Source organism: Schistocerca gregaria, chromosome 8 (genome assembly GCF_023897955.1).
Source record: "Schistocerca gregaria isolate iqSchGreg1 chromosome 8, iqSchGreg1.2, whole genome shotgun sequence".
NCBI classification, from domain to species: domain Eukaryota; kingdom Metazoa; phylum Arthropoda; class Insecta; order Orthoptera; family Acrididae; genus Schistocerca; species Schistocerca gregaria.
Window position 1 is genome coordinate 96,584,446 of NC_064927.1, and position 144,179 is coordinate 96,728,624.

General features: G+C 39.4%; 1 protein-coding gene and 1 non-coding gene across 6 annotated transcripts; one reads left to right on the forward strand and one right to left on the reverse strand.

Annotated features, from left to right (window-relative positions):
* Positions 1-17,565: 17,565 nt before the first annotated feature.
* LOC126284219 (uncharacterized) lies at positions 17,566-77,413 on the forward strand. 5 transcript variants are annotated; one of them, XM_049982989.1, is made up of 5 exons: positions 17,566-17,776; positions 37,916-38,078; positions 45,308-45,590; positions 58,100-58,337; positions 64,712-77,413. In XM_049982989.1, the coding sequence occupies exons 1-4, from the start codon at positions 17,749-17,751 to the stop codon at positions 58,319-58,321; spliced, it is 696 nt and encodes a 231-aa protein (XP_049838946.1). In that variant the 5' UTR covers positions 17,566-17,748; the 3' UTR covers positions 58,322-58,337; positions 64,712-77,413. The 5 variants fall into 5 exon arrangements, with proteins under 5 accessions (XP_049838946.1, XP_049838947.1, XP_049838949.1 ...); XM_049982990.1 differs by lacking the exon at positions 17,566-17,776 and adding an exon at positions 21,721-22,113; XM_049982992.1 differs by lacking the exon at positions 17,566-17,776 and adding an exon at positions 22,371-22,426.
* Positions 77,414-132,342: 54,929 nt separating this feature from the next.
* Positions 132,343-132,414, reverse strand: Trnag-ccc (transfer RNA glycine (anticodon CCC)). The gene has a single exon. It is a non-coding gene; the product is annotated as a tRNA-Gly (tRNA).
* Positions 132,415-144,179: the final 11,765 nt, after the last annotated feature.

Sequence of the window (144,179 nt, forward strand, 5' to 3'; positions counted from 1 at the left end):
CATTATCGACGACACAGTGGCTCCCATCAGGCCATGACAGAGCCGCCGTTTTACGTGGCGACAAACCCGAGTTCGTAGATCGCAATCTATCGGAAACAGAAAAAGAAGAGGACGTTACGATGAGAGAAACCGTTTGCCACCACATGAGACGACATCCTTCCGGGGTTTCTGGTGACGATGGCTAAGATCCATACAAGTGGCTGAAGATATACGAGCGTATAACCAAATTTAACAAATGGGATGACACCGTGTGTTTGGCTAACGTATTTTTCTACTTGTAGGACACTGCCAAGCAGTGGTACGAGAACAACGAGGAGAAGTTCACAAGCTGGGAAGTATTCCAGGCGGAACTGCGCAGTTATTTCGGCGACACACGACAGAAGAGCAATGCTGAAGATGAATTTAAGTGCAGGGCACAGCGTCTAGGAGAAACTATATCATCCGACATTCAAGTCGTCTTGGAGCTGTGTAAAATAGTGGATCATAGAATGAAGGAGGAAGGTAAGATTGCACATCTAATGAAAGGTGTTGCTGAGGACATGTATAAAGACCTACTCCTGAAGGAGGTTTCGACAGCAAACGACTTCATAAAATGGTGCCAGTATATGGAGACAATGCATCAAAAAAGAATTACATGCAAAGAAGTTTGAACGGACTCCAAACGTCGTATCGATGTCTGTGATGGAGGAAGGAACTGATTTAATGTGTTCTTCGTCTGATAGTAAGAGAAGAAATTCAGAAGGCACTTCGATTGCACGGCGAGCAAAAAACCGAGACGCTTCAAGACGTCATAAGGGTGGAAGTGGAACAGACATTGAACCCAATCTCTCGTCCCTCGTTTCCCTTTAAAATGGTGAAAAAGTCGAGATCCAGGTGAATTTACGTTCCTACAATGCCTCATGAGGAACCTGTTTGGGCACCATGTAAGACTGACATCTGGAGGACCCAGGATAACCAACCAGTATGTTTCCACTGCGGACGACCGGGACAGGCGGTGCGCTATTGTCGAGAAAGGGGGCGGATATTTGATGACGCCGGCGCCAGAAGACAGCAGACCGATTTAAGCCGACGCCAAATCCGGCACGACGAAGATGAACAAGAAGATGTGGGTGCAGAACCACGTAGATCATCATAGCCGCAAGCTAGCCGCTGGAGAGGACGCTCCCCAACATGCCGATCAAGTTCTCCATCGCCGTTTAGAAACTCCAGCCGATCATCTAGCCGCCACAATCTGGAAAACTAAAGGGTGCAATCTTCCTTGGACATGAGGCCATTGAAGAGAAAAATCCTCCGCCGTCGATCACTACAAAAATGATAGGAAACTACCTCGATATCCCCATGGATGGCCCACCAGCCCAAGCTCTTGTGGACTCTGGAGCATCATATTCAGTCATTTCGGAGAAGCACCGTCTCCAGTAGCAGAAAACCATATTCGTCAACAGCAATACATCTTTGCTGAAGGTGGCTAATGGGAAATATGTAAAACCTACAGGAAGATGAGTCATTTGTGTGGGTATAAGTGATCATACACAGAATTCATCATCATACAAGGGTGTAGTCATGACGTCATTCTCGGATGGGACATTTTGAAAGCTTCTCAGGCACCTATAAATTGTGGTAACTCGAACATTGGGCTAGACAAGATGAGATACTGTGGACAGGAAGATGCGCATCGGAGTGCATGGAGACTATGTGTGCTGCATGAAGTGATCATTCCAGCAGTCAGCGCTAGAAAGGTAACTGTCATGTGTCATGCCATGCATCAACCCATGGATCTTGTAGTGGAATGTAAGAGAAGCATACCACTGAAGAATAACTTGGTCATCCCAGCCTCTGTCGTCTCGTTTAAGAACGGATTCGGCGAATTGTGAATAGTTAACTGTCGCTGAGACCCACAGATCCTTCCAAGACGCATGTGCATAGCAAACGCTGAGCCAATAATTGCTGAACAGCTGAGTGTCATACAAACCTCCCATGTTGAGTCTGTGGGCGACATTGGCGCTGCCACTAAGAGACAAGATCTTCCAGCTCGACTATTGCCAGAGCTCACTAAGGAATAACAGAAGAAGCTACCTGTCATTCTTCAAGAGTCCTCTGAATGCTTCAGTCCACAGGTGAAGAGGAAATTAGACAAATCAACGGTGAAGCACCGGATTAGCACTGAAGACCATCAACCAATAGGCCAGAGAGCATACTGTGTGTCGCAAGGAACGTCGAGTAATTCGCGACGAGGTAGAGAAAATAGTAGTAGTAGTAGTAGTTTTATTCATCCGTAGATCTCCTTTTACAAGGATGTAGGACATGTCAAAGTATTTATAAGCTTAGATCAATTTACAATAAGCTAATTCGTATACACATATATTTACAGACTTCTAGTTAGAGACAATCATTAGATTTTACTCCTGGTATACAATAATTTATTTACAAATAACTCATTAAATAATGTAATGCCACACTATTCACTCATATTTCACTATCAGTCACTGCAAACACTATACACACATTGTTTCATAACACTTCACTCACTACACACACACACACACACACACACACACACACACACACACACACACACACACACACACGTGATCCTTGGGCCATTTTCTGTACTGCAAGTTCCCATTTGCTGTCCTGAAAAACTGAGTCAGCATCCCTTCATAATGAGTGAGATGTTGAGCTCAGAAAGAGGAAGAGGTGTTAGTATTGTGCTATGCATAGCTTGAGGGGAGAGTGTCTCTAGAAAGGAAAAAAGAAGAAAAATAATAAAGTGAAGTGGAATATTGGATGTTTTATAATCATCATTATTATTATTATTTGTTTGTATAACATTTTTTTATCAAACCCCTACTCTGCTTTATCTAAGTAATCCTTCAATGTATAAAATGTATTGCATAACAGGTACTTTTTAGCTGCCTTCTTAAATAAGTGTATTTTTGAAATTTCTTTAATCTCTTTTGGTAATTTATTGTACAGTTTTATTCCTTGGTAGAAAATGCTGTTTTGAGTTTTATGTTTATTTTTTCTTGGTAAATGTAAGTTGAGTCTATCTCTTGTTGCATGGTCATGGACAGAGCTGTTTGTGCAGTAATTGCCAATGTTACTTTTGATGTGTACAACTGACTGGTAAATGTGTTCACATGGAGCAGTTAAAATTCCCAGTGTTTTGAACAGATCTTTACAATGAGCTCGACTACTATTTCTGGTTATTATTCTTATGGCTCTTTTCTGGAGTTTGAAAATTGTGTTCATATTTTGTGGATTTGTTCCCCAAAAAAGAATGCCATAGCTAAGAATTGAGTGTACATATGAATAATATGTAACTAAAAGACACTGCATGTTACACACAGATGATAGAATTCTAAGGGCATAACATGCTGATGACATTCTGTTTGCAAGTACCTTTGTGTGTTCACACCACTTCAGCTGAGAGTCAATATTCATTCCTAGAAATTTTGCATTTGTTACACAGTCTATAGAGGTGCCATCTACATTTAATTTAACATTGTCATTTTTCCTCTTCAAACTGAAGTTCATGGCATTAGTTTTCTTTATGTTTAATGTCAATTTGTTGCTTATTGACCAATCGTAAACTTCCTTGAGAGTTTCATTTGCTTTCTCGGTAAGGAGTTCTCTTGTTCTCTCAGTGACTATAATATTGCTGTCATCAGCGACGAGAATTTTCTCACCATGAGTAACACTACTGGGAAAGTCATTGATGTATATCAGGAATAGTATTGGTCCTAATATGCTACCTTGTGGAACCCCTATATTAATATGTTTTGGTTCTGATAAGTATTTTACTAAATGTTTAGATCTATTTGAAGTATGTGTTATCTCTACTCTTTGTACCCTATCTGTTAGGTATGATCAAAACCAGTCATTAGCTACCCCTCTTATTTCTAATGCTTCTAATTTATTTAATAGAATCTTGTGGTCGACTGTATCAAAAGCCTTAGAAAGATCCAAAAATATGCCTGTGACACACTCATCTTTATCAAGAGCATTAAGTACAACTTTTGTGAATTCTACTATGGCTGACTCCGTATTTTTGCCACTTCGAAAACCAAACTGTGATTTGCTTAAAAGATTGTATTTATTCAGATAATTCATTAATCTGTCTTTCATAATTGCTTCTATTATTTTTGAGAATGCTGACAGCAGGGAAATGGGCCAGTAATTTTCTATGTCTTCTGCATTACCTTTCTTAAGCAAAGGTACAACTCTTGCCTGTTTTAGCTGCTCTGGAAATGTCCCTGATGTGAAGGATTCATTTATTATATTTGTTAATGGGCCTTGTATAATCCCTATGCATTGTTTCAGTACACACATTGGTACATCATCTAAGCCTTCTGACTTTTTATTTTTTAGCTTTTGAACAGTTTTATTGACTTCATTCTCTGTGGTTGGAAGTAACATCATTGTATCTAGTGCAACAATTTTTGCAGGTGTTATATTTGTTTTGGGGAATTTTTGCTGTAACTTCTCTGCAATACTTGAAAAATGCTCGTTTACATAGTTTGCTAAGTGTTGTGGATCATTTATTACCTTATCCCCCTCCCTTAGCAGTATGTTATTCTGCGTTTGTTTGCCTCTCCCCGTTTCCTTTTTATAACATCCCAGACTGCTTTGCTTTTATTCTCTGCATTATATATTATTTTGTCATTAAATGACTTTTTTGCAGCAATCAGCACCTTCCTATAAATCTGTTTGTATCTATGATAGAAATTTAAGAATTTTGGATCATTGTGAATCTTTTTCATGGAACTGAGGCGTTCTAAGTGTTTGGGAGGACTTCTTAATACCTGCTGTTATCCATCTGTTTTTGTGAGATGTTGATACAGTCATGCATACTTTTGGAAATGCTGTTTCAAAGTTCAATTTAAACAATGTGGAGAATTTGGAGAATGATGAAAAATGACATCATTCAGCCTTTGCAGAGCCCATGGTCGTCACCAGTGGTTCTCTTCAGGAAGATGGATGGCAGTTGGCGCTTTTGTGTTGATTACAGTAAGCTCAATAAGGTAACTAAAAAGAACGTTTACTCCCTTCCTACGAATTTACGACACACTAGATTGTATGAAGGGGGCTAAGTTTTTCTCAACCATTGGCATTTACTCGGGATACTGGCAAATCGAAGTAGATGGGGCTGATCGTGAGAAAACTGCATTCATCACCCCTGAGGGCACATAGGAGTTAAAGGTAATACCATTTGGTTTTGGTAATGCACCAGCAACTTTTGAACGGTAAGTCACCTGAAGTGCACGATGTGTCTTTGTCATTTAGATGACATTATAGTGCTGTCAGAGACTTACGATGAACACTTAAAAAGACTGATGGCCGTTCTTAAGTGACTCCAACAAACCGGACTGAAAGTTAATCCAAGAAAGTGTCTGTTTGGAGCAAAAGAAATCAAAATACTTGGACACCTTGTGTCAAACAAAGGTGTGCAGCCAGACCCAGAAAAGGTGAGATCTATGATGGAATTTCCTATTCCTAAAAGTATTAGAGATGTGAGAAGCTTTTCTTATTACAGTCATTTTATCAAAAACTTTTGCATCAAAGCCAGGCCACTCCAAGAGTTGTTAAACGCCAATGCTAAATTTATCTGAGGTGGCGCTCAACAAGATTTTTTCGATGTGCTGCGAAAAACTCTGACGACTGACCCTATACTTGCTCTGTATGATGAGAGAGCACCTACAGAACTATACACAGATGCCAGTGGGTATGGGATCGGTGCTGTTCTTGTGCAAATTTCGGATGGAAAAGAGAAAGTTATAGCTTATGCTTCTACAACACTTACAAAAGCCAAGAGAAACTACTCAGTTACAGAAAGAGAATGTCTTGCTGTGATCTGAGCCATGCGCAGATTTCGCAGTATCTCTATGGAACGCCATTTACAGTCGTTATAGACCATCATTCACTTTGTTGGTTGGCAGATCTTAAGGATCCAACAGGGCGACTCGCCAGGTGGACACTATGTCTTCGAGAATATGACATTACCATAGCGTACAAAAGTGGAAGAAAACACCAAGATGCTGAGTGTCTCTCAAAAAAAGAAAAAAAAAAAACCTGTGCAAGACTCTCAAGACTTTGATGAAGAGGGTAGCTATCTTGCTGCACTGCAGGATCTCTCTGCTGAGCAGGAGGAGGACGCCAAGATATCTCAAATTATGCTTGCCTTAAATCGGTCATAGGATGTGAAATTACAATTTAAGGTAGTTAATGGATTATCTTGCAAGAAAAACTTTGGTCCGTTTGGAAAGGAGTGCCTACCAGTGATTCCTAAACACATGTGTTTTGATGTTCTACAGAAATTCCATGACACACCTGAGGCCGGACATCTAGTATTTATTAAAGCATACAATCCACAAGAGATTTTTCTAGCCAGGTTAATTTAGGAGTGTCTGTCACTATGTGTCTCACTGTCGAGAGTGCCAGAGAAGAAAGGCAGTTCCTCAGAAACCACCTGGCCGACTCATACCAATACTACCAGCCGAAACGCCTTTCCACCGTGTTGGGATTGACCCCCTCGGACGATTTCCAACATCTAGTAGTGGCAATAGATGGATTATTGTTTGCACTAATTATCTGACACGCTATGCCATTACAAAAGCCGTGAAAACAGCCGAAGCATTCGAGGTACCCAAATACATCGTAGAAGACATTTTATTAAAACACAGTGCCCCAAGGTTGTTAATTACGGATCGAGGGAAAGTTTTTCAGTCGAATCTTGTGACAGAGATAAACTCTCTGTGCAACATTACTCATTACATGACGACTGCCTACCATCTGCAAACTAACGGACTTACTGAATGCCTTAATAAGACCTTCGTCCACATGCTATCTGTGTTCTTCAATGCTGAGCAGAGCAACTGGGATGAGGTGCTACCTTTCGAGACGTTTGCCTACAACACAGCCAAGCAAGACACCACAGGATTTACACCATTTTTCCTGGTGCATGGGCGTGAGGAGACTACGACGATGGACCCTGTGTTTCCGTTACATCCTGATGACGTAGACGACGACTACATTGGCCAGGTGTTAACCAGCTGAGGAAGCTCGGCAGTTAGCTCGACTCCGCACGTTGCAGGCTTAAGTAAACGATCGCCTATGGTATGACGCGAGCCACCGCCCCGTTGTCTAACAGCCTGGTGACCTCGTCTGGATCTTCACTCCTGTTCGGAAGGTTGGTCTCTCTGAGAAGCTCCTCAGGAGCTGCTTTGGACCTTATAAGCTTGTAAGACACTTGTCTGATGTTACTTAAGAAATTGAAGATTTCAACCCTGATGCAATATGAAGAAAAATCAGAGATACGGCCCACGTCTTTCGAATGAAGCCCTACAAGGATCCTGCCACCCAGGGTAAATTCGAAGCTCCAATGACAGGCAACAAGCGGAAAGGTGATGTAAAAGCAGAGCGGCAAAAGAAGTTCTGAGAAGATCACTGCCAGGGCGAGGATCAGTCATCAGTAGTCGGAGTATGCAGGACCGATGACTCGTTCCCGAACTAGGACGACGTAACACTGAGACGCTGTTCTCTTAAGGAAGGAGCAATGTAGCAGAAGAAGTTGAATAGTACCATCACCCCGTGGTGTAGTGGTTGTAATACTAGACTGTTGGATGGACGGTCATTAGTTCAAAGCTCATCTCAACTGTAGAATTTTAATTTCTATAGTTGATTCGAGTACATTCTAGAAGTATCGACAAATGTCAAGAATCATTGTACTGGAATGTTATATAACTGTATATAAACTGTATGTGTTCTGGTCGGAATTTAATGTTATCCGCACTCTGAAGGTCCTCGTCATATGTCTGAATCTGAGCAGTTTGTTTACCTTTTCCCACATTATAGAAATTTAGTGCCACTGCCTTACTTGCATTTATTACCAATTTGTTGTTACATAACCAGTTTTCAATATTGTTCAGTGTCTATGTTGTAGGCTTCTGAAACAATGCCATTTCTTTTCCACTCACTAGCAGATTTGTATGGTCAGCAAAAGGGGAAGTGTTCTCACAGGATTTGTTTTGGTCATTCACATTCAATAGAAATAGGAGATGTCCCAGAGCTGAGACTAGTGACACTCCATATTTAATGGCTTCATAGTTTGATAGGTTGAGACAATTTGCTGAAACTTCGACTGCCTAGGTATGATTTTCTCCAGTTGTTTGATGTTCCTCTAATCCCCATGTTGTCAAGCTTATTCAGACGTTTTGTGTGATCTGTGATATCAAAAGCCTTAGAGAGATCTAGATATATTCCACTGACATTTTCGCTAGTATCTAGTTTCTGAAATACTTCATTTAATAATGCAAAAACTAGTGTATCAGCCTTAATCTGCCTTTCCTGCAACCATGTTGTGCTGTGGATAGTATTTTGCGCTCTTCCAGGAAGTCTACTAACTTATTTGAAAACCGTTTTCTATGATTTTTGATATTGGGCCTTAGTTAGCTACTTAATCCTTTTTGCCTTTTTTGGATAGTGGTATGACCTTAACTGTTTTAAGACACACTGAGAACATTTCAGCTTGAAAGGAACTATTACAAAGGTGAGCTAATGGAGTCCTCCATACCTTTTTAATAAAATTGTCTGGGATGCCACCTATTCCAGTGGAATGCTTAATTTTTAAAGTTCTGATAACAGAGAGGACTTCTTTCTGGTTTGTTGGAGAGAGAAAGACTTAAGTAGGATTTATGTTGATATTTCAGTGACTAATTGTTCACTTATATTGCTATGATAATTATTGAACACATTTGCTATTTCTTTAGGATCATTAATTACTTTTCCATCACAATTCAATTCAGTATTGGAATTCTGAAGAGAAACATTATTAGTTTGCTGTTTCACAATATATATATATATATATATATGTTGCAGTTATATAGCTGTCATTTTCCATTAATTTAGTTGAGTTGATGCCCTTTTTAAGTATCATGTTATATTTTTTGAAATATATAAGTACAACATTAGATACTATGGAAAAATTTGAGATCTCATATAATCTTCGCTTTTCAGCACATGACATTTATATCTGTTGTCAACGAGCAATTTTTCTGTTATGCCTAGCACATTCGATTTTTTGATTATTAACTGGAAATAGTATGCTAAAATAATGTGTAAATATATATATATATATATATATATATATATATATATGTGTGTGTGTGTGTGTGTGTGTGTGTGTGTGTGTGTGTGTGTGTGTGTGTGTTTAAATTCTCGTCTGTGTTTTCATATCTGTTCAGCTCTTTACTTTCTTACTAAATTCCTAAAGTACTAAATGATTTAACAATGGAAAATCCAGGATGGGATGTAACGATATTATGAGAAGCAAAGTTGCTACTCACCATATAGCGGAGACGTTGAGTTGCAGAGATAGGCACAACAAAAAGACTCGCACAGTTATACCTTTCAGCTAGTAAGGGCTTCGTCAACAATAGACACACATACACACACATGCAAATGTACACATGACTCAGTTGTGTGTGTGAGTTACATGTGTGTGTGCGTGTGTGTGTGTGTGTGTGTGTGTGTGTGTGTGTGTGTGTGTGTGTGTGTGTGTGTGTGTGCATGTGTCTATTGTTGACAAAGGCCTTAATGGCTGAAAGCAATAACTGTGTGAGTTTTTTTTTTTTGTTTTGGCTATCTACAACTCAGCATCTCCACTATATGATAGCAACTTTCCTTCTCATAATATTGTTTAAGTACTCAATGTTTTGACAGATGTTGGTTCTTCCTATTTTCGTCATTTCTGGTTGTGTACTTAAGTTCAACATTGAAGATATTTCAAGAAGCTGTGCACAGTGGTCACTGAAACCTTTGTTGAAGTTTCTAGCTGTGAATTCATGGTTTTTCTTGTTTATATGTATCATATCAATAGTGATAATAACTATGGCAGGGGAATTTATAATTTGGTGCAGGTAGTATGTTCAAAATTAATAAATAGTTCATCATGAAAGTCGGAACCATTTTATCCACTAATATTGGGGGTTCTGTCTGAAGTCAACTGACTGAGTGATGGCTCAGTTTTGCTGCCTAGTCTGTGATGTTTATGAAGAACTTTTTTGGCATAGTTTTGCTTGAGACAACGTAGTGATGTATAATGTAGTGGTTTTGGGTCTATGACGAAGATTCACATTCTAGCGATGATTGATAGTGCAGAGCGATGCAGGGAGAAATTTTAAATGTGACAAAAGAAGAAATAGCTGATGAAAAGTAAGAAAAATCTAGAAATGGAAATATTAGGTAATATGGAAAAAGTAAATAGAAGTATAACGTCTTCACGGCTTAAAACCAAAAATCGGAAATGCTTCAGAGAATTTTCTAGGTTTACTATTAAATCACTAGATGGTGAACATGAAGCTAAGAAGTCATCCATTGAAGCATTAGAGCAATCTGCATGATGTTGTGGATGTATAGTGCTACTAAAACTGAAATGATTACCGAGATTTGTTATTATTTATCCAACACTGACATATTTGAGGTGAAAATTAACGTAGATGTAGAGGATGCTGATGTTGCCAGCAATGAAGAAGAGCACGCAATCCTAATGGATAGTGACAAAACATCGAGTTTACTCGAAAAGGAGATGGAAAAATATTTCGATTTATAAATAAGTAACAAGTGTGAAACACGATTCTCAGTACATTCAAAACATCAATCAAAATTTAAACTCCAGTAAGAAAGGTGCTAGAGGCTCAAGTATTAGAAATACTAAAAGTGTAACTTTGGATCCAAACGAAAGTGTTTTAATTGTAATTACAGCGGTCACTGGTCAAGTGATTGCAACCTCAAGAGCAAGGGAAATAGATGTTTCAATTGCAACAAGTTTGACCATATCTCCTCCGAAAGCATGAAGGAGAAGAATGATTGAAACCGACAATGAATGTCAACACTTTTAAGTAGAGTATTAACAACTGTAAATTTAAATATGTACGAATCAGTAACCGAGAGGAGAAGTCTCTACTTGACTGTGGCATCAATTTAATTTATTACAATAGGGTGTTTATGAGATTTCCAAAACACAGATATTGGCTTGACAGGATTCGGGAAAAACTCCATCTCTCTTCAATATATTTTACAAGCATTGTTGAGACTGATGATGTCAAAATGGAAACAGATATTTATGTGGTTTCTAGAGACTGGTGAGGCCAGAAGTGAAAGCTCATCTTACGAGTCTCCATATGACAGACACACAGGAATTGGATATTGAAAGCTCTGTTATTGATAAAAACAAAGGAAGACATTGAAGGTTTAGTGACTAATTGTGGCCCAACAAAGACCATTAATGTAAGAATAAGATTATTGTGAGGACAACAAGTAATATATAACACTCTTAGACTCAGAAGATCATCACCATGAGAGAAATAAATCGGCAATACCCAAGTCCTGATTTGGCTTGATCAAGAAATAATAGAATCAGTTTCATATGAATGTGCTAACCAGGTTGCAGTTTTAAAAAAGAAAAATGGAGATCATCATGTTTCTATAGACTACAGAAAATTAAACAAGATCACAGTAAAGTATCATTACCCATTGCCCGTCATAGAAGGTATCTTAGATAAATTACAAGATGCCTTGGTGTTTTCCACATAGACCACAAGAATGATTTTTTCACTTTGATCTTGAAGAGAAAACCGAAAATATACCTCGTTTCAGACGCACTCAGGGCAGTTTCTGTTTAGGAAAGTTCCATTTGGTTTTCAAAATTCACCCGCAGTGTTCCAGCGTTTTATAAACACTGTTTCTTGCGCATTGGCTTGAGAGAACATCGTATATATTTACATAGATGATATTATAGAACCAACAAAGAGTGATTATGAAGCCCTTCAGTGCCTTGGTTCAGTGTTAAAAATTCTATCAGAATATGACTTGGAGATAAATTTTGGAAAATACCAGTTCTTGAAGAGAACTGTTCAGTTTCTTGGGTATGTAACACGGTGTGGACAAATCCCACATTCTTCTGAGAAGACAATTGCTATTCAAAGCCAGAACCGAAATCTGTTGCAGCAAATACAAAGTTTCCTAGGTCTAACAGGATAGTTAATGAAGTCTATCTCAAAGTACTGTGCAATTACCAAACCTCTCAGAGAATTTCTGAGGCATAATCGAGAATATAACTTTGAATAAGAACAGAGGCAACCATTCAAGATGCTGAAAGATACTCTTTCATCCGATCCAGTTACAAAAATCTGTAAAATGAGAAAGTGAACTACACACAGTGTAACAAACAAAGAAGGGATTGGAGCTGTGTTATTACAGAAATCTTTAGAAGATGACAATTTAAATCCAGTCTCGTACATGAGTAAAAAAACAACATATCAAGAGAAACAATTATAGTAGTTCTGGGTTTGAAGTTTTAGCTGTTGTTAATACTTTAAGGAAAATCTAGCTGTATTTTCCAGGAACACATTTCAGCATTGCAACAGACTGTGCTACATTCCAAAAGACTTGGGATAAGGACTTGCTGCCAAGTGCTCATACAAGTTCCAAAATTTTCCATCTCCAGCCTCGGCTCTTCCTGAATGAGGATGAGATGATGAGTACAGGACAAACACCCAGCCCTGAGCGGAGAAAATCGTCGACCCAGCTGGAAATCGAACCTGGGACCCCATCATCCAGAGGTAGCAATGCTAACCACTAGACCACGAGCTGTGAACTATTTGCAGTGATGAATCATCATTATCAGGTTGGAGTAATAGATGTAGTATATAATTATCGTGAAAGCTACATCAAATGTATGTTTTCTAAAAAAATATCCAGCAGAGTTTTTCGAAAACTTTGTTGTATCTCCTTCATGGAATACTATTTTACTTTGGAGACGTGCAGTCAGTCCAAGGGTTACATACCAAGATGTCCAAAGACTGGAGCGCTCTCTAATTCTGTGCACATGTTGAAGATTTCTTGGCTTGTTTCTAATGATAGTCTGAACTCAAATTCAATATATGCTTATAATTTGTCACATGGTTATGAAATCATTTTTCATTATGGCTCATAAATTTTTAGAAAGTACATGTATCCCTCAAGCCACTATATGGTGCATTGTGGAGGGAACTGTGCTCCATTTGCAAACAGAACAAATGGAAAAACCGACTGTCTATATGGTTCTGTAAAATTCCTAATTGTTTCTCTTATCTACGTGCTCCTTCGCAAAATGTATATTTTTAGTAACAGACTCATTCTGTTGTCAGTCAGAGATGTCGGTTCTCTAAGATTTCTCAACACCGTTTTCACGAAATTAACGTCACCTTCACTCTTGGATACTGGTATGATTACACACTGAAACAGTATGTGTAAGTAGGCGAGTTATTTGGCTGCGTAGAACTAGTAGCAGGCAAGGAAAATTGGTTTGTATGGCTACATACAAGCTGGCAGGCTGAGAGCACACCATGGTTGGTCCAGTGAAGCGACCGCTATGGCCCTGGCCAAGTACAAAGGAGAACAGTACTTGTCCAGCAATTGGTAAAACTCAGTGGAGAGAATTTGGATGGTGGTTGCTTGCTTAGCTGAAGAACAAAAAATGCGCCATAAGTGGCACCCTTTAAGACAGTCTGCAATACAGCTTCATAGAGTTCATAGAAATTCTATTGTAAAACACAATAATATCCACTCTGAATTTTCTGTCGTTTCATAGTAAATTACAGTTACATAATAAAGCAGATACGACTATGTCTGCCACATCAGAAAAATTAAGCACATCTAATGAAACGATAATATTTTCAATAACTTAAAAACTACAGAACTTAATATTTTACAGTGACTGAATATTTTTACAGTGAACCTTGAAATTAACAACTTTTAAATGCTTCATGTGATTTCAGCAATCGATTTTTCAGATGATAGCATAGCACTATAGCTATCATGATTGAGAGCTCTGTACCTGTAACTATTTTATTTGTTAATTTTTCATATTTTATATCTTTTTGTTATGCAAACGACTGTCATAACATTGTTTCCTCCACAATAAAACTGTGACTTAATGCAGCATGGATAACTCATATCTTGTCATACTTGTGCAGTTATTTAAAGAATATGCTACTATTTTCGCCAATTACATTTTTTAAATATCATTACAGTCAGTATGAAAAATAAGTGTGATTTAAAAATGGTCAATCATATATCTTAGCTGACACCAACATTGAAAAGAGTGCCAAGAGATGCTTCTATCAAGCAGATATAAATAATTATTCAAACAATATTTAATTAAAGTTTAATATTTAATGAATTCTGTTGTCATTAAATATGAGCACACTTTCACAAGAATGCTAACTTACTTACTTACGAATGAACCTTTATTTAAATTTATTGTTAATGGCCTGTGTTTAAGAAAATGTTTGTAACATTTGTTTATTAGTGCAGAAAGCTGTCAGGTTGAACCAAATCATGCCTGTAGAACTTAAGAGTAATGTATTTTTATGGGGATGGCTTTCACCCAATAAGAGATAGACAGTAGCAGAATACTACTGGAATCAAATGAAAACAGATATTTTCATGTCAATGCTAAATGGCTGTTTTTTTCAAGACTAACTTTTAACACCTAAACGAGTTCTGGTAGAAGGCAGACCTGCCCGAGGGAATGTGTAATTTTCAGCCATGTGGGTGACTGATTCTGGACGATGAATAGCTACAACAATACTTTAACTTCTGAAGAGATTCTATCTTGCAGAAGGCCTGAACATGCTCCACTGCATAACTTTAACTTTGTTGTTTACAGTGCAAAACTGAGAATAGACAGAGTATGAGTCACTACTTGCCATCTCGATGCGTTAATATATAAACAGTCATGCTGAACTCTAAATTATTTTGAATAGGTGATTGTTTTGTATAGGGTGGCCATGGAATAGACTTAGTTTTATATGGATACTGAATAACTATTTAGCCTGGAGATTCTACTACCGTTCTTGTAATGCACTTACTGCAACTTTATTGCTTTTTATAAGATTATCTTTTAGTATGTATCATAACTGATTATTGTAGGATCACTTCCCATTTATTTGAGACTTTCTTTCTGGAATAAACATAATTGTGTCATCTACATTAATCACTCACATCAGAATAGAACCTTGATTTTAAAAATTCTTTATTTGTTTTTTTATTTTATATGTCATTATTTTATTAATTAGTAATTCTAGCCAATGTGTAGACTATTTGACTGCAAAATCCCAGCTACAGGCTATTATTTGCAGCAAGTTATCTACCAGGCATGAAAGCACATGTATGTGGCTTGACTCCACAACATTATCAAGCTATTCTTTTTAAACAGAGTCATAAGGTACGAGTAACATCAGGTAAAGTCACAGTCAGTTTTACACATGTGGAATGCTGGTTATAGAAGCTACTCAGCGGAATATTCATTACATAATGTTTCAGTTAGAGTTTTCTCGTCCAACATGTGAATCTAATACAGTTACAATTATAATTCTATCACTTTACAGTATTCTGTGATCCAGGTCCCAAATCTATTACATAACAGGAAATTTTTGTCAGGGTTCTGAGCATAAGATTTTCCAGCTGTTAGATGCATGAGGATCGGTAGTGAACTTAGATATGAGGAAGTGAGCCACAGAACATCAAAAGGAAACAGCTTGAAAAAGACATGCTGAGTCCCACATTGCAGCAGGAAGCAGCTGAAACTTCGCTGGCAGTGTGAGCAGCAGCAGCTACCATGCAGCCACTGGCGCGACTTCATCAGCATCGGCATCACAGCAGCAACGTAGCAGAAGCAATGAGTGTGACTGAAAACTTGAATATGCTTGCTGAGAGTATTAATATATGTAAACCCACATTGTGGCCACCAGTGATAAAACCTACAATGAACAAGCAATCACCCAATCAGTGTGGTTCAGATAATACTACTGGACCAGTTAGTCCTAAATCTGAATGTGGTGGTGTCGAAATGGAACTTACTGATGGGGCAGTTAGTCCAGAATCAGAGAGGGGAAGTAAAGTTTCAGTTATACATTGTCACAATTAATGCAAATTTTGCTAGAAATGTGATTTAATGTGGGGGAATTTGATACTGAGTTATATTCATTTAAAAACAGAGCTGATTTCAAAAACTGAAAATGTAGAGACAAATTTAGAAACTGTCAAAACTGAGGTGGGAAAGATTAGATCAAATACTGAATTGATGATTAATACAAACTTAGAGGCTGTAAGGACAGACAGGGGCAAAATTTCTGAGCAGGCTGGCCTGGTTAATATCAGAGGCGGCGTTGTGGAAAAAGATTTTGGATACAAAATGGAGAAGGTGCAGGACGAGCTGGTTAACTGTGTTAAGGATTATGTGTTCAGGCAAAAGAAGTCACCACTAAATCAGTAAACAATTTGTCGGGTAGAATGGTAAAGAGTGAAAAAGAAGTGATCAAAAATAGGCTGCATTTTCAGCCAAGAATAAAAGTGAAGTTTTTCAGCAGGAGCAGTGGATTCAAGAAGTATGGGTAAAATCAAGTACTTTAGCAGCAAATCAGGCTACCACTGTGATAGGTGTTCCATGGGTTAATTCATAAACGACAAAGTATTTTGCTAATAGTGGAAAATACCATCCTGTTCACTATATTATTGCATGTAGAGATAGTTTTGCGAGAGGAATCACAGAAGAGCCAAAATTGAATTGCCGGAAAGGCATGCTTAGGGCAACACTCAATCATGGGCACATTTAATGAGTGCTTCATTTACTACCTATGTAGTATTTGAGAGCTGTTTTCTGAAAAATTTTTGGAGTGAAGCAAAGCAAATGTGACTTCAGAATCAGCTCCTAAATGGACCAAGTTTCCAATTTGAAAGTTGGTTAGTGCAGAATTTTTGTGTACATGAACTGAATAGTCGACGTATATAAATCGTCCCTTGGGAGTTTTAACAGAAATCACGATGCTTAAGAAACGCTTTCCGGAATTTTTACAATGGAATTTTTAGATTTTGTTGAAAAAGTAGAACTGTCATTGAAATTTAGGCTGCATGATGAGAACAACAGACAGGAAAATGGGTACCAGAACAGGAACCCAATAATCATCAAAATAATTGTCATGATCAGAACCAAAATAATTATTATCATACTGGTAGTAATAACTTTCAAAGGAAAGGTGAATGGTATTTTTTACAATGCAAAGCAAAACTGGGAATGAATATTTGAGGAACAGGCACATCACGAAATGCAAAACCTGAATAAGACATCAGAAAACGAGATCGTCGCGTCATAGGTCCAGAGGTGGCGAAATAAATCAGCATTGAAAAAGAAATGTTTTAAAAATTCAGAGGCTGCCGATAATTTGGCTAGGAGTCACAAATGTTGGAAAGAGAGGTAGTAAGATGTAGGAATAAAGTGAGGAATAATTTTGAGAGGCACAACGACAAAGTGGGCGCAAGAAATATCGTATAATGTATGGAGAAATCTGATAATTATAATATAGGGCTGAAATATTTATTTTGTGAGGGGAAAGTGAATGATGTAATGAATGTATGTTTGATGGAAAATTCTATTGTGGGAGTCACCAGAAGAACATCTGTGAAAGTACAACGAAACGCAGCATTATTCTGTGGCGATGATCACACGGACAGTCTGCTTTACTCTTTGACTTTTATAAGTATTCTTTGTAATGACTTGTTCTTTAGTTGATTGGTGTTCGAGTTTTAGTAAATATAAAGTTATTGCTTGACTACTACGTTGTATCTCTTCAGCATGCGGAGATAAGCTGTATTTGAGAAAACTATGATCAGAAGGGAGGTCAAAGTGTATGTAAATTTGGTGGAAGTGGGATGTATGATGAACTCAGACGAGACACTGGTCAGTAGCAACAATTATAGTGATGTAGTTAAAACTAAAGTAGATGAGTTTGTATCTGTGGAAGAAATGAAGCTATCTGTGAAGGCGACATAGCTGTTGTCATCTGGAGATGTATGTTATGGAGTATTGATGGAAATATGCGAAGATATTTGTGTAGGCGGCGCAGCGGTAGTCTTGTCAGCTAGCGATGCATTTTATAATGTATCGGCGGAAGTGTTATCCTGTTCTAACAATATATCTGTTAGAACAAGATAACAGTTTTGTTTCAGGTGCCTAAGTCGTGAAGGTTGTATCTATTGATCTAGATATATCAGAGGAAGTAATTTGTAAATTTATTTATATTGACGAAAGTGAACTTATGGCTCTTGATGAAAACCTGAATTGTGAGTGAGTGTTAATAGATGAATGTGAAAATAATGCCTCAGGCAGCATATTAAAGCATAAAGTCGTGGAGGCGTCTGAGACGAGAGATAATGTTATGGAGGCAGAAGTAGACTCGATTTTGGCGGAATTTGAGTATACTATAAATTCTGATGTGGTGCTGTACAGTAGTGACAATTCGTGTGATGTATTGGAGGAAGTTGGTGGAATTGTTGATGGTCCTTTTTATAATGCGTCAAAAGATGTAAAGGTAGCTTTAGTAATGACGATTACAGCATATTGGCAGATGTTTATGGAGGAAAATGTGGCAAAATTTGCAGTGTTTTGGAGAAAATAAGTGAGGTTTCATTTAATTCTGCTCGTGCACCGGCGCAATACATCTGCAACAAAATGTCATGTGGGTACCGGACAGCAGTCTCTTGTGAGTCTGAGCCAGTGATCTCTATACAACCTGGATGTAGAAGTCTGATCTCTGAGTATAGAACTGCCTCGTGTCTGCAAATACAAGTGCTTTGCATCGTCCGCCATACTGTAGTTTTTCCAAACAAATTTCCATTAGTCTGCATATGGCACAGAATTGCAGACTGATTTCTTGTTTTGAACTTTATGTCAACATATGAAGCAATAGGCTTATGAAGGAGAGGAATTGAAAAGTATTTTCTTTTCGTGTTCTAGTGATATTTCCTGGCAGCTATGTTGTAGTTTGGCAAGAAACGAAATATGAGCTTCTATGGCTGGCAAGATCAGATAGCTGAAGTTCAACATCCAGGTAGCATAGAGATCACTGATCTGACCAGTTTTACTTTATTGTTCATCGTCCTCTGGCACAACTGCAGTGCACAACCTGTGTGTGACTCCCATGCAACCATATCCGATGCAGCAGAGGCATCCATGTCTACTCAGTCAAGTTTTATCAGAGTGTTTGAATAAAATTGCTGTGGAAAAAGCATGGGCACCTGTAGGAAAACAAACTGATGTGAGTGGTAGTTACATCATTTGTTGTTTCAGTAGTATCATTGTACATGTGAAATTGTGGGAAGTATACAGCAGTTTCCACTATCTCCAGTTACATCATTGCTTAGTTTTATCTGCTTTTATTAAAATTTACTATGAACTATTTTTATTAGAGCAACAACAAACCTTCCATGCACTTGCACAACTGATAATCGATTTTATTTTGATTTAGTTACTTCCATCGCCAAGATAAATCAACATGCCAGGAAATATTGTGTTAAATGATTTCGTAATTATTAGGCATTTGAGGTGTCATCAACTGGAGTGATTCGTCTACTTGCACTGTCTGTCCAATTTGATCCTTTGAAAGCCATGCGAAGCATTGACTTATGGATTATACTTTCCCTTCTCTGCTTCTGACGCAGTTGTGCAGCAAACACACAGCTTTTCCTTTCGAGATATTTTTGCAAGTTATAGCATTCTCTAAAACTGGGAACTTTTGGCTCAGCATGCCGAATGCACACACTATAGAATTTCAATACCGGCTCAATATGTAGTTGAAAATCCATGTGCTGTCATTTAGTCTTTTTTCAGGATATGGTTGCATGGAATTTTTCTTGAAAGGTAATACTTCATCAGCAACAAAATAAAATCTTGTAATGCCATGAGGTAAGGTTCTCGTGAAACCCAAGAGCTGCTTGAAGGTCTCTCCATCATGTAGCCAAATTGATTGATCATTGCAGATCGAGGCTGTGGTTGAATCTCGATCTTTGAAAATTCCGCCATTACTCTTTCTTCCCAGACATTTTGTTTCGATCATAATGAAATTTCCATCAGAATCGACTGCAGTCATCAGAACAATTGAATGATATGACTTATAGTTGGAATTGTTGATCATGTATAGAATATTTTTACTTTGCATGTTTTGTTCCATATGCAGTTGAGTAGGTTCCAGACAGATTGAAAACGCTATATTTGTTTCCAGCGGGTTTTGTCTGGAGCTGGCATGTATTTCTTCTGTAGCCCAATCCAAACAGCGTCACTGTATTCCCTCACTGTGCTTCTGGTGGTATTATTCCCATGAGTGAAACAAAACGATAGTGAGGAGAAACTGAACTACTTTCCAAGTACCTGAAACAAAAGTCTCTGTTGTCAGTGTAGGAAAGATGTAGACAAAATCAAACTACTAAAGTTTATATTTTTCTTCAACTATTACCAGACCTAAAAAACTGAAACCTATCAACTGAAAACACTATACTTAAGGGAATACTACTAAATATTCATAGAGCTATGACTTATTATTTAAAACAATTACATTAAATTAAATTAGAAATTTTGAAAAGGTGGAGAAATGTGAAGACAGTATTTCAAGCAGACAGTACTTATCTAAGGAGGCACAGTTTCTTATTCCAGTTGTGAAACTGTTGCTAGCAGACGTCGATTCAAATTTGCCTCCAGTACCTGAGCAAGAAATTTAGGCTCTCATCAGAGCACATATCAATGGCGATGAGGAGGAAATTGATGACGAGTAATCAGGCGAACATGCCTCTCCATATAGCACCACTCTATCCCAGTCATCTCAACCCAGCGTTAAGTTCCAGCCTACACCTGCACCGTCCGAAATGAAGACTAAACACACTATGAAGAAGGTCATAAGTCAATCACTGATATCTGCAGCCGACGGAGTTTTATAAGTTTCTGTAATCAGCAAAGCAGTGTCTCAGAAGACGGTCTGAGAAAACATTTTTACTAATCTACTGGCAGATGTATAAAGCATGACAAAAAAGTTTTTTATTTCAGTTCAGAAGCGAAGTGCTACCATTGATAGATGTTATTCAAGACTCCTCTAACTCAACACAGATGTAATCTCCATGCCCATGTATGACTTTATTTCGAACACCGCTTCAGTATAAAACTCACGGACATGGAACCTCAATTCCGGGTGCCACATCCCATGAGCCATCTATTTCTGAGGATTCCCAGCAGCCATCAGTCAGCTGGTAGCAATTTGATGCTGACAGCCCACATGTTCAGTTATAAGAACTCACATTATCATTTTTCATTTTTTATGTTAAAAAAATTTAAATACTGTAGAATTATATCTTTTATGATGAGTTGAGATTTATAGGTATATGGATTTGCTTCACCATGGAATTCTTTTATACATTATTATAATCAATAAAATGCATATTACCTCAAAGTAAGTAGCAGTTTTACTTCAACTGAAACACCTTTCCCTCAGTTTGTGCCCTTTTTTTTTTGGAAAGGTTGGTCGAATACTTTCAGTCAGCTCCTCAAATAGATTCTTCGACATCCTATAAATTCCTTTAAATTTTACATCGTCTTTTTCGAGTTCTCGCGATAAAGCGAAAGTTGAATGTATCTGTTTCTTGCGAAGTAACGGAAAAATCCAGAATATCCACTCTCTTTGAAGCTTCTTCACATGCAAATACGCAATGAGACCATTGCGGACTGCATAGCTTGGCGTTGTGTAGCAGAATGGAAAAAATCAGCACATTTGAGACGGTCGCAAATCGCAAAAAAGTTGCATCAGTGGACGAAGAAAGTGCAACGCAACTCTCATCCAACGGTAGCCAAAACATCGCGTTGCCGTTGCGTTGCACCAGTAGACAAACACCCATAAACTCACAGAACCCCGAAATATTAGAAGTGCAAGGCCCATTGCAACAAGTACGTCCCTTCGACAAATTCAAAGTATAACTTTGGAAAGAACACAGTCACTAGAAATATAAATGTAAATAACGATACAAATATAAAACATATCTGTGGCGAGGCGCGACTGTCAATTAGATGTGCTAATTTATTGTTGAACAGCCGATGCAAAATTGCCTAGCAGGTTCCTGACGTTAGATACATGAGAGTGAAGAAATACCGCGATTGTTATTACGTTTGCCCTTTCTCAGAGTCAATGTCCCGGAGAAATAGATAATGTGGACAAACGTAAGGATGGATAAGTAATGTTTTTAACATTCGTGACGCAGGTGAGTAATGTAAACAGTGTTTAATTTGTTTGTCGTTAGACCATTTTACAAATAGCAGACGTTTCAGTTTACGTAAGTAACGGTAACAGAGTTTTGCGTTAAGAATTAGATCCGAACAGATAATGGTATATTACGTACTCTTAAAAATGTATTGTTGCTCCTTGTGCTGTACACGGTCTCGTAATTAATTTCACATTGTGTGTAGTATTCATTTATGTTTGAGTACCAACAAAGGCAATATTTACGAAAAACCACACGTAGTCGGTACATCAGACAACATAATATAACGTCAGGCAAGTTCGCACTCGTGATGGTAAATACCTTACACACACACACACACAGTTTGTGTTAGTTGCAGTAATATTCTTACAGGTATTCTGGTGCATTGTACGGACGGGCTGTAGTGATGTAAAATTCTGGTTTATGTTTCAACGTTGACAATCTTTCATATACTTATATCTTCTGGGTGTCAGCATTTGCTGAGCCGGACAGATATGTATCATGGGGGAATTGGAACGTGAACAGGATAATGAAGTAACATTGGTAGTTGGCAAAATAACGTTCAAAAGGGCGGGCGATCAATGGTGAGGGGGTTACTTGTGACTAGTGGAATAACAGGACAACGGATTGATTGTTTCAGAATATTGTTTCGCAGAAACTTTGGGATGTTTCTATGAAATACATAGCTTAGAGCTGGCAAGAAAGAAATTGCAATTACAGAAATGTAGACACAGTGTGGACCCCATGAAATTGTACAGTATTACAGGATCATTTCTGGCCAGTATTATTGACATAAACCTGCTACTTGTTTGGTTTGGATTTCCTTATGTTAGAAGAGCGATTAAGAGGGTGGGAAAGATTATGTCACTGTTAAGTCACAGGATTCAGAATAAGTTGGAGAATCTGTATCATGTTAGATTACCTTTTAGTACAACCATACTTGATTTCCAAGAACACATTTGATTGAAGATACTGCATGATTAGGTAATAGTTATTTATTCATTCACAGATTATTTTACAGTGACATTGGACTTTTAAATGTAATACAAGAAGAAACATAGTTAAAAGTTAAGAGATACTGGTTTATAGGTATGTTTTGAGTTACCAGTCTTCTGGATGATTTGCAGCTTGTTATGGCTTCTCCTGTGACAACATCTTGATTTTGGAGTAGTACTTCAACATTTGTTTCATCGTGTTCTTCAAGTATTCCTCTCCTTGCCAATTCTATGAAGTTCTTCATTTTTTCAGCCCACCATCATCGTACAGCATCACGTCGCAGAGACATGAATTCTCTTGTCTTCTTTTCTGGTTTTCCCATTGCCCATGAGTCACTTCTATACAGTGCTGTTCTCCATAGAGCTATATACATTTTCATAAATTTTTGCCTCAAAATAACTGTGATGTATGATACTAGTAGACTTCTTTTGACCAAGAGTATCTGTTTTGCCTGTGCTAATCTGTCATATATCCTCCTTGCTTTGTCAGTCGTTAATTATTTTGCTTCAAAGGTAACAATTCCCTCACTTCATCTAACCTGTGGTACTCAGTTTTGATACATTTACTGCTAATCTCATTTCTGCTACACTCTGTTTTAGTCTTTCATTTGTTTACTATCAGTCAATATTTTGTCCTCATTAGACTGTTCATTCCATTGAAAAGGTCCTGTAATTTCTCACTCACTTTCACTGAGTATATCATTCTATTATTTCTTTCAATGCTTCCTTGTTGTAATAGACTGAGCAGTAATTGCAAGAGACTGCATCCTTGCCTTTTGCGCATTTTTTATTTGAGTAATTTGTTCTTGATCTGCAATATAAGTCACATAGTGGACATCCGTCACACTTTTTGTAGGTAGCATTTGGTGTATAATATGCACGAAAATACTATTTGGAGGCTTGCCCATTATATTTTATGTGTTTCTGAATTTGTAATACAGTTTAGTTCTAACAGCAAAAACTGCATTACATATGGAAAAGTATCAGGTGATACTACAGATCTGTTTGTTACCACGGCCTTTATTTTGCATTCACATTTGTTGGCTGCACCAACCCTCAGCTAAATTATCAACTTCCAACGTAACCTAGACCCTGAACTACACTACAAATCATTGTCACCACAACAAAGATTCCAAAGGGGGATGTGGAGATGGGGTACTGTGTCGCATTCTAGCCCTTATTGCTCTATCTTGATTCCTGTATATATTTCATGTTAGCAGTCTTTACCTATGGGTTGTATGTATTTTACTGAGAATTTCGAACAGCTAGCCAATTTTGTACAACTGACTGGTTTTTCAGGCAGGTTTATTTAACTCCAAAATTAATGTTACACTGTCATTAGTACATGTTGTCTCTCTTCCTTTTTTTTTCCCTCTTTTTTCCACAGTTCGACATACACAAGTTCTGTAGGTTAATTGCCATCTGTAGCACTGGTATTGTTCTTCCATGGAACTTATTGCAACTGTTGTCTTGTGTATGACTTTTAGTGCAATGATTTGACTTATTGAAGAAGTGTTATTTCTGTAATTTATTAAGTACCTTTGGTGGGGATAAGTTGTTTTATTCCACCATTTCAGTTTTTGCCTAGAACATGTACAAAAGACTTCTGTATGTGATAATTAAGTGGGCAGCAATCTTAAAAGCGCCAATTAACTTGCCTGTTTTATCCACATTTTAACGCTTTAGTTGTTACATGCAATACATGATCCAACAGTTTTTTTTTTTGCAATTTATAACATTGTTCATCACACTGGTCAATCTGAAGTATTGACACACTATTGAAACCACTGATTCTTGTGTTACTTGTGCACGGTGTTAGCACATACTTGCAGGACAGTTTTCTTTCTCTTTTACATGAGCGTGATGGAATGCAGAAGCTGATGGTAAGGATCTGAGGTAGAATGCTCATCACTAAAAATTAATGGATTGCTCTCAAGGATGTGAATTTGTCTGCTGTACTGTGAAAATACCTCTATTGACTCATCCCCATGCACGCTGATGTGCACTACTGGAGATCTACAATAGTGGCAGCATAATGGTCTCTCAGTCTTCTTTGAGTACAGATTTTCTGAATTTACCAAACAGGGTGTTATGTGAGAGTTGTCATGTTTCTTCCAAGTATTCCCATTTAAATTCCTTGAGCATTTCTGGGGTCAACGGAAGCGTCCGAAACCACTGGTCGGCTTTGACCCGTGACGTAAGCCTGTTGCGGTGTGTGACGTCACAATGGCGCGGAGTTTAGATTATGAGTGTGGCGTGTTTATAGGTGTCATTTTGTTGCGGTCTGTGGTGCCCTCTGATGGTGTGTATATGGGTTGCGTGTTATGTGGTGTATTGGGTTCATTTTCGTGTTACTGCTTGACCCATGAGGTATTCTTTTTGAGTGTGCTTCGACAGGAATTGGTTTCAGTGACTTAACGATTTAGTTTTTGTTGTGTCTAAGTTATTGTAGTGGTATTTGTTGTGTGTTATGTGTGCATTTGTTTAAATTAATTTGTTGCTGCCTTTGTTAGGTATGTATATGACAGATAAGTTCAACAGTGCGCGTTTCCATGCGGAGATGGGGGACAATGCTTTGTCCATCATCAGAATTTTGCAACTGGGCTGTGTGTGTGGATGTGTGTGATTGTGGTGGCTGACTTAGAGTGCAGTGCTGGAACTTTTTTTGTGGTAAGTAGTCATTTTTTTCGGTGTATTTTGCGTGTTATAATGGTTGGTGGGGTACTTAGGAGTTGTTTGGTTGGTGGTATTGGTGATTTGGTATCGTGAGTTGCTGTTGACCTATATAGGAGAAGTGTTAGATTCCAATGCAGGTTGTAGCTATAGGTCTTTTGGTATCCTGAGCTGCTGGTGACCTTTATAGGTCAAGGGGAGTGTTTATTTCCATTTTTTTGTCTAGGTGTTGTTTTTGTGGTACTAAAAGTTGTGGCGGTGGTGTAATTTTTGGAGTTTTTTTAATGTGGTATTAACAATTGTGGTTGAGCTGTATAGGTGAAGGGAAGTGACCGATTCCAGAGGATACTGTGTGTAGTGGAATTTGGGAATTTTATGTTTTATTTTGTCATTTTGTGGTGTTTGGTACGGTGGTGTGTGTTTATATTTAGTTTACCCCCACCCAAAAACTCTCAATTTCCCATGCTTGTCCCTTTCGTTTGACTATATTTGTGGAGGGAGAAGAGTGTGATGGTTTTGCGATGTATTTTCGTGTTTGTTATGTTTCCGCTGTATTGGTGGTGTCATGGTTCAAAGCCAACAGGTGGAATCTGATGCTTCTGTATTCCCCATTTTTGTTACACTTATATATTGCCTGTACCTACCTATTATAGTGTCTGAAAACATTTGATGTTTGTTGTCACACCTTATTGACAAGGGTTCCAAACACTGGAACAATATTCTACAATTAATAACTCTAGTACCTTGTATCTGATTTTTTTTCCCTTTCTTTTCAGATGCATAGCATTTTCTCAGAATCTTTCCAGCAAATCTGAGTCTTCTGATTTGTCTTCCCTAATATGGCTTTTATGTGACCGTCATATTTAAGATCACTTCTTAGTAATATCTCTAAATACTTATACTGTTTCACCTGCTAGAGATGTTCACCACAATCTTCAAGCAGATTCTGTCATATTCTTTCTCTTTGTTATGGGGATTGTCTTTCATTTTATCTTCAACAGGTGTGTCCTCTGCTGTGCAAGATGGAGGGCTTCAAAGTCTAATTTATTCGTGATCACACCCCTACAGGAGTGTGTGTCCACCAGTGCTTTTTGCTCACTGTCAACTTGCTTGATGTCCTTTATGTGCTGCATAATATAATCGAGATATCACTATTTATGTGGAGGTGCTTTATATTTCTTTATGTGATACTGAAACTGCTCGTGATTTTACACCAATTGAGCAGGTTGGCTAGGAAAAGCTTTCATTCCTTGGTACTCAAAACATATACGTTAATAAAACTTCAGCTCATATAAGCAGTAAATATATATTATTCTTTTAAGCAATAAATATGTGTTGTTCTTTAAAAACCAGAAAATATGGGGCAAAGCCCCAGCAGAAACAATATTAATGTAAACAGAGTGATACAAGCAAATGGGAACTATTAACTTATAGTCACATTTTAAAAGAGAACACTGAGTCAACTGCTTGTACAGCAAACAATACAAGACATTACACCACTAAACCAAATCTCGATGGGTCCTTGCCCGTATCATGAAGTTATTGAAGGAAATTCTAAAGTATTCACCAGAATTTTTTATCTTTGATAAACGTCAGCATGTGATTGCCTAAGATCAGCTTTAACCACCTTTTTAATAGTACATTACAGCAGATAAAATGACGCAAGTTCCAATCCAAAACAATGTGCTGTCATCAACAAATGACTAATTATTATTGACAGTTTGTTACAATAACATAAACACGAACAAAGCAGTAAAATACTCTTGAAAACTTAAGCCCAGAAAATTCGTGTACCACCATACCAGGATATGCAGCTCAGTTAAACATTACAGGACCAGACCCAGATTATGCACCATCCCATTGGCTGGTCAAGAACTACAAACCAGCTGCAGGCCGCCTGCAATTACAAATAAATTACAAAAAAATCCTTTGGCAGCACAGAAAACTGGAGCACAGTGTATTATCAGACTTCTACAACAAAAGGGAAGTGAAATTAGGTAACTCAATTAACAAACATTTCAATATGTGTGCCTAATTAGCAGATGCATTACAACATGCGCAATTGACAAGGCACAGCAATCCAAAATGGTTTTTTCATAAATGTCGTTCTTGGTGACAAAATATGTTAGTCCTTCCAAAATAGCTTCTTTCACAATTTCACCCTGTAATGAACAAATGTGTAAGCAGCCACTTGAACAATGTGTGAAGTGAGATTGACACTAGCAATTAAAGCCTTGGAATTCCCACAAGGACATAAATTCGAAATCCAACAACTGCAGCCAAGGTACTGTATAACGTTTCTGAGTTGTGATGCCAACACAGTCCCCCCAGTGTTCAGATTTCCAGCTCACCATAGAAGCAGTCATCCACTGTGCTACGGAATTCCTTGCATCTCAAGGATGTGCGCACATTGCATCCCATCAAAACAAGGCATCTTAATACAGCCCGCAGTGCTTGCTCACTCTTGTTAATGCAGAACAGGGAATCAGCGATCATAAACCTGTTACTGCATCAATGATTTCAGCCGTAAATAGAAATGTTAAAAAAGGTAGGAAGATTTTTCTGTTCAGCAAAAGTGACAAAAAGCAGATTTCAGAGTACTTGATGGCTCAACACAAAAGTTTTGTCTCAAGTACTGATAGTGTTGAGGATCAGTGGACAAAGTTCAAAATCATCGTACAATATGTGTTAGATGAGCATGTGCCAAGCAAGATCACAAGAGATGGAAAAGAGCCACCGTGGTACAACAACAGAGTTAGAAAACTGCTGCAGAAGCAGCAAACATAAACATAGCCAGAGCCTTGCAGACAAACAAAAATTACGCAAAGCGAAATGTAGTGTGAGGAGGGCTATGCGAGAGGCGTTCAATGAATTCGAAAGTAAAGTTCTATGTACTGACTTGGCAGAAAATCGTAAGAAATTTTGGTCCTATGTCAAAGCGGTAGGTGGATCAAAACAAAATGTCCAGACAGTCTGTGACCAAAATGGTACTGAAACAGAGGATGACAGACTGAAGGCCGAAATACTAAATGTCTTCTTCCAAAGCTGTTTCACAGAGGAAGACTGCACTGTAGTTCCTTCTCTAGATTGTCGCACAGATGACAAAATGGTAGATTCGAAATAGACGACAGAGGGATAGAGAAACAATTAAAATCGCTCAAAAGAGGAAAGGCCACTGGACCTGATGGGGTACCAGTCCGATTTTACACAGAGTACGCAAAGGAACTTGCCCCCCTTCTTGCAGCGGTATACTGTAGGTCTCTACAAGAGCGTAGTGTTCCAAAGGATTGGAAAAGGGCACAGGTCATCCCTGTTTCCAAGAAGGGTCGTCGAACAGATGTGCAGAACTATAGACCAATATCTCTAACGTCGATCAGTTGTAGAATTTTGGAACACACATTATGTTAGAGTATAATGACTTTCCTGTAGACTAGAAATCTACTCTGTAGGAATCAGCATGGGTTTCGAAAAAGACGGTTGTGTGAAACCCAGCTCGCGCTATTCGTCCACGAGTCTCAGAGGGCCATAGACACGGGTTCACAGGTAGATGCCGTGTTTCTTGACTTCCGCAAGGCGTTTGACACAGTTCCCCACAGTTGTTTAATGAACAAAGTAAGAGCATACGGACTATCAGACCAATTGTGCGATTCGATTGAGGAGTTCCTAGATAACAGAACGCAGCATGTCATTCTCAATGGAGAGAAGTCTTCCGAAATAAGAGTGATTTCAGGTGTGCCGCAGGGGAATGTCATAGGACCGTTGCTATTCACAATATACATAAATGACCAGGTGGATGACATCAGAAGTTCACTGAGGCTTTTTCGAGATGATGCTGTGGTGTATCGAGAGGTTGCAACAATGAAAAATTGTACTGAAATGCAGGAGGATCTGCAGCGAATTGACACATGGTGCAGGGAATGGCAATTGAATCTCAATGTAGACAAGTGTAATGTGCTGCAAATACTTAGAAAGATAGATCCCTTATCATTTAGCTACAAAATAGCAGGTCAGCAACTGGAAGCACTTAATTCCATAAATTATCTGGGAGTAGACATAAGGAGTGATTTAAAATGGAATGATCATATAAAGTTGATTGTCGGTAAAGCAGATGCCAGACTGAGATTCATTGGAAGAATCCTAAGGAAATGCAATCCGAAAACAAAGGAAGTAGGTTACAGTACGCTTGTTCGCCCACTGCTTGAATACTGCTCAACAGTGTGGGATCCATACCAGATAGGGTTGATAGAAGAGAGAGAGAAGATCTAACAGAGAGCAACGCGCTTCATTACAGGATCATTTAGTAATCGCGAAAGCGTTACGGAGATGATAGATAAACTCCAGTGGAAGACTCTGCAGGAGAGACGCTAAGTAGCTCGGTACGGGCTTTTGTTAAAGTTTCGAGAACATACCTTCACCGAAGAGTCAAGCAGTATATTCCTCCCTCCTACGTATATCTGACGAAGGGACCATGAGGATAAAATCAGAGAGATTAGAGCCCACACAGAAGCATACCGACAATCCTTCTTTCCATGAACAATACGAGACTGGAATAGAAGGGAGAACCGATAGAGGTACTCAAGGTACCCTCCGCCACACACCGTGAGGTGGCTTGCGGAGTATGGATGTAGATGTTGTCTGGACCAGACTCTCGTGGCTGCCACACACAGAACTACTGTCAGCAGCAGAGTCTTCAGCACCAGCTGGCAGCCTCCTTCTCAATTCAACTAGTACATTTCATTGAGTGCGCTACTTAAGAGCTTTTTCCTTGCCACAGAGCGTTTTCTCCAGCAACTCCCCAGCAATGTTGCTGTAGTCATTGCACTTGTTACAAAATTGATTGGGATGCATTAAGTACCTCAGATAATTGTAAAGTGCCAGAACATTTTTACAGAGGCATAGGTAAGTATGTAGCTCATAGTTTCATGTGGACAATTTAATATGGTGATAGAGTGCCAAAGGCTGCTATCGTTGGTTCGTATGTTGTAGCACAGCTCCCATAGCATTTGCAAATGTCTCCATGATAAGGCCAGGAGGCGTTTGAAGATGACAGTGCCAGTAGTGTAACTTTTGCAATATCAGTGTTCGCCTCACTTGTCCACTGTAGTATAAGCCATATTTTTGGTGAGCATATTGAACACAGTGGTATGGCCAAAAAATCTCACTTATTCAGAAGTCAGCAACAACAATCAGTCAAGTTGAAGCAGTGCCACAACTCACATGGATTGTGTGCATTTACACATTGCCTCGAACCTTTCCTGAGTCAAGTAAATTGTTGCACATTGTTACTTCTTGTGCTCCAGACATGCATATATACAGTTTAATCACTAAACTGCGAACTTTGAGTCAGGTGATTGTTGCAAATGAGGGAAATATTCTCGTCTAATAAACAGCATTTGGAGGTTATCAGTGTACATGTAGCATGTTCTTCATTGACGAAACTTGAAACAATTTCAAGATATTGCATAGTTTGAACAGTTTGTTGAAATTCCAAGTCTTAACTGTAGTACAAAATACAGTCTTTGGAAAGTTGTTAGGAACAATGGTAATTTGAAACAATTTATAATTTTTGTATCTTCGACCACGGATCCTTGATCCTTCTGTCTGTGCCAGTGCAGAAAAGTTTCTTTATCCCTACCCAGAACCCAGTCCCACATACTTTTTTGTGCATTGTTGCCCAGCTCATGAAATCCTCACAAATGGTGTTACTGTCAACTGTCTCTAGCCACAACCCCTCCTTCCACATTGACCTTTACCTGTTCAGATTCTGTTGGTGCGTAGCCCTCACCAACGTAGTGATTCAAAATCAGAGAATTGGGCCCAAACCTCCTTGCAGTACCTCCTCTCTGTTTGTAAAATTCTCCTGCTTTGCAAGCCCAGATTCCTGTATCCCATTTCCCAGATTAAAACCCTTTCCTTCCAGGAACTACAGCAACATCTACTCAAAAAACTCCCCATCCTGTTCATTTCATACTCTTGCCTTGGAGTACCACCATCCACTACCTCTACAAAAACCTCCAAACCTTCCCCACAGCTCTTCATAGCCGGCAAACACTGCCTCACAGACCTGCGACATTTATAGTCATGAGCCTGTCCTCCAAAACCCTCAGTCCCACACAAGTATCAGTCTTTTCCAAAGGCCTTACCTTTTGTCCCACTCCTAAATTCAGCCATGTTGGCTCGTCAAAGACTTTTCTTTCCTACCCTCACTCCCATCAACACTACTAATCAGACTTAATTCAAAACCTACACTGAACCATGTCTCGCTCCTCCATCCAACTGTGAAGCAAACCTACTGCTCACAAATCACTCCCTCTCAACTTTTCAGAACTTCCTAAACTTGACCTTGCCTCACCACCATGCCTCAAATTCCTCAAGGTGGAAACCAACGTCACACCCACAGAAAGAACTGCAGTCCACTACCTAAAAGCTGACTCTGACTTTATAATCCTACCTGCTGACAAAGACATTCTGTGGTAATGGACCACAATTATCACCTGGGGTGGGGGACTGTCAGATACATCCACTTACAAACTCTGCCACAATAGCCCCACTTCAGCAATTCTGCAACATCGTCAGTCCCTCTTCAAATCCTTAGGTCCATGCCAGAGCCTCTCTTCCGAGTCTTATCTTTCTCCTCACTTACACCACTCCCTGCAGTTGTATCTTCTAAATGCTTCCTATAAATTGAAACAGCCAGGACACAGTTATTGTTACTTTCATAGTGTCCTGCTCATCACTATTGATGCCACCTTCCTCTACGCTAACATCTCTCATGCCCTTAACCTTGCTGCTATTGAGCACTATCTTTCCCAGTACCCGACTGACTCCAAACCTATTGCCTCCTTTGTGGTCATCAAAACCGATTATATCCTCACCCCCAAATACTTCTCCTTTCAAGGTATCGCCTACAAACCAATCCTTGGTACATAGGGGGCACCCGCATGGCTCCACTCTATGCCAACCTATTGATGGGTCATCTGGAGAAAGGCTTCCTAACCATCCAGAATTCCAGACACCTGACTTGTTTAGTCTCATTGATGTCATCTTCATGATCTGGTTTGAGGGTGAGATTACCCTATCTACATTCCTCCAGACCTCAACACATTTTCATCCATTTGCTTCACCTGGTCCTCCTCCACCCAACAAGCCACTTTCCTTGATATTTACCTCCATCTAATGATGGCTACATCAGCAGCTATGTCCACGTCAAACCTGCCAACTACTAACAGTACCTCCACTTAGACAGCTGCCATCCATTCCTTACAAAGAGGTTGCTTGTTATCACATCTATAGTGACAAGCAGTGCCTCTCTAAATGTACCAAGAGTCTCGTGGAGACCTTAACAGATCAAAATTACCCTCCCAACCTTGTCCAGGAAAAGACATCCTGTGCTTATCACTAACAGTTCCCACATACTCACTGTCAGCAACATAGGAGCACTCCTCTCATGACTCAGTACCACCCAGGACTGCACAGTTTAGTTATATTCTCCGCCAGGGTTTTGACTATATTGTTGTGACCAGAAATGAAGGATATCCTCTCCACTATACTATTCATATATCCCACAGTGATATTCCACTACCCACTCAACCTATATAGTATCCTGGTTGAGCCATAGCCCCGCAGTAGACCAATATGTGAGACCTGTCTCACACATCTTCCCACCACCACCTAATCCAGTTATTCCACAGGTGTCTCCTATGCCATGAAAGGCAAGGCCACTAGTGAAAGCAACCACATGATTTACCAACTAAGCTGCAGCCACTGTTTTGGTCTCTTCACGTGCATCAAAATTAACAAGCTGTCTTTCTGCATGCGTGGCTACCGTAAAACTTTGACTAAGAGATTGCCAGACAATTCAGTTACTGGACATGCCATCCAAAATAATGTACCCCACTTTAATGACCGCTTTGCATCATCTGGATTGTTCCTACCAACACCAGATTTTCTGAATTGCACTGGTGGGGACTCTCCTTCTGACATATCCTTCATTCCTTTAACCTTCCTGACCTAAACCTTTGCTAATTCTCGCCTCCCAACTACTTGTCACATTCACTGCTCCTACTCTAGTGCTGCACATGTCTTGTGTATTCTGCCAACACACTTGCAGTCCTTTTCCCTTGTCTACTCCCCAGTACCTCTCACCTCTGCATCCAGCACAGCCTTCCAGCACTGTACCTAACAGCCATATTCTCTCCCCACCAAGTCCCCGCGTGCTCTGTTATGCAACACTAGCAGCTTTGCCCAGCTTTTCCCTACTGTACCTCCCCCTCATTGCCTTGTCACCTGCTTGCTCGTCCAAGGACATTGATGCTTCTCCACATACACTCACAGTTGGGCTATTGTGACTTGATACAGTGTCCATATGTGTGTGACTTGTGTTTGTGTATGTGTGTTTTCATCTATAGGAGCAGGACATTGTCCAAAAGCTTTAATATTTTAGCAGTCTTTGTCACTGTGCCTGTCTGTGATTCATCACCTCCTCTGTTTTGTGAGTAACAATTTATCCTTCCCATATTGCTGTTTCCTCCTGGATGTTCCATTGTTTAATTTTACAAACATAGTGTGGTGCACATCTAACAAAAATTTTACACAGTTGAACAGTGATGCAAGGGACATCAGTGCTGTTTGTGGAATGAGTTTTATATATATCCCTCAAATCTGTACCACATTCCTCAGGATGTCCAACCACCCAACAGTGGTTGTGAGTATGATACTTAATCCAAATATACTGAGAATTCTACATGTTCATGTGACTGGATATCTGGGAATGAGTCATGTATTCCCACATTACCTTTCAGTGGCAGATGTTTATTCTATAATGTGTAGTGCAGAAGGCAGCCTTACCGAAGAAATGATTTATGATGCAATCTGGAAAAAATATTGCCATTACAAACAATGGCACACAGGGATACCTTTGATATCTTAGAAGTGTTCACGAGTTTTGGTACCGGTGCCATATATGATGTGTGACTCGCATTCATATGCTGATACAATGTCTTCTTCCATTTACACAAATGGAGTTTATTGTCCCAGCCTTTTGTGATGAAATGTGTCGTCTGGCACATCTCATAGTATGTTCACTTTTGTACTTTTGTCAAAGAATGCAGCCTCCACTGTGAACAAATGGATGTGTTATATAGCCATCTTCTGGGTTATTCAGAACACTCTGCTAGGGCAGTACTATGTGTGTAGAATCTGTGAACAGAAGAGTAAAAAAACAGTGCCCAGTCACAGTGCATGACCTCAGCATGGGTTTCATTGATTTGTTCTCAAGTTCTGGGTCAAAGCTAGTTGGTCACGGAATGAGTCTGCACATAGTTCACAGAATCCTGTTCGGAAAAATTAATACATGATTAAAGTATCAATAAAATGTTAACAAAGAGAGCAAATGTGAATAAATAAGACATTACAAAGAAAGTGTATCGAACAGTGTGAGGATCTCCTGTACTAAATGCTATTAGTAAGCCACAAGAATACTTCTCAACTTGGATCTGAATATTTACATGGGGCTTATCACTCAATATTTTCAGCTCTTCTGCAAACTAATTGAATACAAAATATGCTGATAGTGTACACCATTCTGTGCAGGGCTCGAGGAAATGTTACCCAAGCACACGTCATTTTTCTGTCTGGTGCTCCCCAAGTGAATATTGCACTTTTATGTGCATAAGTCAGTACTGTCAACAACAGATCCCACATACAGGGATGGCAGAGCTATAATTCTAAGATATGCAAAGTTCACAAACTGGCACTGCAGATCTGTGGCCACCCTTTCCTGGGCTAAGAATATTCTTGTTGAGTGCACAGAATTGCCCCAAAATGAAAGATGGTGCAAGTGAAAGTATGCAAAGCAAACAAGCTGTCATGTTTTAGTGTAAGAGACAGTGAGAGCATTCTTATAGCAAAAGTAAACAAACCTATGTATTTTAGTGTAGGGACATCCTTATAGTGAAAACTGTGGCCTCCAGTTTCTGCAACAGATTTTATGATCTGTAAAGTTTGGAAGGTAGGAGATGAGGTACTGGCAGAAGTAAAGCTGTGAGTACCGGGCGCGAATCGTGCTTCGGTAGCTCAGGTGGTAGAGCACTTGCCCGCGAAAGGCAAAAGTCCCGAGTTCAAGTCTCAGTCGGACACAGTTTTAATCTGCCAGGAAGTTTCATATCAGCGCACACTCCGCTGCAGAGTGAAAATCTCATTCTGGATAATTTTGTTTACTTGTGCATGATATACAGCTTCACCTGCGATGTTGACTCCATGACTGCAGTGTTGTGTGTAGGGGACTGCACTGGCAGAATTTGTCATATCTGTTGTTCACATTGGGAATATAAATGTCATCAGTGGCATGCAGAGTAGGAAAAACTGGTGTCTTTCTGTGAGTCTCACTTCAACCTATTCCAGAATGCTGACCTGCTACAAAATTGACAAAAACATGAAGCTTGCACTGTTGCACAAGATCATGGGCAGTAATTCAGTGCAACAGTTTGAAGTGGCAGATATAAACAACATTAATCTCTCTAAGTGCTGAGGCAGTGAGCAATATGTCGGAAGGTTTCGTAGCTTGTGGTACTCTGGCAGAGAGCTGCTGCACTGTCTGTGTGGAGTACCATGGTCAACCACATGTGGCACTGAATCTCTGAGCTGTCTGCAGAGAACAAGAGTGCCATAGCCCCCCACCCTATCCTTTACCCCCCCCCCCCTCCCCACACACACACACACACACACACACACACACACACACACACACACACACACACCCTGTAGGTTGACAAAGCTTTCATGTTATAATGTGTGTCCATTCCCCTGAGTCTGCCAAGTAAGAACTTTCCAACATTTCTGTAAGATTCTGCCCTGATGTAGACAAACCTGTGACTATTTGTACTGACTTTCCTTATGCATGTTCAGTATCCCATGTTAATTTGATGATTCAGTTTCTTCAGTAACCCGATCAGTGGTCATTCCAAAGGAGGTAGCTGAGCTGGCATGGGTAGAATAGTAGAATAGATCAGAAACCTACCATGGAGGGTGCACACGTTGTGTCATGTGGGCAGACCCGTTGATAGAGGTGTTTACTTGTGAATGACAGTAGGCAGAGCAGGCCAAAACTCCTGCAGAGTTCATCGGCTTCAGAACTAACCTTGGGCCTTGGGCCAAAAGTTGTCATATGCTCAGTCATTAGCTGGCTGTGCCAGTCGCATGCTGAATATATTGTCATGCACATATTTACATGGCTTTGACACTCTGTATCCCGTAATTTGCACAGTGAGTTCGTTCAGTTTAAGGGGTTCTGTTCTCTGGTTGTAACAAAGTAACTGTCAGCCTGTGTAGTACCCATGTCAACTGTACCGAGCAGAGGTGTTGTCACACCTACTGCAGATACTAAAATTTGTATCCCTATAAATTGTTACACCAAGATATTTGAGTTGATTATTTTCACTTACAGCTCATTGATGTCGTAGTTGTAGGGTCTTGCATTTTTTCGTTCAATGAAGTGCATAATTTTACATTTCTATATGTTTAAAGCAAGTATTGTGATGACCCTCCGTCCAAGATAACATGTTTTGTTCTCTCAATGAGAAAACCATCGGGCCAGTCACAAATTTTGCTTGATACTTCACAGGATTGTGCTTACAAAAAGTGTATGAATGGTACTGATTCAAATGCTTTCCGGAAGTCAAGAAATATTACTCTACCTGACTGCTATAATCTGTGACCTTCAGGATGTGTGAGTAAAGCAGGAGTTGGGTTTCTCAGGACATATTTTTCCAGAGTCCATGTTGGTATGGCTGGAGCAGCTCATTCTGTTTGACATGTCTCCCTATGTTGGAGCTCAGAATTGATGTAAGGTTCTCCAACAGAAGGATGTCAGAGAGATTGGAACGAAATCTGTTGTCTCTCCTCCATTAAGCAGAATTCATTAGGCACCCTGCCCTGTGTGAGCCGGTTCACTAAACACTAAAAAATGTAGGCATGTTCAGTTAACATCTTTATTGTTTTAGAAATCAGTCTGACTTTAAATGTGTTTTATAAATGTCACATGATTACTAATTTAATTAAAATTGAAGGCTTGTAAATGGTAATTGAGGCACTTCTTCACTTCAGTTTTTCTGTTAATTTGTTATTAATTTTTACAGGTAGGATGCGCTTCACACTCACCAGAGTGCTATCTTCGCTGTGCCTGTGTACTGTTACAATGCTGACCTGGGTGGTGCTGAAGCAAATGCATACAAAGGCCTTCACACAAACGTGCCATCACCCAACCAATTTCCAGGATGATCTTCATAATTTAGCTGACAGGTAAGATACACCAGTCTTTCATTCTAACATTCACTTTGATCTTCCCCATATTACAAAGAAAGTATTGTATTTTTAACAGTTAAAACCAAATGAAAATGGTACCAAAATATGAAGATGTGCATGTTCTACCAGCCAGCAAGGCAATTCATCTGCAAAATTATGCCTTTGTTTACAGTTGGTGTTTGATGGTTGACTAATATAAAGACTGCAGAAGCAATTGTTACTGAAGAAACAATAGTTAGTGAGTTACGGTAGTCCATAGATTATTTGAATGATTCTTTTATCAAAATGATGTGGAACAAGTCAATTTACAGTATATGCATGTACGATTTTTGTTAACATTGATGAACATACTTTTTAGTTCTACTCATGCAACTACAAAGTTAAGACTAGTTTCTTATAGGCTACCAGTTTTTAAGTAAAAATTTATCCTTGGGGAAAGGGGGGGGGGGGGGGGTTGGCCAGGTGAAATGATTTTGTATTAGATATTTAAAACTGTGTAACCAGGAGATATGACCAGCAGATTCACAAGAGTTATGAATGAAGGGTGCTATTTGACAAATAGTTGAACATTTGCTAGAAACAATGTGTGTTAATATATACAGTACACCTACCCGCAGAGATTTTTATGTATTTTTAAAAAATCATCCTCCATGTTGCGAAATAGAATTACAGGGCATCCAGGTGTATATATTAATAATGCAGCTTGACAGAGATATTGTTACAGATCCTAACTCCCCTCTTAATGTTGAATTAAGATGTAAAAAATATTTTTCAAAACTCTCATCAAAACTCCCAAATATTTGCTGTGATTTCATTTGCAGTCCACTTTCTCAAACCTTTAGAAAAAAACATGAACAGTTATATTATATATATATGTCAGCTTTATAACAAGTGAGTGTTTCTGCTATGTATCTTGTATTGCTTGTCCATTAGTAGTCATTGTCTCATTGTTAACACAATTATCTTGGAAATTCTTACTTACAAAATTTCTTACCACATTACTAAACGAAAGCCTCAGGCCACTGGTTTCAGTCTTCCACATTTTTATTCATAATTCTCAAATATTATTACAGTAGTTGCTAAACACTTCCAAACAACATGATGCATAACTTACAACCCTTCTTGCCGAAAAAAATCTGTACATGAAAGAGGCTACACTACAGTTATTTCACTTGTGTCAAAGAAACTATTGTAAAAGAAATAATGAATTTCGTTTACTTTACATGTCTTTGTGATTTTATTTTAAATGTTATTTAATTTATTTTAAATGTTTCAAAGTCAGTAACATCAGTTATAAATGTACTATAATAAAGAAAACTTCCAAAAGAATGAAATATATAAAGAAATGACAAAAGCCTGCAAACCATTTCCGTGTGTGTACGTACACTGTGTATACTTAAATGAGTAGAAAATAGAGGAACAAAATACAAACCCAATAACTAGAATGAGAAATAACAATGTATCATATAGTGTATGAAAATGATGTATGAAGTTGTTTACTAAAATATGAGGGAAGGAATTGACCAGTTTCATTATGAGCTGAAACACGCGATCTAGTGTAGGGAAGGAATTGACCAGTTTCATTATGAGCTGATGTGGTTTCGAACTTATTCCTGTATTTCTCATCAAAATGCGAAGGAGGAGTTTCACAATTGAACAACAGAACACCCACTTAACAAAGCCAAGTGCACATGCTACTTTATTTTCTGTGCATCTGCACTGCAGTAGTCCAATGTCAAAATCCACAGATATCACATTTTCAAATGATGCAAGCATTCAAAATCAACAAGATATCTGGGTAGAGTTCAAAATAAAATTTGTCACTTTTTTTCCAGTGACATGTGCCTCTGTAATCTTTAGATTTGCTAACCTTCAAACATTGATTATACATGAATGCATGGATTTACATATGAATGATCTAGATGGGTGTTTCAAAATAATTTTGATTGGGTTGTATTCTTTGAAGCTGCTGTTCTCCCCAGTTAGATTATGATTTAAAGAACTGTGACAGTGTGAGATGAATCATGAGGACATGATGGTGTCTGCATATAAATTTTGGAACTAGTTGAGCTGGCATTTTGTGCAAATTTAACTAATACATGTGGGTTGAATCCCAGGTTCATTTGGTTTTTTGAAAACAGTGATGGTGAGCTAGCACTGGCTTGCTAGACCTCTCATTGATCTTTGTATTAATATTTTGTTTAGCACTAGATGGTCTGCACCTGACAGGCATTTTGTCATGTAAATAAGGTTTATTTGTTTATCTGCCAATACTTGGAAGACCATGAACAAGATGTAAAGACTGTGTGACGATGATGTGAATCGAAGAGGACTAAAGTGGGAGAGAGAAAAGATTGGAAGAGGCTTCGTGAAAGACATGCATGAGCAAAAACACATGAAGAAAAAGAAGAAGAAGAAGAAGAAGCTTAAGACCGACATATGCCTATTGCTGCTGTGATTTTTTTCACCACTGTGAGATGTTGCCCATTTGTTTCTTATGGCTTAAAGAAATCTTTAACTTTTCAAAGCTTCACAGCTAATAAGTTCATCCACATAATTTTTCACAGCAACTATTCTACAAATATGCTACAAAAATCATATGATATTTTTTCTGTATCTTCCATCATTCAGTAGGAAACTGTAGAAAAAACTTTTTAAAGCCAATGTATTATTTTTCCAGCTTTTTAAGAATAAAGTTGTGTAACAGCTTACCCATTTGATATTGTGAGGCTTACTTCATATTATATGTTATTTTTTGGATAGATGGAAAAACTACTCACTAAGTGGCAGCAGGAGATTGCAGTTATAAAAGGTATGAAAGTTTGCAAGCTGTTTTGGAGCTAGTTGCTCCTTCTTCTGACAGAAGGGTTGAAGGGGAAGGAAAAGGGGTAATGGAAAAGGACTGGTAAAGTTTAGGAAATGGGGAGAGTTTGGAAAAGTCAGACAGACCCACAGGTCAGGGGATAGAAAGACCTAGAGAGTGAGTGAGAGAGAGAGAGAGAGAGAGAGAGAGAGAGAGAGAGAGAGAGACTGGCATTCAAATGAAATATTTGTCAGTATAACATAGTTTCATGTGACTTGTCCTGCTTTGAGATTCGTTACACTCATGAAATGCCTGTAAGTTCTTAATTTTTGGAATTGTAATTGTAGGCATGTGTACATCATCATAACAATGTGGAGTATTACACTAATTTAATTGTTGTATTTCTGGGAATGTCTAATTAGACCCACTTGAGAATGGCAGCCTCTTTTGCATATTTCAAGCAGATAAAGTTTGAAGGTTTGTAGACTGAAGCAGCCTCCCTCTCCCCACCCCTCTCCCCCTCCCCCCCCTCTGCCCCCCCCCCTCTCTCTCTCTCTCTCTCTCTCTCTCTCTCTCTCTCTCTCTCTCTCTCTCTCTCTCTCTCTCTCTCTCTTTTGTCTGTGTAAAATGAGGGGGGGTGGGGGAGATTTTTCTTTGCCTTCTGGTGTCTTAATTCAAAGCACAGCCTGCTACCATGAACCTTTCATGTGAACCAATGAATTTCCATATGCTCATTTACTATGAGTGATAATAGTTTCTCCAGATTTCTCATAAAACACATCTATGAAGCAAAAATGAGGGCCCCCAGGGGCTCACATCTCTTGTGAGTACATGCTTGACCACCACAAAGCCATGGCCATTGCAACGCTACTTCCCTTTTTGCGCTACTATTCTATCTTTCTACTATTCTTATTTCCTCTTTGCCTATTTGCTGGATTGTCTGTTGGTTGCCAGTTATGCCTGGATTTGGTTTGTGAATTTGGACACTCATTTTTCTTTCCTCTTGGCATTCTACAACTTTTCATTCTTAACTGTATGGCCCCAATTATTGGCTTTGATCTTCTCTCCCTTTTATAAATTTTACAGGAGTGTGTGTTGTGCAAGGAATGTCGCCCAGTGCGGTGTATATTCCACCCTTTGTTCCTTTCTTTATTTGCTTCCTTCATCTCCTGCAAAACTACTGTGTCCAAAACTCAGCATGGTAGCCATTCAGTTGTAGGGCAGGGGGCCATAAAGTACCTGAATGGTGGTGATCCCCTGACCACGCAGGGATCATACTGTTGCTGCCTTAGCTGGAAACTCCTCACACAAGCCAAGGAGTATGTACCCTTCCTGGCTGGGACAAAGAGGTTATGGGCAATGGTTTACTGGCCAAGTAACCCTTGCTGTGGCCCTCACGAGGTGAACCCATAATAAGAGTGGTTGGTAACATGGCAGAACATTCACACATGAACTAATTAAACTTTTTATGAAATCATTTTGCTTTAGGCCGTTGAAATCTTATTTATTGTGATTGAAATTTTGACACATGATCATTTTTAAGCTTTCTGAAAACAGTCAGTCGTCAAGTATAATATTCGTAATTATGAAACTGACAAATGGTAAAGTGAAAATTTTGAAGCTTCTTACACTTTTGTAACTCACTCAATAATAAAAAACTTTGACATACTGTGTAAGAGCAATTGCTTGTGGAGTTGCAAATTTATCTGCTGTTCCATATACCATATACATTAGAAAGCTGTGGAATGATGTCACTTAAAAATATAACATAGGCGGTGGACCCAGTTATCATCAAACTTTTGAATTAAACTATCTTCCACTGGTGGCTGCAAGTCTGCAGCAATCTCTTTAGATTTCCTTTCCTGGCTATGCTGTGGGAAGAGGGATAAGCCAGACATTTGGGAGTGAAATGCTTCACCTAATACTTGGTAAGTACTCAGACTGCTGGAGGTACTTTTACTGCAATGGGACCATTATTTTTTGTCATAAAAGTTAAAGGCAAACTGAGTCTCTCGGAAAAATGCAAAATGGTTTGTTATTACTTAAAACTTCGTCTGCTGCCAATCTGCAGCTCTTCAGACATCTGATTGTCTAAGTGACATACCCCTGACCATTATCCCACAAAAAGCTTTGAAAATTGACCAAGGAATCATCGTTCAGAGATTTTATGCTCCAAACAGGCAAGGAACTCTGGACTGATAAGAGACATGCGTTTTATCAGGGATGTACAAAAAGGGTCCAAACGCCTGTACCTAAGCCTTTTAAGGAAGTGTCCTCCTGTAGAAAGTTAAAGGTCATGGTGTACAGATGTAATGTGGAATGGCGTGTCCTACCACCTATAATATGCTTAAGATGTTTACACTTTGGGCATATGTCATCCTGCTGCATGACGATCCCAAAATTTGGTGTGATGAGTAATCACTCCTTGAAGGTAATCTTTATGAAGATCTACCTTTGTGTGTAAAGTGCCCAGTACATAAACCTTTAAGTCTGCCAGTTTTCTCTCTCTGTCTCTCTCTCTCTCTCTCTCTCTCTCTCTCTCTCTCCCTCCCTCCCCCCTTTCTCTTTAAGGAGACAAAAAGCACTCTGCAGAGTGAAAATCTCATTCTGGAAACATCCCCCAGGCTGTGGCTAAGCCATGTCTCCACAATATCCTTTCTTTCAGGAGTGCTAGTTCTGCAAGTTTCGCAGAAGAACTTATGTAAAGTTTGGAAGGTAGGAGACTAGGTACTGGCAGAAGTAAAGCTGTGAGTGCCGGGCGTGAGTCGTGCTTCGGTAGCTCAGATGGTAGAGCACTTGCCCGAGAAAGGCAAAGGTCCCGAGTTCGAGTCTCGGTCGGGCACACAGTTTTAATCTGCCAGGAAGTTTCACTTCGAGCAGATTATTCAAATTTTCAAGGAGTAATAACATACATATCCTGTGCTTACTGAACTAAAAGAACATAATCTTATGTATAATAAAAATTATTTACGATAATGTACAAAAAAGTACACAACATTTTAAACATGTAATTAAGAAATTGTATTTCTCAAAAGCAGTGGCTTTCTGACTCACATGCAACAGATCCCACAGCACCTCCAATAAATCCTGCATACTTGTCGATTTTACAAGGTGGGCATGGCATATTCATATACGGCATACATTGTTTCTGCTGCAGTGTGTCCTTTGCTAATGGCTCTCAATCCATAAAACCACCAAACGTACTATAATAAATGATTATTTTTATACTTACCATACTCCAAAATGAAGGAGTATATCTACAACTGGCACAATTAATCATGAGTTTCCTAGCTAGTCCATTTGACACCTTGCTGTCTACATGTTAACTAACTTTGCCCTCCACATATTTTATAACTCACATGTTCACCTAACACCATTGTTAGTATATGTAAACCTATTAGAATATAACCTAACCTACCATTTACATCACTTTTGTTTTGAGAAAACTGTGTATCACAACATTTTATTTTAATCTTCGAAGCACTAATGGGTGTATCTCTAGGTACTGATGAGTTTGCCTGTATTTCTTTGTCTGTAACTTCTCACACCACATGTTGAACACAATGTTTCCCTTTATTCGAAAATTTATTTCTGTGAAACCCACATTTCGTAAAAACACTTCATTTTGGTGTCATACTTTACTTTTTGAGAGATTTACCAATCTATTCGTCACTTTTCCTCAGAAAAACGTTAGCACTTCAACATACAATGCGTGTTTATACTATGAAATGATACAATACTGCTTTTGGTGGTGCTACCAATACAAACACGTAATTTAACCTGTGTAACACAGCAATCTGTGGCCTTCTATATAAAACCATTACCGATTTTATTAGATTTTGAAGTAATGCATGTAAAATTTTTTACATTTTCAACTGGTGTAGATTATATTTAAAAAAGAAATACTTCCTCTGAGAGTTTATAAGTGATATATAATTATTTTATTTGGCAAATTGCAAATTTTATAAGGAGATAAAAATCCAGAAATGTGAAAAAAAGATTTTTTTCCTTACTAACTCTCCATAACAGATTTATGGACAGCCCTGTAGGAGTCATGGTGTCAGTTCTTTCCAGAACTACTTCAGACATTAGTTGAGTCCATGCCACATCGTGTTGCGGCACTTCGGGGGCCCTACAAAATATTAGGCAGGTGTACCAGTTCATTTGGCTCTTCAGTGTATAGCAACACTGAAGGATACTCTCTTTCTACTTCCATTTCTCTATTTCCCAGATGTAGGCATGGTGGCGCTCTCGCTCTTGGGGGACGTAATTTTGCTTGTCACAAAACAACTGCTGTATTGTAACTAATGTTATTGCTAGACTAAGGTTTAGTTGTTGAAGAGCACTATGCATAACTTGGTCCTTAATTACTGTACAGTTATGGACTTAAAACACACAATAAAAATTGTAATTTGCTTTACAGAACACACAGAGTTCTTTCTTCCTTGGGACTGACGCACTTCCTTTGCTACGGAGCACTGTGGGGCCAGATAAGACTGTCCCGCTCACTGCCATGGGAGTCTGATGTAGAGATGTGCCTCCGCAATGAGGAGCTGGCTAGGAAGGATGAAGTCTTCCTTCTTAGAGCTTTCCGGAAGCAAGGCCTACAGCTGGCTTATGATAGTGCGGAAGGGAGGTACACTGTCAAGGATCCACAGTTTACTGGTGGATCTGTGCAACTTATTGTTTTTGAGGAAGACCGCATGGTAAGCCATGTGTATGAAATATGTTTTCCATGCTTGCTTGTTGGAATATTCTTGGCTATGAAACCATAGCCTTTTCTCTTCATATATGATATCTATACCTCATGAAGGCATAAACACACTTCATGTATTAGCACCATACATTCTGTTTCAAAACTGAAGCTGTAATGGAACTAATGTTGAAAGCATCTATATCATAACCATCTGACAATGGATTTACACATGAAGCTGTGTGTTTGTTCATGTGAGTAATTTTGCTTACTAGTATTTGACCTTTGTCTTGGTAGACTGGTTGTTTCTGAGTTAAGGCTCAAACTAAATTATTAAACAAAACAAATTAAAATCAATATTAAATAAACTATAATAACATCTCAAAACTCAGCATCACTTTTTTGATATTGTAAATGAACAACTACTGTAGTTCAACTGTTGCAGTTCAACTATAAGAGCATAAGTAATTCGGGGTCTGTACAAAGGAGATGAACTTAAAAGTAATATTATAGAACTGGAAGAGGATGAAGAGAAGGATGAGATGAGAGATTTGATACAGTGAGAAGAATTTGATAGACCTAAGTCGAAGCAAGGCCATAGAAATAGTATCCCATCAGAACTACTGATAGCCTTGGTAGAGCCAGCCATGACAGAACTTTTCCATCTGCCATGCAAGATGTATGATACAGGTAAAATACACTCAGACTTCAAGAAGAATGTAATAGTTTGAATTGCAAAGAAAGCAGATGCTGACAGGAGTGAATATTACCATACTATCAGTTCAATAAGTCATCATTGTAAAATACTAACACAAATTCCTGGCAGAAGAATGGAAAAACTGGTAGAGGCCAACTTTGGTGAGGGTCAGTTTGTTCCGGAGAAGTGTAGGACCACGTGAGGCAATACTGACTCCATGACTTATCTAGTAGGTAGGTTAAGGAAAGCAGACCTACATTTACAGCATTTGTAGGCTTACAGAAACCTTTTAACAATGTTGACTGAAATACACTCTTTGGATGTGTGATGGTAGCAGGAGTAAAACACATGGAGCAAAAGGCAACTTACACAGAAACTAGATGGCAGTTACAAGAGTCAAGGGAAATGAAGGCAAGCACTGTTCGGGATAGAATTTACAGTGAAAAACCTAATGACACATGAAAGAGTGAAGGTGACCTATATAAAGAAAACAATAGGGGTGCTCAAAACAACAGGCTCCAGACTTGTACACCTGCTGGCGAGGGAACCCTTTCTCGTTGAAAATATATGGGCAAACCTGATGCTAACCAATACCAGCGCTTTGGAAAGTCTAATTAAAACATTGCAGGAAAAAAAAGGAAGATATACCCCAGAATTTTACAACACAAGCGCCATGATTGACCAAACATGGACAAAAGAAAACTTCAAAATGAGACACGTGATCACCAAAATGGCAGTCCATGGTTTCCATCACCATATTTTCAGCAGCATGCCATATCATGAAACAAACACAATGTGTGAGTGTAACCTGTGTCATCAAATATGCAAATGTTACCATATGGAACTCTGTACCAAAAGGACACAGTCAGTAAGTGACTGCAAATCACAGTATGTAAAATTTCTAATTTTGTGTATTATAATCATTGTACCTTGAACTTGTATGGCTGTTTGGCTGCAATAAACTTATTAAAGGCAAGCACTGGTTGAGAAGGCAATGGCATGGGGTTGTTGCCTATCCCTGACATTATTCAATCTGTGCATTGAGCAAGCAGTAAAGGAAACCAAAGAAAAGTATAGAGTAAGAATTAAAGTCCAGGAAGAAGAATAAAAGCTTTTAGGTTTGTGAATTACATTGTAGTTCTGTCAGAGATGGTGAAAGATATGGAAGTGCAGTGTTGAATGGAGTAGACCATGTCTTGAAAAGAGGACATAAGATAAATACCAGCAGAAAGAAAACAAGGGTAATGGCATGTAGTGAAATTAAATCAGATGAGGGAATTAGATTAGAAAAAGAGAAACTGAAAGTGGTAGATGAGTTTTGATATTTGAGTAGCAAAATAACTGATGATGGCTGAAGAAGAGACGATATAAAATGCAGACTGGCACTGGCAAGGAAAGTGTTTCAGAAGAAGAGAAAATTGTTAACATTGAATATAGATATAAGTATTAGGAAGTATTTCATGAAAATATTTGTATGAAGTGTAGCTCTGTGTGGATGTGAGACATGGACAATAAACAGTTTAGACAAGAAGAGAATAAAAGCTTTTGAGATGTGGTGCTACAGAAGAATGCTGATGATTATATGGATAGATCACGTAACTAATGAGGAGACAAGAAATTTGTGGCACAACTTGACCAAAAGAAGGGATTGTTTGATAGGACACATTCTGAGATGTCATGGGATCACCAGTTTAGTAGTGGAGGGAAGTGTGGGGGTATAAAATCCTAGAGAGAGACAAATAGATGAGTACAGTAAGAAGATTCAGAAGGGTGTCAGCTGCAGTAGTTATTTGTAGTTGAAGAGGTTTGTACAGAATAGTGTAGCATGGAGAGCTGTACCGGACAGGTATTCTGTCTGAAGACCATGACAACAAGTAATTCAGTTTATGTTACTTAAAGATAACAACATAAAAATTTTGAACATTGATCTGTTATTGTTGTTTAAATTTCTTCTCTATTAAACATCATCCTTGGGAGGTGAGGTGGTCATGACGGGAGTTGTTCACACCAGTTTACTGTATTTATCTGTTTATAAGACAAGGCTTTTTTTCCCCAAATCCATCTTTCGAAAAATACGGGTCATCTTATATTCTCAGATTAAACTATTGCTGCTGAGGTCAACATTTTCACACTGTTTAATATATGACTATGGAGTTCAACCTACATTTACAAATAAAGCTTTGGCCATTGAGATTTCGTACAGATGTATTTTGTAGAATTCTGAATGGTACGGCTTAGCAAACAATATCTTTATTCCAATAGGCTCGAGATTTCCTAGTATACCAAAGCGCTTGATACAGTACCAATCTTGCTCGAACGATCATGTGATGTGTGACTTGGGGTGCTAGTGCAAAGGCTAGTCAAGAAACTCTGAATTAGCCAGTAAAACAGTCTAATGCTCTGCTTTAAAATAGACAATTTAGTGAATCACAGGAGGAAATAGCATTAAATTCTATCAACTTAAAAATTTTGTTGTATTTCAAAAGATTTGCAATAAAAGTTCTTATAGATCTATTGATACTGTATGCATGAATTTATGCTGCTTTTTAAGTATTGGTAACATTCAGAGGTGAAAACATTGTCCCTCAATGTCCATTACTTGATTCTGAACCACAGTCAATATTTTATTTGGTTCTGAGAAACTGCAGTGATTTACCATGTGTGTCACAAATGAGAAATCTGGTCACTGTTCATGTGTCTGGATAATGGGAAAAACATTACCAACCTTACTACAGGATGGTGACATTCAGATGAAATTAGAAAGAAAATTAATCCAGAATTCACTGCTCTTTTTCTTAAACAGGCAGCAATTTTTTGCAAGAATAAATTATGGCAGAAAAACCCATTTTGGAGATAGTAGAGACATATGTCACTAATGTCACTAGATTGCAGGATGAGCAAAAGATTGAGAATTGTATTGAATTGTGATTGATTGCTTCTGTTATTTACATACTAGTTGCTGTTGTTACGTATGATCTGCATCCTAAAAGATATTGCCGTCCATGTTTTACTATTGCTCAAGTACAGCATTACAGAATAGTTGGAAGGGGAGCAGCGACACCAACTTGAGTGTGAAGTTGAATTACGACAAATGTGGACAATGAGGGTGTTGTGCAGGAAGCAAATTTCGCCGTGCTGCAAACTATGGAATCTACAATGCGTAATGTGGCTTTTTAGGAACATTTATCACGTTTAAACTGCATTTTGTCTGAATTCATGTGTACTCTGGATTGAATTGACTTTAAAATTGGACAGAAGCTTAAGAATAGCACATGTTTCTTTTTATCCCTTTTTCCGCGTGCCTGTTTTTTGCTGTCTCCTATTCTGTCCATTGAGACTGACATATAGTCATTTAACTCCTCTATGTGTTCTTGTTCTATAGTTTTGACTTGGGCGCATATGGCACCGGCTGTTTTTTTGTGCCCTAAAGCAAAACAAAACAAAACAATCTTATATCCTCCTTTCCAGACAACTGTTCTTCCAGGTCCTTTGCTGTCTCTGACAGAATTACATTGTCATCAGCAAACCTCAAAGGTTTTTATTTCATCTTCATGGATTTTAATTCCTATTCCAAATTTTTCTTTTGTTTCTTTCACTGCTTTCTCAATATACAGATTGAATAACATTGGGGATAGGCTACAACCCTCTCTCACTCCCTTCCCAACCGCTTTCCTTTCATGCCCCCCGACTCTTACAACTGTCATCTGGTTTCTGTAAAAATTGTAAATAGCCTTTTTCTCCCTGTATTTGACCCTTGCCGTCTTCAGGATCTGAAGGAGAGTATTTCAATCAACATTGTCAAAAGCTTTCTCTAAGCCTACAAGTGCTAGAAACGTAGGTTTGCCTTTCCTTAATCTATCTTCCAAGATAAGTCGTAAGGTCAGTATTGCATCACGTGTTCGAACATTTCTGCGGAATCCAAACTGATCTTCCCCATGGTCGGCTTCTATTCCCGTTTTTCCATTCATCTGTAAATAATTCGTGTTAGTATTTTGCAACTGTGACTATTAAACTGATGGTTCGGTAATTTTCACATCTGTCAACACCTGCTTGCTTTAGGATTGGAATTATATATATAGGGAAACATTCCACGTGGGAAAAAATATATCTAAAAACACCCCCACAACGACCCCATTAAGTTTTATTTACATTCCCGCCGCAAACATGCCTTCGCCTTTGTTTGTGTGTCTATCGACCTGCCAGCACTTTTGTTTGGTAAGTCACATAATCTTCTTGCCCTTCAATATATCCTCTCTTCTCGTTATCCACCAGGCTTCAGTCTCTGCTAATTTCAAGTTGCCGCCACTCATACCTCACCTGTCATTCAACATCATCTTTGCCTCTGCACATCTGCCTCGACTGACATCTCTGCCCAAACTCTTTGCCTTTAAATATGTCTGCTTGTGTCTGTATATGTATGGATGGATGTGTGTGTGTGTGTGTGTGTGTGTGTGTGTGTGTGTGTGTGTGTGTGTGTGTGTGTGTGTGTGTGCGTGCGTGCGTGCGCGCGCGTGCGCGCGCGTGCGCGTGCGAGCGAGTATATACCAATCCTTTTTTTCCCCTAAGGTAAGTCTTTCTGCTCCCGGGATTGGAATGACTCCTTACCCTCTCCCTTAAAACCCACATCCTTTCATCTTTCCTTCTCCTTCCCTCTTTCCTGACAAAGCAACCGCCGGTTGCGAAAGCTTGAAATTTTGTGTGTGTGTTTGTGTGTTTTTTTTATTGTGCCTATCTACCGGTGCCTTCCCGCTTCGCCGGCAAACAGGCACAATGAACAAAACGCACAAAAACACACACACACACACACACACACACACACACACACACACACACACACAGAATTACTAGCTTTCGCAACCGATGGTTGCTTCTTCAGGAAGGAGAGGGAAAGACAAAAGGATGTTGGTTTTAAGGGAGAGGGTAAGGAGTCATTCCAATCCCGGGAGCGGAAAGACTTTCCTTAGGGGGGAAAAAAAGACAGGTGTACACGCGCGCGCACACACACACACATATCCATCCGCACATACACAAACACAAGCAGACATATTTAAAGGCAAAGAGTAAGGGCAGAATTGTCAGTCAAGGCGGAAGTACAGAGGCAAAGAAGTTGTTGAAAGACAGGTGAGGTATGAGCGGCGGCAACTTGAAATTAGCGGAGGTTGAGGCCTGGCGGATATCGAGAAGAGAGGATATACTGAAGGGCGAGTTCCCATCTCCAAAGTTCTGACAAGTTGGTGTTGGTGGGAAGTATCCAGATAACTCGGATGGTGTAACACTGTGCCAAGATGTGCTGGCCGTGCACCAAGGCATGTTTAGCCACAGGGTGATCCTCATTACCAACAAACACTGTCTGCCTGTGTCCATTCATGTGAATGGACAGTTTGTTGCTGGTCATTCCCACATAGAAAGTGTCACAGTGCAGGCAGGTCAGTTGGTAAATCACGTGGGTGCTTTCACACGTGGCTCTGCCTTTGATCATGTACACCTTCCGGGTTACAGGACTGGAGTAGGTGGTGGTGGTTGGAGGGTGCATGGGACAGGTTTTACACCGGGGGCGGTTGCAAGGGTAGGAGCCAGAGGGTAGGGAAGGTGGTTTGGGGATTTCATAGGGATGAACCAAGAGGTTGGGAAGGTTAGGTGGACGGCGGAAAGACACTCTTGGTGGAGTGGGGAGGATTTTATGAAGGATGGATCTCATTTCCTAAAATCCTGCCCCGAAATGAGATCCATCCTTCATGAAATCCTCCCCACTCCACCAAGAGTGTCTTTCCGCCATCCACCTAACCTTCGTAACCTCTTGGTTCATCCCTATGAAATCCCCAAACCACCTTCCCTACCCTCTGGCTCCTACCCTTGCAACCGCCCCCGGTGTAAAACCTGTCCTATGCACCCTCCCACCACCACCTACTCCAGTCCTGTAACCCGGAAGGTGTACATGATCAAAGGGAGAGCCACGTGTGAAAGCACCCACGTGATTTACCAACTGACCTGCCTGCACTGTGACGCTTTCTATGTGGGAATGACCAACAACGAACTGTCCATTCGCATGAATGGACACAGGCAGACAGTGTTTGTTGGTAATGAGGATCACCCTGTGGCTAAACATGCCTTGGTGTACGGCCAGCACATCTTGGCACAGTGTTACACCGTCAGAGTTATCTGGATACTTCCCACCAACACCAACCTATACGAACTCCGGAGATGGGAACTCGCCCTTCAGTATATCCTCTCTTCTTGATATCCACCAGGCCTTAATCTCCGCTAATTTCAAGTTGCCGCCGCTCATACCTCACCTGTCTTTCAACAACGTCTTTGCCTCTGTACTTCCGCCTCGACTGACATCTCTGCCCTTACTCTTTGCCTTTAAATATGTCTGCTTGTGTCTGTGTATGTGCGGATGAATATGTGTGTGTGTGTGTGTGTGTGTGTGTGTGTGTGTGTGTGTGTGTGTGTGTGCGCGCGAGTGTACAACTGTCCTTTTTTTTCCCCCTAAGGGAAGTCTTTCCACTCCCGGGATTGGAATGACTCCTTACCCTCTCCCTTAAAACCCACATCCTTTCGTCTTTCCCTCTCCTTCCTGAAGAAGCAATCATCGGTTGCGAAAGCTAGTAATTCTGTGTGTGTGTTTGTGTGTTTTGTTCATTGTGCCTGTCTGCCGGCGCTTTCCCGCAATTGTAGTATCTCTTTCCATGTTCCTTCTATTTCTTCCACTTCTTCCCAGTATGTAAATTATCATCTTTTGCTGATACAGTGAAATTCATATTTTCCCTCCTGTCTACCTCACCCATGAAATAGCGTTTCAGCTTGCTTTGACTCTGAATTAATGCTTCTATCACAGTTTGACTTTCTTTTGTCATGTTTCCTTCAGCCCATTCTTTGATTGGCTCAGGTATTGATATCTTTCCTCACCAGAAGTCAGTCCCTCCTTCTTTCTGCCCTGCTTACTAAAAACGTTCTATGCTGGACTGATTATATGTTCACGTTTCTCAATTCTACAATATTGAGCTTTTCGCTTTGTTCGTGAAAACTGGTTTGTGTTGCTGCGTTCAAAAGTCTTCTAACATTTTCATGCTGCCCCTGTTCTGCATCTCTTCATGTTTTCCTTTCTATTTATTCTCTTTAAACAATGGAAATTCCATATTGGATTATCAACAATGTAAGGAAAAAGATAGATTACTATTTACTGTAAAGATTACACGCTAAGTTGCAGATTCCCACAATTAAGGCACTTGCACATTAGCTTTTGACCACAGCTTTTGTCATAAAAAAGACACATTCACATTCAATCACCCAAGCAAGCACACCTAACACATGAAAGGACCACCATCTGAGGCAGCTTGGACTGGTAAAGAAGTCTGGTCTGAGTTGCTGGAGATGATATCACGTGTGCATTAGCAGTGCTTGCTTTTGTGAATGAATGTGTATATGTTTCCTTTTCTGATGAAGGCTGTGGCCAAAAACTAATGTGTAAAGCCCTTTTTACATGATTTTCTTGCTTGTCTCAATTGACTACTCGAGACAAGTGCGTCGACTGTGGTGCTCCTGGCATTTTATTTGCATTGCTGAGTCTCGTATGCGTGGAGTAGACATTTTTGTTAACATGTCAGCACCAAATTTGCCGGTGTGAGAGATGTCTACTGTGCAACTTTTCATCTGAGTGGTGAAAGTGAGGCTATGAGGCGCTATTCTTGTTACAGGAAAATCAAAAGATAGTAAGAGAATGTAGGAGCAGGCAATGACAATAGAGTTTATTAAAGACTAAAGAGGTATTGATATTGGAAGTTCTCGTCGAAGGTCTTTTGATAAATTGTTCACATTCCTGAGATGTGAAAATGTCGGAAAATTGTCAACCAAACATTTCAGAACATAAACACGTATTTGCTGGAGAAAATATATATTTGCAAACACATTAGACAAAATGTAGAGCGCAGTAAATAGTGCCTTTCCGCTTTATCCTTTGTAACATGCTTTTTGTGTTAAGTGCCAAATACGCTTACGATGAAAATTATTTTTCTTGTCCAATAACACTGAGTTTCTCTCTTTTGAAATAAATGCCATTAAAATATGTTTATCTGTTTATGTTCTTGTTTGTGCACATTGTAGGTTTTTCATCTCTATAAAATGTAAATACTTGTTGCTTTCATATATTCTATCTCTTTTGTTGGAGAAAACTAGTACGAAAAATGCCAAGACCTTGTGCACCCTTCCAGTGTGTCACAGAAATGAAGTAAACAACATAGTTAATATACAGCATACATGAATGCACAAAATCCATTTCTATAATGGAAGTGAACTCAACCAGAATAGGTCATAACTTCCGATGTTAGCAAATGCCGCCATAATCCCGTGCCACTGTGCATGTGCAGATTGCAGCATACTTAGTAATTTAGAACTCCACACTCGGCACAATCTGTAGATCGTTGACGTCATAGACACATTTCATCATGGTTGGTTGCTGATTTACACGCAGGCACAAAAGCTACACACACTTTGAGTTGTCAGATTTAAGCTAAAAGTCACTCGTGTGAAATGGGCTTAAGTGTCTCTTTATTGTACAGAGTGTACATAAAGTCCAGGTACACTTTCAATTATTTATTGTGCAAGAATTAAACATTATACAGATGTCATACATATTGCATTTTGAAGAGAATCTAAAGTATTTTTTTTTTTTTTAAACAAACATTCGATATGCAAACCGTGAGTGACCCAGCAGATGTCAATACGGTAATCAAATTCTTGCCATACCTGTCTCACCATGGCATAGTCGACTGTGGTAGTCGCTTCCCATATTCTCTCTTCCCGGAGCTTGCTACATCATGTGGTAGAGGTGGTACATGCACCAGATCTTTAATGTGTCCCCACAGAAAAGTCACATGGAATGAGATCTGGTGATCGGAGGGTCCATTTCATGAAACAGTTTTACCCTTCTGTAGCACAGCCGATCAATCGATGTGGGAACTCCGTGTTCAGGTACCCACTAACTTCACGATGAAAATGGAGTGGAGCCCCATCCTGCTGAAAGATGAACAGAGAGCCCGATTGCATGTGAGGCATCAGCCATTGCTGAAACATGTCCAAGTAGAAATATCCAGTGACAGTTTTCTCAGCGAAGAAGAATGGCTCGTATAATTTTCGATGTGACAAGGCACAAAAAACATTTACCTTTAGAGAATCACGCTCAAATTTAATGCATTCGTGTGGATGCTTTGTACCGCAGATTCGACAATTATGCCTGCTCATTTTCCCATTATTGAGAAAAGCGGCTTTGTCGCAAAAAATTAAGCAATCAATAATGCCATCACCATCCTCATTCAGTTGTTGCAACTGCAAACAAAACTCAAAATGCTTGTCTTTGTCATCGTCGTTGAGCTTCCGCACTAGCTCCAGCTTGACTAGTTTCATGGGCAGTTTCTGTTGCATGACTTTCCACACTGTCCTTAGAGCCGGTTTGAGTTCATGGGATGCACGACGCACTGATTTCTTTGGACTCCTTATGAATGTCTCTCGTACACGCTCCACATTCACTTCCCTCACACTGGGACATCCCTCACACTGGGACATCCGCTTCTCTTTGCCGGGCACAAGCAACCTGTCATAACGAATTTGTTGTGCCAGTGGTAAATGGCCTTCCTTGTTGGTGGCTTGGTTCTAAACATCTGTTGAACAGCTGTAGCACACTTGCTTCTGGAACTCCAACACACAGAAAGCTCACTCCGCACCTGAACTCGCCATGTTTGTGACTAGCGCTGACTATCCACAAATTACCAAACTACACTGTGGCAGTATATATGAAAAAAAAAAAAAAAAAAAAAAAAACAACTTTCAGGGATTCTCTTCAAAATGACATGTGTGATATCTGTACAATGTTTGGTTCTTGTGCAATAAATAATTCAAAGTGTTCCAAGACTTTATGTACACCCTGTACCTTCCTGCAGCTTAAGTGTGTCATCTTTACAGTAAGTTGCAATCTATCTTTCCCTATGTTCTTCATTCTCTTTCAAATCTACCTCTTTTCTTCTTAGTGCATATTAGTAATTACACTGCAACTTCTTTTAAATTCATGCTTCCATCCAGTCTTTCTCAAATTCACGCATGCCTTCTTTCACAATTAATCATGTGGCACTTCACTTTAAAATTGTCCTCCTGTTCATTACCAGTACCTTCCTCTTCGTTACTTGTGTAAATGTCAGAATGCAATTAGAGGCTTTATTTATTTATGTTTTTTTGTGTTCTGTAATGTTAGCTGCAGCACTCTCTTCCTTTTTACAATGCTCTACAATGTTGTATATCTCCTCTCGAGTAGAATTCTCATAGACTATTTCTTCATACCTTGCACTAAGTCAAGTAATTCTTCTTGTACTACTCCTGCCTATTATACTAAAATCCAACTTATTGTTCTTATAATTCTCATCCTTTTTTCCAGTTTTTTCCAGTGTCTATATATTTGTGTGTTTCCTGTCTGTTGTCCTAGAACTTCAATATTTTGACTGTCTTGGTTCTGAACATCATAAACCACATTCCCAAATTTATCTATATTGCTGTGACCTGCTGTTTGTTGAAACATGTTTACAATGAGCATGTGTTCATTGGTTGCTCACTCTTCCTCACCACAAATATTACCTTCACACTTGTGGGCAGTGGTTTGATGTCTTCATGTGTTCCTGCAACCTGAGCTTATATGGTTACAGTCATAGTACTGTCTCATACCGTTTTGATTCAAGTGCTCAACAATCACATTCCTTCTTGGTGTGTATCTTCACCGCAGCAGCTTAGTGTTTGCAAATTTGCTAGTATGCAACTTCTCACCTATTTTAATCCTCTTTTTCGTCTAATTTCCACTGGTAATTTGATCTCCTTGCATTTATTTCATCAAATGTATCCTGTCCTCTTGTTCCGCATAGCAGTTGGGAACTACAAATCCTATTCTCTCAAAATTTCTTGTTGTTTCCTCTTTGTCTGGGATGCCTCCCACGTCTCCTATTCGTGTAAAAGACATAGTTGCAAGATCTGTCCCTTACATCCTCCCACTGCTACACTTCAGTCCTGTCACATGCATTTCCTACCCCCATGAAATGCAGAGGCACCTGTGAAAGCAGTCATGTGTATTACTAACTTATCTGCAACCTCTGTGCAGCATACTGGGGGACAGCAGCTAGCAAACTGTCTGTTCACACAAAAGGTCACTGCCAAACTGTGACAGAGGCAGCTTGACCACCTCATTGCTGAGCATGCTGCACAACACTCCATGCTTGTCTTCACTGACCACCTCATGGTCATCTGGCTTCTTTCCTTCAACACCACCTTTTGTGAATTGTGCAGTTGGGAACTCCTCCTGCAACTTATCGTATAAAGACATGCATGGAAAAATGTGCTAGCCCTCAAACGTAAAAACTGAGAGATAAGTGTTGCCATCTGTATGGGAACTGTCAAAACTGACATTGTTCTCACCTTCTGTAGAGCTGTATTTTTCCAAATTTGATGTTTTTTAGGTGACATTTTTGCATTATATTTTAACTCGAGATTTGTTAGAACATTCACTGTACACCTTTTTGTGATCTTATGTATTGCTGTTCAGTGTTTGTGTTGCAGATGTCACCATGGTAGGGGACCTATGTTATTAAATTTCTGTTCTAAGTTAACACTACATTCATGTTAACTGAGTCTTCTGTCTTTGTAGAATAACAATATAATAAATGAAAAGCAGTAGTTTGCTTTTGTACTACAGTATTACTGTTATTGTGTTAATCGGTTTTCAAGTTACAAGGCCATCTTCAGACATTAAATTTGCTTTTCATTTATGAACACTACATTCCTTTGTGGTCCAGATAAACATGCTCAGGAGAGTGGGATGGAAACGCAGGGTCCTTCCACCAGACTGCGAGAGCATGGACTCCCTGCAGTGTTTCCCGCCAAGGCTGATCACTCCTCCGTTGCCTCAGAAGGAGTTTGGTGGATACGTCATGCCTGTACCACGTGAAGGTATCGAGATACAGAAGTACCACTATCCCAGTAACTGGTGGAAGGAAGTGTTGCCTAAGAACTGTTAAATATAACTTGGCTAAGGTATATGTTTCCACAGATTATTATTATTATTATTATTATTATTATCTCAGACAAGCAAACTTAAAGCAAAGATGAAATACAATGAAAAGTTAGCTAATAATATGTTAATACAGGCTATTACTCATTAATTTCACAAAAATTTATTGAACACTAAGAAAATGAACCCATTGAATTCAGTTCTTGCTTGAAATGTTATTCAACCACTGTATGAAACTGTTGGGTTTGCCTTTTCTTTCACTGTCTTTTTAATTCAGCTGAAGGCTTCCATTAAATTCTGTTCTAATTTCTCCTTTCATGTATGTGAATTTCACTCTAACAGTTCCATTTATACCCATTATGTTGCATTGAAACAACAGCCTGGTGGTTTCACACTTAAGTTTACTGTTTTTGATTTCACAGTCCCCTTACAATTTCAGATTACAGCTTCATCGTTCTTGTATCTGCTATGATGGTGCCTAATGGTTTGGATGTGGTTGTGTCAGAAGCCTGATATATCTCAGGACTGTAAGCAGCACGATGTGTGTGTGTGTGTGTGTGTGTGTGTGTGTGTGTGTGTGTGTGTGTGTGTGTGTGTGTGTGTGTGATACCATCATTTCATTTTTTCCTTTTGTTCCATTAGTTCTCTCTTCATCAAGGATTGCAAAGTCATGTTGAACAATTTCATAATTGTCAAAGAGATGCCATAAACAGTTACTTTTCGGTTAACAGCATTGTTCTTATCAGTCTGATGAGACACTTTGTCTGAGTTTCTCACATCTTTAACTTTTTGAGCTGCATGCATTCCATGGTTATTTTGCTCAACATCCTGCAATTGTAATTTTAATTACTTATCACAGCATCCAGACCTTGTATCAAAGATTACATCTCTGTTGGCAATGACTTTGTTTTCTTCTTTCACTCAAATTCTGCAACTCTCATGTCCGTCTCATATTGCAAGATACCCATTTTCTACCTACTTTGAACTGTGATTCAGGCGTAGTCTATATAAATGTTTTGTTCTTGTTATCTTACCCAACTTAAATTTAATAGTTTGTTGATTGACTGTCGTTCTCAGATAAATTCATTTGAACTGAACCTTCCATCTCGGTCACTAGTCACAGAAACAACTGAACAGAGTATGTGAAACACACACACACACACACACACACACACACACACACACACACACACACATATATATATATATAAACAAAGAGTCCAAGACTTACCAAGCAGGAAAGCGCCGGTAGATAGGCACAATGAATAAAACACACAAACACACACACAGAATTTGAGCTTTCGCAACCGGCGGCTGCTTCGTCAGGAAAGAGGGAAGGGAAAGGAAAGATGAAAGGATGTGGGTTTTAAGGGAGAGGGTAAGGAGTCATTCCAATCCCGGGAGCGGAAGGACTTACCTTAGGGGGAAAAAAGGATAGGTATATACTCGCGCACGCCCACACACACACACACACACACACACACACACACACACATCCATCCATCCATCCATACATACATACATACACAGACACAAGCCTTGTGTCTATGTCGCGAGTGCGCGAGTATATACCTATCCTTTTTTCCCCCTAAGGTAAGTCTTTCCGCTCCCGGCGGGATTGGAATGACTCCTTACCCTCTCCCTTAAAACCCACATCCTTTCATCTTTCCCTCTCCTTCCTGAAGAAGCAATCATCGGTTGCGAAAGCTAGTAATTCTGTGTGTGTGTTTGTGTGTTTTATTCATTGTGCCTATCTGCCGGCGCTTTCCAGCTTGGTATGTCTTCGAATCTTTGTTTTTAATATATATATATATATATATATATATATATATATATATATATATATATATATCCAAAGATGATGTGACTTACCAAACAAAAGCGCTGGCAGGTCGATAGACACACATACATACACACAAAATTCTACCTTTCGCAACCAATGGTTGCTTCTTCAGGAAAGAGGGAAGGAGAGGGAAAGACGAAAGGATGTTGGTTTTAAGGGAGAGGGTAAGGAGTCATTCCAATCCCAGGAGCGGAGACACTTACCTTAAGGGGGAAAAAAGGACAGGTGTACACTCGCGCGCACACACACATATCCATCCGCACATACACAGACACAAGCAGACATTTGTAAAGGCAAAGGAGTTCGGGCAGAGATGTCAGTCGAGGCGGAAGTACAGAGGCAAAGACGTTGTTGAAAGACAGGTGAGGTATGAGCGGCGGCAACTTGAAATTAGCGGAGGTTGAGGCCTGGCGGATATCGAGAAGAGAGGATATACTGAAGGGCAAGTCCCCATCTCCGGAGTTCTGACAAGTTGGTGTTAGTGGGAAGTATCCAGATAACTCGGACGGTGTAACACTGTGCCAAGATGTGCTGGCCTTGCACCAAGGCATGTTTAGCCACAGGGTGATCCTCATTACCAACAAACACTGTCTGCCTGTGTCCATTCATGCGAATGGACAGTTTGTTGGTGGTTATTCCCACATAGAAAGCTTCACAGTGTAGGCAGGTCAGTTGGTAAATCACGTGGGTGCTTTCACACGTGACTCTGCCTTTGATCATGTACACCTTCCGGGTTACAGGACTGGAGTAGGTGGTGGTGGGAGGGTGCATGGGACAGGTTTTACACCGGGGCCAGTTACAGGGGTAGGAGCCAGATGGTAGGGAAGGTGGTTTTGGAATTTCATAGGGATGAGCTAAGAGGTTACGAAGGTTAGGTGGACGGCGGAAAGACACTCTTGGTGGAGTGGGGAGGATTTCATGAAGGATGGATCTCATTTCAGGGCAGGATTTGATGTCTGCTTGTGTCTGTGTATGTGCGTGTGTATGTGCGCGCGACTGTACACCTGTTCTTTTTTCCCCCTAAGGTAAGTCTTTCCGCTCCCAGGATTGGATTGACTCCTTACCCTCTGCCTTAAAGCGCACATCCTTTCGTCTTTCCCTCCACTTCCCTCTTTCCTGAAGAAGCAACCGTTGGTTGTGAAAGCTAGAATTTTGTGTGTGTGTTTCTGTTTGTCTTTGTGTCTATCGACCTGCCATTGCTTTTGTTTGGTAAGTCACATCATCTTTGTTTGTAAATATATTTTTCCCATGTGGAATGTTTCCCTCTATATATGCAGCCTGTCACATATAGTGAGTGTGTGTGTGTGTGTGTGTGTGTGTGTGTGTGTGTGTGTGTGTGTGTGTGTGTGTGTGAGAGAGAGAGAGAGAGAGAGAGAGAGAGAGAGAGAGAGAGAGAGAGAGGGGCTTAAGGGAGAAACTGTAAACTCATCACCAATTTTACTTATTGGTTGCTATGATACATAATAATTTCTGGATGGACATGTTGTTCTTTTTAGGGAGTGACTAAAGTATGTAGTGTTACGTTTTCATGTCATGATAAACTGTTGCTAAAAATTAAATGATAAATATTCATTTTATTGACAGATACCTGAAAATGCTATTCAAAGAAGCATGTGAGACCAATTTCATAAAAGGAAAAGTCCCATGTGTACAGTAAGTCAGAAAGAGAAAATTTGTACGTGTTAATTTGTGTGGGAAGGCAGGTATATAGAAAAGTCTCTCCAGGAAAATCTTACTCATTAGCAAGACCAAAAGAGTAAACAAATATTGGATACATTATTAATTATGATTATTTTTGAAGTCACGAGAAAGGGAGGATGCAGGAACTGTGTTCTCATCTTTCTATAGAACACTGAGGTGCAAATTGTGTTCTCTAGAAATGTGGGAACACAGTTCCTGCTTCCTCACAATGAGAAACCTAGGTCTTTCCTCTTTTTGAGGTCAGGAGTATATAAAATTAAGTGTCTTGATTGTGACACACTGTATCGGCCAAACAGGGAGGTCCTTTATAGTCTGTTTCAATGAGCATCTTTTAACAAAAAAAGGGCAACTTAAAAAATATTCTCCCTTTGCACAACATTTGAAAACTTTTCACCATCACACACCATCCATAAATGACCTTGATATTTTGCGTGTCGTACAAAAAGGCAAGAAGATGAACACCCTCAAAGAATTTGAAATTTTGAAAAGAGTCTATTTTAAGAGCCCAGGCCTGCTTGACAAACAACTGACCCTTTAAGGCCCCCATAAATGATCAAATGTGTTTGGCAAAATCTCTCTTACCTACCCACAGATGTGCCAAGCAAGTCTGTAAACATTCAAACAATGTTTGTCAGTTTAACTCACTTTGAAGCAGATGATATTCATGTTGGTGTATATTTTGAGAGTAGTGCGAATGACCACAAATGCAGACAAAGGACTACTGTGGTTAAAGAAGACAGAAAAAATAACTCTGATCCACAGAATGGCTTAAAATGAGAGATTTCCTCCATGTACATATTCTAAAGGAAATATTACTCCCAGAATGAGTACATCAACTTTCTTCGAATGGGCAGTGAAATGTTTTAAAAACTTATTAAGTCTGGAACAAATTAGCTTGTCAAGTTATCTCTTACGTAGCTACGGATGTGTCAAACAATCCTGTACATGTACTGAGAAAGCTTGCCAGTTTGACCTTACTTTTGAAGCAGATGCTTTTCATGTATGCTGTATTTTGGTACTGGTAAAGCATTCCTAACTTTGCTTCTGACACTTTGTTTAAAGAAGAAGAAAACAAGATGCTGGTCCAAGGAATGATTTAGATAATAAACAACTGGAAACCTGTTAATGGAAATGTTGCACTCAGAACCTCATGGTTAGCCCACAGCATCCATGGAAGAACCGGAGAACTTAGATTTCTTTTATTTCATTACGCTTCACTTATATGTCACTGTATGTGTAAAATATTGATTTTGTTCCTAACCTCTTCATGCATGATATATGGTTGGGAAAGGTGTGGCACCTGTATCATTTTGGTGATTGTCAGTGCAATTCTTATTTATACTTGATCATAGTAGCGGAAACTCACGATACAGTGAGATAAATTGTAATACAACAATTTTTCACTAAACAAGCACGGTGAAACATCGACACAAACAACGTACACCATATGGTCAAACTTTTCATCCATCAAAATTTCTCACAAACGCATCAAACATGATCTATGCTTGACAAACACATTGAACTGCACTGTTCGCGGTCAGATATTTGGCAAGCATAGTCAAGTTTGACAAAATGTCTGTGTATGTGCGGATGGATATGTGTGTGTGTGTGTGCGAGTGTACACCTGTCCTTTTTTTCCCCTAAGGGAAGTCTTTCCGCTCCCGGGATTGGAATGACTCCTTACCCTCTCCCTTAAAACCCACATCCTTTCATTTTTCCCTCTCCCTCCCTCTTTCCTGACGAAGCAACTGCCAGTTGCGAAAGCTCGTAATTCTGTGTGTGTGTTTGTGTGTTTTGTTCATGTGCCTGTCTGCCGGCGCTTTCCCGCTTGGTAAGTCTTGGAATCTTTGTTTTTAATATATTTTTCCCATGTGGAAGTTTCTTTCTGTTTTATTTGTATTATTTTAGTCTTTATATTGCTCACATACTCTGTGAACCAAGGTATCTTAGCCCTCAGTAGTCGTCCCTTTATCTACAACCTTACTTACATGGTTCCTTACGTTTGGTCCGCTTACCACCCTTCACTTTGAAACATATTCTTATTTATTTCCATAGATAGATGTGTTGCATATGTTTTGTTCGACAATGTCCTATTTTTGGTGATTGCGGGATGTTCTGTACTATTGCCAGTAATCCTCAAATGTTTTTACCTGGTGGATGTTTCCTGTAAATTTTATTGGGTGATGAGCCATTTTTGGTGACCTCAGAACTTTATGTACACTTGCCAGTGGTCCTAGAGTGTTTTTATATGCTGAGTATGTCTTTGATTATGCTGTTTTCACAACTCAGGCCAAGGTTTCCCTGTTGCTTTATTTAACTGACAATGTAACTTTATAGCTAATTCCTGGCTGAGGAACTTGTTTTCCCCCCAGATATCTGATGATGCCCCTGTGATAGTGACACACATTGAAAATTAAATAAATAAAAAACCATTACGCGACTGAGACTGCCTATTCTTTCTTGAGTTTTCTTAGTTGCTGGTGAGTCTTTTGGGTTGTATGCTCATGATCCATGAAACATTGTGGTTCGGAAAATTATGTCCAGAGCCGCATTGAACATCTTCAGAGATCCTCCTGGTTCTGACATCAAGATGTGGTTGAACCAGGAGCACCTGTGAAGATTTCTGCCACAGCTATGGACAAAATGTTGCAAACAGAAGCATTTCATGGACCGTGAGCATACAACTTGGAAGCTTCACCGACTATTACTGTATTTACATCTTGTAGTGGTGTCTTGAAATTTAGGGAACTTTCAGATATTATGAGTTTTGATTATATCTGATATAATTCTTGATCTTTGTTGGAGCATTTTTCTGATAGCTTTATTGCAGTGAAATTGTTTTATTTATTTCAGAAATCTTCCTTCATTAAAAAAGAAATTGGCAGGTCAGTGCAATGTGCCACTGACTTAAGAGGGAGATAAGACAGGAAGAGTGCACAACCAGAAGTCTGGTAGAAATGCATTATCTCAAAGATGAGGTACTTCTAAAAATGAGGTTTTTCAGAAGTACTCCCCATTGTGGAATGTGAAAGTGTAACTGAATATGAAGAAGGAAAAGTGTTTAGATTCTGTTGTTATGTTGCCAGTAAGTGACAATTGTTTCAAAATTATCATCAAATCAGTTAAAAAAAATAGTGTGAATTAATCTGCGTAAAGCACAGTGTGTTACAACAGGAATGTTGCATTCCTGTATTACTGCATTTTGCATTTAACATAGTTTGAATGAGATAGAGCTGACATCTTATACATACATACTTATTGTATTGTGTTAACTTTAATATTTATGCTTGCCATTTACTTCATGCATTGTTCATTTCCATTGATGATTGTGGCATATTTTTATATCATAAGTAACAGCACTTAGAGGCAGTATCTTTCAACTTTCTGATTGTACACCTTGAACACCTCCTTTTTGTTATAATTAATTAAAGTTCCACACCTTATCAGTTTGTTTACTCATTGTACTGAATTGAAAAAGGGGCCATTTTATGTCATATATCTATTATAGATGCTTTAATTAGCAAAATAGAAGTTTAATATAAGAGAAAGTGGATATTGTTATAATGGAAGAAGAAATTGTAAAGTGGGAAACAGTTCAAACTTGACTCTCATTGTAAGTTGCATAATCAGTGTTGTTTATCTATTGCCACACATCCTGTTGTCAGTGTTTCTACTTCAAGACAACAATAAATAAGCTTTGTATTGTCAATTATGTGTGATACCAGATTGTGATTTCTGTTTTTCATGTTTATGAAAAATATAACATTGTGAACATTCTTGTTATGAAGATGACCATTCATCAATCACAAGATATCCAGCCTGGATGTGCAGGCCTAGGAAGCATTATTGCTCTCTTTTTTTCTTTTTTGTGTAAATAGATTTCCTATCACTGTGGCACAATTATTGTCATAATGCGTTCCATTCAATCTGTTACGGTCTTATTCTCTTTTTCCTTGTGACACCCAGCACAAACTTTTAGCCATGATTGACTGTGTATGTTTGCATATACTTGCAGATTTGTAATGTTTTTACTAAGGGAAAACAACAGTTTTGCTGAGTATACTTAATATTTATGTAAAGTAAGATACATTTCAAAACAACCAGTACAATGAAGTCCTAGATTTGTTGCAGATTTCTGGCTGTAAATATAGTTTATCACATCTTCCTGGCACTTCCCTTATGCTTCATGCAAAACACATCTTTTTTGTCCTCATTTGAGGGAAAGTAGTAATAAAGTGTTGTTTCTGACTTCTTAGGCTTTATTCATATTTGTAGAAGATACATAGCTATTTATTCTTGATGTGTTATTAAAACTTTCCTGAGAAGCTCTTCAAGGGTCATTTTCATCTCGTGGAGATGTGGACATATTTTAGCTGCTGTATTCTCTTGCCCCCCCCCCCCCTCCCTCCTCCCCTCCCCAACATAAAACTGTTTATTATGGACACTTAAAATAAACAGAAAAATACTTTTCTCTTTTGAGTCAGTAAATTTATAACAAAACCTTAGCTGCCATTGAACTGACTTCCTCTGTCAGTAGGTCTTTTTTTTTTTCCCTGTATGTCACAACTCTTTTACTTTGTGTAGTATCATTTTCTTTTCCCATCCCTTCTGTGCGACAGTAGCCTGTTTTCATAACTACACTCCTTATCTTGAAAGTGCAAAGGAAGTCCATGTCTAACACTGAGTAGACAATATTTTGTTAAGCATACATTCTCTATCCTGTCCTGTTGCATAGCACATCTGCATGTACATCTGTTATCCGCAAGGTGCTACATGGTGTGTGATAGAGGGTACTTCTGGTGCCTCTGTTTGTTCACTCCTTCCCAGTCCCATTTGGGAATAGTGCACGGGAAGAAGGATTGTCGGTAAACCTCTATTTTAACTCTAATTTTTTGGATTGTCTTGTTGTGGTCCTTTCCTGAGACATACGCGGGAGGAAGTAATATGTTGCTTGGCTCTTCCTGTAACGTACTCTTGAAATTTCAATAGTAAATGCCTCTATTGTAACGACTGCCACTGGAGTTTGTTGAAAATCTCCATAAAGCATGGGCACAGAATGAACATCCTGTGATGAATTGCACCACTCTTTGTTGAACCGTGACTGTCTCTTCTGTCAGCCTGACTGGTTTTTTTCTTTTTGTGTGTGTTCGAGGCTAGGGCTCTATCTCCTGGGGAGATTGGTCCCTCGTGTGTGTAGGGTAAGGTTGCTTACTTGGGACACCATTTATTATTATTATATGGGTACCATTTTGTCATCTTTGGAGATGCCTTTGGGCTCAAGTTGGTCCTTATAGGCATTCCTTCTTCGTTTTCTGTTGCTTTTGATTTGTAGTCTTTCTTTTCCAAAATTTTGTTTTAATTTCTTATAATTGTCAGAGGTATTCTGACTTTGTGCCATGGGGCTTGCTCAAAAGTGGCAAGTTGTCTAGTTGATTCCTCGCAGGTCTGAGCTGATTTATCTTTTCTGTTAGCCTTCTTGTTATCTGTTATCTGTTGTTCTACCTTCGGCATTTGAAGTTCGTGGTGTATCAGTTCGGTGTTTGTCCACCATGGGGGGTTGAGTGCGAGTTTAAGACATCTATTTTGTAATATTTGTAGTGGTTTGGTGTTAGTTTTGCTTGTGATTCCCCAGGATGAGCAACCATACAGCATCATGGGTTGTATGATTGATTTGTAGATTTTCAGTTTCGTTGATGTAGCATCTCCTTACTGGAAAGTAGTGGTGGATAGATTGCATGGATGGCTTTTTTCCTTGTACGTGCTTCTTGAATAGCATTTTTTTGTCGACTATAACCCCGAGATATTTAACGTCATTGGACCACTCAATGTGTCTTCCATTTAGTTCGATTCGGTCATGGAAGATGGGTCTTATCTGAGTGAACATAATTGCTTTTGTTTTTTCCGCATTTATTTTGACTTTATTTAGCTTTGCCCATTTTTCTGTGAAGTCGACCTGTTCTTGGAGCCTTCGTATTGTGGTATCCAGACGACGGTGACTCGCTAGTAGCGCTGTGTCATTCGCAAATTGTGCGAGTAGGGCGTTTCCAGTTAGTAGTATGTCATTTATGTAAACCGTAAACAGGGTGGGCGATAACACGGATCCTTGGGGATTTATTGCTCTTGCGGTCTTGTTTCGGATCTCTTGCCGTCGATTTGTATGTAGAACCTCCTGTTTGTTAAGTAGCTGTCAATGGTTTTTATGTAGCAGTGTGGGATGTCTGTGTCCACTCTGAGTTTAACCAGTAGATATTCCTTCCACACATTGTCGTAGGCTTTCTCGAGATCTAGTAGGATTGCCACCGTGTGTTTGGAGAAATTCATATTTCTTGTTACGTATTCGGTTATTCTCAGTAGCTGGAGTTCCGCAGATAGTTTCCTGGTAGGCGAATTGTTCCCTGCATATGGTGTTTCCATCTAATAGTGGTTGTCTGATTCTGGGTAATAGCACCCTTTCTGGTACTTTAGATAAAGTGGAGAGTAGGCGTATGGGCCTATGGTTTTCCGGTTTTTTTCAAGTCTTTTCCTTTCTTCGGTATTGGCACTATTTTACTTATTTTCGATGCACGAGGAACGTAGTGTTGGATCATGCACACATTAATTACTCTTCTTAGAAGAACCAAGGGTTTCCATGGCAGGTGTTTCAATTGCATGTTGCAGATTTGGTCTGTTCCTGGTGCAGAGCTCGTTTCTAGCTGGTTAATTATTTTTCTGACTTCTGTAGGTGTCGTGCGTTCTGGTCTGTCGTTTACTGCAGACATCTATTTAAGGATCTAGGGATCCTCACAGTAACCTCACAGTATATATATTCCCTTATGAAATTTGTTGATAATAATCCAACCCAATTCAAAAGTAATAGCAGTGTGCATACCTATAACACCAGGAGAAAGGATGATCTTCACTATGCAGGGTTAAATCTGACTTTGGCACAGAAAGGGGTAAATTATGCTGCCACAAAAGTCTTTGGGCACCTACCAAACAGCATCAAAAGCCTGACAGATAGCCAACTAACATTTAAAAATAAATTAAAAGAATATCTAGATGACAACTCCTTCTACTCATTGGCTGAATTTTTAGATATAAAGTAAATAAAAAAAAAAAAATAAAATAAAAAACTTAATCATTAGTGTCATGCAATATTTTGTGTAATGTAATTTCTTGTACAGACATCTTTTTTAACCTGACACGTTCCACATCATTACGAAGTGTCGTATTCATGACCTATGGAACAAGTATTAATCTAATCTAATCTAATCTAATCTGCGGTTTGCTGTGGCTACGACTCTGTCTTCAAAGTCTGCTGCTTCGGGTTGTGGCTGAGCTGCTTCATTTATCGTGTTTTGATTTTCATATGTGGCGGTGAAGAGATCCGCTTTTCTTAGGGCGTCGAAGATTAAGGTGTTGTTGTTGTCTTCGGGTGCGGATTTTCTTTGTTTGGAGTTTCTGATGCCTTTGATTAACTTCCAGTCGTCTCGGTTGCGGAGGCGAAGTTCACTCATTCAATCCTCCCAGATTTCTGCCTTCCATTCCTTCACTCTACGGTGGATCTGTTACGTTAGTCGGTTTATTTCTGTTCTGTATGCCAGATTTCGGAATCGTAACCACCTGTGTCTTGCTTGGTTCTTTAGATATTTGAGGTCTTGCATGAGTGGTGGGAGGGTGTTGAATTTTTCTTCCAGAAATGTTATTTTTGTTGATGCTTGCCTATGTGCTGATTTGATTTTTCCTGTTAGTTTCTCTATCGCTTCATCAATTTATTGTTGCGTGTTTAGTTCGATGTTTGGCCGTACATTGTTGTTCAGCCTTCTTTCGAACTGATCCCAGTCTGTTGTGGTGGTGCATCTCGGTTTTGACGGCTCATTCGCTTTTCCGACATGTCCGATCATGGGAAGGTGGTTGGTCATGAGTTCATTTAGTACCCTTAGGTTGAAATCGGGGTCAATGTTTTTTGTGATGGTGATGTCGAGAACGTCCGGTTGGTGTCTTCATTTGTAGGGTATGTAGGTGATTTCTTCAGGAGCTAATAACAGCACGGAGACATCCTTCTAGGTTTTGGAGCATGTGGCCTCTTGCGTTATTTTGGCACTAGTTCCAAGCCGCATTTTTTGCATTTAGATCTGTGCACAGAATTACCGGGTTATGATTGTCAAAGATTTGTAGTAAATCGTTTTCGTCTAAGACGATGCGTGGGCTGAGGTATGCTGCTACTAGCACTATTTTTCCATGGTCTGCTTCTATTGTGACGATTGTGGCCTCTAGTGATGTCATCGGTGGTGTTGGTTTTGGGTTGTGCGTTATGTGCGATCTAAGGAAAATTGCTGATCCTCCTTCCAGTCGGTTGACTCTATCTGTTCTGTGGCGTGTCATATTTCGCAGTCTGAAGTCTTCTGTTGGGCGCAGGTGGGTTTCTGTGACGAATAAGACATAGATTTTTTGGTCTTCTACAAATTCATTTAAAATGTGTTTCTTGTTTTTAATTCCTCTTGCGTTAAAATTGCAAAGCCAGAGGTTTGAATGTTTTGGGGGTCTTATTTCCATTATCGGAGCCGAAGAATTTCATCACCTCTCTCATGATTCCCATGATCTTTGACATGATGTCTGGTGCTGCTGTAAATTCTTGAATAGTTGTTGTTGCTACTGTAATTATATTTTTCCACTGAAGACGTTCCCACTGATTTGATCTGATTGAACATTTCAAAGAAGGACGAAAAGTTGTTCTGTTCATTGTTGTTTGTGTTCTGCCGGTTTTGGTTGTCACTGGATGACATGGTTGCTTTGTTTGCTTGTACATTTGTTGCCCAGGCTCTGTGCCTCATTTGTTGTGCTTCTGCTGGGGTTGGCATTGCAGTGTTCTTTATGGTTTGTCGCAGTTGTCTGGTGGTGGTTGCTGTGTTGACTGGTCTTTGTTTGTGGTAGGCCTGATTGCTTTCTGGTATTCGTCACACCCTCTGAAGGACGCAGGGTGGCCGTCTTGATTGCAGTTTGCACAGTGGAGAGTTGCATTTGGCGGTTTGGTGCAGTCTCTAGCTCTGTGGTCCCCTTCACAGTGTACACATCTGGTGGGCATGTCACAATAGTTCACTGTATGGAAGAAACCCTGGCATTTTTTGCACTGAGGAGGAGGGGGGGGGGGGGCCTTCCATGCTCTCGTAACTTTAGATTGTGACTTTCGTGTCCAATATATATTGGACATGGTAGATCGCGTCATTTTCTGTTTTTTTGTGTAGTGTGATGATGATGATGTCCATTGGGTAAAGATCCTTGGTTTCTGTATTTCTCTTTCGGTATTGGTAGACGTGTCTGGGATTGAAATTTAGTAGTCAGAGGCCGGCTTCTACTTCGTCTTCTGTCATAGTGATCGGTAGTCCTTTTACTACGACTTTCAGTTGTCTTTCTTCCTGTGGTTGATGTGTGAAATTATGAATCTTGTGGTCTTTGAAGAAAGCCAGTGCTGTTATCTGATTGGTGATGGTGTTGAAATGGTACTTTATTGATTTGCCCTTGTGGATGGCTTTGATCTGTCCTTCCATGTATTTTTTAAGTGTCGCATTCAGAGTGAGATAGTGTCCGTCATATTGAATTGTGATCAGAGGTACGCGCGGTCTTTTTTCCGCGGTTGGAGGCATGTTGCGTTCTTCTTGTGTAGGTGGATTTGCTGCCTTGGTGTTTGCAGCGTTGCTGGTGGTTGTTCTCCCTGTTAGTGGTTCGAAACGCTTTTGAGTTGTAACCGTAAACTGCTTATTGGGGGTTCCCCCATCTGTGGAGTTTTTCCTTTTTATGGTTTTCTGGCGGGGTGAGCTTTGGAATTCTCCTCCATTTTCTCCTTGTTCCATTTCATCCTCGCTTGATGTGTCTGGGTTTGATGATTGGTACTCCATTACTGTGTCATTCTCTTCGTCTTCCATATGGTAGTCGTTCCTTTGTCCTTGATAGTCGGTGGCCATGTTGGCACCGGCGTTGGCAACCATTACAGCTTTCTGTTGTCCCTGCAGTTTTCAATTTGTTGTCGTTACGCCGTCTTGATGATTTGGGTGGGTGGTTGGTTCAGCTCAGACCTAGCCGCAGAATCTGCCTTTGCCCTACTTCTGGATCTTTGCCTTCAGGAACGCAGACGTACGCCCGCCAGGGGGTCGGCCATATGCTGGTCAGCCGCCCAGGGATGAGGCCTTTGTACCATATGCTATTCATCTAACTGCTCATTTAGCATGGGTGGCCTCGCCTATCGTCTATGTTGGCCCTATGCTACGACAATTTTGCTTTTGACACATAGGGGATGTGTTGTACTCCTACAAGCTCCTACCACGTCTACAAAGCTCGGCTGCTTGGTGACCGATGCCCGACCTGGTAGAAGTCCCAGGCTAATGAGTAATAATCAAGAGTCGGTCAAACAAACATTTTGTAAACCACTTATTTTGTGGATGAATTACATTTCCTTCAGATGCTTCCTATGAATCTGTCTGGCATTTGCTTTCCCTACTGCTTGTTTTGTGTGTTCATTCCACTTTAGGTTGATCTGTATGGTAATTTATAGGTGTTTTACTTTACTTAATGTTTCCAGTGACGTGCCACAAATAGTGTAATTGGACAGTAGCCTATTTATGTGCAAGATTTTTCATTTATTTACATTCTGGATCAATTGTCATTTCTTCCTGCACTATTCACCAGATCTCAGCATGTTTTCCTAGAGTTTTCTAAAGTCTTATGATGATGCTTCCTTCTTATAGACAACCACATCATCTGCAAACAGCCTTATGGTGCTTTCGACATTATCCACTGGATCATTTAGATATTCTGTAAAATGTAATGGTCCTATTACATTTACTCGTAGTACTCTTGAAATTATCCTTACATCTGATGACTTTTGTCCTGTTAAGAGCAATGTGTTGAATTCTCTCTGCAAGGAAGCCCGGGATCCAGTCAAAAATCTGCTCTGATACTTGGTACTTCACGTTTTTTTCACGAAATGATACTGCGGAACTCTATCAAATGCCTTACTGAAGTCAAGAAGCACATTGACAACCTGAAAACTTTTATCTACAGTAACCAGGATTGACATGTGACAGCTGATACTTTTTTTTTTCTCAAACATGCACTCTGCATTCACAAAGAAGCCTCACTATACATTACCATTGCTTTGCGAAATTTTTTTGCCAAGAACATTTCTCAAAAATGATCATCCAGTTTTTCTACCCAACCTTATTTTCCCAACACATCAGTTATTCATAGACATGTGATAAATAAATGTAACTTACACATTGCCCCATCAGTTACAGAACCACGAAGTTGCTTATTTTGTGCAAGTATTTAAAGTACTATATTCAAGTAATTGTTTTTAAAATTGCAGATAGTTTCAATTAGATTACCGTCAGCTTCTGTCAGTCTGTAAGTCAATGTATACTGGAAAAATATTTTACCCATGAATTTTAGAAGTGGTACATGACATCCTTCTTGAAACAGAAGCAGTTTAGTAGCCTTAATGCTTTTTAACTATCTTCAGTTTTCTTACAAGTATCAAATCCTAAAGAAATAAACTTTGCATTTACCATCGTTTTGAACATCTTAAAGTTTTACTAGTGCAGAGTTATCCAGAATTTCAGGTTTCATACAGTGTTTGCTTAAACTCAAGGCAGTATGTAGAAAATGAGCTAATGTAGCATCAGATTGAACTTCTCAAATGGATGGTTCCATGTTAACTGCCAGAGGAAGAAAGAAAAAAAATCAGTTGCAGCATGCAGCAGTGGATCATTGTCATATTTCCAAGCTATTACACTTAGCTTCAGGTTTGTCTATCTTAACATATGTGGAGAAATTCTTGAGGATGTAGTGATTACGATAACTGTTTCAGTGACATTTGAGTTCTTTAACCACCAAATATACTGAAATACCAGAGATGCAATATTAAGAATAGAGTACTCCTCATGCTGGTATATCTTTGAATAGATAGTTGATAGCTCTCAAGTACCCAACAGAGACAATGTGTTGGTCAATGATAAAGCTAACAGGCACCAAGTTTTGACTGTTTGAAATTTAAAAACTTATCATTGAAAAGATGGACAGTGCTTTGGTATAAAAACTTTTAAGATGAAGTCTTTGGAGGCAGTACCAAAGATCCTGCAGGATTGTGTGAAAAATGAGAACTGTAGGTTAGCTACGGCGAATGCATTTTTACAGGAGTGCTGAGAAAAGCACTTGTAATGGTACAGGAAAGAAGGAAGAAAGAAAGATAGATAGATAGATAGATAGATAGATAAGGATTTAATATCCCACTGACATTGAGGTCATTATAGATAGGGTAGTATTGGAAACAAATCAGAGGGCTACTAATTAAAACGGGGGGGACAAGTAACACTGATGAAAAGTAACATTATAAGAGACAAATAGGTGTCAAAGTGTACAAAAAGGATTGTTGGACTTTATTGGAAAATTGTTTGGTATAATTTATTATAAAGTAAGTTTCTAAAGACACTAAGTATTTCTTGACAGGAAGGAACAGCATCTCAGTAGGAAAAATGGTAACTGACCTTAGAAAAAGGACCTCTCTACAAAAAAAGATAGCAGGAGAGAGGAGGAGACTGACTGCCAGACACACAAAACAAGTCAACATTTTAAAAGAAATTTGGAACAGACAACAGACAAGAATGAAGTCTAACACTTTGGGAAATAACAAGACAATGGTGGACCAAGAATGTGATTTATTGTATAAAAAGAGAAGTCCTATTTGGAAATTCCTTAATTTGGTAGCATGTTACTTCATCAGGATCCACTCCTGGTACAGCTGATAGAGAGAGAGGGAAAAAAAAACATGTAACATTTTTGCCAATGTTTATTATACTGTGCACTTCTGCCATGTTTCTCAAGATGGAGTCAGAGGACGTGAAATCAATAGTACCGTAAAATGAACAGAACAGTGAAGAACAGAGCTGAAAGGAAAATTGTTTTTCTTATTAGGAACAGTTAAATTTCATAGTTTCATCTGTGGTTGATAGTATTCTACAGTCCTGTGCTAGAGTTTCGCTTGTTGCTGACTCCAACTTCTCCTGTTTTACTCTAAAACCCTGTGATTTACTTTTTTTAATCGTGCTTTTGTTTTCTACTCACTTTCCTCATTTCACCTCTCATGGGTTCTTCTAGTTTAGAAGTTTGCTTGCAGATTATTTGAAAATTTTGAAACTTTGTAATATATCTTCCCTTCTCTGTTGTCACACTTGTCTCTGTAACAGGACACATTTAATTTTTATCACTGTAATACACGTGCTCCGTACCCCTGGTTTGTTAAGTATTATTTTCGTGAACTAGAGTTTCTTGGCTTTACTGAGCGAACTCGTTTTGTTATTAAATAAACCTTACCCTGTGCCTAATATGAACAAGTGTCTCGTATATTTTTCTAGCAGACTCTTCACACTATTTATCCACAACATGGCTGCTCCTGTCCAGTCCTTACTGAAGCCTAACTTACACACTCTCCACTCTTAACTTGGCATTTGACTGGTACCACTGTGGCATTGTAGATGTTATGTAGCAAGACAATGCTCCCTCCAGAGAAAAAGCACTCCAAGGTTCGAAAATACTGTAAGCCAGTGATAAATAAGGGGGATCAATATCTCTATATCATATCATCAAAGAGTAACAGTACCCCTTGTGTGTCGACATTTTAAAGGACAATCATTATCCCCATGCTGTCAGCCGAAATTGCGTGACATCTTATACAAGTAGTGAAAAAGATGACATTAATACAGTGATTGTGCTGCTGCTGTCATCATATGAAATTAGAGGTGGCCTTTTTGATTAATACATGGAGTGTGTTCTCTGATGTCCATTTACATTCGCATTTCTGCCCCATAATAAACAACCATATACTGTGTGTGTGTGTGTGTGTGTGTGTGTGTGTGTGTGTGTGTGTGTGTGTGTGTGTGTGTGTGTGTGTGTGTTTGGGAGGGGGGTTAGCATATGGCAGACAGGAAAGAGTGCTGTTTGAAACATAAATTTATCTAATTTTACAGTTGTGGCCATTATGAAGGCTTTATGTTGGAGACAGTGTATTCTCAGTATCTTAAGAGTAAGAGTATCTGCAGTGGATGTAATGTCAAACTATTATTTTTTATTCTCTTATTTACTCAGTGACTGATGACAAAGTATATAGTCATAAAGTATTGAGTTTATTTTACGTAGCCCAACTCATTGGCAAAGCGCCTCTTTGAACCAAAGATGTCATCTTTTAAAGTCATCCATAGTGAATACTAACAGCCTAATGTGATTATCATGAGGTATAAAAGATGTCCAGTTCTCCTCTGACATTACCTCAGTACCAAGTATTACTGAGTTCCATTTGCTGGGAATCTTTCTGTTTGATTGCAACCCTTCATCTTCAGTAAGGATGTACTTTGTGTACCAGAGAATGATCTGAGACTACATTGAATACGAAGCATGGCATCAACTGGAGCTCTGTCTTCTGCATACCATGCACAAACGAAATAAGCTATTTTTCACATGATTTGTTCATGCAGAATCAGCCTTGATTTCAACAGAGTAGCTGTTCAGTCTCTAAAAGTCATCAAATCCGGGCACAAAATGTATTCCATAATTCTGAAACCAATTTACATAAGTGTGTTTGGCAGGCGGTATGGCATGTCTTTCAACCCTTATTACAGATTAGACTGACTTGTGCATGAACCTGGTTGCCTGACACTTAATTGCACCAGTTGCCTACAATAAACTGATGTTGGAAGATAACCATTTCTTCCACTTACTTAATACAGATTTTAATGACAGCCGTTTCATATTCAATACACAATCATCTGTTGAGCAGCTTCAACTGTTTTGTGAATTCTGTGTTTACTCATTTATGTATGCCACTTTAACAATTATGTGATGATCAAAAGTTGGGACTGCATTGCAATCTTCGTCAGTGGGGCAGTTCTAGGTGTTCCTTACTTCTTCCTTTTGCTGTTTCAACTTGGTAATTACTTGTTACTGGTAATATGTCTACCTACAATTTTGGTAAGCTTATGTTATTCATGATTAATATTTTCTTTTAATGCTCAAACATCTGATATAATCTTTAGAGACAATATTAATATCATCATGTCACAGACAGTGGCACTCTATAAATTTTTATGTAAAACCTTTAAGTACTGTTGGAACATAATGTTTGAATATGTCACCTTGTACAAATGATGATACGGCTAACAGTATTAATTGGTTGAAAAATAATTTCTCTGTGATGCATATTCTGAGTGAGTGTCATGTTAATAGCAAATTGTGATGAACATAATTGACTGTACAAGTTCTTCTGGATACATGTAACTATTTGCAATGCTTAATTATTATCATCAAATACCATAATACCTATGTCATAAAATAATTTTTTAAAAAAAGGAGCTGTGAAAGGCAGATGACTAAAGAATAAATGTGAAGACTCCACAGTATGTGCATATTCTCAGTCAGCAATGATACAAATTCCTAGTCATATACTCTGTACTTTTAAATAAAGTTATGTTATTTTGTACAAAGTATTCAGTGTACATTTTTATTGTAGTGAAATATATTTATTTTAAATTCTTTCTTGAATGTTTTTTTCCCCCTCATAATAGCCACCAATTGAGAACGAATTTTTTATACTAAAATTTCCAGGTGTACCTGTAATCTGATAGAATAGATGCAAGTACAGAATTACAGGACTGTAACAAGAAAACCACATACATACTATGAGCTGATTTTTAATTGATGTTTAACATAAATAACGTGGAAAACGCTAAAATCACATTCATGTTATAAAAGCAGAATAAACGTATTGATAAATTGTCTGTGTGTTGTGTATTTTAAATATGGGATCTGAACACAAACTAGGGAATGTGGTTACAAAATGGCTTCCATGGGAAGGTGAGTGAAACATCGGGAGTCACTTTCTACATGTTCTCCTGTCTCCCTCAGACGGAGAAAATAGTGACATCTGATGTTTCAGAGCAAAAAATAAAAAATAAAAAGTTGACTGAAAAATAGCAGCCTACAATGTTACAGAGCAACAGAAAAGTATTAGACAAAAATCTTGATTTCAGGCATGCAAACAAAGCAGAAATTATGTCTGACATGATAATCACAGTCCCCACAAAATTGTTTAGAAAATGCTGAATGCACACGTCCTGGTTTGATGCAGCTCTCTGCATTAGTCTTCTGCCAGCCTCTTCATCTCTTCGTACCAACCTGCAATCATTTGATCTTGTTCATTGTATTCAAGCCTTGACCTCCTCCTACAAATATACAACCCCATACACTTCTTCATTGCCAAACAGAGTTCCTTGATGCCTCAGAAAGTGTTCCATCAACTAATCCTAGTTTTTAGTCAAGCTGTACCATAAATTTCTTCCTGTTCAGTTTAATTTCTCATTATTAGTTGATCGATTTCCCATCTAATCTCCAGCATTGTTCTGTAGCCCTACATTTCAAAATCGCAAGACTCTACCCATTTAATTGAAGTGTTCTTTCATATCATTTGTCATTCCTGACAGAGTTACAATGTCATTGCTAAACATTGTTTTTATTTCCTCTCACTGAACTTTAACTCCCTTTCCCAATTTTGGTGAGGAAGTAATAAATAGGATGGAAACTTCAAAATTTTTAGTTGTTCTTTTTTCAGTTTAAATTTTTACCAGTATTAACAATAAGATACTCTAATACAAACACAGGTTAGTCACATTTGAACTTGGAGAGAGAAATCATAAGTTGGTGTATTTTGCATATTTTCATTTAGTAGTGATTTTTGGAATAATGTTCTTAGATAACTCTTCTTTAAGCACAAAAATGTGCTGTAGGAATATTACATAATGGTCACACATGATTCTCTTGTAGACATCTGTTTAAGGAGTAAGGCAAATGACTATGATAGCATAAGTGTATTGTGAAACAGTAAAGTTTGTTTAAATGAATCACTGCAGTTTGAAAGGATGAATGACATTCACAAGTACAACACCATAAGAAAAAAAATGACATTAATTACACCACAATAAGGTTGTGAGTAGCCCAAAAACGGGTGCACAATGTGGCAACTAAAATTTTTGATAATTTGCTCAGTAATGTAAAATGTCTGACAGAAAGGAAAGTAAAATTTGAAAACAAATCGAAAACATCTCCTTGATAACTGATATTTCATAGAAGAAATTCTGTTGCTGTAGTGTATGGAAGGTGGTGAACAAAAATTTCTCACATGTACATATCAACTCTTGTAAGTCGTCACATGCAGCCATATCCACAAATTAATTTGTGATCTGAACGTAAAATGACTCATTCCACATCATGATTTACAGTGCAAATCATCAGTGGAACATAAATTAATGTCAAGAGAAAGATATTAGTTTTCTGTTGTGTAGCTCTTCTGCTGAGTGTTTAGTTTATGCTTATAATAGTCAAAGGTGCAAGTAGAGGACCATGGAAAAAAACAACAACATATAATTGTGATAAACGTTGTTTGGGAAACCTGATACACAAGTGCAGTTGTGCCAGTGTGACAAGGCTGTTGATGTTCAAGGCTATGTTTCTGTCAAAACACAGCAAGTGAGGAGTAAATTACAAAGTGGTAAACTGCCTCGTGTTTTATTATCATTCTTGGTTTGCCACTGCCTTAGCTCTCTTACTTAAAAAAAAAAAAAAAAAAAAAAAAAAAAAAAAAAAAAAAAAAAAAAATTCCAAGTGATTTATGTGTGTGGGAGTATGCTAAATCTTATATGTATTCCAGTCCTGTTGACGGAATTGGTGAACTGTGGTAATGCATTGTGGATGGTTGTCAGTGCCTTTGAAACATACTTATGATGTATGAACATATACAGGCTCAATGAGGAGATGTGTTGAAACCTGCCTTCACATGATTGGTGGTCATTGAAGTGGGACAAAGTGAGATTACATTGTTATGGATTGTAACTATGTTCTCACTTCTAGTTTATCTGTAACCCCAATGCTGTACACAGTAAAAACTCTTGATGTTTACCTTGTATTTTCTTGAAGCTATGGACCTGCTACTCAGTTCTATCAAATTATATCATGCGGACTTCTTTGCCACCTGCAGAGGCTCAAGAACTGTAAGAGAGCTCACAACTCTGTTAACTTACTACAAAATGATGTAACTGCTTTTGAAAGAACTCTTCTGTGTTTTGTTGATCAAATAAAACGATGACACAGTTGGGTGAACACACATTTCATTAACTCGAGCAACAGATTGGAAGTGAATCTTATGACATCATGTCATGAGTACATTGAGTCATGTTACATATCAGACTTAAATCACTTCAGTTGTTTTCTTGGGTGTTGACACTGTAGACAGTAGCCCTTTGTCTCTGCCATTCAAAATATCACCAAGCTGTGATGCCAAAGCATAAGCAATCCCTTCACAGCAGCTGGAGATGTTCTATCATCATAACACTTTGCTGATGTCCTGTGTCCACACTTCATTTATTGTTTCTGCATGTATCAACATAAAGTGCATACAGTTGCGTGTTTGCTACCTACAAACTACCTAAATTATGTTTTTTACTTCCATGACCATCTTTCATCAGCCAAAGAGGATAGTAGTGGAACATGTCATTCTGAAAAATCTCATGTTACTTCATAAAGTGGGACACTTGTTATAATGTATGTTTGTTCCCATGTGCATATCTGCAGTCTGCATCCTTGGGAACTTTTACAAGGTGTTTATGTACTCAGTGATAATACATTGTTTATTAAGACTGTTTGCTTGGTTTGATTGTCCTCTGACTATTACAGGCAGAAATGAAAAGGAACAAGTAGACACATTGTAGACATTACTGCTGTTTTTTAACTTTTCCTTCTATGCTTTGTATAGGCATGCCATCTGATCTCTTGACAGTCATACAGGTGCTTCTCCTTTCTCCAAAGATTTCTTTAATTTATCTTTGCAATATTTGTGCTTCTTTGTACAGCCCTGCTTTTGCCCTCTACTCATATTTGTGTTGCCATTTTGCAGTTCCTGTCTATATCATTTTTCAGACATCTATATTCTTCTTTGCCCATTTCAATTGTTGCATTTCTTTATTTGCTCCTTTTACCAATTAAATCAGTGTCTCCTATGTTATTTAAGAATTACTACTGGACCTTGTTTCTTTGCCTATTTGATCCTCTGCCGACCTCAATATCTCACCTCTCAAAAGCTGTCCATCCACCTTCTGATGTATTCCTTTCCTGTATTTCAATCAGATGTTGCCAAATTGCTCTCTTTGAAAATCTCAATAACCTCTTGATTCTTTCAACTGGGCCCCATCTCCTTAATTTCATACCTTTCTGCAATTTTAACATGCATTTCACAACCAATAAATTATGGTCAAAGTCCACTTCCATGGAAATTTGAATAGTTGCTTGTCATTGGATTTGATCTAGAAACATTTTGAGTTCAAAATAAGACACTTTGAGTCTTTTCTGCAACCAGCAGTAGCAAATAAGAAAAGGGATGTTCTTTTAAGTAAGGAAGAAGAAAAATTTAAACCTGCTGAAACACTACACTACAAAATTCTTTTGCATTAAAATAAGTAAAAAATAAAATTAAGTAAGCGAAGAAATGTATTATTAGGTACCATATAATTATGACAACAATTATTTTAAACTGCTGCAAAGTAAATTGTAACACCACAAAGGAAGCATGCAACAGATTAAATTGCCATGATCTGTAATATATGCTTGGAAATGCAAATGCACAGCATTTCAGCAGAGCTGTCATCTACATCACCACTACCTTATCTGTGTCATCTAATGTATACCTCAAGTTCAAGTGGCATAACATTTTCTAAGTGTCTGAATAATGTGTGTATAAAAGCAGGACGTGGATACCTGCCGGGTATTTTCTTACTCAGATGTGCAAAACTGGCTAAGGATCGCAGCCAGGTTGGCTGGCATCTTGTCCACCGCTAGTAGTCATTGAGGTTGATTTGATCTGGGGCTGGTGCACCTCTAGGTGACCCAGAAGTATGTTCTTTAGCAATCTGAGCTGTGGCTGTCCTGCAGGTCAACAAGGGTCACCTAACAACTTCATTACCTCTTCTTTCTTTCCTGTTTTCTATTTTTCCTGTGCTCTGATTCCTTGATAGTGTTTCTTTGTAGTTATTTTGTTATTTCTATATTTCATGGTATTGTTGATTTTTTTTTTTTTTTTTACATATTTGGTCAGTTCTACCTAAAGAATGAGAACACACTAATGAAACAAAGGAGATTAATCCTCAATTTGCCATCACCTCTCATACTTTCTTGATATTTTCATTGATCTCCCTGTTGTTTCTAATTTCCCAACCATCTTTAATTTGTAATTAATCAACTATTTTTCTAATAAACCTTCTTTCAATTGGCTCTGTTCTGCTCAGCATGAAATTCATCATAGGTTTTCATGTGTGTCTAAATATTCTATTCTTACCACAGTGGTAACTGTGGTAGATTATTTTAGTTCAAAATTCCAGATTCTTACAATTATTTCGAAAACATTGCAAAAAATCTGGTTTTATTTCACATGGCTGAGATGAAGTCTCCAAGGACTTTATCTAAAATTCATGGTGTATACGACCTGGGACAACTGAGAGATCCAGGAATTTTTTCATCCAGGAGAAAACCGGGAGAAACCCAGGAATTTTTTAGAATTCCGGGAATTTGAAATTGTTTTAGTTTTCTGTTAAATTTTTGTAATTTTGGCTGGTAAGAACCGATACTCTAACAAAGGATATTACTGTATCCCACTACTGCAGAATAATACTTCAACAACAAAACTTAAACAAGAGAAAAAAATGAAATTACTTAAATTGCAAAGGAAATGCGCCATATGTAACGACGACACACAGTGCTCATGCAAGCATCTGCCAACAGCAAAGTGTGTCCGATGAGCGTGAAGTCACAACTGTTTACATTAGATTCGTTTTAGCAGTTAAGAACGGGTTCATGCACATGCACAGTTGAGTCTCGTTTGAGTTGTAGAGTCTTCCGTTTCTGGCTACAGGAATGTGGCTGTTGGTGGTGCAAGCAGTCGCAGCAAGCAGATAGATGCTATTGGAAAAGAGGGTGTTAAATTCATATTCTTGAGGGAAAAAAAACCTTGTTTCACAAAGAGCCAAGCATCCAGCAGACATTGGTCTATCATTTATTCACATGGTTTTGAAAAGCATCCATGTTGGTTTTTGAACTTTTTTGAACAAATTTTAAGTTGATTTCTGAATGAATCATAAGTTGATTTTTGAATGCGTGTGTAGTGTACGTGATGTCTCTGTGAGGAGAATCCTCGTCGCATCTAGAAATAAACTTTCCTCAGATAAAAGGGGATGGTGCTATACGAGCTGATTACAGTAAAGCCGAATGGATCAATAATGCCAAACGCTGTCTGATTATGTGGTTGATTGAGTTTGTGAATGATCACCATTATTACAATTACAAGCGAAACCCGTAGATTCAGACTGCCAGAATGGAAATAAACGACTAACAGGAAGAACAGATGACAAATATTACGTATTATCTTCTCAGTGTATCCAAGAAAATCAAATTTTGACAGAAATTTTTTTGGCTAGATTGCTACACTAGTAAAGACCAGTTGTACAGTCCCTGGCTAGCAGCTGCTTAAGCTCTATTCTGGAAGTAACGCAGAAAACATGTTGTATGAACATGTAACAACGCCTAACTGGAGAATAATAGTGGGATAACTAAACCTGTGATTCAGTGAAGTTAACCGGCGAACAAATTTTGACAGTGGCAGGAATAGCTACAGAATTGGTGATGACAAGATTGTTTGTTAGAACAAGGAAGGAGAAGAAACAGGGACGTCACACAAATTATGGAAGAATTAGATGATTCCAAATCTATATAAAAATTTCATAATACTACTTTTCGATCTCCTGCTTAAGAAACTGGTGCGTATGAATGAAATGTGATATTCGTGAATTATATTCTGTTAGGCCTACTACAAGCAAAAAACTTTATCTTAGGAAATAGTTTCAAATACCTGTCATGTTATAAAAATGACCATTTGTGCCAAAACAGTCTCGTTTATTTGGTGTGTGTTACAAAATTGCTGTAATATTAGGAAGGCCTGTTTTGTTTTATCTAGCAGACTGTGACAAAATAGTACAAATAATACCCCAAGACTGTTGTGGTTTCTTGATATGATTAAGTCTAACAGCTTTTTCAATATTAGATAATGACATTTCGATTTTTCATATAGCAAAACGGTTGACAAACTTTGATGAGGTAATAGATTCTTTCGCAGAAAGGAAAGCATGCCATGTAAAGCTGTAGCGAGATTATTGGTTTTATGTATTCTATATTTAAAGACAAGAGACAAGCAAAAAAGTACACATTTCTTCAATCCTTAGCTCCTAGCATTTTCTCTTTAATTTTATGTCACACAAAACAGCAAGTTATTAGCTAATAGGTTATATAGAGTGTGAATCTTCTGAAAAGTTTTTGTTCTCCCGATTATAAATAATCTCATCCTCTATTAACTGAGCGTTATATATATATATATATATATATATATATATATATATATATATAGAAAGAAACTTCCACATGGGAAAAATATATTAAAAACAAAGATTCCAAGACTTACCAAGCGGGAAAGCGCCGGCAGACAGGCACATGAACAAAACACACAAACACACACACAGAATTACTAGCTTTCGCAACCGATGGTTGCTTCTTCAGGAAGGAGAGGGAAAGACGAAAGGATGTGGGTTTCAAGGGAGAGGGTAAGGAGTCATTCCAATCCCGGGAGCGGAGAGACTTCCCTTAGGGGAAAAAAAGGACAGGTGTACACTCGCGCACACACACACACACACACACACACACACACACACATATCCATCCGCACATACACAGACACAAGCAGACATATGTAAAGGCAAAGAGTCTTTGCCTTTAAATATGTCTGCTTGTGTTTGTGTATGTGCGGATGGATGTGTGTGTGTGTGTGTGTGTGTGTGTGTGTGTGTGTGTGTGTGTGCGCGAGTGTACACCTGTCCTTTTTTTCCCCTAAGGGAAGTCTCTCCGCTCCCGGGATTGGAATGACTCCTTACCCTCTCCCTTGAAACCCACATCCTTTCGTCTTTCCCTCTCCTTCCTGAAGAAGCAACCATCGGTTGCGAAAGCTAGTAATTCTGTGTGTGTGTTTGTGTGTTTTGTTCATGTGCCTGTCTGCCGGCGCTTTCCCGCTTGGTATATATATATATATATATATATATATATATATATATATATATATATATAGGGGGGATGGGGAGGGGGGTTGGTCAGGCTGTCAAACCGGCCGACTGGGAGCAGGAGAGACACCATAGGACATTTCAATTTCCACTGTCCTGAATACAGTTTGATGGCATCCATTACAAAATACACACATTTCAGTTCCACAGAGCCAAATACAGTGACGTGTGATAGAAGAATGCTGTATGAAGAGGCGTGGCACTGCACTTTGGCACACTTAAGACCAAATAACATGTCTTAGATTTCCTCGAACACATATGTTTTATGTTTCAGACTTTTCAGAAAGATGTGCGCTACAAGATGGACATATTTTTGAAAGTTCGATATTTGATAACCTGGTCAATACTAAAAAAATTGTAGATCTGGGGCTGATGCACAGTTCAGTCTTGACTTATAGTGGGTAGTCTCCACATGACAAGTGTTTACATTTAGTGATTTTGCTGTTTCCCCTCTGTTTACTCTCAAACAAAACGGATATCTGTGGCTGGGAGCTATCAAGTGAATTAAAATACATTCACATAATTATGGAAGCCTAAAATATGTTATTAGTTTGACTCTCAGAAAGCTGGAAATAAAATAAAATCTCAAGCATTAATCACATTGCAGAACAATGAAGTTATTTTAGTCTGTTTGCTAAAGAAATTTGACTTTTATTAACCTTTCTAGTAGAGGCAGCCAATGTATTTGAAATGGGTGTCTTCAGCTGTTCGGTGCATTTCAAGTGCACGTTTCCATCTTCTAGCATGTATGGCATTATGTCATAACGAACCTGTTATGGTTGGCAGGGGAGCCAACACCGTGTTACTAGATGAGGCCGAAAGGCACGCGTTTTAGCTCACGCAGGCTGGCGTGAGGTCTGGAACATGACAAGGAAATTAGAATTTAGAAAAACGGACGTAGCTGGTGGAATACTTTAATCCATTAATGACGAACGTCGGTCTTGACGGTACATGGTTCACAATATCAATAATAACTGATAATGGCGCCTTGATAGGTCGTAGCAAACAACGGAGCTGAAGGCTATGCTAACTACCGTCTCGGCAAATGAGAGCGTATTTTGTCAGTGAACCACCGCTAGCAAAGTCGGCTGTACAACTGGGGCGAGTGCTAGGAAGTCTCTCTCCAGATGCCATGTGGCGGCACTCGGTCTGCAATCATTGATAGTGGCGACATGCGGGTCCGACGTATACTACCAGACCGTGGCCGATTTAAAGGCTACCACCTAGCAAGTGTGGTGTCTGGCGGTGACACCACAGAACCAAACAGTACTGGTGCTCCAAGAAAATTTACATCCTGAAAACCACACTGAAAAGCTTGATATGTCTATATTCCCAATGAAGTAGACCCCGATCTGATATTAATGTGCACTTTTAAGTATGCACTTAAAATGTGCACATTTTAGTATGGTTCATGAAATTACGGTGGTCTTGGAGTATCCTCTGAAAGATCATAAATTATGCCATAAAAGAAATAATACATCAATGTCTTACACGTACGTACATAATGGCTCCCTATGTCATAGTAGCTGCACAAGTGCCATGTCGCCTGTTATCTGCGCTCTCTGGCAACTGCTGAAATGAACCTATTTCTAACAGGTCACAGGAAAATATTGCTAATTGTGGTATGAAAAGCACTACTTTCAAAGTAAATATCCTTTTACTTAAGTTGAACTACGTGCGAGAATGTACCATGAATTTCTTAAATCACAGAGCATTTGACTCTCATTTAAAAATCAACTCTTTAATGACAGGCCATTTTAGAAGAATTTCGAACCCTGAAGATCAGACATTCATGTCATTGTTAAAAATTTTACTGGCTCATTTGTGTGTAAATCTTGAAGTGTAACACGTGCAAAAAAGATCAACGTTATATGCGAAAGCTTATCATATATGTCTCTGAGGTTAGTAGGTTGCAACAGAAGCTATGTGAAAGCTTTACTTTTCCTGTAGCAACACTATGTATATTAATTTAAACTGTGTTCGTGCTACTTAACAGTGATGTAGCTTTTGGCTGGTCCAGTGCTCTGAATATCTGCTGTCATCGGCTGGCGAGACCACGTGACATGAGCTATGACGCTTACAAAAGCGCACCGCAATCTCGATTTCAATGATTTGGAAAGTAACATGTGGTGTATGGCAGAATTCAAATGTATACTTTCGTAATACAAAAATACGCAGTGTACATGTTGCTGCACATCAAAGATATTTCCAAAAAGTGTTCTTTTCCCTCCTTGAGTTTTGTTTTCTAAAGTGCCGGGAAATTGTACGCCCGTGTATAAAACCATAACCATTCAAAGGATTGATAAGTTTTGCAATTCCAAGGGAAAATACACTTTCTCTGGTGAAAACACTTTTTCCATGTTAAGTGACAGTATATTTTTAACTGGGAAATCTGGGTTTTTTTTTCCTTGTCCACATATACACCCTGATATTTGTCTGTCTACCAGTTCAAATGCTTCCTTAAAATCAGTAAATGATACTATTATAAATTTATTGGTGAACACTGTGTGGAAAATTATTGCTTTTCAGCAAAAAATCTGTTCTGTGCAGTATCTGCACTGATAGGCTCCCAGTTGTCTGTTAAAAGTTTTTCCAACTCTTTCCAGGAGAATGTTTGCAATATGTTGTATGCCACTGGCAGAAGTGATACTCCTCTGCCTTTTTATGTAACTTGTGGATTAATGCTGAGAAACAAAATATCAAAAATTACAGTTTCCAACTCTATTCTCCAAATGTTTTCAAAAAGCAAATGTAGATGACTAATAATCTTTGGGTCTTCCAATTTCAATAATTCTGCTGAAATGTCTTCTTCTCACCTGCTTTGTTTTTGAGTGTTTTGATGTATTCATGAATTTCAAGCTCTGTCATTGGGAAATCTTTCTCAAGATTTTTTTGGTATTCCTGGAAATTCTAACTTAGCTGTTTGTCAGGCTGTTACACCACTGACCTCAAACATTTTTAGTAATATTTCAAAGCTTTCGGTATTATTTAATCTCAATATGCCATTTTCAGCTTTTAAACAAATACTTGGAGCTTGATACACTGTAAATGTGTGTTCAAAAGTTTTATTTTTGATGAAATTTTCATGTATTTCTATAAGCTGAAATTTTCAAAGCTTCTTTTGAGTTTACAGAATATTTATGTTTCTTTTCTTTGAGATCTTAATTGTTTCAGGTGTTCTTTTCTGAACATCTCCTTTTCTTCATTTTTTAAATACTTGTTCTACTGCTCTTTGCACTCATCATTCCACCATCTCTTTTTTTGTATTCTTAACCAATCCTAATGTTTTCTTTGCTGCTGTAGTAATTTGTACCTAGAGTTCATACCTGTCACCTTTTTGAGCTGTCTCGCATTCTATAATTTTTTCATCTTTTCTTTTGTAATAGTGGCTGCACTAGAGTTACACCTGACTACTTTCTGGGCTAGCTCATATTTCAACCTCAAAGAGATTACGATATGTATCAAGTTCCCTCATTTATTTTCGCTTTTAACATCCATAATTCCTTGATATTCCTTTTGGATATAGCTGTCTGCTGCAGTTGAAATTCTTCTAGATATGGGGATGAAAAGTTTTGGCATTTCTTTGCAGTTTGCAAAAATGGGTGGACACCAGTTTTAAATGGAACATTTTGCACGTATTGATCACACCATTTCTGTTTGTTCTTAAGTGTGGTGGATATATACATGCATACAATATTCTTAAATATCCTTTCATTCCTAATTTATGTACTGAATTTGGTAAGTAATCTTTCGACCCATTAATGCCGACAGTTTGTTATCTCATAGGTAGCCCATATGTTTTTATTTTGCATTGTTACCACTAGATGGAATAGTGCATTTGTGCGTACTGTCTGTGAAATGCCTCTCCACAATGGTAGTTCTCAGTGACAGAAAAATACCATTATTGCACAGTTAGCCATTTCCTATTAGTGCCACTCTGAACCAGAAAGATAATGTTTGACAGGTAAGAATTTTGTCCTATACTGAAACTGCTGGTATTGGTATAAGTGTTTGGCTTATGGCTCTAGTATTATATCAGAATAACAATTAAGCATGACTATTTCTGGTTTTAAATCTTTATGTATGTAATAGGGTAATACTTTATCGTATGATGTGTCATACAACGGGAAACTATCACTACTTTAAAAATAAAAAATAAATGTTTCCTGAATTATGTTTAAGAGTAAAATAATAGATGCAGTTGTTTCCTGAGGTCATTCTGTTAGTATTTGTCTGACCTGCCAATAAGCTGTACAACATCAGAATCTATTAGAATCTCTTCTGCACCATGGGGATTGTCAGGATTATAAAAGTGCTTGAGAATTTCAGTGATGAACATAATATCTGCAGTGAAATAGAACGAGCTGATGAGATTGATTTAGTCCTCCTTACAGCACGTGATGATGTGCCTTCTGACAATGAAATACGTGTTAGTTTCTGTGACACTGGTAAAGGAATTCTTTTGCAACCAACAGAAGTACAAGCCACATCAGAAGCAAACAGAAATGATATTATTCAGCCTGTGAGAGAATGCAACAGTGCAGCTAAGAACACACCAGAACTACCAAAGAAATATAAAACAATACCAAGGAAGTGCATATTAAAGGAACTGTAAACCATGACTGTTGCAGTCAAGTAGATTTCACTGTCTCATAAAATGCCTGTAGATATATTCAAGTTCATTTTCAAGGAAGAATTTGTGGAGTAAACTTGTAGAGAGACAGTGAAATTGCTGCTCAGAGAGGATATTAAAATTTCAACTTTCAGTTGAAGAGTTGTACAAATATTTTGGAATTCTTATTCTTTATGGTTATAATCCAGTACATTTGTGCCATTTAGAAGAACGTATTGGGAGAGGAGGACAAATATTTACAATTATCTAGTAATTAACTCGACAGAAACAGGTTTGAACAAATTCATCGCTTTCGTATTTCAATGATAACACAACTATAGATCCAAGTAATAAAACTTACAAAATTTATATACTTTTGAAACACATCGACATTATGTTTCTGCAACTTGATCAGTCGCTAGGACATTCATTATCTTTAGATGAAGCCATGGAACCCTACTATAGACATGACAGGATGAAACAATTCATAAGGGGAAAACATTCGTTGTGGTTACAAGTTATGGTGCCTTGCAATATCTGATGGCTGTGTTGTTAAATTCAGTCCTTATTCTGGTGCTGGTGATGAAGAAAAAGGAAATATACTGGGAACTTCATTTACAGAAAAAAATTTGGGTAGGTTTTTTTTCCCTCCTAATTATGTTGTCTTTGTTGCCAACTATTTCAACTCTCTGCCACTCTTGGAAACACTAAGCAGGCATGAACTACACTTCATTGGCACTATCTGGAGAGACAGGATTGAGAAAGCACCACTGAAAGACTTAAAAAGGGAACCTCGTGGATCTTATCATGTCCTTCAAGATGAACAACTAATGCTTTGTTGTATGACAACTGCCAAGTGACGTTAGCAACATATCTGTAAATCAGTGATTGTCTTGCCAAGGAGACCTACGAGAGATGGAGTAAAGCAGAACAAAAGCTTGTACCCGTGGGTCAATCGACCTTAGTTCAACTCTACAACAAAGGGATGGGAGGTGTCAATCTTTTTGTTAAACTGAGAGGTCTGTGTAGAACCAGGATCCACTTCAAGAAGTGGCACTGACTTCTCGTTAAATTCTGTCTTTTCCTCATCAATATGTGGATGATGCTGTATGTTGTTTGTTGTGGTCTTCAGTCCTGAGACTGGTTTGATGCAGCTCTCCATGCTACTCTATCCTGTGCAAGCTTCTTCATCTCCCAGTACCTACAGCAGCCTACATCCTTCTGAATCTGCTTAGTGTATTCATCTCTTGGTCTCCCTCTATGATTTTTACCCTCCACGCTGCCCTCCAGTACCAAATTGGTGATCGCTTGATACCTCAGAACATGTTCCACCAACCGATCCCTCCTTCTAGTCAAGTTGTGCCACAAACTCCTCCTCCTCAATTCTATTCAATATCTCCTCATTAGTTATGTGATCTACCAATCTAATCTTCAGCATTCTTGTGTAGCACCACATTTTGAAAGCTTCTGTCCTCTTCTTGTCTAAACTATTTATCGTCCATGTTTCACTTCCATACATGGCTACACTCCAAACAAATACTTTCGGAAACGACTTAATGACACTGAAATCAATACTTGATGTTTACAAATTTCTCCTCTTCACAAATGCTTTCCTTGCCATTCCCAGTCTGCATTTTATATCCTCTCTACTTCGACCATCATCAGTTATTTTACTTAAAGTAGTAAAGGAGATTTGCTATTTGGGGAGTGACTCATTTCCTGATCTAACTCCTAGAGCATCACGCAAATTAATTCGACTACATTCCATTATCCTCGTTTTGCTTTTGTTGATATTCATCTTATATCCTCCTTTCAAGACACTATCCATTCCGTTTAACTGCTCTTCCAAGTCCTTTGCTGTCTCTGACAGAATTACAATGTCATCGGCGAACCTTAAAAATTCGGAGTAGGTATTAAAGCTTTTATTTCTTCTCCACGGATTTTGTTTCCTTTGCTGCTTGCTCAATATACAGATTGAATAGCATTGGGGAGAGGCGACAACCCTGTCTCACTCCCTTCCCAACCACTGCTTTCCTTTCATGTCCCTCAACTCTTATTACTACCATCTGGTTTCTGTACAAATGGTAAATAGCCTTTCGCTTCCTGTATTTTACCCCTGCCACCCTCAGAGAAAGCTTTTGACAATGTTGACTGGAATACTCTTTCAAATTCTAAGTCTACAAATGCTAGAAACGTAGGTTTTCCTTTCCTTAATCTTTCTTCTAAGATAAGTCGTAAGGTCAGTATTGCCTCACGTGTTCCAGTATTTCTACGGAATCCAAACTGATCTTACCTGAGGTCGGCTTCTACTAGTTTTTCCATTCGTCTGTAAAGAATTCGTGTTAGTATTTTGCAGCTGTGGCTTATTAAACTGATTGTTCGGTAATTTTCACATCTGTCAACACCTGCTTCTCACCAGATGGTAGAGTTTTGTCAGGACTGGCTCTCCCAAGGCCGTCAGTAGTTCCAATGGAATGTTGTCTACTCCCGTGGCCTTGTTTCGACTCAGGTCTTTCAGTGCTCTGTCAAACTCTTCACGCAGTATCGTATCTCCCATTTCGTCTTCATCTACATCCTCTTCCATTTCCATAATATTGTCCTCAAGTACATCGACCTTGTATAGACCCTCTATATACTCCTTCCACCTTTCTGCTTTCCCTTCTTTGCTTAAAACTGGGTTTCCATCTGAGCTCTTTATGTGCATACAAGTGGTTCTCTTATCTCCAAAGGTCTCTTTAATTTTCCTGTAGGCAGTCTCTATCCTACCCCTAGTGAGATAAGCCTCTACATCCTTACATTTGTCCTCTAGCCATCCCTGCTTAGCCATTTTGCACTTCCTGTCGATCTCATTTTTCAGACTTTTGTATTCCTTTTTGCCTGCTTCATTTACTGAATTTTTATATTTTCTCCTTTCATCAATATTTCTTCTGTTACCCAAGGATTTCTAGCAGCCCTCGTCTTTTTACCTACTTGATCCTGTGCTGCCTTCACTACTTCATCCCTCAAAGCTACCCATTCTTCTTCTACTGTACTTCTTTCCCCATTCCTGTCAATTGTTCCCTTATGCTCTCCTTGGAACTCTGTACAAACTCTGGTTTTTTCAGTTTATCCAGGTCCCATCTCCTTAAATTCCCACCTTTTTGCAGTTTCTTCAGTTTTAATCTACAGGTCATAACCAACAGATTGTGGTCAGAGTCCACATCTGCCCCTGGAAATGTCTTAGAATTTAAAACCTGGTTCCTAAATCTCGGTCTTATCATTATATAATCTATCTGATACCTTTTAGTATCTCCAGGGTTCTTCCATGTATACAACCTTCTTTCATGATTCTTAAACCAAGTGTTAGCTATGATTAAGTTGTGCTCTGTGCAAAATTCTACCAGGCGGCTTCCTCTTTCATTTCTTAGCCCCAATCCATATTCACCTACTACATTTCCTTCTCTCCCTTTTCCTACACTCGAATTCCAGTCACCCATTACTATTAAATTTTTGTCTTTAGATTAGATTAGATTAGATTAATACTTGTTCCATAGATCATGAATACGACACTTCATAATGATGCGGAATGTGTCAGGTTAATAAAAGATGTCTGTACAAGAAATTACATTACACCAAATATTGCATGACACTAATGATTAAGTTTTTTATTTTTTTTTTTTTTTATTTACTTTATATCTAAAAATTCAGCCAATGAGTAGAAGGAGTTGTCATCTAGATATTCTTTTAATTTATTTTTAAATGTTAGTTGGCTATCTGTCAGGCTTTTGATGCTGTTTGGTAGGTGCCCAAAGACTTTTGTGGCAGCATAATTTACCCCTTTCTGTGCCAAAGTCAGATTTAACCCTGCATAGTGAAGATCATCCTTTCTCCTGGTGTTATAGGTATGCACACTGCTATTACTTTTGAATTGGGTTGGATTATTATCAACAAATTTCATAAGGGAATATATATACTGTGAGGTTACTGTGAGGATCCCTAGATCCTTAAATAGATGTCTGCAGGATGACCGTGGGTGGGCTCCAGCAATTATTCTGATTACACGTTTTTGTGCAATGAATACTTTTCTACTCAACGATGAATTACCCCAGAATATGATGCCATACGAAAGCAGTGAATGAAAGTAGGCATAGTAAGCTAATTTACTGAGATTCTTATCACCAAAATTTGCAATAACCCTAATAGCATACGTAGCTGAACTCAGACGTTTCAGCAGACCATCAATGTGTTGCTTCCAGTGTTGTCTCCCTTCACTATCTGAAGAAATGTATGATGAAATAAAAGAAATTATTCAATTTCTTCATCATCTGCAGAGCTAGTTGGCATATAAACTTGTACTACTGAGTAGGCATGGGCTTCATATCTATCTTGGCCATATTAATGCTTTCACTATGCTGTTTGTAGTAGCTTACCCACACTCCTATTTTTTTATTCATTATTAAACCTACTCCTGCTTTACCCCTATTTGATTTTGTATTTATAACCCTGTAGTCACCTGACCAAAATCTTGTTCCTCCTGCCACCGAACTTCACCAATTCCCACTATATCTAACTTTAACCTATCCATTTCCCTTTTTAAATTTTCTAACCTACCTCCCCTATTAAGGGATCTGACATTCCACACTCCGATTCGTAGAACGCCAGTTTTCTTTCTCTTGATAACAACGTCCTCTAGAGTAGTCCCCGCCCGGAGACCCGAATGGGGGACTATTTTACCTCCGGAATATTTTACACAAGAGGAAGCCATCATCATTTACTCATATCTACATCTACATCTACATCTACATCTACATCCATACTCCGCAAGCCACCTGACGGTGTGTGGCGGAGGGTACCTTGAGTACCTCTATCGGTTCTCCCTTCTATTCCAGTCTCGTATTGTACGTGGAAAGAAGGATTGTCGGTATGCTTCTGTGTGGGCTCTAATCTCTCTGATTTTATCCTCATGGTCTCTTCGCGAGATATACGTAGGAGGGAGCAATATACTGCTTGACTCTTCGGTGAAGGTATGTTCTCGAAACTTTAACAAAAGCCCGTACCGAGCTACTGAGCGTCTCTCCTGCAGAGTCTTCCACTGGAGTTTATCATCTCCGTAACGCTTTCGCAATTACTAAATGATCCTGTAACGAAGCGCGCTGCTCTCCGTTGGATCTTCTCTATCTCTTCTATCAACCCTACCTGGTGCGGATCCCACACCGCTGAGCAGTACTCAAGCATTGGGCGAACAAGCGTACTGTAACCTACTTCCTTTGTTGTCGGATTGCATTTCCTTAAGATTCTTCCAATGAATCTCAGTCTGGCATCTGCTTTACCGACGATCAACTTTATATGATCATTCCATTTTAAATCACTCCTAAAGAGTACTCCCAGATAGTTTATGGAATTAACTACTTCCAGTTGCTGACCTGCTATTTTGTAGCTAAATGATAAGGGATCTATCTTTCTATGTATTCGCATCACATTACACTTGTCTACATTGAGATTCAATTGCCATTCCGTGCACCATGCGTCAATTCGCTGCAGATCCTCCTGCATTTCAGTACAATTTTCCATTGTTGCAACCTCTCGATACACCACAGCATCATCTCGAAAAAGCCTCAGTGAACTTCTGATGTCATCCACCTGGTCATTTATGTATATTGTGAATAGCAACGATCCTATGACACTCCCCTGCGGCACACCTGAAATCACTCTTATTTCGGAAGACTTCTCTCCATTGAGAATGACATGCTGCGTTCTGTTATCTAGGAACTCCTCAATCGAATCGCACAATTGGTCTGATAGTCCATATGCTGTTACTTTTTTCATTAAACGACTGTGGGGAACTGTATCGAACGCCTTGCGGAAGTCAAGAAACACGGAATCTACCTGTGAACCCGTGTCTAGGGCCCTCTGAGACTCGTGGACGAATAGCGTGAGCTGCGTTCCACACGAACGTCTTTTTCAAAACCCATGCTGATGCCTACAGAGTAGATTTCTAGCCTCCAGAAAAGTCATTATACTCTAACATAATACGTGTTCCAAAATTCTACAGCTGATTGACATTAGAGATATTGGTCTATAGTTCTGCACATCTGTTCGACGTCCCTTCTTGAAAACGGGGATGACCTGTGCCCTTTTCCAATCCTTCGGAACACTACGCTCTTGTAGAGACCTACAGTATACCGCTGCAAGAAGGGGGGCAAGTTCCTTCACGTACTCTGTGTAAAATCTGTTTCGACCACAGAGGGGTAGAGAAACAATTAAAATCGCTCAAAAGAGGAAAGGCCGCTGGACCTGATGGGATACCAGTTCGATAAAGTAAAGCTGTATGCCCTTGGGATAAATTAAGGCTGTAGTTTCCCCTTGCTTTCAGCCGTTCACACTACCACAACAACAAGGCCGTTTTGGTTAGTGTTACAGGGCCAGAGGGATGTTGTATAGAAAGGTGATTAAAGTAAGTTTGTGGGAGTTCTAATGAGGTGTTGTATTGTCTCTACTGATGTCACCAGTAATAGATAAACCTCAAGGGCCCATGCCAAAATCCAGGAAAGATGTACCAAATGATATCCACAGAGACAATGTTAGACACCTCATGGACAAAATTCTGTAATGTTGGTCTTCACCCAGATTCTTGTTTCTTGTGATATCACAGGTAATCATTGTGCAAAATACAGAACGTATCACTGATATGATGTGATGTTGGACTTCATCCAGTTTGTTTTTATTTTGCTAATACCATTAAAGACTGAATTGTTAATTGGAAAGACAGTAATATTTCAGTTTTTATGACTAAAATTAGATTTAACATTGTTTTCTTGCAACATAAAAAATTACATTGCACTATTGAATTGTAAATGTTAATGCCCATCATATTTTGTATCATACTCAAAACAAAACAGTTAAAAATTTAAAAAAAAACAATGTTTTAGTCATTATATATGCTGCTAACCTTAAAAGAACTACTTTGACATAATTTCATCGGAATCAAAAACAAAATATAGCTTGTGACGACGCTTGCCTACTTTTATTTCTTTGTTTGTTGCCCTTGATGTCAACGTACTGCTTCGCTACACTGGCTGAAAAGTGGGTTGTGGAAGTACAACACTGTCTATTGTGAAATGCAACTGTGCACCTGTTGGCTACATTATTTAAAGTAGTTTACTTTCACTGTTTACAGCACTCCAATATTACACAGTTGTATGGCCACTACACTATTGTTTAACTTTTGATAAGCGAACATACACATACTGCTACAATAGTTTACTATTGAACATCTAGGAGCAGTAAAAACCTAATCTCAAAGCTGACAGTTCTTGAAGAATAGAAAGGTACATATGGAGCAGACACTGTCATTGTCTTAACACTGCCTAATTGTTATTTCACAGTTGAGTTGAAGCATTGTTGTTGTTGTTCTAACCAACACAGGTTTCTTGTCTGAAACTTGGCCGTGGTCTGACTGTCTCTTGCTCAAAAATCGGGCCCTTATATGTCATCACAATAATAGGTACTGAAACTACACATTGTTCAAAGTTAAATTTACAAAAATTACAATTAAAACTTATATCATTAAATTAATTGCATACATCAAAAACTTCTTTATTTTTAACAGTTTCTTCTACTACAATGTTTAGTCTGAGTTATTTGTTGAAATGATGAAATTAACATATATAGTTATGCAAACAATACTTTTGACAAAACTGTTAATTACTTTGGCTCTATTTGAAAACATGTTAGCAAAACCAGCCCGTAATTAATTCCAAACAGATACATTACAATTAGTTGCATTTCGTGTTCCAAATGTTTATAATTATTACAGAATTTATATCTGTTTACAAGTCTATAATAGAATTTAAGTCATGAAGCTAATACTGATTTTGTCCTATAATGAAAGATACTAACTATGAATAATTGAACTAAATTAGAAAATCAATTACAAACATAAAACTGAGCACAAAATTAGATCTGGTGTTGTATTTTTTAAAACTGAGGGCTAAACTTTCTCTTTTATGAAAATGCAAATTATACTCACATATGTTAATGTTAGTTAAAAGTGAAGAAAATGAATTTAAAGGAGGCAGATGGCAAAACAAGAGGTGAAGTAAAATATCCCAGTTTGCTTTGTCACAAGCTTTGAGCATTAATGGGTTAACCTTGTTTCTAAGTGTATTGCAGATGTCATATTCTAAGGGATCCCAAAATTGGCTTACTTTATGTAGATTTCTTATGTTTTCTTCTTTTTAGGTGCAAGACAATTTACTAGGTGTATCTGTTATCCTTGCACTTTGTTGTTAATGTGGACATCCTTTCCGATTTTAACTTAAAATCTGTTATACTGTCCAAGCTTTTTTGTTTACATAAAATGCTGTTTCAAACATTGGTGTGTTTTCTGTTATTCTTACTGTTTGTTTCTGTTCATAAGTTGTGTAATGTTGTGTATCATCTAGATTCTCAAGTAAGAGTTTCAGTTCGTGCACTCCTAAAATATTTAGTTGTAAAGATGAACTACATTTCCAAGAAGATGACGATAATATTTTTTTCTGTGTGGAAGAACTTAATGCTTGTTAGTTGAGGCTCTAAACAAGTTCCAACCAATAGCTTGAAAAGAGCAAAACTGATAAACTACTTGTCATGTCAGAAAGGATAAAAACAACACATTGGTCATGCCGAGCTGATGCTATACAAGTGCTCCTGTGAGGTCATAAAAATTGAGAATTCACTTTTTAAAATTTCAGAAGACATGGAATGATCATGCAGATCACACATAATTGCTTTAAGTTGGCACAAAAAGATGTCAAAGATGGACAACAAAATGTCAAAGAAAATGGGCCCCATACAATATGTTGGGATGACACTTTGAGACAAATAAATGAAACTAATGAAACTTCGCAAAAAAATTCTACATGAAGACAGTTGCATCAGTACTGACATCACTTCATAGAAACAAAAGGGCAGCTATGATGATGGTGGTGAGGTGGAAGCTGCTGAGTTAGCATAGTGCATTGAGAACGAATGTGGAACTGCAAGAAGAAAATGTTTGTCACCTCTTAACACCGTTCAAGCACCAGAAATAGAGCTGGATATATTCTGAAAAAAGAGTGAATTGCAGCAGCACAAAGGCATAGTTAATAAATTTTCTAGTTGACTTCATAAGTCCTTGTTAAACATCTTGAGTTCGAGGGTTTCTACCCCGAGTGTTGGAAAGGAAATGAATAACAAAAAAGTAATTAGTGAGCAGATGTGGATCCACATACACATACATTCTCTGCAAGTCACCATATTGCATATGGGTTGAAGTACCGTGCACCACTACGAATCATTTCCTTTCCCGTTCCACTCGCAAATGGAGTAACAGGGAAAACTGATGATTATATCCCTGTGTACAAGCCCCCATTTCTCTTATCTTGTCTTCGTCATCCTTAAACTAAATGTATGTTGGCGGCAGTAGAATCATAGTATCAGGGTCAGTCCTAAAATGTACCTACCTTCTACGATCACAAACAGTAGTCTTCAAATCTCGATGTTAGAAGACAGGCCCAACATTTTGTCTTTGGTTAACATTGAAAGTGATAGTTTGAAAAAAATTGAATAATGATGATGTAAGAAGGTGCAGTAGTATGAAATGTAGGTGCAAACCAATTCACTCTTCAGGTTATTTGAAACTTTTAGTTTAGGGCAGATTGTTTAGGTCAGTTGTTAGTTGTAACATTATTTTTATCTTGTATTTGCCTTACATACATGTTTGCATATGGTTACATTACGTTATTTACAGAACTGAAATACTGATTTTTATTATTTCAGTTCTTTTCACTTTTTAGATCTCATCAGTTCTTTAAATTATAAATAGTGTAGTAAAATTTTATACAAAAGTAGTAGTGAATCTTAAATGCTGCATTATTGTCACAAAATGTCTCTTGGCAAAGCCTGCACCAAAGATTATACCTAGAAATGGCCATAGTTCCTAAATGTGGCCCTGTGCCTCATGTTTACCACTGCATGGGTGAAACGTTATGTAACTGGCTCCTTATTTCACTGACACTTGTACCCAGTAATAACTTGTGTAACTAGTAACACTACGTAATATTCGGTGACAATGTACCACTACTGATTCTGCACAATGCCTGAGAGTGTTGTATAGCATTATCAAGCTGCTTAAAATGAAGTGGCATTGACCATCGACAAGAAAAAAAATAATGTTAAATAAGTTTATAACTAATTCACTGAAAAGGTTAGAAAAAAATATCTTATTTCACTGCAGAGGTGCAAACTCATAGATCATTTCATTTATTTCTTTTTAACTGTTTACCTCTTAATGAATGGAATACAGGTGTCCCAGAGAAATGGTCAGTGTCCAGGGGTATGACAAGAATGATCATATGAAGCAAAAAAGTGTAGGAAATGTGGACTCTAAAATGCATACCATAGGATCCATGAGCACTTCATCTTTGAATGGGACCAAACCAACAGAAAGATGTCCTGAAAACATGGGCTCTAAAGTGCATACAGTAAAAGCTATGAACACTTGTTCATCTTCACTGCTGTGTAACACACCTCATCTACTAAATAAGTGCTCATAGCTCTTAAGGGCTTAATTTTACTACCCATGTTTGCTAGACAATTTCTTCTTGTTTTGATTCATACTGTCTGCTCCCAAAATTTGGAAAGCAAAAAGCTTGCAGTAGAAGAGATTTCTTTTATGGTATCAAAGATATGGTGCTTGTAGTTCTTATGATATGCATTTTAGAGACCATTTTTACTAAACTTTTTTGCTTTGAATGATGGTCCCATTGATATTGCTAAATATTTACCATTCCTCCAGGGATGTCCTGTACATAGAGCCACAAAAACTATAGCATGATGATTGCATACTGCTGTGATGTAAAACTCATATTAGATTTAGTTTTCTAAGTAGTTTACAACAGATAATACAGACAGACTTCTTAGTGTGAATTTAATATGTAAATTAAAAAAATGACACTATATGGATAAAAAAATAATTTATTTTTCCTACACAGCTTTCTACGTTGCACAAAATACTTCCTTGCAAAAGGAAGCAAATGATGGGAATTTCAGGTTCACCACTACTTCCTGCAAACTATAAGTATCAACAATTTAAAAAATACTTTTAGTTAAGGTTTTTATTTTCTTCTATAAAAGGGGGCAGATGATGAATCAGCTTCACCTGCTTCATACTAGCAGGGAAACCTTCAGGCTACATAGAATAATACATGTAGAAAATATGAAATGTATGCATCCGACTCTCTTTTTACATTATTAAAATGAAAATTATAGGTATTTTTTATCATTCCCTCTACATCTAATTCTTTTGTGGTAGTTCGAATGGCTCCGCCATTGGCTGATGTACTATGATGTTCTTCCTCTCTCTTGCAACAGTCAGTTCCAACTCTTGCCAATTGTAGTGCCAACACAGCCTTTTATTTAGAGCATCCACTTGAATGCAGAGGGAGTGTGTTCATAGCTGAAGAACCAGTCACACAATTTCACCTGTGAGGTCATGCTTTGTCTGTGGTTGTCTTTTGATTAATATGTTGCAGTGCTTTTCACTGCTGGAATTGTGGGATCCTACCCACTCGTCTCTTATAGGGTGCCTAGGAAGCTGTTGTCTCGGATAGCTATACAACACACACACAAATCATATTAATGGGGTTTATTACAGTAATTGAACTAATAATACTTAACTTGTGCATGTACAAGGTGGTGTCGCAAGCAATTGGCGACATGCAATCAGTGTCCTTCAAAATATAAAATTTCTGTGCAATAAAATGATATGGATCACAAGTCACGGCTCTTCTAGTGCACATCTTCTAGCGGCCATCTTCTAGGCCGCCTTGTAGTGCGCCCGAGGCTAGGCATTGTGTCACTTTTAATCTTTTCGTGTAGAGGCTGCTCCTGTCATTGACGTCCTAATCAGCATGCTATTGGCTGGCATTGTCTCTCAGCCCTCTCTGCTGCATTGTTCTTGATCTTTGTGCCGGTGCTTGTCATTACGCTGGAAGAGGAATACTGTTTATGAACCTTGTGTGATGTTTGCATTGTACTGATCTATTTTTGGGCATGTTATGCACACTATATGTGTTTACACTTTGACCAGAAGCAGGCTGTATAGAGTGAGTGAGAAGAGGACCTTTGAAACTGAAGAGGGCAAAGCAATTTCTTTCAGACTCAAAAGGGGGGGGGGACCACTTGAAGTAGTTGCTGTGGAGATTAGAGAATTTTTGAGTGTTGTTAAGTACAAAAATGTATTGCACAGTTGACTGTAATTATTTTCTAAAAAGAATAACACATTATGAAAATGACATAAATTATACACAGGAGTAATACGGTTGGTCTCTAAAAATAAAAACATATTCTATGCTTTTATTTCTACAGAATGAGGAAAGCAGAAATCAGTGAACATAAGCAGTAAACAGAGGAAATATAAAACACACAGGGGAAAAAGTCCATTGGCAGTTGACTAACAGATTTTCTTGTGTAATGGAGGTTCAAAAGCAAGGCAGTGTCTATAGAAATATCTGTTAGATTACTCCGATGCCAGCACAATCATTGGTTCTTTACTTCACTCATTGTGACTCTCAAAATGTCTTGTGACTGTTTTAACTTGTTCCTGCAAATATGAGAGAGGATCAGAAAGAAATAAACAATTTTTTTTTCTCCCCCGATATACCAGATGGGATGTTGAAATTTCATTATGATATATTTGAAGTTTACACTACAGAGGATATTTTATTTTCATGTGCATGAGCATGTCAACTTGTGAAGAGCAGCAAAGTGTAGTTCGATATTTTTGGCTCAAAGGTCATAAACCAAGTGTAATTCACAGGGACATGCATGCCGTGTATGGGGACAACTCTATGGACTGTAGCAATGCCTCCAAGTGGTGTGGATTCATCCAAGATTGCCCTGTGAACCTTAGTGATCCATCGAGCTCCAGGTAGCCGGTAACAGTTGCAACCCCGCAGAAAGTCAGAGCCACTGAGACAGCAATTTTGAATGACTGGTGTGTACAAATGCAAACCTCATCACAGCAGTTCAAAATTTCCTATGGGCTGATTACACTATTTTTCATCAAGAAATACAGTCTTTTGGCCAGAGGAGCCCTGCTAAAAAGCAGAATTACATTATCACACATTTACCTGGAGCTGGGGTAATCAAGTGCTCAGATGTAAAAGCAAGACCCAATAGAAAACTAGTGCAGTACAAAAAAAGAGCTGTTTCTTTTGCTATGGCTACCTGTATGGTCTATTATATTGTGTAGTGTAACAATAAGACATTGAAAATTGCAAGAAAATAAGACACATTTACAATGTGGAGACTTTAAGAATACATACAGTGCGCACGTCAAAGCCACAATGGGTGTAGGAATCCACTCTTAATTTTCTTTGGCTCTCTTTCTTCATGATTAATTCCATAAGTTCAATCACACACTGGAATTGATTGCAAATTTCTGAGGTCATTGATAGTAATTGTGGACATGACTGGCAATTGATGACCTTATTTGTAAACAGTGGAAAGAGACAGTCAATGAAAAACAGTGTTACTGCATGTAAGACATGGCACATGATTTGTTTTATTCATATTTTTCTGAAACAGAGATTAGTTATTGAGATTGTTACACTTTATAATTTCAAAAATTGGTAATAAAACTTTGGTTGTTTTAACTTTGTCGTTTAGGATGTTTCACAATAATTTATCACTGACAATTGAGTTCTTGTTGGATGAGTTAATCATTGCTAACCCATGGTAAGTGCACTTAGTATGCAAGTAGACTTTGTAAATTCAGTATGAAAGGTATTCTTGAAAATATGTCAATGAGTATTTAGCAATTTTAAAATATGTCATTACTCTGAAATATTTGAAAACAATGACCTGTCTCAATAAAATTCCATAAACAAGTACATCTTTTATATTTCAAGTACATCTATTATGATCTTTTATTCAAACTTTACTGTGCAATTTTTAAAAACGACCAACTTGCCCTGTTAGTATGGTTTACAGCGGAGGACCTCAGTTAAGTAAAAGGTCACAAAATTAATTTTTATGAAATAAAATAATTGATTTAATTTAATCTGTCCTGTAAGACACCAACTACAGCTTACTTCCACAGAGGATCATAGATTGATAAGACCAATTAATTTTCAGATTAACTATTTAATTAATTTACCAAGTGTGCAAGATGGAGAAAACCCTTGAAGTTTGAGGCCATTACTTTTGAATTTAAGTTCTGCAGAAGGGTACAAATTCAATGCACTTTTTGAAAAATTAGCAACAGAGCAGGTCCCTCAACTTGTGCACCAGGAGGTTATACTGCCCCACCAGCCAGAGGCAGCAGCATCGCTTCCACCTCCACTCCCTGTCATGTTGGGTAGGGGAACCTTCTTGTAATCATGGACACACAGTCTGCTGTGGCATCTGAGTTTACAAAAGCATAGACACAATGCACTTTGAGTCAATTTGGTTGCAGATTGTCGACATCTTCCCAGTGTGGATGGTAGTTCAGCAGAAGTTACCACCATTTTTATGCACAAACATTGTCTTCTGTTACCATGGGAGCAGCCTTGTGTGAAGACAGTCTAGTTTAACATATTTTGTGATAGAATGCATGCAGCAACTACATTGATTGCTACCATACAATCAAGCCATTTGCACCACAAGCACCCAGCATTGTGATTCCACTGATAGCCAAGAGTGAAATACAATCACAGAGACAGGAGCAGCACAACAAAGTTTACTGCTTTGCTAACATCTTCCCTTCTCTTAAGTCATCTCACTTAGAAAATTCATCAAGACACAATGGAAACTAAATAAGAATGTGTCCAATCACTAGTGAGAATTTCCAATTTCATTACTTGTACTACAGTAAGGTGGCAGTTTGCCAAGTCACTCAGAATTGTGAGTCAACATGGTAAAACATTGTGGCAGGGATACCTCAAATTTATGTCTTAATTTCAATATTTTGTTGTTGTCTTCACTCTCAATGCTGGTTCGATGTAGCTCTCAACATACTCTATTCTGTGCAAGCCTCTTCATTTCCTAATAACAAATACAATCCACATCCATCTACAACTGCCAGCTGTACTCAGCTCTTGGTCTTCCTCTATGATTTTTACCTTTGACTCATCCTTCCAGTACTAAATTGATGGTTTCTTGATGTTTCAGAATGTGTTCTATGAACTCATCCCTTCTTTTAATCAAGTTATGTCACAAATTTATTTTCATTGCAATCCTGCTCAGTACTTTCTCATTAATTACATCATTTATCCATCTAATCTTCAGCATACTTCTGTAGTACCACAAAGAGCACCAGTATCCAGGGGCAAGGGGGTCTCCCCCACCCCCACCCTGCCCAGTGTACAGGGAAAGGAAAAAATATAGTGCAATCATAATATTCTGAGAAGGACAGTTGCTACTTACCATATACCAGAGATGCTGAGTCACAACAAAAAGATTTCACACTTAAAGCTTTCGGCTAATGGCCTTTGTCAACAATAGACACACACATGTACACACACACTCACCCAAACACAACTCACACACATGACTGCAGTTTCAGGCAACTGAAACCACACTGCGAGCAGCAGCCCCAGTCCATGATGTGAGTGGAGACTGGGTGGGGGAAAGGAGGAGGCTGGGGGGGGGGGGAGGGAGGGATAATATGGTGGGGATGGTGGACAGTGAAGTGCTGCAGGTCAGGTTGGATGTATGGCAGGGGAGGGGGGTGGGAAGCTGCAGAAAAGGAGAGAAATAGAGAGAAATAAATTTAAAAAAGTAAATAAAATAAAATAAATAAAAAAGACTGGGCATGGTAGTGGAATGACGGTTGTGTAGTACTGGAATGGGAGCAGGGAAGGGGCTGGGTGGGTGAGAACAGCAACTAATGAAGGTTGAGGGCAGGAGGGTTACAGGAACTAGGGCATATTGCAGGGAGAGTTCCCACCTGCGCAATTCAGAAAAGCTGGTGTTCTTGCGAAGGACCCATATGGTACAGGCTTTGAAGCAGTCATTAAAATGATGGGTATCATGTTTGGCAGCATGTTCAGCAACAGGGTGGTCCACTTGTTTCTTGGCCACAGTGTGTCGGTGGCCATTCATGCAGACAGACAGCTTGTTGGTTGTCGTGCCTACATAGAATGCAGCACAGTGGTTGTAGCTTAGCTTGTAGACCACATGAATGGTTTCACGGGTAGCCCTACCTTTGATGGGATAGGTGATGTTAATGACCAGATTGGAGTAGGTGGTGGTGGTGGTGGGAGGATGCATGGGACAGTTCTTAAACCTAGGTCTATTACAGGGGTATGAGCCATGAGGTTAAGAGACTGGAAGCATGGGGTTGCATAAGGATGGACGATAGGTTCAGGGGATGGCAGAATACCACTGTGAGAGGGGTGGGGAGCATAGTGGGCAGGACATTTCTCATTCCAGGCCATGATGAGAGGTAATAGAAACCCTGGCAAAGAGTGTAATTCAGTTGCTCTAGTCCTGGGTGGTTCTGAGTTATGAAGGGAATGCTCCTCTGTGGCCGTACAGTGGGGCTTTGGGAGGTGGTGGGAGAGTGAAAAGATAAGGCATGGGAGATTTGTTTTTGTACAAGGTTGAAGCCTTCACTGACCATAATTATCCTCCCAATGAGCCCTTCAGTATATTTTGAGAGGGGCTGCTCGTCACTGCAGATGCAATGACCACCCACAGGTGGCTAGGCTGGACGAAGGGACTTCTTGGTATGAAACGTGTGGCAACTGTCAAAGTGGAGGTATTGCTGATGGTTAGTAGGTTTGATATGGATGGAGGTACTGTTGAAGCCATCTTCAAGGTGGAGGTCAACATCTAGGAAGGTGGCTTGTTGGGCTGAGTAGGACCAGGTGAAGCAAATGGGGGAGAAGTTGTTGAGGTTCTGGATGAATGTGGATAGGGTGTTCTCACCTTTGATCCAGATAGCAAAGTGAATCTGAACCAGGTGAGTGGTTTAGGATTCTGGGTGTTTAGGAAAGCTTCCTATAGATGACTTGGCATAGGATGGTGCCATGTGGGTGCCCATAGCCATACCTTGGATTTGTTTGTAGGTAATGCTTTCAAAGGAGAAGTAATTGTGGGTGAGGATATAGTTGGTCATGGTGACTAGGAAGGAGATTGTTGGTTTGGAATCTGTTGGGCATTGGGAAAAGTAGTGTTCTATAATAGCAGTAAGGCCACGGACATTAGGAATGTTAGTGTACAGTGAAGTGGCATCAATAGGGATGAGCAGGGCAACGTGTGGTAAAGGGAGAGGAACTGTGGAGAGTCAGTGGAGGAAATGGTTGGTATCTTTTATATAGTAGCGTAGGTTCCAGGTAATAGGTTGAAGGTGTTGGTCTATGAGAGCAGAGATTCTCTCAGTGGGGGCACAGTAACTGGCCACAATGGGACGTCCTGGGGGGTTAGGTTTATGGACTTTAGGAAGCATGTAGAAGGTAGGAGTGCGGGGAGTGGTAGGGGTAAGTAGAGAGACGGATTTCGGAGAGAGGTTCTGGAATGGGCCTAAGGATATGAGTAGCAAGTGTAGATTTAAAAGTTGGTATTGTACAGATTTTAAAAGGGCCAGGACTGAAGCTTTTTCTAGGACTACAAGCAAGTCACCATTCATCTTCCAATATAGTAAAAATGGGTCTACACCACCATCCCTATCCCTATCAGCTATCATATGGGCACCCTTGGTACCACATTTCAAAAGCTTGTATTCTCTTCTTGTTTGAACAGCTTATTGTCCACATTTCACTTTCATACAAGGCTGCATTCCAGACAGATGCCTTCAGAAAAGACTTCCTAAAACTTAACAATAGTATTTTTTTTGGACAGGAGATTAGCAGGCAAACCTAACTTTCTCATTGATACCGGACCAGTGATAGGCAGCACATTCCCAATTTCTATCCACTGTCGCTACAGACTTCTTGAGAGACAAGGTACTCTACCTACTCCAGTACCTACTGGTTGATTGTTTAATGGACTGTGATATCAAATACTGTTGTCTCTTAGTATTCATGTGTTAAATACATTAAGTACATATTAGATGCAGAAATCTGCCTATTGTTTGCTAGTCATGAATTTTGGACCATTATAGGGCAAAACTATGTAGTGGTATATGATATTACAGACTGCCCCTAAACCCAAGAAATTTGGAAAATCACTCAGAAACATCAGAATTGGAACTTACCACTTATTTAAAATTGTAATCTGATAGCTATGATGAGATTTCTGAAAGTACTGTCCTTCCACACATAAGAAGATTTCTGCAACCTGCCAAAGTTCTTAAAGATGAATGTCTTGGTTTGATATCTTTAGGATTCATCACTGAGTAAGAATTTTTGAATCTGTTCCCTTGTTCTAATTAACAAATGATCTTAGGTCCACTTTGAGTCAAGTACAACTCTTTATTTTGGCAATTTTGGTTATAAAACCCAATTTTTCAACATAATCTTGGTTCACTGTGATGGCCTTTCACCACCTTACTGGGGAGACATGTATGCCTGCATGGTACCACTATACTGGACAATGTCAAAGGCAGTATCTTGCAGCTGTGCAATAACCTCTCCGTCACCCACCTACACAGAGGGCATCCTATGCTCTGCCACGCAGGTGAAAGTCAGAAGGCAAGATGAGAAAGAACAGTCCAATGAAGTTCTGTGAGCTACTCTTGGCTGTGCAGACTTGTGTGAGGTCTTGCATTCTCATAGAGAAGGAGAAGTTTATTTGATTTTTTGTGGTGATTGACATGCTGAAGTCTTTCTTCATTTTCCTGAGAATAGGACAATACACTTCAGAGTTGATCAATGCACCATGAGGGAGAACAGCAAACAAAATAACCCCTTCAGAGTCCGAGAAGACTATTGGCATGACTTTAAAGGCTGAGGGAATGACTTTTTGAAGGAGAGGTTGTGTGGTGCCACTCCACAGATTGCTGTTTTGTTTCTGTTTTGAAGTGACGAACCCACGTTTCGTCACCTGCGATGATGTTTGACAAAAAATTGTCACAAACAGCCTCGTGATATGCAAGCAGTTCCTCATATGTGGTCCTTCATTGCTTTTTATGGTCTTCTGTTAGATGGCAAGGAACACAGTGGGCACACAACTTTGAGGACCCCAACTGGTGGACAAGTGTGTCAACACTACCAACGGAAACATCCAGTTGAGCAGTCCTGTGCTTGATTGTGGACCATCAGCTGGCATGTCAGAGAGTGGACAGGTTTGCACAACATTGTTGTGATGATGGCAGACATTTCACCCAATGGCTCACCATTCTTTTATTCAGTACCAGACATTCTACAAGCACCTATGAATGCACATTGTTACACACACCATTTTGAAGGCTACATATAGCGTCACCACCTATCAGAGCTTCGTAAAACTATAGGGACATGTTTTCAACCAAAATGCAAATGAAAAAAAAGAAGAAAGAAAGAAAGAAATTGCATTACTCACTGAACACCCCTCTTATACTGAAATGACAACAGCCTTTCAGATATGCCGAAAGATATATTTACATCTGTCAATTTTGTCGGGTTAAGAATGGCGTGTTGAGTCTTATCAAACAACTTTGTGACTGGATTTAGGAACTGTCAGTGGATATTTGATGTTTGTTGGCAAGGTGAACTGGTTACCTGGACAGGGTGATAGCACCATCATTTTTATGTCTGAGGAGCAGGTAGGGGAGTAAGTAACAACATACACTCCAGTAGATCAGTACTAATACAAAAACAGTTCTGCCACAAGGTGCATGCTTTTATGTGTCACTGAGGGAAACGCCCATTACTAATGTGAACAGAACCAGTGCTTATGGTATATCTCACCCTGGCTGCTTACAATACTAAGCTAGCATTATTTGTAAATCTGCCATTTTCCACAGCTGTCTCTGTTGATTTGTAGATTACTGCTTCAGTTCCGAATAATAATGCCCACTCTTTTGAATCTTCCCTTGCCTGACAAAGTATCCCTCCTCCAGCATTCATCACAGAAATTTTTGCCCTAATACATGGCTTTGAAGACTTCCAATGCCAACAAACTAATGTCATAGCAGAGACAGTAAACTGACTGCATCCTCTACTAGTGGTTAGCAGTTTTGAATTGAAAAATTGAGTTCATGGGTCTGTTCTGGTGACCACCTCAAATTTTGCTCTGGTGCAAAGGTCTGGGAGGAGGTGTACTCAGCCTTGTGACATCAGCAGAAGAGCTGTTTGTTTCCCTGCATGTCAATTTCACTGCTCTTATATTCAGAGTTACGTCTAAAGGCTTGCAACATGCTAGGTGATACAACGTATATTTACAGGGGCAGTGACAAGGGGCACTATGGGGGCTATAGCCCCCCCCCCCCTTATGGAGTATTATATTACACTGGGTAAAATGACTTCAGAAAACAGCGAATATATTACGCCAACAGATTCAACCATTTTTTAAATAATTACGTAACAATATAGGTTGCAATGTATTTCAAACACATTTTAACAAAAGAATAAGAATGCCAGATGGCTTACTATCTAAACCAATAAATATCATTTAACTTAAACTTGGTGTCTTATTATTTATTAATACACGTTTTACACTGAACTCCAAAACAGTTGCCAAAAACTACTTTAAGCAACACCAAATTTTTACCAATTTGTCGGGGGAGGACCCCAACTCTCGTTTTGTTAAGTGATATTCCATTCCCTCAAACCCCCTCCCCCCCCCCATTATCCCCCCCTCCCCCCTTGACTGGCTTCTAGAATTGTCCTGTATATTTATGAGCAGCAGAAATGTTGGTTTACAGAGTGAGATCCCTGATGTATTACAAATACAGAGCTTATTCTCTGGAAGATTCCAGAGCAGTTCTATAGGATTTAGGTGTAGATGGTATGGTGTCAGTTGGAAGGGAACCACTTTATTGCAACATTTTGTTGCTGCAAAATGGAGGAGAAGGCTCCTTAATTAGTGACTAAAGTTAGGCTTTCCTTGTCTCTATGTACTGTTAATTTTTTTTAGTTAATTTCTACATGATAGTGTGAAGACTTCCTGTTATAGTTGTAGAGGATAAGTGACCACAAAATGATACTCTGCATTTACAAAAATGAAATTTTTCCTGGTGCTGTTGTTTGACAATACTCTTCCCACACTGTCACCCTGAAAATTTTATTGACTTGTAGAGTGTATGGTCCACGATAGCATTTAGGAAACCAGTTTTTCTCAGAGTTTCTTTGCTAGGCTGGAATTTCAGTTTTTTTTTTTTTTTTTCGTTGGCTCTTGGACTCTTAAGCGATAATTTTCAGCTGAGGTTATAGGGTGTGCTACACAATTTTATATATACAATAAATTTAAAGTAAAGAAAACAGCTGTTATATTGTAACAGAAAATATGTAATCCTAACATTTAATTTCATATTTATTACTCACAGATACCGTATATCCATTTTTTCTGTGAAATACTCATTTAAATAAGTTTTAAGTAAATTTAATCCCTTTAATTCCATAACTGATTTTGGTAGCTTGTTAAAAAACATTTTTTTTCTGTGTCATTCGGAGCATTCATTGTCAGTTTGAGATTTCACTGTCCTGGTTGTATGCTCTTGTACAACTTAATTTATGTGGTGTTTAGCAGCTGGTCTCACTGCCACAACATTCTGATGTATGTGCAGCGAGCACACTTTCATAATATTTTGGTGTATAAAAGCTTGTCTACAAGTTTGTCTTGGTGGTATCCATGCTATACATCTCACTGTTTTTTTTCTGAATTTTAAATACTCTTTTCAGGTAGCTATCTTCTGCACTTTCCCATATACGAATTGAGTAGGACAGATATGGGAACACAGGTCCGTAGTACAGTGCCCTGAGAACTTAATCATCCACAACTTTTGATTGTTGACATATGTAAAACAGCAATTTGTTTATCTTCTTACGCAGTACATCTATGTTCTCCCCCCATGTCAAATGTTTATCTGTAACTGTTCTTAAATTTTTGTACTTCCTACTTTTTTAATTGTCTCATTATTTAATTTAATACATGTATTATATTCTTCACTCTATTTGGTATAGTTTTTTCAAATATAGTATTGCCTTGAAATTCTATTTAACAACACTTTTATCTATATCATCAAAGCAACGTTTATTATGTGTGTTTTATTTATTCTGCTTTGGAGAATCATCACGTCCCTCCTTCTGGAATTTGCACATAACTGACTTACTAAATGTTTTTTTGTCAACATGTACTTGTATATTTCTTACCTGTCAGCACTAATCACATTTTTTCATTCTCATTCACTGTAAAATTAATGACATTGTTGTCATGACTGCCCATGAAGGTATTTTCTACTATCACTTTTTGTGCTTGCACTGCAAGGTAACAGTGCACATTACTATGAATTGGAAGACGGCCATACATAGTCTTGTAACTGATGTCTGTTGAGACTAGGTGGCCGCTTCTCCTTGCTGAGTAATAGGCTTGTACTTTGTTTACAGAACTTTGCATGTGTGTATCATCCGATTTGTATCAAGGACAAGAGAGTTGCGCTGTTGATAATAAAGTGGCCCAACAACATGTTGCTGGCCAGATGTTTGGCTATATTGCCAGCCATTATTTCTCAACAGTCTTGGTGACAGTAGATTTTAGGGACAGAAGTATTTACACAGCCACAAAATGGATGTAAGTGAGCTAGTGGAAGTGAGCACAGCTCTCCTGTATTTGTAGCTCACTAGAAAAACGTTACTAGGAAAAACAGCAGACTTAGTGGATGCATTCTTCTTTCAGTAAGTGAATTGCTTGAAATGAACTTATGAATTGCTGCTGGATACATACCTTTTCCAGAGTGTTGAAACACAGATTTAAATGTACTATAAAAGCATTTCATCTGAGAATTGCTAAGAATAATACCAATATGAAAGATTATACATCATTTACAACAAGACTCGCACTCACCCTTCAGTTTTTGGCCACTGATGATTGATACAAAAGTTTGATGTACGTCTTTAATGTGCAGTTCTCATTGGTGTGCCTCATGGTATAAGATGTTTGCAATGCTTTGGTGGGAGGACTCCAGGAATTAATTAAGGTAACTTGAAATGTCAATATATAAATATCTATACTAATATTTTATCATTGTTCACCAGTGAGAGAGCAATGAATTTTATGAATGTGTTACATCTATGATCAAAAATTCTGGGACATGTATTTGTATATATGGGACTTATATTTGTATATATTACCTTGTGTGTTCCATAGCACTGGTCAAAGATCTGTTTATCATGCTATGGAATTCCATCATCCTCCCTTTTGTTCACTTCTACATTCTTGCAGACAACAAAGAAATCGTGTGCCTCTGTGCAGTGCTGTACTGAGGACATGGTGAGACAGATGCAGGCACAGAGCAGATGCAAAAACACATGTTGTTACCAGCAAAATTATATCAGCCAGATGTGCCTGTAATTAGTTGTAACAAATTATGTATCTGTCTTTTCATGATCTTTGCATATGGTAAGCATAGCCAATGATGTGACAAGGAATAATATGAATTTTATTCCTGTTCATTTCGCTCACAGCAATTTACACTGTCTTCTTAGGTCCCTTCCAAGCTGCACTCTCAGAAATAATCAATCATTTGGAAACAAAGAGTCAAATATTTGTGACACAGAAGAACATGAATTTTATTGCTCTTTATTTCACTTGGAGCAATGTAAGCTGTCATCTGTTACATGATGGACTGTGTTTATACGTGAACAACATACTGCGCAAATGCTAATATTACAACAAAAGATGATATATCACATAAAAGAGGGAAGCACAACAATTCTGCTGATGTGAAGATATTATTTTTAATCATTATATATAAAAAGATACACCACTGAGAAATTTTCATGTGATTGCCAGTCAGTAAATGTATAATAATTACTTTACTAATTAATATGCAGTGAAGATGGGGCAATAAAATTTTAGCTCTCAGTAAGATGCTTTGTCTGAAACTTTCATATGATTTATAGCATGGTTAATTCGGCAGTGAGACATATTTTAATTGGATGTGATATCAAATTTACCACATGGCAAGTACCCATACAGCAAATCAGTAGGTGGAGGATGTAACAGAATTTATGACCATTGGGTCTTATGAGTTATAATTTTTATTGTATGTTTCATTCATTTGTTTATTATTTTGCATAGTTTCATTCATAACCAATGAACTAAATTATTTAAAGATTTGTAAATCCTGAGAAGTGTAAGTAGTACAGAATGAGAATGTGAGACAGTTTACACATTAATTGCTTGGGATTTTACGTACTGTGCTGCATGTTTTGGTCCATGGACACAGGTGGCCCATGATCATAGTTACTTCTGTAGATGTATGGAAGACCCACCCAAAATTTTCTCACCTATTCTAGATGAATGCCATAAATGTCATATATGGTGTAAATTTCATGAGGAACAAAGACATATTAATTACAGCAAGGGATGCAGCTAATATAAACTTCTGAAGTCTGTAATGGTTACTCCCCTAAAGCATAGTGTGTTTTTTCATCTTAACAGTAAGTCTATGTTACATAATCCTTGATTATGGAAAGGTCATAGGTACATAAAATCATGCATCTTTGGAAGAACTGTGTTATCTGTGAATACGTGTGTAAATATCTTAGGAAGAACAGAGCTATCTGTGAATATAAGGTGTAAACAATATGCTTATAGTATGAAGATATGACAACATGCCAAAAACGAGTCCCCTACATCATATACTGTTTAAATGAGAAACATCCATACATCAATGCAGTGTAGAACATTGATAACCATGACAGAATACAACCATCTGTCGAATATTTTTATAAAGTGGGCTATGTGTCATACATAGAATATTTCAAAGTAAATCTTTCATTACTTTCTGTACAATTTTTGTGTTGTAATGAATACATTGCAGAAAAAATATAATGCATGAAATATAAGATATTAAATTCAGAATTTACATAATGACCAGATGTTTATAAATATAGAATGAAAGAGGGTGGGGGTGGGGGATGCAGGGGAGGGCAGAGTGCGTGGGGAGGTGGAACTTAGTTGAGAACAAAGCATGTGAGAATGGTGCTTGGGAGTTGGTGGAAGAATTGTCAGTGGGATAAAACTACAGTTATTAGAATGAGGAGGGAGCGAGAGGTGGAGGGAGTGACATAGATTCAGGGATAAAGTGGGTGGGGAAGATACCAGTTAAGTGATGGAAAATATGTCAGTGTAATTGAACCTAATGATTGCGGGAACTGGATGGTGGCGTGAATGAAGGGAGAGGAGGGGAGGGGGGGGGGGGGGCAAAAGTCCCTCTATGATTTTTACCCTCCACACTGCCCTCCAATACTTAGTGACCCCTTGATGCCTCAGAACATGTCCTACCAACCGATCCCTTCTCCTAGGCAAGTTGTGCCACAAATTTCTCTTTTCCACAAATTCTATTCAATACCTCCTCATTAGTTATGTGATCTACCCATTATTCTCTAGCACCACATTTCGAAAGCTTCTATTCGCTTCTTGTCTAAACTAATTATCATCCATGTTTCACTTCCATACATGGCTACACTTCAAATACTTTCAGAAATGCCTTCCTGACACTTAAATCTACACTCGATGTTAACAAATTTCTCTTCTTCAGAAACGCATTCCTTCCCATTGCCAGTCTACATTTTATATCCTCTCCACTTCGAACATCATCTGTTATTTTGCTCCCCAAATAGCAAAACTCCTTTACTACTTTAAGTGTCTCATTTCCTAATCTAATTCCCTCAGCATCACCCGATTTAATTTGACTACATTCCATTATCCTCGTTTTGCTTTTATTGATGTTCATCTTATATCCTCCTTTCAAGACACTATCCATTCCGTTTAACTGCTCTTCCAAGTCCTTTGCTGTCTCTGACAGAATTACAATGTCATAGGCGAACCTCAAAGTTTTTACTTCTTCTCCATGGATTTTAATACCTACTCCGAATTTTTCTTTTGTTTCCTTTACTGCTTGCTCAATATACAGACTGAATAACTTCGGGGAGAGGCTACAACCCTGTCTTACTCCCTTCCCAACCACTGCTTCCCTTTCTTATCCCTCGACTCTTCTGCCATCTGGTTTCTGTAAAAATTGTAAATAGACTTTCGCTCCCTGTATTTTAACCCTGCCACCTTCAGAATTTGAAAGATAGTATTCCAGTCAACATTGTCAAAAGCTTTCTCTAAGTCTACAAATGCTAGAAACGTAGGTTTGCCTTTTCTTAATCTTTCTTCTAAGATAAGTCGTAAGGTCAGTATTGCCTCACGTGTTCCAGTATTTCTAAGGAATCCAAACTGATCTTACCCGTGGTCGGCTTCTACTAGTTTTTCCATTCGTCTGTAAAGAATTCGTGTTAGTATTTTGCAGCTGTGGCTTATTAAACTGATTGTTCAGTAATTTTCACATCTGTCAACACCTGCTTCTCACCAGATGGTAGAGTTTTGTCATGACTGGCTCTCCTAAGGCCGTCAGTAGTTCCAATGGAATGTTGTCTACTCCGGGGGCCTTGTTTCGACTCAGGTCTTTCAGTGCTCTGTCAAACTCTTCACGCAGTATCGTATCTACCATTTCATCTTCATCTACATCCTCTTCCATTTCCATAATATTGTCCTCAAGTACATCGACCTTGTATAGACCCTCTATATACTCCTTCCACCTTTCTGCTTTCCCTTCTTTGCTTAAAACTGGGTTTCCATCTGAGCTCTTTATGTGCATACAAGTGGTTCTCTTATCTCCAAAGGTCTCTTTAATTTTCCTGTAGGCAGTCTCTATCCTACCCCTAGTGAGATAAGCCTCTACATCCTTACATTTGTCCTCTAGCCATCCCTGCTTAGCCATTTTGCACTTCCTGTCGATCTCATTTTTCAGACGTTTGTATTCCTTTTCGCCTGCTTCATTTACTGAATTTTTATATTTTCTCCTTTCATCAATTAAATTCAATATTTCTTTTGTTACCAAAGGATTTCTACCAGCCCTCATCTTTTTACCTACTCGATCCCCTTCTTTCTTCGCTATTTCATCCCTCAAAGCTACCCATTCTTCTTCTACTGTATTTCTTTCCCCCCATTCCTATCAATCGTTCCCTAATGCTCTCCTTGAAACTCTTTACAACCTCTGGTTCTGTCAGTTTATCCAGGTACCATCTCCTTAAATTTCCACTTTTTTGCAGTTTCTTCAGTTATAATCTACAGTTCATAACCAATAGGTTGTTGATTGTGGGTCTCTTATTGATAGCACTCAATTTAAGACCCTGTTAGTAAAGACAGCATCTCATAATTTTGCTCTTTTCTTTAACAGTTATAGATCTGACCGAGGAAGTGGATGGTGATGGACATTGAGGCAATAAAATAACCAGGGTGGACCAAAACTAACACACTGCTGCCTTGCAGCTGGGAATTGGGTCTCCAAAGGCTAAGGGGAGAAAACCCTGGAAAAAAAAATTACCCATCCTCCAGTAGAGGTTAGACATAGGGTTGACAGCCTACTCTGTAAAAAACATCTGTTCCAAAACTTCAACAAAGAAAAGCTGGATAGATAAAGGATGACAGACATGGCATGGACAAGGCTATAGAGGACGGTCTACCAAATGATGTAGTCAAGAAAAGTAAGATTAGAAAGAAAAATAATATAAAGTATAATTCAAATTCATTCATCAGTACTTGGAATATGAGATCTCTGTACCACCCAAGAGCTCTGAAAGTGAAGCTAGACCAAATAATGAGCCTGAAGTTGAGCATCATAGCATTACAAGAAGTAAGGTGGACTGGGAGTGGAATCATAGGTAACAAAGAAGCGAACATATTTTATAACTGTAGCGAAAGGAAACAAGTTCAGGACAGGATTTGTGGTGCATCATCAACTAAAGTACTAAGTAATTGGATTCAACCCCATAAACCCTAGACTGTTGACACTTAGGATAAAAGGAAAATTCTTGAATTACTCCATAATTAACGCCGACACACCAACTTAAGAAACAGAGAATGAGAAGAAAAACGCTTTCTACAAATCTCTGGCAAAAGCATTTGATGAATGCCAAGGGCACAATGTTAAAGTACTAGCCAGAGACTTAAATACACAGATGGGAAGAGAACAGATATATGAACCAATAATCAGCATCCATAGTAAACATGCTGTAAGTAATGGCAGCAGGACAAGGTTGATACTATTTGCAACATATAGAAATATGGTGGTAGCCTCAACATGGTTCCCACACAAGGAAATACATAAGGGAACATGGAAAGCACTAGGTGGAAATACAATAAATCAGATCGAAGAAGTACTATTTGATGCAAGGCTCAAGTCAGACTTACTGGATGTAAGGAGTTTAAGAGATCCAAATACAGACATGGACCACTTCCTAGTTTGGGCATGAATAAGGGTAAGAATATCCAATGCAGTGAAAGGAACCTGGCCCAAGACACAGAAATATGACATAACAGCTTTAGAATCAGATGAAGTGAGGGGACAACGTCAGGAGAGAATAATTCAGGCCCTTGAAAACCCTGTAGAATGTAACAACACTGAAGATCAATGTGAAAAGATGAAAAAGACAGTGCACACAACAGCAAGTGAGATACATTACTTGGGAACAGCATAAGGCAAACAAAAACCTCATGATTCGATACCGAATGTGAAACAGTAACAAATGAAAAAATGAAGCATACAGAAGCACATTGCAAACACATTGTACCAGGAGGATAATGGAAGAATATAAATAAAAACAGAATTGAAAAAAAAATCATAAAAGGAAACAGAGGAAGTGGATGAAGGCAAATATTGAATAAATGGAGTTTCTGAGTAGTGAAAATGAGGCCAGGAAATTTTATATGGAGGTGAGTAAGACACAGAAACCTTTCAAGAACAGAACAAGTATAATAAAAGATGAAAATAGTGAAATTATAAGTGAAGAGAAGGAGATACGTGAGAGGTGGCGTTGATACTTTGATAAACTAATTAACCGAAGACCAGTTGTACCGAGGAACCCAACAGAAATACAGGAGGAAGAGTACTCAGATAACAGTGTGGACCCACCTAACTTAGGAGAGATGAGAACTGCAATGAGAAAATCAAATAACAACAAGGTGGCAGTAAAACTTTTCAAGCAAGGAGACTCTGAATTGTAAATGAACATCCTGAAACTGGTTAAAGTAATATGGGAAGAAGAGGAAATGTCTCAAATATGGAAAGACAGAATTATATGCCCTATGTATGAGAAAGGAGACCAGATGGAATGCGGTCACTATTGAGGGATCACACTGCTTAATTCGGGATATAAAATCCTCTCTAACATTCTGTATGACTGACTCCTTCCGGTAGTAGTGAGTGAAACAGGGCTCTATGAATGTGAATTTATCGCTGGTAAGTCAACTATCAATCAGGTATTTACCCAAAGACAAATTCTGGAAAAATCAAAGGAATATGGGGTCAGAAGATACCATCATTTTATTGATTTTAAAGCAGTGTACAATAGTACAGACAGAGAGCAACTATATCAAGCTCTAGGTGAATTTTTACTCCAAAAAACTGGCAAGGGTAGTAAGAATAACAATGAGAGAAATGCAAGGTTGCACAAAAACTGGAGGAATGTTGTCCAATACTTTAGAAATTACAAATGGAGTATGGCAAGACGATGTGGTTGCATGACTGCTATTCAATGCCACCATGGGGAAGATGGTGAGAGAAGCAAATATCTTGAATACGGGAATGATTTTTCATGAATCTGTGGGGATGGCATCGACATAATAACAAGCAGAGAGACATTTGTTGCACTTTAAATTGCCAGCAGGAATATAGAACTAAATATTAACGAGCATAAAACAAAATACCTAGTTGCTGGGAAAGTGCACAGGAGAACATGCCAGCCAAAAAAACGATGAGAAGTTATACCTTTGAAATAGTCGATCACGTCAAGTATCTGGGTTCAACTGTAACCAGTTAGAAACTTTACTTCATGTGAGGTATCATTCCATCAAAAGCCTCATGACTAGGATCACCAAACTAACCATTTATGAAACACTGATCAGACCAGTGCTTAAATATACCTCCGAGTTCAGGGCCCTGACAGCAAAGGATGCTGAATCACTGGGTGCATTTGAGAGAAAGATACTCAGGAGAATAATCAGACCAATTCGTGGAAGGAAAGGAGGAGATACAACCATAAATTGTATGCCATCTACAAAGGCGTCTGTTAAAAGAATTGTGAAGTCAACTAGGCTGAGGTGGGCTGGACACACGGCATGCATGAATGATACTGAAATATCAAAAAAGATATTATAAAGAAAGTCAGGCGGACAGAGAGAACATCGTTAAGTAAAAACTGGATGGGGGGATGGAGTCTTAGAAGACCTTCGGAAGATGGGCTACAGGAACTGGGGGTTGGGGTAATTTGGGTGAGGAGACCAAACAGCGAGGTCATCAGTCTCATCGGGTTAGGGAAGGATGGGGAAGGAAGTCAGCTGTACTCTTTCAAAGGAACCATCTTTGCATTTGCCTGGTGCAATTTAGGGATATCACGGAAAACCTACATCGGGACGGTCAGGCACAAGATTGAACTGTCATCCTCCCGAATGTGAATCCTGTGTGCTAACCACTGTGCCACCTCGCTTGGTCACAGGAACTGGAAAATGCTAGCAAGGGATAGGGATAAATGGAAGGAGATAGTTGAAGAGGCCAAGACTCATCATGAGTTGTACAGCTGCAGAAGAAGAAGAAAAGAGAGTATATCTTGTTATTGATGAACTGTATTCATTGTGTCATACTTGATTGAAATGTAAGTATTCTAATCATCTAGTCAATATTTCAAGTTTTCATTAAAACATTCTAGACAACATTTTTATGCACTTTTTATGTAGCAGCAGTTTAGGTGTGGTAGTAATATCATGGGAGTTTACTTGAGAGAGTCAATTGTGTTTTGCACCAAGTTGTTACAAAGACTGAACCACAGACCACTGTTTATGATAATTAATTGACGTGACTGTGCCAAGAATTGCACTATGAATATTGTATTCGAACATAACATGATTGTTTTCTCTACTCAGTAATCTGCTTAACTGAGTGAAAATTATAGTTTTGTTACATGACTTCATGGGTATTAGTCGCTGTAGGAAGTGGCTGCATGCATCTGACAGGAGGAGGATAGTGCTGAGATGTGTATATATTCTTAATCGGCAAGTCAAGATATTTGGCATGTTCAAAGTTGCAGAGGTCTCATTTCTCATATCGCATGGATGTGAGTTGCACTTGTATCAGGTTGCTGTCAGAGGGGGCTATCAATGTACAGGGGTCTGCCAAAAACTATTAGAGAAGGGGTGGTCTGTAATGTTAACAAAGGGAACAGCAGACATCAGTCACTGAAGTATGACAAAGTTGTCTGGCTTGTACAAAAGGAAAAATGGATTGATAAATAGAATCTGCATGGTCATTACTATGCTCCGTATTTACAATTATTAATGGCAAAAGATAAGTAGTGGGTTTTATTGACTTGTAAGAACATGATCTTATCAGTGCTCCATAAATTATGTGTCATCAGTCCATATTGAATAACTGATCAATAGGAATCTAGTTTTGACAGTAACAGTAACATGTTGTAGGAAAGTGTAACATGTATAAATCAAATGTGACTGATAATGTAAAACATTAATGCTGAAGGATGTCAGTAGGGTGTAATTCCGTTATTTGTTTCTCAGCTAATTCTCAGATGTTGTGTTGTCCAAAGTTTTGCAGTATCTTACCTGAATAATCTTTGTGATAAATTTGTAGCATTCTGAATATTGGAAATGTTCTTCCTATCATTCTTTTTTCGTTTGTAATCTTTGTCCATATGATTTTTAGTACTTTTATATAAGTAACTTTGATTCAATTTCTTCCATTTCATCTTTTATATTCTCATCTATGTTACTACATTCATTATTCCTGTTCTTGGCTTGAAATTCATTTTATTTATAATTACTTCTTTGTTTAAATTCTCATCTGTGTTATTTTGTCTATGGTGCAACAAGAATTTTTGTGTTAAAATGTTTGTATGATGGTTACCATCCAAAACCATGTACTTCATGTAACTAATGTACACTTCTGGCAGCACTGTAAAGCTGATATAATTAGATTACTTCATCTTTTGTTTTATATAACAGATCAGAAGTTCCAAACATTTAAATATTATGATGTATAAATAAAAATACTTAAAATCACATGCGCAATGATTCAAAACGGAAAAAAGAATGACAGGAAAAAAATTGAGAGGACATGAGATCAGCACAATGATTAAAATGAAATGTAAAAGGAGCATTGTAGCACTGTCCTTGCAGGTGAGAGACGTTGTGTTCTTCAGTGAAGCTGGAAGCTGTATTGGTGGTAGCATAGCCTGTGGCAGGTTCAACCTAGTCAGAAACGTAGCAGCAAAGGACCCAGGTAACGCGTGTCTCACAATGACCTGCCTTGCCCATTCCTCATACATCCTATATGTATGTATTCCATAGAGCAGGATGAGGTCTAGTGAAACAATTCCTATTAGTTTACGACTCAGCACTTGGAATGTTAGATGTCCGTATAGACTGGAAGTTGCGAAAATTGTAGTGTCAGAGTTGGAAGAATATAAAGTTGATGTCACTGTATTCCAAGAAACTAGATGGTTTGGAGAAAGGATTTTGTGTGACAATAATTCAGTAATACTTTTTGGGAGGCTGTGAAGGGAGTGGAAGGCATGAATATGGACAGAATTTGTGGTGAGTGACGGTTTGCTAAGGTAAGAGCATATCATGTATCACTATAAGGCTTCAAAAACAGAGATGTAACACTTGTTAATGCTTATGCATCAGCAAATGTTAAGTGTTGAGGAAGAGAAAAGCGATTTTTATGAAGAATTAGAAAGAACAGTGGAAACCATTGACTCCAGAAATGTTAAGCTCAGTTTGGGATAGTTCAGTTTCAAAGTGGGACACAAAGACATGTGTTAGCTAACAGCCATGAGAGAGAGTATACGATTGAAAATAGAGGACAATGAACTGTGTCTAATGAGTTTTGTACTAAGCCAGCACCTTGTGGGGAGCTTGACAACCTTACCCCGCAAGCAGTTTCAAAAAGGAACCTGGACTTCCCCAGATTGTATTACCATCAATCAGATTGATAATATGCTTATAAACAAGAGGTGCAAGAAGTATTTGATCTTACAGAGGGGCTAATCCAGTGCAGACCATTATTTGATAATTGGCAAACTACAACTACAGCTGTGATATAAAATACGAGGGTCAGTCAAAAAGTAATGCCTCCTATTTTTTTTTCTACGTTTAATTGTCAGGAAATTTAAATGCAATTACATAGGTTGAAAACCACAACATTGAGGATCATTTTGTCACTTTTCAATGTAATCTCCGCCCATCTCTACAGTTTTGGTCCATCTTTGAACAAGGGCATGTATCCCAGCATGGTAAAAATCACAGCTCTGCTTCCTAAGCCATTGACGCACGGATGTTTTGACAGCCTCCTCATCTTCAAAATGAATCCCACGATGAGCTTCTTTTAGTGGCCCGAACAGATGGAAGTCTGATGGTGCCAGGTCAGGGCTGTATGGGGGATGAGGCAAACTTCCCATCCAATTTTGACAATCTCGTCAGAGGTGTGACGACTGGTGTGTGGTCTTGCATTGTCATGCAAAAGAAGAACATCTGCCATTGATTTTGTTGGGCGAACTCGCTGAAGACGTGCTTTAAGTTTTTTGAGGGTTGTGACGTATTGAACAGAATTTATTGTGCATCCCTGCTCCAAAAAATCAACCAGAATCACACCCTCTGTATCCCAGAAAACTGTTGCCATAACTTTCCCTGCCGATCGCACAGTTTTGAATTTTTTCTTCCTCGGCGAGCTTGTGTGACGCCACTCCATTGACTGCCTCTTTGATTCGGGTTCAAAAAAATGCACCCATGTTTCGTCCCCGGTCACAATTTTTTTCAGAAACTCATCTCCCTCCAAACAGAAGCGCTGCAAGTGTTGGGAGGCTATTGTTTTCCTTGCCTCTTTATTCTGATCGGTTAACATTCTTGGAACCCACCGTGCACAAACTTTTGAGTACCCCAATTGTTTAATAATCGTGATCACACTGCCTTTACTAAGAGAAATAATGCGACACACTTCATCTGCAGTCACCCGATGGTCACCACGAATGATGTCATCAACTTGCTGAATGTTGTGTGGAGTCACTGCACTCACCGGCCTGCCGCTCCGCTTTTCGTCAGTCAACGGTGTTTGCCCTTCAGCTTCCTTACAACGACGAACCCATCGTCTAACAGTGCTGACATCCACTGTCACAACACCATACACCTTCTTCAGTCTTTCATGAATGCGTATGGGCGTTTCACCTTCTGCATTCAAGAATTCAATCACACAACGCTGTCTCAAACGAACATCGATGTCGGCCATCTTACAAACTTCTGCTGTGCTGCCACCTGTTGACACACAAAGTTACTACTGCAGTGGATTGCAGAAGAAGGTTTGAGGAATGGCGCCAAATTCAAATTTTTCACTTAACTTAATTTTTTTAAGTAGAAAAAAAATGGGAGGCACTACTTTTTGACCGACCCTCGTAAATAGGAGAGATGTGGTCAAGAGACAGTTGGATTGTGCAAAGCTTAAGGATCAAGAGTTGTGTCAACAGTACAATATCAGAGAGCATAACAAATTTTAACTTCTGTGATCAAACCACAATAATGGAAGATGTGTTAATGATCAATGAGATGTAAAGTTCGGTGAATCTAGATGGCTTTCTGACATGTCAGATGTAACTGACGATAGAGTTGAGTAGGGGCATGCATACATTCAGATTTATTATTTGCTGTGCAACACACATCCAACAATCATCACCAAGTGAGGTGGTGCTGTGGTTAGCACACTGGACTCGCATTCATGAGGACGACAGTTCAATCCCACATACGGTCATCCTGATTAGGTTTTCCATGCTATCCCTAAATCGGTCCTGGCAAATGCTGGGATGGTTCCTTTCAATGGGCACGGCTAACTTCCTTCCCCATCCTTTCCTAATCCGACAAGAGCGATGACCTTGCTGTCTGGTCTCCTCCCGCAAAGCAACCCCTCCCCCAACAATTATCAAGATAAACAAGTGGAGTATATGTTCACAGAGATCAATTCCCTTATTACAAAGTGCCTGATATATGTTCTCTACAAACTCTCTAAAGCACGCGGGTTTGTCTGCTTTGAAACTGCCATTTCAAGCCTTGAGTCAACATATAATTATAACTGGTGACATTAACGTACTTTTTATGTTCAATAGTTCATCCACTGTGAAACTGGAGCAAACGCTCTCTTCTTCAAACGTGTCTCTACTTCAGCTTGCTCCTACCCATTACAGAAAAGCACTGAAGCACCAAAGAGACTGTTATAGGCATGCGTATTGAAATACAGGGATATGTAAACAGGTAGAATACGGCGCTGTAATCGGCAACGTCTACATAAGACAACAAGTGTCGGGTGCAGTTGTTAAATCGGTTACTGCTGTTATTATGGCAAGGTATCAAGATTCAACTGATTTTTAACGGGGTGTTATAGTCTGCGCACGAGCGATGGAACACATGATCTTCAAGGTAGCGATAAAGTGAGGATTTTTCCGTACAACCATTTCCCGAATGTACCACGAATATCAGGAATCTGATAAAACGTGGAATCTCAAAGATCGCTGCAGCTGGAAAAAGGTCCTGCAAGAACTGGGCCAACGACAACTGAAGAGAATCGGTCAATGTGACAGAAGTGCAACCTTTCTGCAGATTGCTGCAGATTACAATGCTGGGCCATTGACCAGTGTCAGCATGCGAACCATTCAATGAAACTACATCGATATGGGCTTTCAGAGCTGAAGGCCCACTTATGTACCCTTGATTACTGCACAACCCATAGCCTGGCCCCATCAACACTGACATTGGACTGTTGATGACTGGAAACATGTTGCCTGGTTGGTTGAGTCTCGTTTCAAATTGTATCGAGCGGATGGATATGTACAGGTATGGAGACAACCTCTTGGATCCATGGGCCCTACATGTCAGCAGGGGGCTGTTCAAGCTGATGGAGGCTCTGCAATGGTATGGGGCATATGCAGTTGGAGTCATGTGGGACCCCTGATAAGTCTAGATATGACTCTGGCAGCTGACACGTAAGTAAGCATCCTGTCTGATGACCTGCAACCATTCACGTCCATATTGCATTCCGACTGACTTGTTGGGCAATTGCAGCAGGACAGTGCGACACCCCACACTCTTCTGAGTTGCCTTGCAACGTGCTGTTCAGAAGGGATCGCCATCCCCTCGTAGTCTTACGGATTTATGGACAGCCCTGTAGGAATCCTGGTGTCAATTCCTTCCAGCACTACTTCAGGCATTAGTTGAGTCCATGCCAGGTCGTGTTGTGGCATTTCTGACTGCTCGTGGGGGCCCTACACGATATTAGGCTGGTGTACCAATTTCTTTGGCTCTTCAATGTAATAGTCACACTCTCACAGATATATTTGCAACGAAATCCGCAAACAGAGTAATTAATACCTTTCAAATACTTGCCCCTGACATGTCCGCCACCCCTTGACATAATTTTCATAACGTACTTGCAGAAACCGCAAGTGACTACATACCGAGACTTCAAACGCAATAATTTATGTGAACTTGCAACTGAGGCGCAAGAAATGGTGTGGGGAACGTCCTCTACTCCATTCTCTGACATAAACGAAAAACTTCAGGAGTGTGCTAACAAACTTACACAACTACATGATAAACCTACGACATGAAAGACCTTGGCTAACTGAAGAACTAGAACAGCTCATGACTCTCAGAGACGCTGCGTATTGAGCATGCAAACTACGCCCCACGCCTGTAAATCACATTGCTTACCAGCAGAACCGGAACAAAGTCGAGCCAGGCATACCCATATATTAGCCGACAGCAGAAATAGGCCAGCTGTCCAGTGGAAAAACCTGCATGGCTTTGGCATAGGACAAGCAAATCTGCAGCTGATCCAATTGTCCTAGCCAAAGAACTGACGTGGTACTCCACATTACCTACAACCACAGCCAAACCACAGAAGAAACAGAGACCCATTGATTAATGCATGGTGGTTAACGAGCGGAGCCATAAAAAATTCTGCCTTATGCGCGTTTCTTGGAACACCATTTAAAAAAGCCATGATACGTATCAGATCAACATCCACTGGACACAGTGGCATCACAGTATAAATGATGAAGCTTATTGTTGACCAAACTGGCCACTATAACAGATATCTTCAACTACTCCATCACAAGCGTTTTTTCCTGAGACCTGGAAGTTGCCACTAGTTAATCCACTACCTAATAAGGACGTTGACACAGTACCCATTTACTACCGACCTATTTGCTTTCTTCCTGCTCTGGACACGATCAGCTAACTACAAACAACCTACTAGACGAATAACAATCAGGCTTCTGTAAACATCACAGCACAACATCTGCCTTAATGATGGTGACAGATGGCTTGAAGCTCGCCATCGTTGCACAAGAGGCAACTATCGTGCTTCTTAGACTTAAGTAAGGCCTTTGACAATGTCAACTATAACATTTGACTTAGCAGCTTAAATTTCTCTCCAAGTGTAGGCAGTGGCTTCACTCATACTTGATATCTAGCCAGCAACATGTAATATCTGGCGCCATGAAGTCACAATGGAGGCATGTACTATCAGGCGGCACCCAGGGTTTGGTATTAAGTCCTATACTCTTTTAATTGTACGTGAATGACGTGTCATCAGTTTTCTCCTACTGCAAATACCACAACGCTGAAGACCTTCAGTTGTATGTAAGTGCAAAACCAATAGACCTGAAGACAGGTCGGTATTAAGATTCTCGATAGCTATGTGTACTATCAAAGTGGGCGAAGGATATAACGTTGAAGCTCAACTCATCCAAAATCTAAACAGCACTGGTTCCTCATTCTTGGCTCATTAGCCAGAAATATCGGAAATTCCTGCCGTCTTTAACTCTAAATGGGACAAATATCAACTCCACTCTTTCAGCAAAGGCTCTGGGACTAATAACAGATGATCTAAATTGGATTGAGCACTTAACAACAATGTGAAATAAGGCATCAGCATTTCTCCATGCCCCAGAAAAATATAAAAAACTGTTCCATCTTAACTTGTAAAGAAACTTGTACACTTACACTTCCAGTTATTATTGATTACAGCGATGCTGTCCTGCGAAGCCTTTCTCAGGGAATCCCACGGCGTACGAAATTTGTTACGAATGCCTGTGTTCGTTGTATCTGTGATGCTCGACTCTTTGATTGTGTTATAACGGCACAGAATAGTAAGGGGTTGAAAATCAGAAAATTTCATTTAAGCTCACTCCTCATGGGGTCCACGTTCCGTTCAACACTTAGGCACTCCTGGTGCTGAAACCATCCTGGTCGGTAGGATGGAGATCGAGCGACCACACGACCACCCGGCCTGAGGTCAGTCATCGTTCGTATGGGCCTGCAGATGAGGAGCTGGCTCGGCAGCCATCAGCGGGAATCCAACACGCAGCTGGATGAGGCAATGGCTACAAGACGACTGTAAACGTGGTTAATAAAGAGCTCAGCTTTGACAATGTTTTACTAGCGTCAGAGACGCTTCACAGGTGCCCAACTGCTGTTATCCTAACTTCATGCACAGCAGTCTATGTTCAGCCCCTCTGTAATATTTCACCATCATATGCAAAGATACCCTGGCTGCACGCAGACAAACGCAGAGATTTCCGTACCCTCTGTCTTCTCTACTGTTTTATCAATCAACAGCGTCCCTCATACCTCTCTTCGATGTGAATGCTCTCGCCTAAGCAATTTGGTATTAGCACCCGCTCCCATCAGAGCAAAATCCTTTCTGTCCCACTCCACTGTTCAGCCTCTTTCTCAATATCCCTCTCAGTAGCAGTAACCCGACTCTGGAATAACCGTCTGAACTGTATTACAGAACTGAATAACATCCCTGGCTTCAGAAAACAGTTAATGACATATCTGCTGAAGTTACAATAAGTATTACCATTGTCCCTGTACGAAGTCATTACTCTTGTACATCCATCTCTCCAGCCTGATTTTCCGGATTCACCATTATTCTTAGCCAATGCAGTCTCCTTAATTTCCTTTCCCTGGAACTCACTATATCAGAAACCTATTTTTACACCTATAAATTCTTCTTATATCTGCCACTAATATTATTGTTATTGCTGTTGTCAGTGTTAGTGACAGCAGCTGCAGTAGTACAAGCATTGCCAATTTTAATTTTATTAGTTCATAGTCAGCATAATTTACTCACACTGCCACTTCAACACTTAACAATTTCAATATGACAAATAGTATTGAAATAATTTATTTCTTTGGTAACTATCCTGTAGAAAAGGTTCTGTACGTGTAAAATCCTGTATGTGTGATAGAGAGTCTAATGACCTTAATCACATCAGGTTAAATAAATAAATATAGACCACTGTAACTAAAGCAGCATATTAAATTCTAGGAGAAAGAAACCGAACAACCAAGAATAATTGATTTGAAGGTTAATGTAAACACGCTGTTAAGTCCAGGAAGAGAGATTGGGAAACACTCATGCTGGTTGGAAATTGTCCAGAAAAGCTGGAAATAGTCAAGAACATAGAAATAGAAACAAACAGAATTCCGCAGCCACGGAAAAGAAAATTCACGACGAACGTGGTTAACGAAACAGAGAGGCCAAATTCGGTATGTGACAACAGAAACATGTTTCATATGATGAAACATGCGAGCAAAGGTCACAGAAATGAGACATTAGTTATTACTGATAAGGACGAAAAGATGCTAATGGGCAAGAAAAGGATTATGGACAGATGGAGGGAATATTCTGAGGAGTTGCTGACTGCTGAAGATCCTGAAAATGTCTTCCGAGATGGAAGAATTGCAGAGGGTTTAGAGGAATAAGAAATCGAAATAATTTAACAGGATGTACATAGAGCGATTACGAAAGGAAGAACAAGTAGGCTCCAGGAGAAGACAGCATAATGGCAGAGATGTAGAAGGCAGGAGATTGAACACCTCAGACGAAGATATACAGTCTCGTAAGTGAAGGATGTAGAAAGTGTAAATCAGCTACCATTAACCCCCTGCACAAAAAGAACAATACACGGAGCAGTAGCAATGTTAGACCTATTTCTCTGCTAAGGGTACCATACAAAGTGTTGTCATCAACAGTTCTTCAAAAGCTGAAGGCTTTTTCTGGAGATGTTGTTGGAAAGTACCAGGCAGTTTTTCGGATGGGAAGATAAACTATGAATGAAATTTTCAACCTGAGACAAATGTAGGAGAGTGCTGAGAATTCATCCATCGGTTCTTGGTAACGTCTGTAGATTTCTCAAAGGCTGATGGTAATATACACAGATTATGTACAACATACGAAGCAAGCCTTGTGTACCAAGGAAGTTAATGAACTTGTTGTGCAGTGGAGACAAGAGCCAAGGTGAAATACCGGCGGAAGTTATCCAAGGTATGGAGCATCAGAACAGGTGTGAGACAAGGTGACGCCATTTCACCATAGCTTTTTAATTTTGACCTGGAGAAAGGAATTCAGTAAAGAAAAGAGAAGGCAAAGGGGTGAAGCTAAATGGAAGAACATGATTATTGGAATATGCAGACGACATTGGAGCCATAGCGGAGTCAGAGGAAGAGATGGGAGAAACCATAGAGGGCTTAGCAAATAATGCCAATAAGACTGCACTGAGATTTAATATGGAAAAGACTGAAATGATGGGAGTATCAAGAGAAGCCTCTATTAATGGCCAGTTGCAAGTTGGAATGTGGAACATAGCCAGACTGTGAAATTTTAGATATTTTGGCACCTGGCTCAGCAGGCATGATAACCTGAAACAAGAACTTAATGAACTCACTGTCAATGGATCTTTCAGTCTGAAGCAGATAATGTCATCAAAAATCTGTCATTTATGAGGAAACAAAGCCTATAATGCAGTAGAGGTATCTGTGTTGTTATATTGGACAGAAACCTTAATCACCACAAAGAAGGTGAAAAGAACTGTTGATCTTTGAAAAGAAAATCATGAGAAAGGTCTATGGATAAAAGTGCGAAGAGAACAGTTGGATACGTTGAAAGAACTAGAAACTGTATGACCTGATGAAGCAACCAAACATCGTGCAGAAAATGAAAGCACAGAGAGTAAGCTCGGCAGGGCGTATTGCTGGGAGGTCGGACACGTGCCTGGCCAAAGCTGTGCTTATGGGAAAACCTCATGGAACTCGTCCAATTGGTAGACTGAGGGTAAACTACAGAAGGACCTACAGCGGCTGTGTAGCCATGAGAAATGCATCCAAAGTGCACAAGATCGCCATTTATGCAGGAACATTTCAAGGTCAGCATATGATGTACAGGGACCATTATCGCTGACATGTATGTACATTTAAACCAATGTGCTGCATAAAAATGATGATCGGATTTACTTTATAAAGATTTAAAAATAAAAAAGTTAAAACATCTGATAGGATTCGAATTCACAAGGTTTGGCACATAAGGAATATGCAAGGGATGGTCAGCAGAGACAGAACGATTCTCTTTTTCAGATATCTGTTACTCAGTTTCAGTGTTTACATGATCTTTTTCAAAGTTCTCCTCTGCTACTTAAATGCACTTTTTACAGCGTGTCTGTCAAGTCGTCGAACATGTGGTGCAGGCTGTTCTTTGTCAGGTCATTGAGAATCGTCTCACTTTTCTTCAGCACTGCTTCAGAATTATCAAATCGAATGCCCCCTCAGTGATGAGAATAAAAGAAATCACAGGGCCCAAGATTAGGACTATAAGGCGGATGCGGTACACAGGTGGTGCTGGATTGAACCAGGCACTGCTTGACTTCATTTGCGACATGAGGCAGCGCATTGTCACGGTGAAATCGCCATCCAGTCCGGGAAAGTTGTCGTTGTTTCCTTGCAATGTGCTTCCTCAGCTTAGCTAATACCGACGCGCAGTATGCTGCTGTAATAGTAGCATGAGGGGGAACAGCAGCCTCCTAAATCAATCCATGACAGTCGAAAAATGTGACCATAATTACTTTCTCCACAGTTGGAACAACCTTCGTCTTTTTTGTTGTCGGAGAACCTGGCGATTTCGACACTGTACTAGCTCGCTTCCCTTCAGGATCATAATGATGCCTTGCCATGGCTCATCACGGGTGATGGTCGATTCCAGAAACGCATCTCCTCCATCAGCAAAGAGAGGAAGTGCTTAAAGACTTGTCTTCATTCGCAGAGCTTTTTGTTCGAGACATGGTACCCAACGGGCACAAACAGGGATCACGTGGAGGTAGGCATGGACAATCGTAAAAAAATTCTCAACACTCCAGTGAGGTTAAGTAATGTTAACCACCGATGTGCATGACAATCATAGCAGCTGCGTTGAGATTGACAACAGTGGCAGCAGAAGCAAAAACACTAGGTCCAGGTTAACTAATGATATCCATCGACCTGAACGACTATTATAGCAACCGTGTTGATATTGACCAAAGTGACAGCAGAAGCCAAAAGAGCAGTTCCTGGTTAACTATTGTTATTCACCAACCTGCACGACAGTCATAGCAGCTATATTGATATTGACCACAGTGACAACAGAAGCACAAAAATGACAGTCCTCTTGCGGTGGCCGGGAATCGAACCCGGATCAACTGCTTGGGAAGCAATCATGCTGACCGTTACACCACCACCGCCGAATTCCGCTGCACGCATCCTGTGTCGCGATGCGTTGCCGCCCCTGCTGCCACCAGAGGCCGAAGCGACCCTGCTGCAGGCGCCCTGCCCGCCAGCACATCCGAACGCGGGTCCACGCCGCTCCCAGGGCGATGCACTGTAACTAGACGCAGGACTGACTTCCGCTGAGAAGTCCACCCTTTCGTGTTCGGCATGGTGGGAAAAGAATTCCTGTGCTTCCCTGTCGCAGTGGGCAGCGCGTGACGTCTTCTCAAGGGCGTACGTTCGACCCTCACCCCAGCCATCTCATTTTCTCTCCACGACGGTGAAACGCACAGCATAGCTTTTGCGAGGTAAGGCCGTGTTTACAGTTTATTACCACCCAGGCTCCTTTGCGTCAACGTGAGAGTGTTTGTTTGCAGTTATTACTAATTATAGTTTTGCTACTTACACTTGAGACTGAAAGCGATGTTTGTGTAGTATGACTTGGGCGCTTTGGGAGTGAGTAAGCGGGATCGTGGTGGCGGACAGAGTTCAGCGTTGTCGCCAGATTCGGCCGTAAAGTTCGTGGAGGAGAAATATTTCTGGACCCATTCACACGTAGCTGATACTTGAGGTATGTCCGGTATGGTCTAGTGGCTAGGATACCTGGCTTTCACACAGGAGGCCAGGGTTCCATTACTGGTAGCGGAACGTCAATTTTCCAGGCTGAGATGAGAAATCTTCTCAGGGCCGTTTTTCGTCTTCGTGGTGTTGCTGCTCTGGGTTCCAAGTATAAGGTGAGAGAAAGTCAAGGAAAAGAGATACATGCTCACGTGATTGGCGGGGCCGTTTTTAAGGAAGAGGAGATGATTTTGCGGTTTTGGACTGCTGATGCGACAGTGTTGCGTGGCTCGTTAGCCCTTTGGGGTATAGCGTCGTGCTGGTAACGAGGTCATGGGTTCGATCCCTCCACAGGCCATCCCACTTTCTCCGCCAATAGGAAATGCAGTCTCCCGCGAGACTCTGCCACGTAGATTCCAAATGATCTGCACATCGAGCTACAAGTCTGAACGTTTCGCTCAGGGGTAGCCAACGGCCGGCTCCCTTTCGATTAATGAAGTTAAGCAGAGGTGGGCGTGGTTAGTGATTACATGGGTGATAGGCGGGATCTCTGCGTGCTATTGGACCTTTCCCCTTTCACCCCCACTCTCCCCCTTTTGTGTTACAGTGTTGATGTGCTATGATGCCTCCCACAGCAATTTAAATTACGTTAACGAACATAGGATCCAAAATTTAAAGAGGTTCTTTGCAAAAATAGCGAAAGTAACTTGCCCCAGAGGGGCTGCAATAGCAGCATGGGAACAAAGAAGATTATGGACGATCTCCTTTGGGGGCATTGTCCAGGCATCGTTGACGTGAGATGCGTCTACCCAATCCCAAAAAACATTTTTTCTAGGAGTCCTGTTCCCAATTCGAGGGAAAGATACTTAACTTGAGAATGGTACATTAAAGTATCGGGGACATGGCGGGTGCCACCCTGCTCTCCATTGTTGCTAAGTGTACCAAAGAAGACGGCGATGACTACATCCAAGATGCCGGCCTGTAGACTTGTCAACAGTAAATGACGTCATCCAACATGCTGGCTGTGTCGTCAACCAATATGGTGGATTTTGGCTGGAAGATAGGTCAATTGCGCTACCTCTACTAACCTAAGCCGCCTCCCCTGCCCCACAAAATGGCGGTAATTTCACATTCCATCAGGACAGTACTACACGCCTCTACTAACCTAAGAAAATGGTGGGAAAATAGTTCACTTGGGTTACCTCCACTAACTGAAGTCTCCCAACTGACACTTCCTCGGAAAAAGCAGCCAGAGGACTTTGCCTTTGCTGGACATAAGTATTTTGCATGCTCTATTTACTTAAGCAGAGGCAGTACCACCCTGAAATGTAGTCGCCATGGGGTCCAGAATCCACAGTACTGTAGCCAGAGGGCAGGGTTGTCCGTTCTGTGACATAATCCAAGATGGCTGGGGATATGAAAGCAAACTGCCGTCGCCATAGGGTCTGGAGTCCCGCTGACCTACTACGTAGTACCGCCATTAGAGGGCGCTGTCATCCATTCCGTGACATGAACCAAGGTGGCTGTCTGGGGAGGGGCAAATAACTTAGCCTGCACTGGGGTGCTGGATAGAGGAAGGAGTATATTTTATTTTGGAACAATTTATTTAGGGATGGATGTTAGATAGTACTTTTATCACACAGCATACAGGCCTGTGAACTACTCGTAAATTATCGATACCACACTCTGCAGACATGCAAACTACTCCAAAATAATGCAATACACTGATGTGCAGGCACGATATCAACTCGTGAACTGTCCAAATAATGCATTGTACAGCCTACAGACCTGCCTGCAAAATGAAGCAACAGACACACAAACAAAGTGCGCAGATACAGTCCACCACCCCATCCACTAGAACGCACAGGAGGCTACCGCACATGCTTTGAGAAGTCGGTATGCACTGGCAGCCGCCTGAGAAGCTATCAGCTGCCAAGCCAATCACAGGTGCCCATTCGGGTCACTCAGGCATAATGTGCTGGCATCACTTTTATACACCTGATAAACTCCTCTTGAAATCAGTGATCACCTGGGCACCGTTGTTGACGTGACTGGACGGGAGGGAAGACGGATTTGCAGAGCACAGACACTATGGGTGCGTGGGCGTCGATGCCGCCATGAGCCGCCACAGGACGCAAGTCAGCGTGAGCCATCGCTCTGAAACCGCTGCTGCCGCCTATAGCGAGCAGGTGAAAGTTGGGTCTATTTTCGGGTATACAGTTAGAGTACTTAGAGTTTATACCGACGTCACAGAACTCCAAGGAGCGCTCACGCCCGTTCCGTAATAGGGACACCGCTGGGCAGTGCGTGTGTTTACCGTTGCTGACAACATACTTGTGGCTACTGATGTCACAGAATAGCACAGGGTACATTGTTCCTAGTGATCCTAACACGATATTCGAGCTCTTTCTATCCATGCAGCATTACCCAGCGTGGTTGACGCGTCTAGCGAAATACTCGTCCTGCTATCAACATACGTCTCACAAACGTTAGACGTTCTCACTGCTAAAAACCTGTGCTCGTTTGCGAAATCATTGCTAATCATGTAAGCATTCTCCTTGTTTGGAAAAAGAGCGCTCTCTGAGCACAAACGGGGAGAAATCAAAACATTTACGCAAACAGAATTGGAAGCACTTACTTACAGAAAAGAAAAAAAAAGGCTGCCATTTTCGGTATCCTACAACTACAAGTGAGAAGATGTCCTAATGCCACAGTGGCGAATGGATGGTCTGCTTGAACATGTCTTTTAACACTTATTTTCTCAGAACTTTCCATACATACCCTGCCTCCATCTTGTTCGAATCAGGTTTGTAGACGGTCCCATGTACCAGCATGAACGATGTCTTGTGAATGACTGGAGCATTATGATTGTATTTTGTACATATCACCATTTTCCACTGACAATTCAACCCTGCGAAGTGACCTACAGATCGTGCAATATGGAAAGTCTCTTAATTACATTGCTCTCCCACTGAAGACAGGAGCTTGAATATTAGAGTGTGAAGCAGACATCCAACCCAGCAGTGTATCACAGTGTACGGTATCGATGTGGTAAACACACAATTCGTATCCTGCACCATACAAAATCAGTGCTCTTACACCATTCGTACATATACTACTAAGACGTATCACCAAATACTCTTCTCACAGCACTAGATATTCCCCAGCGAAGTTGGCGGTCATCCACCCCCGACAGGTGGCCAGAGCGTCCTCAGCGGGCAGAACTGTTCTAGAAATTCGGGCTCGTTCCCCTCGGCATACACACGTTACTGTTTCTGGTCTGGACCTGCTTGCTTGCTTGCTTTTCTACACCTATCTCCAGACACTGGGATTACGAGAACATATGTATTTTCACATGGTTTGCCATGTTATTTACCATTATTGTGGTACTTCTCGATATCAAGTGCACAGCAGTATCCTGCCGACCGCTCCAGCAACACAGTTCTAAAGAAATAGACAGGAAATTATTACTCTACAAACCGGAAACCTTAGCTAGGCGGGGCATGCTGTAAACCACTGACTAACTAGAGACGTGTCACGTCTGTGGAGACATTTGCGCGGAAACTCGAAAAAATAGAGAAAACTGATATTTCCACTCGGAATACAGATTTTGGTGATGTAGCTGAGCCGTGGCTGGCTCGTGTTATATATTGGATTACACCTTGATTGCTATTGTGGGTTTAGTCTCCCGCATTTATCTCGATTATGCTGTTATCTCTATAAGTGGCAGTAGCGGTGTGTGTCGATATTCACACCCTGTACTATCTATGCCGTGGCGCTTATAGTTTGCGGCTGTGCTGCGTGCGAGCAGTTGGTCTGTTGGCGTGGAGCAGCGAGGAAATGTCCACAGCGTGTATTTGGCGAGGGCCACTGGCGCGTCTATGCGCGGTTGGAGTGTGTGGTGCTGCTCCCATTGCTACGAGTTCCGTGGCTCACCAATTCTGGACACGAAAGTTGAGTTTTGACTTAATTTACCAACAACTCACGACTGTTCACATTGTGTCGTTTTGATTTCGTTGTCGGCCGGTGGGACATTTCCACGAGCAACGACGTGTGTTTTAAAGTAGACAAATTTTAGGCACCCTCCAGTGGAGTTTAACTGTACTTTATTATTTTTAATTGAAGTGCACCAGCGTAATTTTCTGCCTTTTGGCCCTTAACGTTCCGGTTACCTGCCCTGGCCATTGACGTAAATTCAGGCAATATATTTTCCTCATCGTGTTATCGCTGTCCAGCATGGTGTGTAATTTGACAGCTCTCTAAATCTGCATGGTTACTCTGCAATTCACACTTAAGTGCCTGGCAGAGGGTTCATCGAACCATTTTCGTACTACTTTTCTACCATTCCACTCTCGAATGGTGCGTGGGAAAAAGGAATACCTAAATCTTTCCATTGTATTATGATGATCATTTCTCCCTACGTACGTGGGTATCAACAAAATGTTTCAGCATTCGGAAGAGAAAGTTGTCAAATGAAATTTCGTAAATAGATCTCGCCGCAAATAAAACTGCCTTTGTTTCAGTGACTGCCACTCCAACTCACGTATCCTATCAGTGACACACCCACATTGCACGATAACACGAAACGGGCTGCCCTTCATGGACTTTGATGTCCTCCATCAATCCTACCTTTAAGTATCCCACATCCCGCAGAAATATTCCAGCACAGGATGAACAAGTGTGATGAAGGCTGTCTCTAGTGGGTTTGTCGCCTCTTTTAAGTGTTCTGCCAACAAAGTGTAGTCTTTGTGTCTCCTTCCCCACAATATTATCTATGTGGTCCTTCCAATTTAAGTTGCTTGTAATTGTAATTGCAAGCTATTTAGTCGATTGGACAGCTTTTAGAGTCGTGCGATTTATCGTATACCCAAAATTTATAGGATTTCTTTTAGGACCATTATCCATGGGGGTGACCTCGCTCTTTCCTTTGGTAAGTACCAATTGCCACTTTTCGCACCATACAGAAATTCTCTCTACATCATTTTGTAATTGGAATTGATCGCCTGATGATTTTACAAGACGGTAAATTACAGCATAAACTGCAAACAGTCTAAGGAGGTGCTCAGATTATCACGTAGATCATTTATGTAAATTAGGGACATAAGAGGGCCTATGCCACTACCTTGTGGAACACCAGATATCACTCTTGTTCTTAATGTGACCTCTGCGAGAGGAAATCACGAATTCAGTCACACCACTGAGACGATACTCCATGCATACGCAATTTGATTAATAGTCGCTTGTGAGGAACGGTATCAAAATCCTTCTGGAAATCTAGGAATATGGAATCTGAGATCCCTTGTCGATAGCACTCATTACTTCATGGGAATGAAGAGCTAGCTGTGTTGCACAAGAACGATATTTTCTTAATCCGTGTTTGTTATGTTTCAGTAAGTCATTTTCTTCAAGGTCATTCATAATGTTAGAGTGCAGTACATGCTCCAAAATCCTACTGCAAATTGAGGTCAGTGATATGGGCCTGTAATCAAAGGGGTTACTCCTGTTTACTTTCTTGAGTATTGGTGTGACCTGGGCTACTTTCCAGTCTTTAGGGACAGACCTTTCGTTAAGTGAGCGGTTGTGTATGATTGCTAAGAAACCCACTATTGTGTCTGCATACTATGAAAGGAAGCTGATTGGTATACCATCTGGACCGGAAAACTTGCCTTTCGTAAGTCATTTCAGTTGTTTCCCAACACCTAAAATATTTACATTTATGTCACTCATGCTAACAGCTCTTCTGGTGTCGAATTCTGGAATATTTACTTTCTCTTCTTTCGTGAGGGAATTATGGGAAACTATATTTAGTAACTCCGCTTTAGTCGCACCATTATAGGTAACATTTCCATTGCTATCGCGCAGTTACGGTATTGACTTTATTGTCATTGGTGTACTTTACATACGGCCAGCTACCACACTTTGGGACAATGTTTCGTTGTGGAAACTATTAAAAACATCTCGCAATGGCGTCCGCACTAAATTTCGAGCTTCAGTGAAACTTTGCCAAATTCACAAGAACGCAAAATTCCAAGACTGGCTTTCTGTGTTCTCATTGCTTCTGCAACTGTGTATAATTGGTTGTGGGCGCCAATAGCTTCTACGGTGTTCCATTCAACTCCCTGTTGTGTGCTGGTCGGGTGGAGTGGAAGTTATCTTGTCGGTCGGTACGTCGACTGTGTCGGGTTGTCGTCTGATCGAGAATGGTTGGGCCGATTGCCTGTCTCACCTAAGCGAGCGTTAGTGTTTGAATTCCATACCGACCCTCGGAAAGTTCTGAGCGCCGTAATGCCTTTTCTGATTTGTTCTTGTTGTTTGTTTGAATGGCTTCTAGCCGGTTTTTAAATTAAGGTTGTTACGACCTTAAGGCGTAAGAATGTTTGGGCCTTCAGCCTGATTGAAAAAACTAATTTAAGGTAAGGCCTTCTGCTTTTTAAATTTCTGATTTTGGTGTGAGTCTTAAGTTATGGGCTTTAAGCCGATTGTAAATTGAAGTGGACTTCCCCTTAATGCTTGAGATTTTATGGCGCAGCAATTAAGTTCCAAAAACCAATGCTACGTTCAAATATTACAAGAGCCAAGAAAATTTTTAAACAAATAAATGAAGATACATGTTCGAGTATAACTGAAAGCCACTTATTTTGGCCCTCTGTCCTGTCCTGCGGATTTAGCAGGGTGTCTCAGTAAATTATAGGGATGATTTGGAATCTGCTACTAAGTCAAATAAGATGTTTCTCATGTCTAGAGAACTGGCGAAGGTGTCTTTCACATGCTAGATGTATGCACCACAATCTATCTTCTCTCAACTAAATAAAGGTGCGAAATGTGCAGAAATAGTTCACCGAACAATTTACATGAGAGGGAATAACGGTCCAACGCAGACACACGCGATCACGACAGCTATCCAACACTTATTAAGTATTAATTCGCTATTCGGTCGTCTAGAGGATCATCTGGTTAACTCAACTACATTCCTGCACTCCAACAGTCTTCTCAATTCAGACACCACCTACCGTTAACCGGAACTGTGGATCATCCTCACACAGGTCAATGGCGCTGCACGCCAAGCACGCACAGGTAGAATCATCATACTAAGAAGTTGGTCACATGTATCTTATCCTTTTCTTACAACTAAATGTTACGATCGCGGATTCAGCTGAATGACATTCGACAATAAGTGAAGTATCCGAAATACACCCTGTTGACGGCTGTGGCTCTGGAGATGGAAATATCATTACTTTTGTCATGACTTTACATACTCTTCGCTTTGCTACAACAGTACTCGACGTTCCTTACGAATGTACATAGTGATTTCCTTTGCTCATGTTAGAACATAAACTCAATTTATAAGCCTGATGCTCAAGGCGAACCTATCACGCAACCCCTACTACTAATACTTCGTCAATAACTGATCGCTGCCGATACGAAATAATACTGATAAAATCATCTATGGGTGTATACCTCTCCCGTCCGCTACTGCTATACTACACTCCTGGAAATGGAAAAAAGAACACATTGACACCGGTGTGTCAGACCCACCATACTTGCTCCGGACACTGCGAGAGGGCTGTACAAGCAATGATCACACGCAGGGCACAGCGGACACACCAGGAACCGCGGTGTTGGCCGTCGAATGGCGCTACCTGCGCAGCACCGCCGCCGTCAGTGTCAGCCATTTTGCCGTGGCATACGGAGCTTCATCGCATTCTTTAACACTGGTAGCATGCCGCGACAGCGTGGACGTGAACCGTATGTGCAGTTGACGCCCTTTAGCGAGGGCGTATATTGGGCATGCGGGAGGCCGGGTGGACGTACCGCCGAATTGCTCAACACGTGGGGCGTGAGGTCTCCACAGTACATAGATGTTGTCGCCAGTGATCGGCGGAAGGTGCACGTGCCCGTCGACCTGGGACCGGACCGCAGCGACGCACGGATGCACGCCAAGACCGTAGGATCCTACGCAGTGCCGTAGGGGACCGCACCACCACTTCCCAGCAAATTAGGGACACTGTTGCTGCTGGGGTATCGGCGAGGACCATTCGCAACCGTCTCCATGAAGCTGGGCTACAGTCCCGCACACCGTTAGGCCGTCTTCCGCTCACGCCCCAACATCATGCAGCCCGCCTCAAGTGGTGTCGCGACAGGCGTGAATGGAGGGACGAATGGAGACGTGTCGTCTTCAGCGATGAGAGTCGCTTCTGCCTTGGTGCCAATGATGGTCGTATACGTGTTTGGCGCCGTGCAGGAGAGCGCCACAATCAGGACTGCATATGACCGAGGCACACAGGGCCAACACCCGGCATCATGGTGTGGGGAGCGATCTCCTACACTGGCCGTACACCTCTGGTGATCGTCGAGGGGACACTGAATAGTGCACGGTACATCCAAACCGTCATCGAACCCATCGTTCTACCATTCCTAGACCGGCAAGGGAACTTGCTGCTCCAACAGGACAATGCACGTCCGCATGTATCCCGTGCCACCCAGCGTGCTCTAGAAAGTGTAAGTCAACTACCCTGGCCAGCAAGATCTCCGGATCTGTCCCCCATTGAGCATGTTTGGGACCGGATGAAGTGTCGTCTCACGCGGTCTGCACGTCCAGCACGAACGCTGGACCAACTAAGGCGCCAGGTGGAAATGGCATGGCAAGCCGTTCCACAGGACTACATCCAGCATCTCTACGATCGTCTCCATGGGAGAATAGCAGCCTGCATTGCTGCGAAAGGTGGATATACGCTGTACTAGTGCCGACATTGTGCATGCTCTGTCGCCTGTGTCTATGTGCCTGTGGTTCTGTCAGTGTGATCATGTGATGTATCTGACCCCAGGAATGTGTCAATAAAGTTTCCCCTTCCTGGGACAATGAATTCACGGTGTTCTTATTTCAATTTCCAGTAGAGTATAACCTCGAGGCTGGAGGCAGTTTATAAAATGGAACTATTCTGCTTAAAGTAATTATGGTATGAAGTAACAGAGCAGTGTTACCTTCTGAGAGGAATTCTGTTACGTTGACCGTGTTGTACCTAACGGAGGTGGCTTATCGGAAGTGGAAGTCAGAATTGCGTAAATATTTAAACAGTAACAAACAGTGTTTTACCTATCTACACTGTTCAAAGAGTAAGGAAAACGGTCGTCAGCCTAATTAGGCAAGAGAATTATTGACATTCTTATTTAAGAAAATAAGTAAGAGTAGCTGTAACGGACAAACAATATATATTTTGCCACACGTGAGCGCAATGAACTCTGGCACCTGTGTATGTTCACGTTTAAAAAAATGATAACAGAAGATAACATGTGTATTGGCATAATGGCAACAGAAAACGACATACACTTTTGCCTTCAAGGCTTGTTCTAATTGAATGGTCTCAATTATATTACTATCAATATTGACTGTAGAATCAGAAAATAGACATAGGAAAATGTTTAAAAAGTAATACTGAACCTATCTTATAAAAAAATTGTAAATGTAGATGACTGCAAAATTATGAACTGGTCGTAAGTTAGATCTCTCTCTCAGCTGAATACTTTTCTATTTAGAATGAAAGTTAAAAGTATGTCACTAAGAAAAAACTTCTCACTGAATGTTGAATAAAAGTAGTTACTGTTTTCATAGATAGTGGTCGTTCTAGTGATTGTTATTTACCATGAACATAATAGACAAGCTATAGATCCTGTTACAACATTAATATGCACTTTCAATACACAAAAGAAACTAGTGCTTGGCAAGCATGAGTATAACTTTCCACAACTGCATTTTTCCACTTTTACTGCAGTGAGACACGAAATTAACATATTTGTAAGATATTTACTCACCCTCTGCGATTTATAACAGACAGCAATGTCATCATTTACTAAGAAAAACTTTATAAGCATCAGTCTTAAGAACTTTTATCTTTGAAGTTGGCAACAACATATTAATACGCAGTTTTAATAGGAAAATTATTTTCAGCAAGCGTCATTAACTTTAACTCACTCTCTTGTCATATTAGCTTTAACTTTCTTTTTGTTGAAGAGGCATTAATTAGCATAACACTGGGCTTTAACGTTATTTCAGAAAGGACACTCGGTGATCATTTTAGTCGAAACGGCGAGGAACCTGAGCGGTGTTATCATAAGGAAAAAAACAAAGTTAAGTACATATACTCAGTTATAAATTATATTTAAGCACACTAACACATCGAATAAGCTGATCCTTCACTGTACATTATTATAGTGTTCCGTTACAGTGATTGTGCAATGTGGTGGCGATTGGATGTTAGTAGGTGGATTTTCAGGTAGAATTGCTGGACTCTGTCATTTCTTGGTGGCGATGATAGATACCCATTTTAGAAAAATTCCAGCTCTTCATCCATCCATGCGAGACATTGGAAAGCGTCAGGAAAAGCCTCTCTCGAAACCAGCACAATATATAACTTTTACATGGGCAGTTAACAGTTTGGTAGCTCGTCCCCAACTGACTCTTGTTCCACCTTTTCCACCTAGGCCAACCACAACTTGCGCGCGAGGGGAACCACACTACCTTTTCCATACAGAATAACTAAGAATCCTATGTGAAGGTCAGCGGTTTACGTAACAGCAAACAATCATTTTAAACAAAACATATCATTTGCACATATAGGTAGTTCTAAACAAACTTATTTAAATAAATTAATTTAATTTTGAAGATAACCAAAGAGATTATATGAGGAAGACAAAAGATAGTTTGCTCATATTGCGCATATTTCAGAGATTACACTTCATTAACGTATCGAATTAATCGTACACTGTTTACCGAAGTTCAACGATGGGATGTTGAACAAAACAGACTACTGTATGTTACTGTCACAGTAAGGATCTATGTTGAAGACGGTATTGGCTTAATAAATCGACATATGGCATGAACTGTTAATAGATGATATTGGCAACGGAAAAATATGCAAATTCTACATCCTGTTGAAGGTAGTAAGCGTTACTAACCATAAATTTGACAATTGCAAACTGAGGTAGTGTCATTTTAAGTTAAGCGATTTAATTCAACAGGTGACAATGTGAAAGTTTCCTTCGTGGGAGTTCTTACGATTTGTAAGAAATTCAAATGGCTCCGAGCACTATGGGACTCAACTGCTGTGGTCATCAGTCCCCTATAACTTAGAACTACTTAAACCTAACTAACCTAAGGACATCACACACATCCATGCCCAAGGCA

Coding starts and splice junctions, on each gene's coding strand:
- LOC126284219 (XM_049982989.1), top strand. CDS start 17,749: ATGTATGATGAACTCAGACGAGACACTG. Junction 17,777..37,915: donor TGAACTCAGACGAGACACTG/GTCAGTAGCAAC, acceptor TAATTTTTACAG/GTAGGATGCGCTTCACACTC. Junction 38,079..45,307: donor CTTCATAATTTAGCTGACAG/GTAAGATACACC, acceptor TTTGCTTTACAG/AACACACAGAGTTCTTTCTT.